At 37.0% G+C, this 121896-nt stretch overlaps 11 protein-coding genes and 2 long non-coding RNA genes across 36 annotated transcripts; 8 read left to right on the top strand and 5 right to left on the bottom strand.

Annotated features, from left to right (window-relative positions):
- Positions 1–8189: 8189 nt before the first annotated feature.
- On the top strand, positions 8190–12717 carry LOC100877251 (uncharacterized). The gene is made up of 3 exons (XM_003704202.3): positions 8190–8667; positions 9790–9965; positions 10225–12717. Exons 1-3 carry the CDS (start codon positions 8587–8589, stop codon positions 10367–10369), a joined length of 402 nt encoding a protein of 133 aa, XP_003704250.1. The 5' UTR covers positions 8190–8586; the 3' UTR covers positions 10370–12717.
- Positions 12718–15117: 2400 nt separating this feature from the next.
- Sin3A (SIN3 transcription regulator family member A) lies at positions 15118–32149 on the bottom strand. Of its 4 annotated transcripts, XM_076533118.1 has the most exons (19): positions 31478–32144; positions 29869–30834; positions 27226–27518; positions 26176–26349; positions 25832–25984; positions 25335–25666; positions 25018–25255; positions 24688–24942; positions 24217–24633; positions 23411–23862; positions 22852–23326; positions 22538–22784; positions 22094–22465; positions 21845–22014; positions 21536–21730; positions 21014–21292; positions 15850–16001; positions 15544–15754; positions 15118–15427 (listed from the first exon to the last, which is right to left on the bottom strand). In XM_076533118.1, exons 3-19 carry the CDS (start codon positions 27496–27498, stop codon positions 15176–15178), a joined length of 4647 nt encoding a protein of 1548 aa, XP_076389233.1. In that variant the 5' UTR covers positions 27499–27518; positions 29869–30834; positions 31478–32144; the 3' UTR covers positions 15118–15175. The 4 variants fall into 4 exon arrangements, with proteins under 4 accessions (XP_076389233.1, XP_012142996.1, XP_012142995.1 ...); XM_012287606.2 differs by having other exon boundaries at positions 21083–21292; positions 29869–32144; XM_012287605.2 differs by having other exon boundaries at positions 24217–24618; positions 29869–32142.
- Positions 32150–33074: 925 nt separating this feature from the next.
- Positions 33075–52818, bottom strand: dsh (Segment polarity protein dishevelled). Of its 9 annotated transcripts, none has more exons than XR_013038630.1 (12): positions 52323–52817; positions 51789–51858; positions 50972–51224; positions 50659–50841; positions 50380–50590; positions 50111–50239; positions 49817–50031; positions 49245–49736; positions 48922–49170; positions 44446–44553; positions 36887–37940; positions 33075–36785 (listed from the first exon to the last, which is right to left on the bottom strand). XR_013038630.1 is itself a non-coding variant. In XM_012287609.2 (10 exons), the coding sequence occupies exons 1-10, from the start codon at positions 52481–52483 to the stop codon at positions 44513–44515; spliced, it is 2004 nt and encodes a 667-aa protein (XP_012142999.1). In that variant the 5' UTR covers positions 52484–52817; the 3' UTR covers positions 42202–44512. The 9 variants fall into 9 exon arrangements, 5 of the variants coding, with proteins under 5 accessions (XP_012142999.1, XP_076389248.1, XP_076389250.1 ...); XR_013038632.1 differs by having other exon boundaries at positions 33075–35315; positions 37791–37940; XR_013038629.1 differs by having other exon boundaries at positions 33075–37940.
- LOC100883002 (mitochondrial tRNA-specific 2-thiouridylase 1) lies at positions 33134–34908 on the top strand. 2 transcript variants are annotated; one of them, XM_012287607.2, is made up of 7 exons: positions 33134–33275; positions 33354–33519; positions 33585–33769; positions 33853–34079; positions 34149–34316; positions 34387–34614; positions 34699–34908. In XM_012287607.2, the coding sequence occupies exons 1-7, from the start codon at positions 33200–33202 to the stop codon at positions 34843–34845; spliced, it is 1197 nt and encodes a 398-aa protein (XP_012142997.1). In that variant the 5' UTR covers positions 33134–33199; the 3' UTR covers positions 34846–34908. The 2 variants fall into 2 exon arrangements, with proteins under 2 accessions (XP_012142997.1, XP_012142998.1); XM_012287608.2 differs by lacking the exon at positions 33134–33275 and having other exon boundaries at positions 33354–33448.
- LOC100877477 (neprilysin-4) lies at positions 35172–42207 on the top strand. 2 transcript variants are annotated; one of them, XM_012287611.2, is made up of 16 exons: positions 35172–35305; positions 36648–36759; positions 36949–37145; positions 37546–37691; positions 38251–38396; positions 38486–38733; positions 38815–39072; positions 39150–39352; positions 39560–39739; positions 39807–40018; positions 40089–40311; positions 40378–40554; positions 40633–40795; positions 40922–41131; positions 41210–41316; positions 41450–42207. In XM_012287611.2, exons 1-16 carry the CDS (start codon positions 35200–35202, stop codon positions 41723–41725), a joined length of 2964 nt encoding a protein of 987 aa, XP_012143001.1. In that variant the 5' UTR covers positions 35172–35199; the 3' UTR covers positions 41726–42207. The 2 variants fall into 2 exon arrangements, with proteins under 2 accessions (XP_012143001.1, XP_076389246.1); XM_076533131.1 differs by lacking the exons at positions 41210–41316; positions 41450–42207 and having other exon boundaries at positions 40962–41117.
- Positions 52819–53019: 201 nt separating the features above from the next.
- On the top strand, positions 53020–58319 carry LOC143264706 (uncharacterized). Of its 2 annotated transcripts, XR_013038636.1 has the most exons (3): positions 53020–53288; positions 53501–53632; positions 53732–58319. It is a non-coding gene; the product is annotated as an uncharacterized LOC143264706 (long non-coding RNA). The 2 variants fall into 2 exon arrangements; XR_013038635.1 differs by having other exon boundaries at positions 53501–58319.
- On the bottom strand, positions 53836–56836 carry LOC105662762 (adenosine deaminase). The gene is made up of 4 exons (XM_076533137.1): positions 56250–56836; positions 55018–55609; positions 54623–54943; positions 53836–54440 (listed from the first exon to the last, which is right to left on the bottom strand). Exons 1-4 carry the CDS (start codon positions 56452–56454, stop codon positions 54053–54055), a joined length of 1506 nt encoding a protein of 501 aa, XP_076389252.1. The 5' UTR covers positions 56455–56836; the 3' UTR covers positions 53836–54052.
- Positions 57548–70217, bottom strand: Hydr2 (abhydrolase domain-containing protein 2). Of its 2 annotated transcripts, none has more exons than XM_076533144.1 (7): positions 70180–70217; positions 62655–62827; positions 61658–61825; positions 60874–61060; positions 60588–60786; positions 60327–60477; positions 57548–60221 (listed from the first exon to the last, which is right to left on the bottom strand). In XM_076533144.1, the coding sequence occupies exons 1-7, from the start codon at positions 70200–70202 to the stop codon at positions 60052–60054; spliced, it is 1071 nt and encodes a 356-aa protein (XP_076389259.1). In that variant the 5' UTR covers positions 70203–70217; the 3' UTR covers positions 57548–60051. The 2 variants fall into 2 exon arrangements, with proteins under 2 accessions (XP_076389259.1, XP_012143010.1); XM_012287620.2 differs by lacking the exon at positions 70180–70217 and adding an exon at positions 68974–69498.
- Positions 62827–66475, top strand: LOC143264705 (uncharacterized). The gene is made up of 2 exons (XR_013038634.1): positions 62827–64183; positions 64302–66475. It is a non-coding gene; the product is annotated as an uncharacterized LOC143264705 (long non-coding RNA).
- A 16-nt stretch (positions 70218–70233) lies between the features above and the next one.
- Positions 70234–71120, top strand: LOC100883220 (small lysine-rich protein 1). The gene has a single exon (XM_076533164.1). The coding sequence runs from the start codon at positions 70741–70743 to the stop codon at positions 71014–71016; it is 276 nt and encodes a 91-aa protein (XP_076389279.1). The 5' UTR covers positions 70234–70740; the 3' UTR covers positions 71017–71120.
- Positions 71041–75902, bottom strand: SMC5 (structural maintenance of chromosomes 5). Its single transcript, XM_003704338.3, has 15 exons — positions 75774–75902; positions 75259–75527; positions 74859–75186; positions 74458–74796; positions 74240–74368; positions 73960–74167; positions 73752–73883; positions 73147–73671; positions 72943–73072; positions 72625–72871; positions 72135–72542; positions 71840–72067; positions 71582–71761; positions 71419–71514; positions 71041–71343 (listed from the first exon to the last, which is right to left on the bottom strand). Exons 2-15 carry the CDS (start codon positions 75315–75317, stop codon positions 71197–71199), a joined length of 3156 nt encoding a protein of 1051 aa, XP_003704386.2. The 5' UTR covers positions 75318–75527; positions 75774–75902; the 3' UTR covers positions 71041–71196.
- Positions 75903–76033: 131 nt separating this feature from the next.
- LOC100883445 (uncharacterized) lies at positions 76034–88857 on the top strand. Of its 8 annotated transcripts, XM_076533139.1 has the most exons (6): positions 76034–77852; positions 77933–78019; positions 79891–79977; positions 80063–82742; positions 83823–83975; positions 84048–84314. In XM_076533139.1, exons 1-4 carry the CDS (start codon positions 76821–76823, stop codon positions 80147–80149), a joined length of 1293 nt encoding a protein of 430 aa, XP_076389254.1. In that variant the 5' UTR covers positions 76034–76820; the 3' UTR covers positions 80150–82742; positions 83823–83975; positions 84048–84314. The 8 variants fall into 8 exon arrangements, with proteins under 8 accessions (XP_076389254.1, XP_076389255.1, XP_076389256.1 ...); XM_076533140.1 differs by lacking the exons at positions 83823–83975; positions 84048–84314 and adding an exon at positions 85793–88857; XM_076533141.1 differs by lacking the exons at positions 83823–83975; positions 84048–84314 and adding an exon at positions 85751–88857.
- A 9390-nt stretch (positions 88858–98247) lies between these two features.
- LOC100883782 (uncharacterized) lies at positions 98248–114027 on the top strand. Of its 2 annotated transcripts, XM_076533120.1 has the most exons (12): positions 98256–98436; positions 104144–104249; positions 104351–104573; positions 105146–105619; positions 105965–106877; positions 107612–107725; positions 107865–108260; positions 108382–108728; positions 108895–109410; positions 109489–109601; positions 109710–109917; positions 109989–114027. In XM_076533120.1, the coding sequence occupies exons 1-12, from the start codon at positions 98368–98370 to the stop codon at positions 110569–110571; spliced, it is 4062 nt and encodes a 1353-aa protein (XP_076389235.1). In that variant the 5' UTR covers positions 98256–98367; the 3' UTR covers positions 110572–114027. The 2 variants fall into 2 exon arrangements, with proteins under 2 accessions (XP_012143005.2, XP_076389235.1); XM_012287615.2 differs by having other exon boundaries at positions 98248–98436; positions 109489–109917.
- The last annotated feature ends 7869 nt before the right edge of the window (positions 114028–121896 follow it).

The following is a 121896-nucleotide window of genomic DNA, read 5'->3' as shown; positions in this document are numbered from 1 at the left end:
AATCCCTACATCGAAATTTCTACATCCCCAAATCTCTACACCCCCAAATCTCTAAACCCCCAAATCCCTACATCGAAATCTCTACACCCCCAAATCTCTATGCCCCCAAATCCCTACATCGAAATTTCTACATCCCCAAATCTCTACACCCCCAAATCTCTAAACCCCCAAATCCCTACATCGAAATCTCTACACCCCCAAATCTCTATGCCCCCAAATCCCTACATCGAAATTTCTACATCCCCAAATCTCTAAACCCCCAAATCCCTACATCGAAATTTCGACATCCCCAAATCTCTAAACCCCCAAATCCCTAAATCGAAATTTCGACATCCCCAAATCTCTATATCCCCAAATCCTTACATCGAAATTTCTACACCCCCAAATTCCTATACCCTCACATCCTTATCTATACTCTACAACTATCGACAAGTGAGTGCATCAGTGTGAAACGAATCGAGTGCGTTCAGACCACGAATTCATTAACATAAATCTTTGTTTGAGCGTGTAGAACGATGCGCGTCGGTCAATCTTTTGACTCGTGTTATCCGCGTGCCTCTTTATCGACAATTTATCAAACTAAGCGGTGCGCTTTTTCAAGAACATGGCACACGCACTGTTCCGACGTTTAATTAATGCCCGCGTGTCGAAATTAATCACTTGTTATCTAATAGATAGGGACTGTCTTGTGCGTAGTTCTTGATCCGACTTCTACCCCCAATGCTTCTTGGTTTTTTTCTTTCGTGGAAGCCGTGTGCGTCATTCTGGTCACAATCGGTTTGGAAGATTTTCGAAGTGTTCGATTTTCTTTGAAACAATTAAAAAAGCGTCGAAAGAAGTGTGATAACCTAGATAATAGGGCTTACGCGGTTCTTTTACAGGAAGTGACGAAAGGAGAGGCAAAAAGTATTCGTTGAACATTTTTCTGGTTGGCTCCGAATATCGTGCGAGTTGCATTCATGAAATTTTGCTGTAGAAAATCTAATTCAGAATGATCGATGTTCGTAATGATGATAATAATGACACGAAAATTTTTGAAAATTGTAGAAGTTAAACAGTCTTCACACAGATACAATTTGATCTCGTATGTATTATTTCTACTCTATTATTTCGTCCATCATATAAAATTATCGTCAGAGCAAAATCATTCTAATTGATGTTAGCAATTTAAAGGAACTTACGAGCATATTGCATGATCAAACGTAATTTCCAAATGACGTTAAGATATTTCCTCCCTTGACCTAACCGACCATCGGGCAACTTGTTGAAGAGTTCTTCTTAATCATCCACAGATCGCTGTTCGTCTTTTTCGTAGAATTCCTCTGATCTTCGTGAATGATGCTGACGTCATTAGGGATCTACGATAAGCGACGGACAAAACGAGCCTGAGAATTCCTAGTAGCCGGGTCCACTACGTGATCGCTGTCATGAAGCCATTTTTGGTCAGCGCGACCCCCCATGCACACGTGATCATTCATATTAAAAAAGCTAAACATGTATGGCTGTGTTGGATACATATGCACATTTTTCTACATTTTCTACGTTTCTACATTTTTTGGTTTCTATATCAGATACCTTTTGATTCATATTCATACCTGTACTATATGTCTGTATACATTATCATGTTTGTATATCTGTGAAAGATGTGGGCATCTGGGGACATATTCTTGCATCACAGTATTTGTCCTCTAGATTGTCAAATCTCTTAATCTCTGTGTTCTTCAATTTTTAATCAGTGTATCTCAGAAACTTTACGTTCTCGAATTGTATCCCTAAAGTCCTATATGCCTGAATCCACATGCGCTGAATTCCTATCTGTTCACATTATATCTACGAATCCCTACATCCTCGAATCTCTACCTTTAAAAATACTTATATTTCTGAATTCTTATATTCCCGACTTGCTGCGTCCCCGAATCCCCATATCCCAGTATCCTTACATGTCCTAGTGTCTATATCCCTGGATCCCCATATTTCCGAATACCTACTTCCCCAAATCTCTATTCCGAAACCTTGTACCTAGGAGTTCCTACACTTCCAAATTTCTATGCTCTCAAATTCTAATACCCCAAGTTCTGCCTAAGTAACCAAAATTAGTTCCGACCCATTTTGGGCCTCTCTCCGTATCAATTGATTACACTCGTAATCTGTAAATTGTTCAACAGAATTCACACGATTGAAACTTTCCACGACCCAGTGTCATAGGAAAATTGAAACAGTGATGCTCGTGAAAGAGAACAGGCCATGATACAGGAAAGAACTGGAGCACTCGAGACTACACAAGTTTAATAGATCGTACACACGGTGATCGCACGTAACTCCTTCTGTACAATTATATCTAATTCAAGCCATAAAAATTCCGAAAGGAATCACACGGCCCGATTACGTGACTGCTCGTATAAACTCATCTGATTTGCTTCTTGGAATACGCAACCTCTCGTATTGTCCGGCTGCAAAACCGAAACGATACACGCATACCTAGTTGCGATGTTATGACATATAATCAGCGAATTGTTGCTGGCACGAGGCTCCGAAATGAATTTTTGACGATAACCAGAACATGTGTACATTTAGATTATTATACATATTTATGAAAATGCCTTTTGCTTATCGGGATAAGTGGGATCTTTGGGGAAAGATTACGTAGCTATGTTTTAATTATGTTTTGTGTAGTTACACGTTAGATTGCCACGCTTTAGATTACTACGCGTGGAATAGCTACACGTTAGATTACTACGCGTGGTATAGCTGCGCGCTAGATTACTACGCGTGGTATAGCTACGCGCTAGATTACTACGCGTGGTATAGCTACGCGCTAGATTTCCACGCGTGGTATAGCTACACGTTAGATTACTACGCGTGGTATAGCTACACGTTAAATTACTACGCGTGGTATAGCTACGCGCTAGATTACTACGCGTGGTATAATTACACATTAGATTTCCACGCGTGGTATAGCTACACGTTAGATTACTACGCGTGGTATAGCTACGCGTTAGATTACTACGCGTGGTATAGCTACGCGCTAGATTTCCACGCGTGGTATAGCTACGCGCTAGATTTCCACGCGTGGTATAGCTACGCGCTAGATTTCCACGCGTGGTATAGCTACACGTTAGATTACTACGCGTGGTATAGCTATGCGTTAGATTCCTACGCGTGGTATAGCTACACATTAGATTTCCACGCGTGGTATAGCTACGCGCTAGATTCCTACGCGTGGTATAGCTACACATTAGATTTCCACGCGTGGTATAGCTACGCGTTAGATTACTACGCGTGGTATAGCTACGCGTTAGATCACTACGCGTGGTATAATTACACATTAGATTTCCACGCGTGGTATAGCTACGCGCTAGATTACTACGCGTGGTATAGCTACACGTTAGATTACTACGCGTAGTATAGCTACGCGTTAAATCACTACGCGTGGTACAGCTACACATTAGATTACCACGCGTTAGATTACTACGCGTGGTACAGCTACACATTAGATTACTACGCGCTGCATACCTACACGCTAGATTACCACGCGTCGTATATCTACACGTTAGATTTCCACGCGTCGTACAGCCACACGTTAGATCACCACCCGTCAGATAACCGTGTAATAGATCACCACGCATTGTACGTCTACGCATTAGATTACTATCCCCCAATTATGATGCGTTAGATTACCCTGCGTTGTATATCTACTCGTTACATCGCCTCGTTTTCGACATCCACGTGTCAGATCACCATCTACGCGTTAGATCACCAACATATCGCTATATACACTAATTCCTACCAACCCAACGATCTTGCGGAGATTTTAATTATGACAAGATCTGAAGGTTGTACGTGATACATAGGGGTGCAAAAGGCGACAATACGGTCGCGTTTTAATTAATTAACTCAGACGCGATGACGAGACGTTATTCGAGTCACAAAGTATTTCGGCGTTCGTCCCTGCCCTCCGCTTGTGTCTTATTACGGTGTATACCATGGAAAGTTTTGCAGATCGAAGCGAACACATGGAATCCAAAATACAAGCACGTAACTATTCGGAGGAATTGGCAACCGGCACGCGGTTACGTGGTAATATTACCAAGGTCGGCTAAATCGATTACGAATCAAATATTAATCGTTACCACGCGAATTAACAACCTTGTCGACCTTCCAATTGTTGAAATCTGATCGGTGCGGAACCAGTGACAATACTCGAAAATGCTGTGGTTCGACAAGTTCATAATATTGGTGCTTAGAATCGTCGTATCAAGATTTAGTTAACTAATTTTCTGTAAACGAATATTTCATAAAAGTGTTAACTCAGAAGTGATCCCCAAAGGGTTAGAAACCGAAGGTCCATACGAACAAACCTACGAATCGAAGTCCGCGGAAAAACGTAATCATCCTTCACGAAATTCGATATGCGGTACCTACGAAGCGCAGTTTCTTCGCGCGTAAAAATATGCGCTCACGAATTTCGCGGCTTCTTACGTTTCATCCCGATGATGCAATTCGCGTTGACACACAGTTGGAAAAAGAAGAAAGACAAAGAGTAGCGTACGAAAGAAAAACAGATGCTGAAGGATGCACACGCGCGCCTGCAACGATGCATCGAACATCGCGAGCGTTTTATCGCGAACCTTGCGATTTACCTCGCTACGTTGCACATGTAACAATTCGAACAATCGACACGATACGACGAAGATTCCAAACATCAAGTCTGATTCGTGTTTGATTGTACGAGGAAAACTAGAAGTGATTGAATCTATTCAGGAAAATTGATGGTTAGGTATAGCAAGGTCAAGTGATGTATTTGTTCATTGTACAAGAATATGGTAATGATGCACGAAATGGATGAATGATACATTTTTATTGGGTTTTTGTTATTAAATGTGAGTCTGAGCTAGTGGAAGGTTTCCCTGTTGAAAGTGGTCATTTTTCACGGTCAAATGAATGCTCTTTTAATGCACGAACGTCCAACACATTCGACTGACATATGAGCACATCCTACTCTATCAGAACGTCACATTAAGGCAATGGACTTGCGGGAAAGCATTTGATTTGCTCTTGTTTAATGGGATCTGGAATTTTAGACCTCTAGGAGTCCCTGATCGTGCATTAAACAACGAAGTACATTATCAAAGTCTATAGCACATTATCAAAGTCTCAAAATCCTGGAGTCTTAAAGATTATAGACTACAAAGTTTCAAAGTCCTACGATTATAAAACTCCAACATTCTAAAGTTACAAAGTAGTGAAACTTGCAAAGTTTCTAATCAAGTTCAAACATTCAAAGGTCGGAAGTCCTCGAGTCTTAAAGTGACTAGATTCAAAAGTTCTAAAGATCTATCATTTCAAAATGAACCTCCTAAGGACCCAAAACATCAGAGTCCCAAAGTTGAAAAAATCCTACGTCCCAAAACTCCAGAACTCTAAGACCAATCTCAAAGTCCCTGAAATCTCAAAGACTCAGAACATCAAACTTAAATCCCAAAATTGCAAAGTTCCAAAAAATCCTTGAGAAGCTCTTAAATGTCCTTTAACTCCAATGAGCTAGCAAATGAAACTAAGAGTAATCTTCTTTATTTGAATTCTTAAAAGTCCTATCATCATGATCCTGCGTCCTGCTGTATCTTTTACCTAGTACCTAGAACCTAACCCAACCAATGCTTCATGTGTGCAAAATCGGCGAAACAAGTCAGTAAATAAGCTCGCTAGATCGTGTCCGCATATGAGGCGAGCACGATACGTGACGTTGAAAGCCGTGTGCTATTGGTCGAGATGGTGACGGGCCCGCGTCAAGCCCTTGCTGCATTCTGACTCACGTGCGTTTATCTGTCGTCGAATTAAAATGTCCGTGGATGAGACTGCACTGACCGAGTAAACAACGTCATCGATTGGTTTGTTTCGATCTCTGTTGATCTATGGACTGACTCGTCTGATCGATCGAGTACGATAACGCTACGAAATCGATCGGACCGTCGAAGTTAGGGCGATACTGTGGCGCGATATTTCTGGGATTAACGCGTTGTTGATTGTTCTGTTGAAAAGACTATGCCGTGTCATTGCTTGTTTTTATGATTTGCGGTAAAAAATGACTGCATCTACATAACTAATTAAGTTACCGTTTGTAAATATTTAAAATTATATGCGTAGTTCTGATTTTTTATGCGAAGAACGGTTAATAGTTTTTTTATTTTTTATTTTAGTTTTTAAGGTAGAAATTAAATTATGCAGTCGAATGTTTCATGTGTATTGTAACATCGATCGGATAAATCGATGCAAAATTTTTATCCGACGCTTGCCTTTTGTGCAAAAACTAAAACGGTATGATGGAACAAAAAGTGGGAAATTCGAAACACGATATGTAATTTAACTTGATAATTTTAAGTTGGTGAATAACAAAACTTTTTCTCGGTTTGAGGCAGTCTCGCGGTTGCACGATTTGAGTTACGATTTCGGCAAGATAATTCGCGTGTCACAACTTTTCGTTTCTCTAAATTATTCCATTTAACGAATCAACATGATACGCTTTATATATCTTCGCTAAACACGCAGATGCTTCGCCAACGTCAGAGTTTTTCAAGCTCGCAATCAGCGTTTGACGAATGCTTAACAGTAAATGATTTATCGAAACTTATGATGGATCATTGCATTAATCACGTAGAAAATAATCTGAGTATGCAATATAGCAGAACTTCGCTAAGAGAACTGACGAAATTAGGAATTTTTTGTTGATAAACCTTTAAAACTTAAATGTTGACAATTTATTTATCCACCCCTGTTTAATTTTGATGACTGCAAAATTTAAAATGATAGCAATTTTATTATTATAATAACGAGCCAATTTTATAATTACGAACTTCTGAATCCAAATTCTGAGGTAGGCATTTTTTTTGGACAAAAAGTACACAATCGATATATAAATGATTCACAAATCGAATGAGAAAGTCGCTTCTACGACCAAAATATTTTTAAACCATGACATTCAGTCACGTGATTAAATAAAGTTGATAATATTACAGATATAACGATTCAAGCGTTTTGTACTATAAAATTGTCACACAAGTTTTGAAGCAGAAAGTTGTTTATCCGATAACAAATGAAAAACAAGATTGAACGAAAACTACATCCCACAACGCGAGACCTCGTTCGATTTCTCAAACGAATAAATTCTACTTCTTTTTTTAATCATCTCGTCTCGTTTAAGAATAACAGACACCCTCGGTTAGGGAAACTAAAACTGAAACATTTTCTTGCCAATTATTTAATTATTGTCTTTAATTAAGAGGCAATTGATTTAAATAAAATTACATTTTAAAATAATTTAATTTTATGTAACTTTATGAGTTAATTTGAAATTTGGATATGGACAGTGTGTTCAGTTCAACAGTGTGTTGGACGATGTAAAGGGAGAGGAACAAGTGTTAGGTAATTATTAAAAAAATAATAAAAAATATATTATTGTCCCATCTATTTTAGAGCCTGTAAATTTTAGTGGAATTAGATTCACTTTCGAAAAAGAATTTTCTGATGGACATCAGTAATGTATTATTTTATGAAATACTCAAAATTCCAATAATAAATGCTTGAAAGTTATAAAATTGTATCTTCAAATCTGAAGTGCTAAAGTTAAAAAATTGTCAAATCTCCAATATATTAAAATTCTGCAAAATTGAAAGATACAAAAGTTTAAAAGTTCTAAAGTTCCAAGAACTAAAGTTCTGAAGATCAGTTTCAAATAGTCATAACCCCAAAGTACGAAAGACCTAAAATTCCAAAATCCCGAATCCCTCTGATAGAATAAGTAATGATCTTCGATTGAGAAGTTAATACACGAATCTAAACCGATTAGAAGCAGTAAGATAAATTTCCTGGTTGCACAATGACCAACATGGGGGGTTAAATTCAACGATTGAACCCCCGGTAATCGATATCCATGGGATCCACGCCTCGAACGGGATCACCCAACGAATCGATACCAAGAAGAAACGCAGATGTCAGAGGATACTTAAGTTCATTATTATTAATACTGTTGTTCTTATTATTGCAACTTCTCCCTTCTCGAAACCGCTCGTTATATCACCCTCTTGCTCTCTCCCTGGTCATATCTTCTTCTTTCTTACGACGACTCCCCTCGACGTCCCCACCCGTTCTCGGGCAGCTACTAGCTCTGCCTATATAAACTCCAGGCATCTCGAAAGTCTCCTCATTCTATACGAGGCGTCAGTCTATGTATAAAGTCGGAAGAGCATCGCGGAATCACTTTGGGACACGCGTGAATTTCCTTTGAATCCGGAAATTCGAACAGCGCTTAGCTTAACATCGACAGGATCTTCGAACGAACGTTCCTCTCGACGGAACCAACTCCATCCTTCCAGCTCCAGTTCTGGTCAGACTCGGCGCGCGGGTCTATCCCGCCTCGAGATTTCATCCTAGACACTTGTCTTCGAAGATTCTTCCACGATCATTCTTGACGATCTACACAACCGACACTGTCGAATCGATAGATCGAGCTTGTCTTCGAATCTTTCGGCGATCATCCTTTGGAGCTGAAATAGGAACTTCGGATTTGAAGAATCGAGGAAAATCGACAAGATGAAACTGATACTGTTAGTGACGTTATTAGCTGTCCTCTACACCATCGACTTCTCCAACAGCGCCGCTGTGAGAACAGAGGTAAGGGATCCTGGTTACGTCCTGAGATTACGCGTTCGTGGAAATCGTTATGTTTTAACGCTGCAACGGGATCCGTTTTATGATAGAACTCTTTCTATTTTTAGATTCATCATTTGTTAGAACGCTTTTCGGTCAAATTAATAGGCGGTTTAGCAAATCCTTTTTATAGTCCTGAGAACCGTTATCCAACTCCAGCGTGGAGATGAGTTTATTCCTTTGCAGTTCGCTTTTAGATTTATACGCGGATTTTATGGTTACGTTTTCGAAATGTTTATTAGGTATCAAGTCAGGAATACATTTTTATGGGGTATAAATTATTGGGATTACGGTTGGATAGGTGTAATAGTCCTACACTAATGTTTATGCACAGACGTGTCCCAAACACATACGTGTTTGAAATATCCCAGCATTTAACGAATTCGTTAAGGTCACGGGATAAATGCCTACAAAAAGATTTTTCAATTCCTAATTATTTCTTGAAATAGAAGAGTACATTTACAGTTTAAATAAATGAAAAATTGATCAATGTTTTAAAACGTGTCCTTTGTATGTTACATTATTTGATCAAATTTGATTTCTTTTTAATTCAAGTATATCGAATAAAAATATGACACATGATATCAAGATATTTTTGTACAATATATTATTTTACGAATATGTTAAACGCTTTGGTGACCAAAAATACGAATCTGTTTATAAAAAAAAGTAAATTATTCTGGCAATCATCAGATTCCATATAAACGCACATTTCATGCGTAACGATAACGCGTCAGGAATCAAACTCGAACTCGTTCTTTTTCGAAATGCAAAATCGATAGCAATGACCTTAACTGCGTCAACGATTCGTACGTAACGACTTTCAACGTATTTATACACAAAGCTGTTTAGATGATCACTGGGCGACTTTTTGAAAACAAGAGAAATATCAGGTCGAATATTATCGGACTTGTTTGGTATGTGTGATATAAACAATAATTTAGGATCACTATACAATTCGATTGGTGATAGAATTCTTTAACTGGAATTAAAAGAATTGCGTAACGTACTTATGATATGAGACTAATTGTTAATTACCAGGAACAACGCGAATTTCAAGACAATATTTTTGATCATTTTTTATAGGAGTTTGCGGAACAACTACGTCGTATCGTTCACGATATGCATCTCGATAAAACAAGAACTCAAAGGGGCACCGACGAAAATGATGACGAACCTAAACGGGACTGCTATGATACACCTTGCGGATGGAACACGTACACTCCCTCCACTCGTCTAGGCACAATTTTCATGCGAAATACGTAAGTTCCAAACTTCGTACGCAAGTTGATAAATCTCTAAATTTTCAAACTTTTCAGTTTATAAATTTCTAAATTCTAAAATTTGTCAATTTCCAAAAGGAAAGTAATCCTGTCTGGATGTATTGCTAAATCAATTGTGTACTGTAGGAACCAGCTCGCTCTAAGCAAGAATCATTAACGTTAATATAACAATCTTCTATAACACTTCTCACGTTATAAAATAACAATACTGAACTACTGATAATATTTTATGTTTCAGATGTAAATGTCCTGACGAGACTTACAAGTGTGTACGCACCGGAGAAAACGTATCAATGAGCGCGTACGTTTATCACTGTCGTCAAAACACGACGGCAGACGATATCGAAAGCGAATCGTCCGACGACATGGACTACGTCAGTTAAGACGTGTCCGTAAAAATGATTAAAACACGTGAACATACCTGATTTAAACAGCCATGGTCATGGGTATCACCGCCATCCTCGCCGTATCGCCGAAAGAAGCAATTCTCCCCTTGCCTCTTCAACAAGGATTATTTTGACACCACCGACAAACAGCTGCGGACTCCCGTTTTCTATATCCCACACAACAGAACAGGTCACGTGGTTTTATTTTATTTACGCGCTTTTTGATGATTGGAATGCAGTAGGTTTCAAATTTTCGCGGTCACGATGCGCGCGCAATCGGTGCGTGCCGCGCAAATATGATCGAACGTCGAGTCGACAGTACCGTTGACTACCTTTGGAGAGTCAACATTTCTACAAAGTCAGACTGCATGAAAAATTTTCTTTTTTCGAATAACATTGTTTAGTAATACTGAATCGACATTCGATCATTGATGTTTGACCTTTAACTACTACGGACGGACTGTAAGATCGCTATTGATATTCGAAAAACAACAAACTTCTGAATACACTTTCCATTGTTCGATTGCACATAGAACTGTCCATTGTTAATTCGTAGAAGAGCTGATTCTTATACAGCATTTGTACTTATTTAGTGATTCAATAATGTAGTAGCGATATATCAGACTCTGTATAGTAGTTATGTAAGTTTTAATCCCTGTAGTATTTAAGGACTATTAGTATTAATTAGTAGATTCGAAACTGTTTCGACAACAGACAGCTGCAGTTTGAAATGCACGCAAAACGTATTTTAATCAAATTATTCTTAGGAAAAGTAGTTGTTTCGCATACGTTTTTATTCGAAAGCATATTATTTACAGTTTGTATTGTTTTTACGAAAAAATTGCATGAAAATTAATTAATCTTACCTGAATCACACGCGGCAAATCTCCACACGACGCAACCACTGCGAGGGAAGACCCTGTTTGCGCGCGAATTCCGCGTTGCTATGGTAACGACTATTCCCGCGATGGCGCGATTTTCAAACGCTTTTATCTTGCAAGAAACTATTGCGCAACTTTACTTCGTTAAAAATCGACGTTAATACGGTAAATTCACGCAGTGTCGCATAAGTTTTATGCAAAATCTGAAAGTACACAATTCGCATGATAATTTGCTGTCATTCGGAAAAGACTAGACGCATGGAATTTAAAATTACTACAATAGAAAATTCATCGTAAGTTAATTACAAGCACCAACTAACACGTATTAATGTTTTACAAGTTACGATGATAAGTTTTATTATATTTTCTTGGTTATTTGAAAATAAGTTATAATTCGTAAAACTGTAGTAAGTATAAGGATCATTTAAGACCTGATTTTAGTAAGTAGCATTTTTTATAGGTAGTTTTAAGCGTATATCTGAATTAAATACACAAAATTATCGTTCGAAAAGTAAAGTCAGGTCCAAAGAAATCGATATAAAACTTCTGATAAGATATTCAAAATTCGTATTTGTAAATCTGCTCTCCTAAGCTATTGACGCTCTGACACTCGCACAAGAAATATGCCAACTGTAGAAGATCTATGAACCTCGTGGCCTTTTCTGTTCAATAAAAAGAATATCTTGTTTTTTTTTTCAAATACGAATCGAGGATAGATTGTCAAAATCGATGATTAATGAACTTCGACGTTCAGTTCCAACACATTCATTTATATTCGAATTTTAAGAATGCGAATTTTTGTCGAAATTCATCGGCGACTAACAATTATTCTTAAGTTAACGTACACCCTAGAATTACTCGAAGGTGGTGTAAAAGTAGCAAGGATAGTTATTACAGTATTTCAATAAGGCACAATCCACAATTTTGTACTTAACGGGGAAAATTGTTTCAAACCTTTTTGTATATCATAATCGACTATTTATAATGTGCTAAAAACAATAAATATAACCATAGTATCATTCACTCATTACAAAACGTCATACTCGATTGTTTTTTAATTCAAAGACCAAAGAGGTTTTTGCTTTGATGTTTCTCGATTGAACATTGTACGCTTCATGGAACATTTTACAAGTGTTTTCTTCCATTTGACAAAAATAATGAATTATTCATTAGTGATGAAAAATAGAACAATCAGCAAGAACTGTAATTTGGACTACTTTAAGCTTCAACAAAACTTTAAAATTATTAGATTACTTGGCAAGTTACAGGCTCTGAAAGCGTACAATATCTGCGAAATTTGAAATGTTTTTAGCAAACATATAGAAAATAGTACAGGCAATGTATTCGTATACAGTATTTCATTTAGTAATATTTAATACACTGAAAGGGTAAATTATCTGTAATTGTACAACGATTATGAATGTTATCATTTTTAATAAAAATAAGTAATGTTGTAAGAAATAATTGGGTTTGGTACTTTTCACTCCTTTATCCCCTCACCACTTACCTCGAATATAAAATTATACTTTCTTTTCTCGTTTACAACGTCATTCTACCGTTTACAAACAAATGTACACTAATTATATCGCGACTCTGAGAATCGAGAGTGAATGAAATAAAAACAATCGTAATATTAATTATTTATTAATATTAATAATGGTTTGTGCAAAATATATCAACATTAAATTATTATCTTGAGTAATAAAATTGCCTGTACATTCACTTTTGATACATGGACATACACTTTTAAAATTAGCAATTTCTCGATAAAATACACTATCAATAGTCACAAGTAGTCGAGTATCGGAAGACCACGTCTCTCTTTTCTTTGTTCACCTTTCGATAAGATACACAGTTTTTAATGTACAACTGCAATATATTGCATAATTCTAGAGCACGGTGTGTGTATTTTCGTTCACAAAATTATAAACAGAGACGCCAAGGCTTCAACGAAATCCGTGTAATTAGGATAAAAATGTATTTAATCATGTTTATGCGTACATCCTAATGTGTCAAATATATTTTAATAGATTCGCTTAAACAAAATTAATTCGTCTTTTTTGTACGACTGCGTCGCGCAGCTCGAATGTTACAAAGGAATTATTTACTTTCGTTACCACGCACGAACATGTGTAATTGCGACTTTTCATTTTAAGAATCGAATAATTACGCTAAAAAACAGAAAATGTTCGATGATATAAAAATTTCAGAAACTTAAAATTTGTACCATTGGTATCACTAGAATGTCTTTCTGGAGTAAACCAAGTTCGCTAATTTTGTTCATAAAGTAGATTTGGCAATTCAAAAATTAGACTTGGAAATTCATTTAGCTATTTAGAAATTTAGTATATAAAACTTTATAATTTCTAATGTGAGGTATTCTGTGTTTTATATCTGTTACACAATGTCAACATTTTGGGGCGACCAGATTCACCCTGGTCCCTAGTTGCGTCAATGGTTCTCGTATATATAGCATTTATATGAATATACGAAATAAAAGAAAATCAATAAAAAGATATATACTTAACACATATAATGTAAAATAAACCATGTACCTCGTGCGTGGTAAACTAATACCTTTTCTAACAATGCGAACACCGCACTCTGATGCTTACAGCTTTGCACTGTACAGGAACACCGCTATATTTTAACATATTTTACAGTTTCTATCGAGTAGCCTAAAGATCAGGTAAAAAATAAGGCCTAGTGTTTGTTTCGTTCTATGTATGCGTGTGCGCATGTGTATATATACACGTGCATACGCACCCGATTTTCGCACATCCATACACAGATGCATATACATATGTACAAACATATATATTACATTCAATCATATGTATGTTAAATTCAATTGTATCATTCGTATAAAGAGCAAGTTAGTAAAAACCTCGAATTAGAAATATTTTACATATGTGCACATGAAGCATTTCGAACAACTGTTTTTGTAAAATTATCAGAAAAAAAGTGGAGAAGTTACTTTATACTCGCACGAATAGAAAGAACCTCATATGTTCATTATTTTAAAAAATGGATACAGGTTTAGCCAATTTAATTTGATGTGGTCTTCAATTTCGTTTTGACAGTCAAATTTTGAATAACTTTCACCGTTGCGTAAATCTATAAAAATAAAATACTTAGTAAAATAAAATTGGCTGAATCTGTAGTACGTTCACAGCGACAATTAAATTACGACAGAATATTTTTTCTAAATCGTTCGAGATATTACGTAATGTATCAAAAATTTTATCATCACTCTCTTATTTTAAAACCTTACCTGGAAAGTCTGTATCTAATTTCATTGAAATTATTTTTGGAAATGAAGGGTCACGCTTAAATATCTTATATTACCTGATCACAAGCCTATGCGCAGTGCAAGTGGAAATATCGCTCGCTATAATTGTCTTTCATTGTCAACTTAGGAATATTTAAACCTAGTACTTCAAAGTGAAGGAACTCGCGCGAAATTGCTGAGCTAACAGCAATTTAATAAATCCAGCGATATTTCCATTTGCATGAAATTATTCATACCTGTACAGTCGAAGAATGAAACTTTTGTCAAAGTGAGAATGCGGTAAAGGTGTGAAGTACATACAATGTACAGACGTTTCGTTATAGTCCTCGATACCTTTGTTTTTTAACGACCACTTCTGCACTTCGTGTCTTTGCTCGCGATGAACTTCGTTGACAAAAATAAGACATCTTTTTCTCACAGTTCGTGCATGTAACATGCCACAAGAATTGGTCTTAGTTTTGTCTCGAATGATGAACTCTCTCTCTTTCGCTCTCTTTCTTTCTCTCTCTCTCTCATAACTACCTATTCTTAACAGAAAGTATCCATGAATGTGAGATTATCGAAACGAGCTCTCAAGTAGTAATCAATATATTCTCAAAGAATGGTAAAGAAATTATAAGAGGCGTAAGATTATACACATGATTCCGTTAAAAGATCGGGTTGCAAACGTTCCACTTTATAACGATTGTATTGTCGGTAAGGTGATCTCGTTTGATCGTTATCCGTAATCACCCGCGTCTTGTGAGGGATCAGGTTTTCGTAACGACCCATTAACCAGTCCTGACATAATCGATTTTGAACTTCCGCAACATTTTTAGATGCCCAAGACGCTAGCCACTGATGGAACTTGGAGTTCAGATGTTTCGTTACGGTCGGATGACACTTTTGAGAAAGAAAAACATATATATTAATAACGTTTTATGCCAGAGATTCAAAGTGTAGGTTGCGACACATTTTTTCGAAAGTTAATCGAGAATAAAAAATGTATATAGACATACCTCTCTAGCACGACTAAACGAATTCTTTTTATACAGGAATGCTTCCTTACTAGCAACATACAACATTTGGTAATTATTAGGATTAAATCTGCACTGAGTTTCGTCAGAATTAATAATGTCAGAAGTATCTCCAGAGTCTGCTAATCTTAAGCCTGGAGGCCGCTTTAGAAGAGCGTCTACAGAATCCATTGATTTTTCTTTGTCTGTTGATCTAAAAGGAAAAAAGAATAATTAGTAAATAAAGTATTACGGGTGGTTGTTGTCGTGTCATTAATGTTATAGAATGCTACCGAGTTAGATACTTACTCCGCACTTTTCTCCGGATGATTAGCATTAGGCATGGATGCTGACATCATTCTTGCAGTCCTCTTCCTCCATTGTCTAACATTACGATAAAGAAATACAGGCTTACGTCCTGCCAAGATTCTGCCTAAAGAACTCCACCCATTTCCATCCATCTACAACAATCGTTTTACGTTAATTTTCTTAAAAGGTACAAACTTATTATAGTAAGTGTAATTATAAAATTTTAAATACTATCGCTTGTTATACTATCACAAATATATATTACTAAATTTAATATACTTAAGTTAAGTGTTCTTATTACAGCACTATTGTAAAATAATCTCTTACAATATCTTACAGATTATACTAAACTACAAACAATTGATTTCGCACGGTTTTCTTGAAGTTACCGCAGTTTAAACGAAAATAATAATTTACAAAAAGAGATAGATATAAATAAATTATTTAAAAATAAAGAAATTTTAAACAATCTATTCTTCACACAAGCAATTCAATACTATAAAAAATATATTTAAAAAAATATTTTGTTCTACAATATTTTTCCTTTCAGACTCAACAAATTACTCGCAATTATGTGATTGTCATTATACACTGACACGTAATTAATCACATATGTATCTAATAAAGTTGTACTCTATAAATAAGAATTATCATTAAACTCGGATAAACTTGGATAGGCAAAGGGATATGTTTCACAGAAGAACATAAAAAATATGAACGTTTATGTGGGAAATTTTATGCGTGAAAAAAGCAACAATCAAAGATCAGGATTAAAATGAGATCTTGCAACAGAACAGAACACTTGTCACTTTACTATTTTCAAACATGTTGGTACTGTATCAAACTGCAAGAAGTTAATTCTTCATTGTCCAAAAATTAATCTTATATAATTAACATGTATGAGAGTACTAATAATTTAAGATTACATGACAGAAGCTTTCAGTACCAATAATATTTGATAATAATAAGAGAATTTATCTATGCACATTCATAGACAATGAATAAATCTTTGAATTCGGAAGCATAACAAAAGAGGCAAAATATGAACATAATTTCAGTTAAACAGTTCGAGAACAATCTCTTCGGCTACACGAAAGTTGACTAATTTTTTAAAGTGCAAATGTGTTAGAAAAGAGATATATAACTCTTGATATATGTACTTGATCACCGTTTAGTACTTAGCACATATGACATAACATTTGAAATAATAAGCAGAATAAATCAAAGCTAAATGAGTAAAAACATTTAAAATAAAAGTCGGAGGATAAACAAAAAGAAAGAAACTTTCAACGTTTGAAGTAAATATTTTGCATGAATTATCAGATATCAGCATTAAACAAAATAATTTGGTTTGTTTGTTTGTTTTTGCTTTGTTTTTGTTCATAGAAGCACAGGCAAAATACTTTGTTTTTTTTTTTTTTTTTACAAAAAATCAATATATCATTGGAGAATCAAAGTAATAAATTTAGTGGTACAAAATGATGTTAGACAATAATGTTTAAAAGCATTGTTCATGTATTTCAATATCTCTCTTCTATACAATATTATTGTTTATCTATTATTATATGTATATTCATTTTCATATACAGATTACAGTTACAAAATATATATATATGTCTTATATATATATAGTTTAAAATTCACTGCGTAAAGTGAAAACGTAGATATGAGCTTATAACAATCACATAAAATCTGTCTGCACGTATGACCATCATAGTCTCAATGAAACTATATTACAAATTGTCACAGTAACGTTTAAATCAGATCATTAGTGGCAACGGTTACATATATGTATAAATATGTATGCATGTATGTATAGTTAAATCAATGAAAAAGGTTGCTTGTGCCACGTTATCTAATAAAAACGTATTGAACTGTTAAATAAACGAAAAGAATCTATAAACACACACGTACGTGTAAATATACGTGTATAAATTTGTCTATATATATTTATATATGTATATATATATTATGTATAGCGCTTAAAATTCCATGATGCAGGCTCCTTTGTCAGGAAATGCATGTTTACAATTTGTACAAAATACGAAGATATAGTTTTAACGAGGAAACAACAATTGCGAGCATCGCATCTGAAAATTCCACTCTTCGTCACAAACGTACGTGTATATATACTGTACAAAAAAATACTATGTCAGAGCAAACCAAGAAACAATACCTGTTGCCCATCAAATGTACAAAACATATATGTTTACGTCGACGTCAAACGATAAGAACTAATGTGATGTTATTTAGTATTCCAATTAAAAAGAAGTCCTAACATTCGAACATGACATAAGTAAAAGCACATTAATCGTGGAATCTGACACATTGTTCGAAGCCAGAAAACTGGAGCGAAGGAAGATTCGATTTAAAAAAAAATTAAAAAAAAAAAATAAGATGTTGGTCATCGAATACCGAACACTAACGTTTCAAGCGTAACAATTCTTTTCACTGCGATGGAAAATTACACCCTTAAACGAAATCTTATAGTTTGAACAAATAAAAAAACAGAGCGAAGAATATAATTATGTACGAATGAAAATTTACTGAATGCCAAAAGGACCTCCTTATGCGAGAAGCGACAACAGCGAACCAAGAGAGCTGAAACTGTGAAACCTTTGGCAAATCATTAGAACATCATGGGATATCAACATCTCATTACTGTTACGTTCTTCCATTAGAACTATGAATTAGTCAAAAGATACCAGTGACTTTCTATTTACATGCTACACCGTATATAATCTTTGCTTCACTACTTATAGATTAATATATACACAGCAAAGAATTATTATTATCATTATTATTATTAATATAATACACATGTACTTCACAGTGGCGCAACAGTTAAATCAGGAACACACTTAGTCCACGCCATGATACGCTACTTCCAGTTTAAGTACAAGCTAGAACCAATGCATCTTGTATGTCATGCTACATCCTTTAAATCAAGAGTGTAACATGACATCTTGCACCAACAGATGACTTCAAAATTCAATCCTAGTGCCTAAATAATCTCTAATGTCTAAAAAATGTATATATATGTAATATATATATAAATTCAATGTTTTGTTAACATACCCTAATTGAAAGGTAGGGACGAGAAATTTTTTCCCAGCTTCTTTCGTTTAATTTCCACAGGAAATGTTAACACATCCTTTGAAAGTATTCGAGAAGGGTTCCGAAATATTATCGTTCTGCGTCTTCTTTTCGCATTCGTTAATTTTTTCGATATTTATTCTGGTATCAAACAGTTTTTTTTTTGTAGCAACAAAGTCAACTTGAAGGGAGACGACAGAAAATGCCATGATACATGTGATGTGGCGTGGAAGTAATGTGTTCACGAGTCAATATCCATATTTCCTTTCCAAAGGCTTCACGATTCTTATTTTTTGAATGTAACAGCGAATGGTGGAAATTTTTTACAAGTTAGCAGATGCACACTACCAGTCGACCTAAGGTTGCGTATCAAAACATATGTACAAATTTATATCAAATATTTACATTCTCTTCAATTCTAATTCGTTAATAAATTCTAGAAATTAGTAGATCTTATCTAGTAATAATAATAGTAAGATGAAAAATGAACGAAACATTTAGAATTAAGAATTGACTGATATCAAATGTTTAAGTTTAAGCTAACGTTTTTTTACATCCATTTATGGCACTGTTCGGATGACTTCATTTTGTGTATGCCGTGTCCCCTTTACTGCTCTCTTTCTTTTTGTACATTTGGAAATGTATTTTAAATGCTCGTCTTTCATCTCGTAATTATTCTTTGCTCTAAATTAGTTAACTTTTTTCATTTCTTCTGAAGAAACGTGAAATAGGCAATGATCACGGAGACATTACTCTAATGCGTTCATACTCTAATTGTATACATAAAAGTTTTCCTTGTTCATTTCGTTGAACCCGATTATCTTAATATCAGGTGACAAATTCACAGGGAAATCATGTTTATAACATGAAAATAAGTTACTTTTAACGAGCTATTTTTCTAAACTTTCAAAGCTCTACAATTTCGTAAAGAAACCAATAAAAAAAAGAAAAAAACAGAAAACAAACAAAAAGAGTTTGCAGATAACCATAAGACGAATAAATATAAAGTAAAATTGACGTAGAATAAAATTTTAAGTGCGTTCAAATATCGCGCACTAAATTATGAAACGTAGAACGTATCCCACAACCTAGAATAAAATAACTCAACTAAAAAAAGATATGATTCTAATGTAGAATAAATCCTGAGCAATAGGTGCGCGAATAAATAAATTAACCCACAGGTTATTTACATCGTAAAAGCGAGGAAGCAAAGCAATGAACTTTGGAACAATATACTGCTGAGTGCTTTCAATAATTTTTTGCATTTTGAAATTTTGAAAAATCACTATTCAAACATCGTTGTTTACTATAAATCGATATTTAAAATATAGAAATATAATTTATAGTTTGTCGAGTAACATCTAACGGTGTAATTACAACACACTTGTAGTATGTGCAAATATATAGAATAAAGAATGGGGATTTGTAGTGCACTAAAGCTTTTCATTTTTCTCTTCTTTCTTTTTACTTAATTTACAGCACCACATTGGACGCGCGGAGATGAAAATCATATCTCTCTTATCTCTTTAAACATTACGAAAATAAATATATGACTTTCTGTCCTTTTCTTACTTTTTGCATTTAAAAGAATATTTAGTTCATTCTGCTTATGTATACAAAGTTTTGTGACTTCTATATAATGACAAGTATGAACTAGTGCTCTGACCCCATTCGCATGATAAAGCATTGTGATGGCAGATCGTATATGGCGACGTAGCTTCCTCGTATTAGCAAACAACCGATATTATATACTGTAACGTTTATTCCCAGAATATTCTCTATTTTTTCTTTAAGGAAGTCAACAAAGATTCACTTGAAGACCGATTTCCGGAATAGTGCTTGACTGCGATTAAACGTTCACGCACGAGTACCCACTGGCGTATTTAGTACGATCACACGAAATAATAGAAGAAAGTTTTTAATTGAAAAGGAAAAAAAACTTTCATTCTTTGGGACACTAGTTGTACACTGAATGGCAACAGTACAACTCCAATCACAGACATTAAATACAAATGAATGTAAACTTCAACGTTGGCAATGATTATGAAAAGGGATGTGGATCCTATACCTTCTTGCTAATGTCAGTGTTCTTGCGCTTTCTGCCCCTCCCCCCCCTTGCTGCCTGGTCGTTACTCACAGGATGATTGGTTGTTGGCTCATTGTCTGTTAAGGTAGGGGTGTCTTTCGGACTAGTCTGACCAGCTGGAGCAGAAAACCTCTCAACATACGTAGACCATTTTTCAGATACTGTTACTCCTTCCCTTTCTCTTTCCCTACAACTGTTGTCCACCGCCTCATCGCCCTCCGTATCCAACAATTCCATTGTCATTTTACAGTCCTTCTTGTACTGTAACAATAAAAAGTCACTGTTACATAACATCCTTCTTATAGCATAATACGTACGGTATGTTCTATTTATAATTTTTTTATATTGGTGAAATGATATTGTTAGCTGTAATCATCAATGTGACATCAATGTAAGATTGAAACATACAATTGTAAATATATGTGGCATTAAGAACTAAACAAAAATGGGTAACGCAATTAGTTATGGCAAGTTTCATTAAAGAACTTATGATTAGACACTTACTATATATATTTTGAAACAATTCTCATCCGCCATTGCTTTCTCAGCTTTACGTTGATAAGACATTTCGGCACCGAGTCTCATATAAGCTGTAGCACACAAACCACCAGCGCCACTACTTTCTTTCGGCTGACGTTGCTCTCGTTGGAACAATTCCATGCACTGCTGGCATATAGGATCCGAAACCAAATGTTGCAACTAAAAATTTTGTTTTTGTTTAAAAAGTTGTTTTTGTTAAGATCTTAATCACACTTTAAATGAAATAATCCTTTAAATCAATTTTAGATCAATCATTGATAAGCGTATACTTACTTGTCTCACAGCGTATGTTACAACTTTATCTAACGTAAAGGCAATATACGCATGAATTCCAAACATTTCTCGTAAGGTGTCCTCGTATGCGGTGCTTTCCATGTTACCGTCTAAGACGTTCTTAACCATATCAAGAAATGCAGGATAATAGTCCTCGATTTCAATTTCATCTGTATTAAGCAAACATTCGAATTAAATCGTTATCAAATAATATTTATTCTAGGTATATGGAGGATTATGAAATATTACTTTTGGGTTTTAATCTTAAAGCAACCGCTGTACTCTCTTTGCGTTGCTGTTTGTACCGCGATTCCTCTTCTGCAAGGGCGACAGCCCGGTCATACATTTTCGTTAATCTCTCGCAAAGAATGTGATGTAACCTCAGGAACAAATACCAATTGTTGCTGCCCATGAAAAGTGTATACGCTTCTTCAGGGTCATTTGACAAGGCATGGATCGGTACTTTGACGTCGGGTTCAGTTTTGATTGACGTGGAAGACGGAATCGGAGAAACCGGTGGTTTATTCCTATTCGCTTGAAGACCACCACCCATAGAAGAGGTATTTATCGTTACCGACTGAGAATTACTACACGCTGCTACGTTCAAATCCTCTTTTTCATCTGTAATCACGAAACATCATTATCTTCAAAGCCTACAAATTGTTTAATTTTAAAACTTTATCCGCTATTTACCGTCTTCGTCTCTTTCGTCGTCGCTCAATTCCTGGCGCGGATGAAAGAAAAGATCAGGTATAAAATGCTTTAATAAAAGCTTTATTCGTTGCTTGTCCTCTTTGTGGATAGCCGTTTGACGTTTCACGTGGTGAATAAGGAGATTAGCTGCATCGTCCAAAACGGATTTATCTTTGTAAGGTAATATGAGGTGTGGGTCACTATTATTTTGACCATCCCCGTTACCATCATTCACTTGTTCATGTCTCTGTAATACAATTTATTTTCTAATAACAAAAAAAAAATAATTTATAGGTCAATAAAATATTACGAACCTCGTCATACAAAGTTTCGATCTCGTTGAATAAACTTTTAGACCGTAGGGCCTTTACGTCGTTCTGCTTGAAATTGATACCCTGATGGTCCAAGGATTTCAAATAATATTTCTCGTTTTGCTCCCTCCATATTTTGTTGAAACCTTTCTGCGCCTCTCGCCATTCTTCCTCTTTACTTTTCAACCGTCGAAGAACGACCGGTACCGCCACGACAGGATTTTTCTTAAGACCGTCTATAATGTCGGCAGCTTTATCGCCATATATCCTTTTCAAGGCTCTTTGATGAATCGTAGGAGAACAACCACCGAGACAATCATCAAGCTTAAATTTCTGAAGTTCTTCTTGACTCATTCTACTCATTTTCTTGTGCACTCCTTCAAGAACCCTAATCGTGGACGCATTAGTCTCTATCACCCCGTCCAATTCAAATCGTTCATCTTCACAGCGATAAATGAATTCCTCGTACTGTGTTTTCCTAAAAATTCAAAGTCACCAATAGTTTTTTTAGTCGGAAATCAACCATTATCATTGTCTAAAAAAATTGAAAAAAAATATAAACCTCGATGTTACGAATGTACTATCTTCGGACCAAGTTGGAAACGATACCCATGTATCGTTAAGAACCTCTTTACACAACTGCGTTCTTCCTGTACACTTTGGTTGAACGTATGACTTTGGTAACGCACAGTATGATGCACCTAACCGTTTACATGCCGTATAATCAATTTCCATTGCCAGATCACCCTGAGGTCGTTCTTGGTGACTTCGCACCACGTTATTTGGTAGCGCCTCAACATTTAAATTACTCCCCGTATTTGTTGTATTGGTATTAGAAGATTCAGGTAAATGACCCAGGAAATCTTTGAACCAACGTAGAAGTTCGGGAAAGCGACCGAGAAACGGCGTTACTAATTGAACCAACTCAGATTTCGATACTATTTCTTGGTTGAAAAGGACCAAACATCTGAGGAAATTTTCGTAAACTTCTTGGGACCTCAGCGCTTTACGAACCTAATGTAAATTAATATTTCATTTTTAAAAATCTATCATTTGATTTAAAACTTGAAAAACTCATTAACATTAATTTTGTTCAATATAGTATATAAAAGCTAAGCATGTATATATTTCATACAAATGTCGAGATAAGGTTACAGCAAGATTAGGTTAGGTCAGTACAAGGTTTGGTTGAGGTTATGTTAGATCGATGTGAGATTTGATTGAGGTTATGTTAAGTCGATATAAGGTTAGGTCCAGATCAGGTTAGATTAGAGTTACGTTAGGTAAAGGTTAAGTTTAGGTCAGGATCAAGTTAGACCGTAGAAAGGTAATCATTTATTATGAAAATTTAAAGCGGAAAGCACTAACCTTATCGAAGAAAGCATAGTCGTTCAGACTGCCATATTTTCCCGCTTCTGCTATGGTAACACATTCACGCATAGACGACACTTTATGCTTTTTCAAAGGAGGCGGGCCATGCTGAATATGATGGGAGTTTCCCGCCGTTACCGAAGGTGAGAAGGATGGACTTCTTTTCAACTGCCCCGTACTGTGACTAAATTTCTGCACACTATTAATATCTCGTATACCAGATCTATCTCGCTCCCGTTCACGATCCCTATGATCCCGACTCTCGCGTTCAATCGTTCCAGTGCCGCTCGACTCCCGGAGATCTCTCGAAATGTTTCCCGAATTATTATAAGGTGCTTTAGGTCCCAATGGTTTCTTAACGATAGTTGTATGATCGTTAACTGTAGCAGTCTTGTTACTCTGAAACGAAATGAACTAAAATAATTGACGAAAAATTCTTGTTCTTGAAGTTAAATATATGACACTTACCAACGAACTCTGTTGGTTGGTAGCATCCGGCAAAAATTGTCCAAACTCAGCGAGTAAATCTTCTTGATTTTCAAATAATTTAGCAACTTGACTGTAAACCTCTGCTTCTGTTAGGTGCTTTGCACCCCCTGATGCACCAGATCCACTTGTACCACCCATATGCCCAGACTCTTTCAAATTTCGTTGCTCTTTCTGATAAGTGTGCAAAATTTCTAAAAATCTTTTGTATTTGTCTGGTTGACCTTGGAATCGGTTCTGTAATGATACAATATTCGGAGGATTATTCTCTTTCCATTCAGTCTTTATATTTTTCTTCGACCAAATACAAACCTTAATTTTATTAACATAGTTAATTGCATGGTTGAATTCAACCGGTTGACTCTGTTGAGTCTGTCCACTTGGTGGTATGCCATCCTGTGCTTGACTTAACGCTTGACTCACAGCCTGAGCTTGTGCTGCAGTAACGTGTGAATTGTTATACGCTTGAACCGGTGGCGGCGATGGCGCATGAACCGTTAAACTGTTATTGGGAATATTGTTTGGCAAGGAATGATGTATGTTCCCAGATCTGATGACAATTAGAAATAAATGAATTAGCTAGTAAAGACAGTGTACACGTGAAAGATGGTATACACGTGATATTTTACCCTTGCATTATTTGCAAAACTGGAGGTGCTTTAGCAGGTTGAGTAGGAGGACTTGCAACGGGAGGTGATCCAACATTTACTGTACAATGGTGTTGCGACAATGTAGCCGTATGCGTTGCCGTTGGACTCGGCATACTAACAGATACTTGAAACGCGTATCCTCGTTCATTTGCTTGTACTTCTATTTTATATCCCGGTGGAAGAAACGTATTGAAACCAACAATAAGTTCTGGATGTCCTTGGAATAAACGACTCACTCGCGTAATAACTCCTGGTGTGTCTATACTTTGTGACTTGAACTCTTTCATAATGTCCAAGAAGTCATTATACACCTAAAAATTAAGAGATTATTGTAGTTTTTTCAACTGCTTAATCAAACAAATCTGAAAGTTGTAACTAATTATAGTACTGTTGCATGTCAGACTGATTACAGAAGATTTATGAAGTTTTGGAATGAACTAATGATAAAATGACAAATTGTCCAACAGTATACATACCTGTGGCTGATCACTAAATTTGTACTTTACTTGATCTAAATAAGACAACGCATCTTCGACCTTTAATCTCTGAAACTGCTGTGAACCACTTCCACCACCTAAACTAGTTCCAGGTGGGGTAGAAGCTAATGGTGTTACATTGCTTGAATGGACCTAAAAATGAAGGAATATTCGTACATCTTTTCCAAGTAATTAAAAATACAAAATCTCAATGAGCACTTAATTTTTAAATTCAATATAATTCTGCCTAATCCTAATATTCATACCTTTACATGACCATAGAGGTATTTTCTAAAGTCCCTATATCTATTTACAATTTATTATATACATTATGCAATATGAACCTTATGCCTTATTGTTGGTTGTTGTTGAGTATGAACTTGGCTTTGTGTTCCTGGTGTAGGTTGTTGAGAACCCATACTATGGTTACTCTCACCACCTATCCCACTATGCAACCCTCCACCAGTATTTACATTGCTACTGCTACATGTGGAACTGAGTCCTGCAGGTCCACTTCCCTATAAAATAAATTAATTGCACAACATCCAAACATGATAATTAAAATGTTCAATTACACAATTATATATATAATTAATCAATTATACAATTAAACTTATAATTAGTGTACATAACTTATAATAAGGACATAAGGAAAAACTTTATTTAAAATAAAATTTGACAAAATCTTTCACTCTGCATCAGATATATCTGTAACACATTCAACTTTTAGATAATAACAATAATATCAAGTATTTATTTGATAAACAATTTTTCTCATCACACCATGGAGATTATTACATCAGATGATAATAAACTTATTAATATAACTATTACAAAAAAACGTAATCAATGGTTAACTTGACAAGACGTTTTTGAGAGGATTGATTTCATTCATTTTTATATCAACTACATCAGTCATGGACAAATCAGGTATCCACCAAAGAACTCATGGATAGTGGAGTATGTCTTAACAGAGGCTAGGGAGAGTCTATGAAAAGCTAAGGGAAAGCTTAGAGATGAAGCTAGGTAAAATTTAAAGAGAACTCAGTAAGAATTTAGGGTGCAGATGGAGAGAGTTTAGGGAAAATCTAGGGAGACCCTAGAGAAAGTTGAATGAAATTCTAGAGACAGACTAAAGAAAATCTGGAGAGAACTTAGGAAGAGCCAAAGGAGATCTAGGGACACTCTTGATAACCAGATGTGTTTATACTGCATAAAAGGTATTATAATTGATAGCTCTGTTAAAAAGAAAATTGAAATTAAATTATTACATACAAATATAAGCGAAAAAATGTTTAAATTACTAATATTACGAAAAATATTAAAAAGATATTGCGGTAGTTTTCCAACTCATTGTTGTTATTATAGAGTACTATAGAGTAGATAACACGCACCTTAATGGGGGAGGGAGCCGCAGTCGGCACTACAATTGCTCCAGTGTATTGCTGTTGAGCTTGGGCAGTTCCGAATTGTATGCTTCCCGGCATTTCTTTCGGGGCAACTGATCGAACTGCTTGGCCAGGTACAACACCGCCTATTCCACTGCTTGAATGGTACTCCAAACCACCTCCTCCGCCACCTAAGCCACTTCCTGCACTCACCGACGAGTGCTTTAATGTTGCTGCTGCTGGTGATGCTACCTCGTCCAGCCCGCGAACGCGTTTCATCGCAGATCACATTGGAAATGCTACGAATCAAGAAACAACGACGTTCAAAATCATGTTTCACATGGATATTGGTGGGCTGTTCAACATCGGATTCGCGCGGAACAGCCATCGTGTGTTTTTCGTTGTAAAACGTTGCACTTGTTCGCGACGTAGTCGGTCTGTTTGGCGCGCCACGAGCAGACGGAAAAAGGAGTAGCTACGACGAAAGTGTTCGGTAGCGGGTATTGTTTCGTTTAAGGTGATAAAAGTGACGCGATCGACGATGCATCCGCACTACGCTAGTAAACGCGCACGCAAATAGATTCGTGGCACGTGAAAAAAAAACGCGCAGCAAGTCGATTCGAACCACTCCTGTACACTGATTCTAATTTATGACGCCGTTTCGAATTTTTAAACGCACCGCGCTTTGAGCACCGTGTGACAGAACCTATGAAGCAGTCGAAGCAGCGCGAGCACTTTCCCGTAACTCGAACAAGAATAAAGTTTTCCGTTCGAAAACTGCAGTAAATAATTGTGAAAATGAGCAGAAAAGTGGAAATCTGTCATTATTTCGATCAAAAGAGAACTTCTATACGATAAATCGTGCAAACTTGAACTTGTAAACTTTCTGATATTTGCGCGTAGTTACTGTTTGATCGAATTAAAAATGAGTTCTATGCTTCGAGATACAATGACTCGTTAAAAATTTATGGGATATTGTAATCCAATTCTGGACCGATTGTGACTTCATTTTTTCACTCGATTTTGAAGTTAAAAATAAATGAGTTACTCATACTTGTGACCATTTTATATACACACATACACATATATATTGCATAATATAAAATAATAAAAACACACGTGGTTGTTTGTCAGTGTAGATGTAATTAGGGAAATGTTAAAGAATAAATTTTAAGCTAAATATGAAAATTCTTTTTGAAGCGCTAACTTTTAGAGCTGGTTAGGTATTATAACCTCACGCAAGTGTCATAAATCATCTGGAATTAGACTTGCATATGCATTTGGGACAGAAGTAAATTATCATTTTTTTAGATGATGCAGAACTATCACTGTTTATAAGCAGAAGTTTAAATATTATATTTTTTACTTTCATGGTTATTACTTTTAAATATTTGAATTACATCACTGATGTATCTGTTTTTGTATCATGATAAAAAATGAAAAATATATTACATCTATAAATCAGATTAAAAGATTAATACTTGGTTTTTAATATTCTATACGAGTAACATTCGAGATTATCAATATATACGATAGATATAATTTTATAAGATTGCTAGTAGATACATAGAAATGTTTCTTATTGCTTTTCAATATATGTATAAATTGAATTTCCATAAGTATTGCTGGTGTTAAAAACTTCAGCTTCTTTGGCACATTAACTTGCGTATGACAAAAAGAACAAAGGAACTACATTAATGAATGGTACACAACACAAGTTTTAATATATGTTAATCGCAGTGATGAATTAAAAAGGTACATTAATGCAGAATATTGGCATCTAACAAAGTAAAAGTACAATATTCGTTTAATCGAAACTATATCCAATTACGAGAAAGGATGTGAATCTCATAGTTCAAGCAAGCTGTTCTGAAACTGAAAAGTGTGTTATAAAAATAATCATAACCTAATGCTTCTATAAAGCAAGAAGGTTCTGCGAATGATGGCTTAGTGCATGTCTACAATATGCCCACTTTTAACATTGCTGAGAAGAATAAATACTTCTTGTATTGCATTAGAAGATTTTTATATCGCCATACATGTCTGATTCGAACATTAAAAAGTATGGTCCATGGTAATCTGGCAATAGAAAAGGGCGATACTCTTCTTCTTTTAATGTCTTAAACACATGATTATTTTACTTAATGATTAATTCAGTCCCGATCAATGCTCGAACTACCGAGAAGGTCAAAATAACTTACTACAAATTTCTTATTTATAATTATAGAATTTTTTAAGGTATTTTACCCAAACTATATATATATACTTTTGTACGTATAAGGAATAATTATATATGTTACTTTATCATTTACGCTTCAATTATCCACTTTACTAATTCAGTTTTACTTCAGAAATAAACATATATCGAATACGAATGGTTTTATCGTTACATGATTTACGATACAGGAGCACATTATTTCTACAAAACTCATAGTAGATACAACCATCATTTTATACACAGGCATAAAGAGACAGTCAAGTACAATTTTTACATATAAAAAGTAAAATTTTCCAAGAAGTGGACATACAATTAAGCCATCGATAAGCTATATCCACACAACAGTTTACAATGACCTTGCATGTACATAGAAATGTCAGTGACTTAGATGAATAAAAAAAATCTACCGACGATATACACGATACACGTACCAATTTCCATCTGAAAAGAAGTTGAACGTTCTTGCAGCAGGGGATTTCGCGAAAAGTTGTCCAGAAGCAAGTGGTCGAGGTAGAACTCAGTTGACCGCGACGAGAGTTGTCCTCTTCCACGAGGAGGTACGAAACGTCGTTGAAGTTTGTTTCTTCGTGAAAATTTCAATCGCGGTTATCGGGGCTCGCGAGCGGAATTTCGCTGGGACAGAGAGACGAAATAGAGCCGGTAAAGCCAGCTGCACGGACGCGCACAGGCCGTCCTGCGAAGTCGTCGAAGCGAGGTTTGTCAGTGTTGCACGTTTCCAAACACTTCCCGGCCCTCGACGTTACGCAATATTCCACGTAAATACATAACACATTTTCCCGAGAGCTCCAGTGAAAATATTCGTCCTGCGGTACTCCTTTTACAAAGGAGCCACCTCGAGTACCCTATACACTTTTTCGCACCGATTTTCCCCTCGTTATCGGTCCCTTTTCCACTTGCCCGACTGACTTTCCGCACAAAAGCTTCGGCTCCGTTGTTTTTTCACGACCAAAAAATCGACGAAGCCTTAACGGGCCGGTCGGTCTGCTCTCGGACAGGAATTCACTATGCTTTCTTGGATCTCCGCTCTCAGAACCATCGGAATCTTGTCGTGTGAGTAAACAAACTCAGTAAAATGCACATTTTCGCGAGTACTTCAATGGATTACCGCACTTTTTAAAAAAAAAGGCAAATGCAAAAGGCATACTTGCACTCTCGAGGTACAAGGCAAACTATTGGATTTTGTATGGCAAACAAGGAACTGACTGGTCGTATAGCGGGATGAGGAAGGTGGAGGGGAGCGCGCAGGACCGTATTCATCCGCTAAGCGTCTCTGTTACCAACCACTCGGGTACCTCCTGCTAAGCGTACGCGTTACACCAGACTTTTCTTACAACTTTCATTAATCCTGCATCGATTACTCCTCGCTACTTTTTCTTCTATCAAACAACGATTTTCTGCCTTAATTTCATAATCATTCGGAATGTAATTGCTACGAAATATTGAGAATTATATTTTCGTATGTTGACCACGCTTTCTAGTCGATCTAGCAGTTTTCGTTGCATGAAATTTTGGCGAACACAATTCTTGCTCGTGACACGTTTCTAAACGAATATCGTCGTAATAACTCGTATGTTGCACGCGCAATACATTAATATTTAAGATAAAAACTGTTTCTTACAAAACAGCTAATATCTATAGATATAAATACATTGAAAAAAGACCACGCGAATAGTCTCGAACATACCGCCAAAGTTTCATTCGAGTATACATACATTTGCACGATAATGAACTATTCGTAATTCACGTTAATAATTACCGAGACATTAACGATTATAAAACATCGTGTCTTATGGTTTCCATTTCGAATACTATCGTGGCTCGTACAGCATATGGAATTTTAATTACGCCATGCAAGATTTGACGCGATCAACGATACGCATAATTTTGTATAAACTATGAGGCATTTTATACAATAGGTGAAAAACCTTAAAGGCTAGATAGCGTGATGTATGCACCGTTTATAATAAAATGTTTTCGTAATAATTTCATTCCTTGAGTTCAAAAACTGTGATAGATTACAGGAGAAACTTATTGTGTAGTTTCTTCGGGAAACGTTGCATCGCGTCCCAATGAAATCGAGGAATCACGAGGCGCCTAATGTGTGGGAAATGGATACAGCCCTGAAAATTGTGGCGGCGAAGCCGCCAAGAGGCGCGCGCAGTCCACGAAATATCCAAGCGTTTCCCCGCGGCCGACATGTTCGCGCGGCCAACAGCTGTTCCGAAAGGCGAGCGAACTCCCCATCGTAATCTGGGTCATGGAAACTGCGCAAAATGGGTTGCACTTGCACCAAAATCGCGCATTTCTTCAAAAACCGGTGGATCGCCTCGAGAATTTCGTCTGATCCGATGGACTGAACTAGCACGCGATATTTTGTTATTCGCACTAGAAAATGCCATTCGAAATATGCAAGCTACTGCGACCAGCCGTTGCATATCTGTCAACGTGCTTGACTGGTTCCCGACGAGAGAGCCGTGCGTCGATTGGCCGACGATTTTCGGACATCGACCTACGCGCGAGCCTCGAAACGTGCTAATCACTGAAAACGAGTTACGATATTTTCCTGAAATACACTACGTGCACGTGAAATAATATTGAAATATATTTTATTGAGACACGATCCCGTCAAGTTCTTTTATCGAATCATTTATTCCTTCTTTAATATATAAGTAGGCAGTCGTACATTTGGGGGAAATGTAGGCTTCCTTTGGGTAAGAAATGATGCAGGAGGAGGAGCCTCCCACTTCTTACATTCGATTTGTGGGAATGGAATACGTAAACTCGAAATATTAAAATATTTTTATTTACAAATCTTTAAGTTCTTAATTATCTGAATTCTGAAATTTGTAAATTTTTATATCTTCAAATTTCTCGAATTTCCAAATCTATAAATTCTCAAATTCTTTAACTTTTAAATTTTCAAATTCTTATATTTGCAGATTTCTTAGTCCCCACATTTCCATATTCTCAGATCTAAATTTCTAATTTTGTAAATTTGTAAATTTGAAAATTTTCTAACCAAAAACCAATAAATGGTGGGGTCTCTTTCCCCTACATCGTCATTTTTCCTAGAGAAGCCTGTCGTGTTTGCTATTGTACACGGTCGGCCATGCAATGCGCATGTAAAATGTAATCGTAACCTATCGAATACGTATATACGATACCACGTGATCGATCCGGTACTTCTTTAACCTTTAATATTTGTAAATTTGTAAGTTCTTTTGAGATTATTACAGAATATTACTATCATGATTCTGTACATGTAATATATAATCGATACATATCGAAACTGATATCTGAAATGCAATAAATTTGAATGTTTCTTAAAATTTAGAAACGAGTCTTTCCATATTAGATCTCTAGCACATTCAGTTGGTTAATGAAAGTTTTGACTCGAATATTTATTGTTATTCATGAACCTATTCTTTAATAATTTATATGTAAATAAATAAAAAGATTCGTTTTGAAATGATTTTTGTATACTTTTATATTATGTAACTAAAACATTTTTGTATTATTGCCGATAATAATAGTACGCTCCATTAAATTAAAAAAAGAAAAAATATAATCTAAGTACATAATAAATTTTTCAAGAATTTATTTTAATATTGACATATTCTAAACAGGTGAAAATGACTCAAAACAAGACCAAAGAAAAGAAAGAAGTATATTTTAAACAATAAGAATATATCATTGTAGAAAAGCTTTTGTCACATGTTGTAATAAAAGATTTAATTTAAAATGTTCAAAAAAGTAGTTGTAGGAATATCTGGTGGAGTTGATAGTGCTGTAACAGCACTTCTTTTAAAAAATAAAGGTAAATAAGATTGTATGTAAATTTAGTTAATAATCCTTTGTTTAATTAATAATTTTAATTGTTTATTAATTATTATAGGGTTTGATGTCACTGGAGTGTTCATGAAGAATTGGGATGTAGTTGATGAAACAGGAGTATGTAGTGTTGAAAAAGATTATGAAGATGCACAATGGGTATGCACTAAACTAAATATTCCTCTTGTTCAAGCCAATTTTGTGAAACACTATTGGAATAATGTCTTTAGGTACATGTTTTTATATATATATTTTTTATTTAATATGAAAACTTCACCTTTTTCAACATTTATAGCAATGCAATAGAACTGTATCAAAACGGATGCACACCAAATCCTGATATATTATGTAATAAATACATTAAATTTAAATATTTTTACAACTTTGCTCGTGACAATCTTAAAGCAGATGCTATTGCAACTGGCCATTATGCAAAAACTTCTTTTGGTCCTTATCTTGAACATTTTAAACCACTTGAAAGCAAGTAAAAGCTATTTTACATACAATTTGTACAATATTCATGCCTTATATATGACCTATAACACTTTTAAACTATTTCTCAGATGTAAAGTTACTTAAAGCACAAGACGAGGAAAAAGATCAGACATTTTTTTTGAGTCAGATTCCTGAAACAGCATTAAAATTTTGTATGTTTCCGCTTGGTGAATATTTGAAAAGTCGTGTTAAACAAATTGCTCAAGAAGCTGATTTGAACTTCATTGCTCAGAAGAAGGAAAGCATGGGCATATGTTTTATAGGCAAACGAGAATTTCAACATTTTATATCTCAGGTGTAGTATAATAACTTTTAGTAAACATTTAAATTTAATCATTTATTAATTATTTCATAACATTTATAGTACATACCTGATAAACCAGGAAACTTTGTAGACTTGGACAGTGGTCAGGTGGTAGGTGAGCATAAAGGTTTTCACCACTGGACTGTAGGTCAAAAGATCCGACTTGGAGGTTTAGACAGTTCGTACTTTATATATCAGAAAGATACCACAACGAATGATATAATTGTTGTATGTACATATACAATCATACATCAGTTATTTTGTTAAAGTAAAATATTGTAATCTATTACGTTACTAGGTACCAGGAACAAATCACCCAGCATTATATTCAGATTTCATAAGAACAGAAGCTCCTCATTGGATATCAGGCAAACCACCGGAATTAATGTCACCAGCTAGGATAATGCATTGTGATTTTCGTTTTCAACATAGAGAGCCTGTGATACCTTGTACAGTTCACATGACTCTTCATGATCAGTTAATAATCCAACTTAGTCAACCTTTAAGGGCTATTACAAATGGACAGGTATAATTTCTCCACATTTTATCTTTCTTCTTAATTATTCATACCGTAATCTTTAATAAATGATATTTATTGTAATATTTTTAGTTTGCTGTTTTATACAAAGGGGAGGAATGTTTAGGTAGTGCTGTCATTTCATTTAGTGGCCCATCATATTTTGCACTAAACAAAGAAGTGCCAATGGAATATTGGCATAAGTACAATGAAAACATGAAAGCACAGGTAGCCATATAATATTTGGAATTTGTTGAAAAGTTTATAAACAAAGAATAAAACACCTTTTACTAAAAAAAACAATTTTTATTTTCTTTTATTTTCCTTTCTCTATATTGTTACATATTTATCTAATAATAATAAAATACATTATTTCAAATAGATTTCATAAGATATTAAAAAAAAAACGATCACCTTTGAAAATAATTTGAAATTAGCCCTGAAATAGTATTTTCTATTCTTGTAGAATCTTTGGTTAGATGGTTTGATTATTAAAAACATGGAAAAATATTCATTCTAGCGATTTAATTATAGATTCAATTGCGATTGCTTCAGCATTGAGATTTCTTTTCAAACTACTATCTGCGTGCAACGATGATGATCCCCGAGGAAAACGAAATTTGTGGCTGCAACATAGTATACTGGAATTTTTTATCGAATCATGAAGATTGCATTCATAAAAGAAAACTTCAAGTTAATAGTGAGTTAGTCTACAAATTGGAATATAACAAAATTATTAAATAATTGGCATTAATCACAAGTACTTCACTATGTGTCGCATAAATTATCGATAAAAATTTAAATAACACGATAAAGAACGAGTCACGAATAAGTCTAATTTATCAATATAAAAAGTTTTTTACTAATTACTAATTATTAATGCAAATTCCTTTGCAAGACCTCATTATTTGCAGAGTATTATACACATAGTATAGATCAGCGATAAGACTGACCAAGCTTATGAATTTCGATATGCGTTGTGCGTGCTGGAGAGAGCGATACTGAATCAATTAGGAATTATGGAATTTGTAGATAGCTCAAAAATGGAAAAAGTATAGAAATTTTAAATTATCAAATTAAAACATTTGACTGTATATTACTACTTAAAATACACGGTCCAAAGACAGCAATTTTTACGAGATCATAAAATCACTCAAGATCAGGATATACAGGAGCAATAAGGAGCTAATACGCTTATTCCGGACAACACGACAATGTATTTCATAGACTTAAATACGACTTTACGTTTCTGTTTTTGATCGTAATCGGCTTGCACCTGGTACCACAGAATCAAACGTGTTAAACATTGAAGACTCGAATATCCTCGCGGAGAGGAACCTGAAACGCGTTACAGTGGAAGCTTAGCAATTGATCGCGCGTGCAGGACGGATGGAAACATCGGAAGTGCCTCGAGGACGATTAGCTCGTTCGCCTTTTGAAGTTCATACGTTCGTCTTGAAACGGCAATCGGTGCTGGCGATGAGAAAAGACTTAATAACGGCCAGGTCACGTGTAGAATGTAAAACAGCGCGACGCGTTATTGAACGATAACTGCAAGTTATTAGGGTCGATTGACGAGTAACTGGACGTAAGGAGCGCGTAAAATGGCTCTCGCGGTGTGTGTGCACGTATAGAGCTCCGCCTCGATTGTTGTTGCCATCGCCATTGGCGTTGACCGTCGACGTTACATATGGAAATTACTCCCGTACAAATGTCTCGCTGGGACTAATTTGACCGTACGCGCAATGTTACATTAACATTCGGTGCGGAGGATCGGAGCTGCACAATAGCTTCAGTCTGTTCTCTTCTTCGCGGGCGCGCAGTGTCGCCGTCACCTTTACCGATCTCCACTCGAGTGTTCCCGGTATTCGAACCAGAGTTTTGCGATGTAAATTACAATCTCGCTAGCATCAGTCAGAGGTGTTCAATCTGTTTCCACTCGTATTTACGAGCTGCTCGTGTAATTTGTGATAGTACCGTTTCCGTTATGATGAAGTAGACGCAAGACCGGATTGACCGAAGGGGTGGGACTTGCTTTTCAGAAAAGATGAGGGGTGCCAGCACGTTGGATCAGTATAACGACGACGACCTCTTCAGTGGCGGCCCTTGCCCTTCGTGTCGATTGGCCATCAATAAAGAGACCGGTCGACTCAAGTTCGTAAGACGTTTCCGAATTGTATCTAGGAAGAGTATGCCACAATTTTTACCCGGACAAAAACTTCTCTATCAAACATATCTTTATATCAGTATCGTTCAAATACAAATTTTGCTGTACTCTTACTAGACAAATTGTATACGAGACGAAGTGATAGACCATGAAACAAAATTTTGTTGGAATCGCAGGTGGTGCATGGGCGGCAACGACACTTGTCGCTTTCGCGTTAAGCTGATGCTCCTAATCCCCGCAGTGCTACTGCCGATCACTATAATCTTCATTGCTCTGTCGCGATCCCAGGTGATCGGCAAGACTCCTTATCATCGCACGTATTTGATCCACGCGACCAGAAGACAGGACGAGAGGACCGAGGAAACTTTTCCGCGTAAGTCTATTGCCAAGAGTTTATTCAACGACATGCTCGCAAAATGGACCTGATATTAGCAACGTCCGGTTCGCTGACTGCGAATAAAGATCTGAATGGCGAAATAAAGTGCCAGACTTGTGGCTTCATTTATCGATTGTTACCACAAAAAACATTTTAAGCATGTTAATTATATGACGGGCTTTCTGTGATACCTTTCTAAAAATCTGTTTGCATAGCACTTCATCAGACCGCTGACGGTAATGTGGATTAGGTACGTTGAAAGCTCTGAAAAGCATCTAAGATAGTCTCTTGTGCATATTATGAACTTCATTAGCGTACATAAGTTAATTTCATAAAAAATATTAGTTGGTTTCTAATTAATGAAGTGGGTCCTATCAGCAATAAATTGTGTCAACAGCCACCAGCAGCAACGAGGCGGAGCGAGCCGGTGAAGAAGAGGAAGAAGACCGAATCCTAGTACCTGGAATGAAAACAAGTTACGTGCCGGTGGAAACGCTACTTCCGCCGCGGCAGCTGCAACGACGCAAAAGGGACCTGAACGGGGTACTTTATTCACAAGCAAATTCAACAAATTCGCGCTCTAGCTAACTGTTCGAATATTCGTTACTTTACCATCGTCTTTACACTCTCATCAAAGCTTACCTTCATACGCCTTCATGAGCCTACACGTTAGCTTTGAATCTGCATCGACGCAGTGGCACATCAATTGGTGGTAAACAGTCCCAGAAAGAACGGTCATCTTCAAAACAACGCATCTGACGAGATGAAAATCTCGTTCGAAACATTGTAAAACTATTTCAGAAGAAAAAGAGATTCGAGCAATGAGTATCGTGCGCAGCAACGTTAATTAGCGTTAATCAACATTAAATTAGTGTTACTGTAGGGTTTAAGTATCGATCGTCTAACTGCCAATCCTCTCGTTTCGTGCAAGGGCAATTAAATTTGATGTATGTTCTTTTCTACAATTGAGATGATGTTAAGACGAAAAAAACATCGACTGAGTTACATAAGTTTCGATGAGCGTGTTTCAATTTTTGACTAAGAAACATCACGTTTTTTTTTTCAATAAAATATTAAAATTTCGTTGATTTATCTTGTGCAGGTAGAGTCAAAAAATTACAATGCCGAGGAAACGGACGATCAGAGTCCCGACGAAGATTTGGACAACTTTTTGGATGACTATTACCCCGAGGTGGAAACTGACGAGATCAAGGAAAATTCTGAGATACAGAACAATGATTATCAAGAGTTAGTATTGTCTATTAGTGGATGTAGTCTCACACTTTGAGAATCCTCTCTTCTTGATCCCATAAAAATGTACTACTCTTATTTTTAAGATATAGCGAACACACATACGACACTCGTAAGAAAGAGGAACCGTACTCAAAGTTCCACGGAAAATACGACGATACTTCTCAGGACGAGTCGGACGAGGATGAACAAGGTGGTAGACACTCGATTTCTGTGGACGATTTGGACACCGATTTACCGATCACCGACGATCAATGGGGCGACGATACCAACAGGGATTTTCACGCATTCTGGAAGGGCGAGGGGAACGCGTGGGCCATTAGGAAGGCTCAAGGTACACTTGACACGTTGTTCCTTTAGCAGCTCTGCGTAATTTCTGCTCATACGCTTTTTAAGAAACAGATATTCGCCGCAGCAAAAATCATGCTCAAGTACATGGACAAGAACGCCGATCCCTGCGAGGACTTCTATCAGTACGCTTGCGGGAATTGGGCAAGGCATAATCCTATACCGAAGGACAAGGCCGCTTACGACACGTTCGAGATGATCCGAGAATCCTTGGACTCCGTGTTGAAAGAGCTTCTCGAGGATCCGATACCCAGAGGCATGGAACTGAACACGAACGATGCCACGGTCAAAGCTAAATATCTGTTCCAAAGTTGCATGAATTACGGTAAATTCTTCTTGGATTAAAAATATTTAGTTCATCTTATTAACAACGTCGAGTTTTAACGCGTGAAATGTGGCTAGAGATCTTGGAGCAACGCATGGAGCGGCCTCTTATACAGCTCTTGGATGAACTCGGAGGGTGGCCTATCTTAAGACCAAATTGGGACCCAGAGAAATTTGATTGGTTGCTATTGGTCGCACAACTACGACTTTACAACAACGACATCCTTATTTCTGAGTGGGTTGCGCCGGATATCAAGAATAGCGATCAATACGTCATACAGGTAGCACTATGAATTCTTTATAAACTCTAGCAACTTCTGCTTTATAGTTATCAAGAACTATATCTTGTAAGAATTGTATAAAGGTACAAAGTCAAAATAATGTTGCTTAAGTTTAATTATTGTTTAGCTACTCCAGCTTAGTCTCTCTATTCTACCTCTTCTCTATCCTCCGGTTTAAAAATAGTTCTAGTGATTAAATGATTACAGTTTGATCAAACGTCCCTGGGTCTTCCTACGAGAGATTATTTTCTCCAGCCATCGAACACGATCTACTTAAAGGCCTACAAGAATTATTTAATAAAGATCGCGACGCTGCTAGGTGCATCCTTGAAAAACGCTACTATTGACGCTGATGAATTGATCGAATTTGAAACGAGATTGGCCAAGGTGCGTGCCTCACGTTCCGCGATGTTAGCCTCTCTAGTTCTATGATAATTTATTTCATGTTTTACAGATCACCTCTACCCCTGATGAGAGAAGAAACGTTTCGGAGCTCTATCAGAGAGTGAGCATAGGAGAACTGAGAACTCTGGTGCCACAAATCAATTGGCACCGATATCTGACAATCGTTTTAGCGCGTCCAACAAACGTTTCGGAACCAGTTGTTGTCTATGCCTTGCAATACATTCAGGATTTGGTGAATTTATTGTCGAAGACTAGTCCACGGTATTATTTTTTAAATACTAAGTTTACAGAGACAAAAGTTGATTTCTAAATTCTACTAATTAATTTGCAGAACTATCGCAAATTACCTACTCTGGCGATTCGTAAGACATCGAGTGAACAATCTGGACGATCGTTTCCAAGAAGCTAAACAGAAATTCTATTATATACTTTTCGGAAGAGAACAAGCACCGTCAAGATGGAAAAACTGTGTGGCACAGGTGAACTCTAATATGGGCATGGCTGTAGGCTCGATGTTCGTGAGGAAGTATTTCGACGAGAAGAGCAAAAATGATGTAAGGAGTCTTTGTTTCTTATGTATGTTCACTAATTGTTAATGATCCTTTGTCTTTTAAATACAGACTTTGTCAATGACTCGGGAGATTCAGCGATCGTTCAGGGAGCTTCTTAATCAGACCTCTTGGATCGACGACGAAACGAAAGAATTAGCTACTGAGAAAGTAAACGCGATGTTGTTGAGCATCGGCTACCCTGACTTCATTCTCCAGCCTGAATTGTTAAATGAGCGTTACAAGGATGTAAGGTTTAGAGTTGACACTTTCGGAGATTAGATAATTCGATCGTGTAAACGAATCTAATTTACGTCCGTCTTCCAGGTCGTGATTCGTCCAGACAAGTATTTCGAGAACACGTTGAATATCTTGCAGCATTTAACTAGAGTCGAACAGGATCGCCTAGGTAGTCCCGTTAACAAAACTTTGTGGAACACCGCGCCAGCAGTCGTGAACGCGTATTACAGTCGCAGCAAGAACAGAATAAGTCAGTCTCCATTTTGAAATTGATTCGTGTACGATTCAACGCGTCACGATTTTTCTGTTCTCTTTATTCGAGACTTTCGACATACAGAAAGTCTTCACTAATTGTCAAATTACTTTCCACCCTCAGTGTTCCCAGCCGGCATACTACAGCCGCCATTTTATCACAGATACTTTCCACGGAGTCTGAATTACGGTGGGATTGGTGTGGTGATCGGCCACGAAATCACTCATGGCTTCGACGATAAGGGTCGACTATTTGATAAGGATGGTAATCTACACAGATGGTGGAAAGACGAGGCTATTTATGGCTTTCACGAACGAGCACGGTGTCTTATCGGTAACGGCGGTCTTTGTGTCCCTTAACTACTCGCCTTGAACTTTCGTTTGTGAGTTCGAAAACTATTTAATCTTTTAGACCAGTATGGCCATTATACTGTCAGCGAAGTTGGAATGCAGATAGATGGAATCAATACGCAAGGAGAAAACATTGCCGACAACGGTGGCATCAAACAGGCTTTTAGGGTGAGAATTTATCACTCATTAATTCTTATAATAATTTAGAATAACTATCAGAAACATACAGATCGTGTGAAATTAATTGACGTGTTGCTAGAAGATCTTGAATATATATTTTGCAAAATAAATTGTTTTCCAGGCTTACGAACGATGGCTGCGCATAAACGGGGACGCCAACGAGACTCTACCTGGCCTGAATGCGACAGGAAAACAATTATTCTTTTTGAACTTCGCCCAGGTGTGGTGTGGCTCGATGAGACCGGAAGCTACCCGGAACAAACTGAAAACCGCGGTGCATTCGCCCGGGAAGTTTCGCGTGATCGGTACTTTGTCGAATTCGGAGGACTTTGCTGAAGTATTTAATTGCCCGCTCGGTGCGCCCATGAATCCGGTCAACAAATGCTCGGTTTGGTGACGAGCCGTGAACGCTGCTTACTTCGACAAGCTTATTGATCGTGAATCGAGTGAATCCTCGCGGTGAATCAGAGCAATGCGACAATAAAAGAATTGATATCTTGTTGTCTGATCAACCGACGCCATGATGGAAGATGTAACGATTGCAATCAATCTTTACATGTTATTATTATCAGACCTTATGCTTGTAGTTCATGTTATAGAGCATCGAGCTTTGCGTTTGAGGATTAGGAACGCGGCCAGAACGACGAATCAAGGAAGAATAATAGTCGAATGGACGACTAACAGGCATGCAACGTAATTGTAACTAGAAGTACAACGTTCGCTAAGGGAACACGCTGTGTAGCGATAAATAAAAATAATTTCGAGCAGTTCGCGTTACTGCAACGTGCCTCGTAGATGCTAAAACAGCTGCGCTGTTTGATCGCTCGTTGAAATTGTAAAATATCAGAGACAAATAATAATTTCAGACAGTGATAAAAATCTTTACAATCTATTTCCCTGTATATCCACACACTACTACATGTATTGAATTCTTTCGTCGTTCTATTAGTTTACGCTTCGTGTTATCTTTACCTGATTTCGCGGAATTATCCGAGCCTCTTGGATCACTCGTTACATCCACGTGTAATTCGTACACATACTATGGATATAAACGTTCACGTTACATTCGCAAAAGTTCGAAATAAGAAACGGAGGAAGAGATCGTTAACGTTCAATGTCTTGCATACATTGTCTCGTGCTGTTCCCACGAGACACATACGTACACGCATGCACACCTACACACATCATACGCGCGAAGAAATCGTTTATTGAGTAAATAACTGTGCCATAGTTTTTCTCGTTTTCCTTCCTGCTCGTTTTACAAATCTTTAGTTTCGCCATTACAATTGAATAGAGTAATAAAATTGCTGAGTGTCACGATTCGTATGAAAATCGTATGGTCAAGGGTGACTTAGGTTTCTTTTAGTTAGGGGGAAAATGTAAGGAACGAAATGTCCATTCTATTTATCGAAGTTGTGCAGTGAGATTCCAGGAATTTGGGATTTAGGAATTTGAAAATTGGAGAACTTTCGAAAAAGCAAATGGTTGGATATTCCCTTCCTACCTCCCCCAACCAAGAAAAATCTATGTTGTACCCGAGTGTACAAAATCCGTGGCGTTAATAAAAAAAGGAAAAGTTTGTAAACGTTTCTCGCAGGGGTAAAAAATATTATAAGGAATGAGCTATCTGTTCGTAAATGCAATATCGATTGACTATCTTGCCGCGTTGTACTATACCTCTAAATGACATTAAAATACTTCAGTCAGAAGAAACAGCTCTCGAGTGCGTCTCGACGAATAAACTTTCATTATTATTGACCCGTCGAGGCTTCGATTGGTTTCTTTTTTTTGCTTCATTCTTCAACGAGGAAGATACTTGCACACGACAATACGATTCATCGTCACGCACGCTCGTGTAAACTCGCACGCTCACGGAGAATCGGGGCAGAAAGTTTTCCACGAATTTATACAGTCCTATCTTTACAGTTTATTTACGTATTGCCTTTTTTTGTATCGATTAATTGGTTGAAATAGCATGGAAAAATAAAAAATCGTACATACATCGAAGTTCGGTCAATTAGTTAGTATAAAGCAAATCGAACGAAGCGGACAATCCTGTGCGTTAATAATTGTTCCGAGTTAACACGACTGAAACCGTGAATCAAAATTTAGTCAAAAATATTCCCTGACGGTAGTTACGAAAATTTGTCTCGTAACTTTCGATGACTGTATGCTTCATACTAATTAATTTTTCATTCGTAGCAAGGGTTTAAACGCTTGGTTACAAGAGACGTATTTGCAGTCATATAAGTTGTACTAACAAATCAGGAATTTTCTTTTTGCGAATATCTTGCGTTACTGACGCTCTTTACCTTGTCGTTTCCTTCTTTTAATCGGTATACGCAAAATCGTTAGTTTCAACTTTACATATATATGTTGCTCATATACCCGTATAATTAAAAGTACAGTACTAAAAGTCCAATGTAGGTTTTCTTCAGTTAAGAAGCGTAGAAGAATTTAAAAACCTGGAAAATTGGAACCTGAAAATTTGGGAAAAGATCTCCAGACAAAGTGAAAGTAATACCTGTTTATGTTAATCCAAAGGAAGCCTACATTGCCCAATAGTACATAATGTAACGCGTTTTCATTTGTCGAAAAATTTTGATGTTACAAGCGAACGAAAGTTGTCTAGATTAATTCCATTTTTCAGGAGAAACAACATACGAAAAATATAATATATATATGACGAGGAGTAATAAAAGATATCCTCGTTCGAAGGCGAAAAAGGAAAGAACAAGTGCAGCTATAATTTTATAAAACAATTCGCGGTATCGAGTGTCCTCGATCTTGCATGCACCCTGCTTTAAAGAAAACACGCTTAACCCGCCATCGTTACTCGAGACATTTTTTCTTTCTTTGTTGTTGCGGATCGCGTTATAAACATATATAATTCTCGTGCGTGATATTTGAAATACCACGGTAGAAATTCGATGACCTTAATTCTATTTTTATGTATAACCGTTACAAATTATACGGAGAGGTTGGATCCTTGTTCATCCTCTATGACGCATTATCAAAATTGGCCTATTAAATATATATATAAATATATATATTTATATATATGTTTCGCCAGTACTAATATCCGTCCGACTAATTAAGGTCGAGTGAAAATTATACCTTAATTTCTTGTTCTCAACTCCTCTATTACGACCATTACGTATACGTATCCCGCTAACGAGCATCTTCACTTGTGCAGAAACTGGTACTCCAAAATGTCCTCTTCATCTGGAAAAAAGAGAAACGGACGTCTTATGTTTTAGTTTCATAGCGTGGCTCTTTGCTGGCTGCGCTAAAAGGACATACTATACGTATGTATACAGGGTCACTGAAAAAGAGCGATGACAATGCTCCTTTTACACGTGCTATTCCTATCACGACATATTCAAATTTCCTTGTAAAAACTATTCTCATCTTAGAAAGAGTGTTCATCGAATTATCTTTACACATTTTTCACTATCAAAATTTTGCTATCCATTTTCTGATGATTCCTTGAGGTTTCTGGATGGTACTCGAGTTATGGAAGCTTATGGTTAAGGGCACAAGCAGAAGGAATCTTCTATTAATGTGTCTATTAATTAAAGCGAGGGTAGTCTTTCTCATTAACTAAATTTTCAGCTTTAGAGGATGAATTATTTCTCAAAGAATAATCATAGTAACCCTGTATATATACCTGTGGGAACGGTCTCGAAAATTGTCAAAGATAATAGGGGTGATACAGGTAACGAAACTACGTGTTTGCCTTGTATACGATTTATGCAACAGCATTACAAACTCTATCGACAATACATACGAGACAGGTGTTCTCACTACTATATAGATTCGTGTAGACGCATTCGCAGATTATGAAACATACTCGGATGCTGGTACGATGCTGCAGTTACTCGAAACAAGCACTACAGTGGCAAAAAACAAAAAGAGTTTCAAGACAAATTCGTGGATGCATTTGGTTTAACTTGATCTTAACAATACGTAGAATAGTTTTTACTTGAACCAAATTGAGAGTATGTACTTCTCCAAACGCAACATGAAGCAAGAAGTTTATCGACTGAACGAACGGGTCTGTAGTGTATAATCTAGGTTGATAATGGATATTAATTAAACCTGGGTAAGTTACTCTCTAACGCAGTGAGGGGCATTAGGTGTAGGATAGAAGCATAATGCATCGAATTTTGAAATTTCATATATTGAGAATTTAGAAATCTGGTAATTTGGAAATTTAGATAAGAGAGATTGGAATTTGCCCATCACTGCTCTGACGGATAAAGTCTTTTAAATGAACTGGAATTACCGTAGTACTTAATCTAAGCTGATAGTGGATTGTTAATTAAATACAGAAAGTACTTTCTAATGTTTCGAAAAAAGAAAGATACGAAAAGAAAAGGATGAGTCAATCGCGGTGACTAAATAAAATACACTCACAGATATTGCCTCTGCTATTGTTGTCCAAATCGTTAGTACGAGTTTCCTCGTGCATACGCCGTTCTGCGTCGACCGTCAGCGCAGCACAAGGCACAAAAATGACCCGATTACGTCTCTGACATTGATGTAATCCATTTAACGCGCAACGTTAGTTGCAAAGGGAATTGAGTCGTTTTGTATGTTATGACAGAAAGCAGCAAGTCCTTTTAGAGCGGCACAATAAATAGAAAATAAAATCAACCAAATTTGATAGTATGTCTGTGAGTCACAAAATTTGTATGCATTTCACTTCCTCCTTTCTCGGTTATCGTTTAATGAAACATCGTTGTTTTTACAATTTTGCGTTTCTCAGACATACTGTACAGCCTGTCTGCAACATAAAATATGTATATATTTTACAGAATAATTATATAATAGTCGGTACCTTAATTTTGTGTTAATTACCCTCTTAAATATCGAATTACATAATCGGTGGTGAAACGAAATACACTCGTTGAAATTAATGATTACAGCGTGCAATTTTCCAAGGAAATTTTTTATTTCATACCAACGAAAACTTTCTACTATAAATTGTTATTCTCCTAGCAAAATGTCCAGTGTTTGATTATACAAAAAATAAGACGATATAAAAGGGTTACTATACATTTTGGAAAATTGCACGAAAGTTTCAAACATGGTTCCATGTTACGAATAATATTCTCTACGTATTCGATAAATATTTAGAAAGTAATGGAAATGGTCATTCGTGTAAATATAGAAATATAGTAAAATCGATATAAAAAGGAGAAACGTTCGAAACAAACATTATACCATATTTGAAATATCTAGTCTTATATTAACGTCGCGAACGCACTTCAGTGCATCGAATGTAAATATCTTCTAGCGGCATTTAAGAAAGAAAACAAAGAGAGAAAAGAAGAGCACGTTGTTTCGATACGAGATACGCTAAATAAAAAATTTACATGATAATAACGCAACGGCAAGACGCAATGAAATGTTACAAAGTTTGTTGAAATTAAATAAGCTTGTGTATGTGAGATGCAGAAGATAATTCGTATTGTAAATAATGATGACATCAATGAAACATAAACGATTAAGAAATGCATACACCTGGAAAGCACGTGTATTACATACATGATGTCTCAAAAAGATTGGAGCACCGGAAACTTTCCTAGGGAACATGGCGATGTAGAGGCAAGAGGATCCATCAGTCGTAAAAATGTTCAAGTTTACCAATTTTCGCGTTTGAAAATTTGAGAACTCTAGGATCTAATTTGGGGATTTTAGAACTTAAAAATCTACAAGTTTACATGTTTAATTCTCCAAAAGTGATGGGAGACTCCCCCATTACATTGGTGATAATCCAAAGGAAATCCATGTTGCACCCGAGTGTACACAGCGAAAACTACAGACTTTTCGTGTTAAAATAAATCAAAAACTACTTTAGTATTAAGTATATTACAAAATGGTAAAGGACTTTTGTTTCGTTTTAATATGAAGAACCTGCAATTTTCGCAGCGGTCAATCATGTTGAGACAGCTAGTACATATATAAATTATACGTCGCAGTTTATTATTTTTTTTTCAATACTTTCTAACACTGATAAGATGGCACATTTAATATGAGCATAATTCGTTCTATTTACATATTGTCGAACCTGTGATGCAATACCACATAACATAATTGTAAACAATCTCTTTCATTACCAAATAATAAACTTGAATTAGTAGGAATACAATAAAAAATTCGTCCTTTACGCATGGACCAGATTGTTTAAATGATTCACCAATAATTACCCAAATATACAATAAAAAATTGTATATTTTGTTTGTACATTTACATATATATATATATAATATTTTTATTTCGTTTATAGCAGATTACCCTTAGAAAGTGCGTTTCTAAAAAGTAATAATTAGTGAATCATTTAATATTTTCGACACAATATCCTCTCGATTTTTAAAGAAATAGCTGCCCCATTGTCGTAGACAATCCTAGAACGCAAGCAATGGAAAAATATTAATAAAGATACGTACCTTTCGTAATAAAATAATGTATATAATTTACATGCATTACATAGCGAATTGTTGCAATAGTTTATTACTTAAATTCGTCGACGTAAACTGTGTTATTTACATGACCATGCTTGTGCTCTACTATCTTGTGCGATCGTGCTTTACATAAACAATTACAACGTAATATATTTATTATAAAGCGTGCATTATAGTGTATATATATAATAACGTATTATTATTATTATTATTGATATTAAATACTGAGTTTCCCGTACAATAATAATTGTAGCAGTCTCGATTTGCTGAACGTATGCTAAATTTCAACACAGCAGTTGCATATCTCATGCAAAAAATAGCAGCTTCATTTATTTAACGAGAAAGTGTAAATATACGATTCAGTTTCAAATTTGTTTTAATGTACGACTTTGCATAAAACACTTATTTGATTGTTTTAAAGGGAAAGTAAATTTTGTTAAATTTCATATTACTAAATAATAAAAAAAAAAGTGAACTGCTACAAAGAACTAACGGATTTAAATAACATTATACATTATCGTTATAGTATAAAGATACCTTCTTCACTGTTCGTTGCATTCAAATCTTATACACCGATGCAACCTTTTTGAATTGTATTATCATATATATATGTACACGTTACATGCAAATATTTTCACGAATGCGAAATACACTTAATGAGAAAACGGACTTTAAACACGTTATTGTTGTCAAGTACATAATACAAAGTGGAATGCAAAGTTGAATCGACATGTATAAACAAATTATTGGAATCTCTATTGCGAATGGTATAAACCTGAAAAACAAGTTGAATTGGGCAGTGAATAAATACTTTGAAATATCGATTCTGAACGATAGAAGACATGCAACATTAACAATTTGATATATGTGTTAATGGAAAAAAATTGTAACAGTAATATTAAGAGTAGAATAAAGAGAACATCTAATATTCACTTGCAAGATCTTGTACAAATTGTCGCATTAAAACGTTTCGAAGTATTCATTCAAATGTTGAATTTATATGTTTGATTGATTTTTTCTGTCCAAATTTATAAATCATCTATTTACAACACCGGCATCTACATAACATCAACAAAGAATTCACAAGGATTTCCCATCGCAATGCGAAATGACTGTCTACTACCAGATAAGTCTTGTTGATTTTGTTGATTTCCTGAACCAGTTCCTGTCTGCACAGACTGTTCAGAACCGCTGGAACGACTGCGGCTACCGTTCGACCTCTTTCCGTTTGAACCATTCCCGTTGCCGGAATTCTTACTTGGCATAGTTGGCACTGATGGAATATGTAATTCGGATTCAGACGCTGAAGAACAGGATTTCAAATCGTGAATAGGTTCTTTGCAAATGTGTTCACTACCTGCGCTACTTCCTCCTAATAAAACATATAAGCGTGAAAAATATATTGTACTTATGTCACATTGATTGTAATGCAATTGTGTGCCTCACCTGAACCACTGTGAACACTTTCTTCGCGGTGATAACCATACACAGTCGGTTCATTGGTGAAGTTAAATGGCATTGGACTGTAACCAGTTGCAGAATGAGGTGCGTATGTCCCTGAATAAGGCATGTCCCAGGCATTTGGCGGAGGTAATGGTCCAACAGTATCGCAATCTAGTTTCATGCTACTCATGGCTGAACATAAATCACCAAATATGTAGTAACATTGTTCAGAAAATGTTATTTTGTTCACTGTATGCCTAATGAAACCAGCTTTTAGCATGAGAGAGGCATATTTCCTTGCGTCGCGACGATCGATAAATCCTTCGACGTGAGTATGAAGCCAATCCACCACATCTGCCCCAATGAATGCATTTGGTATTGTTATTTTAAGCCACATACGATCACGAATTTCCAACCCTGAGTCAGGCCGAGCCATGGCTCGTACTACAGTTGGCATATCGGTATTGACCGTAAGGTGAAGTTCTTCTAATGGTCCTAATGAAAATATTATTCGCTTAGGATTCGGCAACTTACGATCTGTTTTACGATTTATTTTGTATGTTATAACAACTCACGTTCTGTGTCTGGCAATGTACTTGCAAGGCTACTTGACGTTGACGTTAATGTCGTAGCACTTGGTGGACGTGGAGGAAAGCCTTCACCCCTTATAGCAGCTGTATGTGCTACCCAAGCGCCGGGATCTATAGGCCGTACAGGTTCTGTACGCGGTATTGTGAAATAACCTTTTGGATTAGGATCCCAGCACTTTGCAACAACTAATTTGATTGGTCTAAAAGTTGTGTTTATGGTTAAAGTACAATTTATAAATTTTTCGTTTATCACCAATCTACTCATGAATTTGAACATACCCTGGTTTTTGAACTACTTCACGTAATACTTTAACTGCCTCATCATTAGACATATTCTCAAAGTTAATATCGTTTACTTGAAGAATCATGTCACCAGGTTCTATTCGACCATCTATAGCAACTGCTCCCCTACACATAATTAAGATATATTTTGTTAAGATATATTTCTGTTCATGATGTAATGAATCTATTTTATTATATACTCCGTTCTAATGGTTCATTATACAGAGCAGTTTGTATAGCAATTCATGCTGAAGTTTAAAGCATACCCTTTCATTATGGAACCAACATAGATTCCCCCATCTCCACCTTTATTACTCTGACCAACAATACTAATTCCAAGGAAGTTAACAGTATCCATGTTCAATGAAACTGTTATAATATTTAAAGACATTGTACTGTCCGTGATACTGCTGAAGGACGATGTTCTAGACATAGGTGGTAATCTATGACGCCTTCTTCTTTGTGGTCTACGTCGATCTGATATTCAAATACAAGTGTTTAATTGTGTTCCTAAATTTCAGTGCTTCTCATAAAAATATATTTACCTAAGGTAGCTCTATCAACTGTGCTACTCATGTTGGTGTGTCTGCCAGTTGTTGACGTTATACGGCTACTCGCATCGTCATCTGATTCTAAAAATGTTGTTGTCTCTAAATCTGAACTTAAAATAGAAGCAGTCTCATAACCATGGCCTGATCTATGTTTTGAGTGACCATTTATACGAAGCCCTAAATCAATAAATAAGAATAATATTGAGGTAGTAAAAGCTTCCTCCAGTTGTTATTTTTTGTACAAACACTATTATGGCAATGATAGTTTCTAACAATTAGAAACAGATTAACATAATTAAGAACATACCATTATATTTATTATATTTTTCATATTTATCTGAATGATGTCTTGAACTTTTATGTAAATGATGTCCTTGCTGACTGCTTATCATACTCTCAGTTTCAGTCAGAGTGTCATCGTGTGAAAGTGGTGGTGGACCACGATTTGTGTGACCTGGTGTCACATGATCGACACGATCATGTTTTGCTTCACTATGTGCCACTGAATCTGTGCACTGTGATGCACCATCTGATACATTACTGCCTTCAGCAGACACCAGCTATTGATATATAAATTCATTTCTTTATTAGGATTCTTGATTCCTCTTTTGTCTCTAACAAACAGTTCTTAACAAATATTTTTATAGAAAATAAAATATGTGAACAAATTTATATTAATCTATAATTGCAACGCATAATATGAAATTCCATTAAAATAAATCCTAAATTTATTTCCACCTTTATTGTATTGTAAATGTATTTCAAAAGTTACACACTCAAAGATATGATTTTTGACATTGTTAGGATTGCATATTTGATATCACTTTAATATTATTTAATTATATTCAAAAATAATTTCTCCTAGAAAATGTATTCTGAGTTATGTCACTTTCAAAATACATGTACAATATACTAAATTAATTATTTTATACATGCTTTCAGACTATGAATATATGAATTTTTTAAGTTTTGTGGATACACAAATAATCACAAAACTTGAGTAGATAATTTTAAAAAGATCATTACTGTTGAAGTTAATATTTCAATATTTTACATTCATGCTTATCATGATTTCTCCAGTAACTAGAGCATAAAATAAATTAGTATTTTTTCTAGGATCTCACCCAAGAAACAACCCGTCCATTGAAACAAGGAAGGTGAGCATCATCATCTACAATTTCTTCCTTCACCACACTGTCAAGAAAGAATACAAATAATTTGAAATTACTGCATCTGATTAACAATTTTATAAAAAGAATTGAAGGGTTTAAATAATACTAAAAACATACACACAAACGTAATAAATTATAATCATGAACATAATAATAACAAAAAAACGACAAATAACTTAATTAAGTATTGTTTATAAAAAGATGCTATAAATTTCAAGATGAACAACGTGTCACAATGACGATATTAACTATTAAAATTTTCGATAAACTTGATTCGAATAAACTGTCAAAAAATAATCGCCGGATAAGAAATAATTGCCAAATAATAACTCTATCACGAAAGCGGATACTGTTTAAATCGTAGGGCATTGACTCTGTCCGAAGATGAAAGATAATCTGTCTCGCGACGATGACAGTAGGCAATTGTACAACAAAAGAAGTACAAACGCAGAAGTCGTAAGACACGCGTATCGATACGATGCTTACCCAAAATCATCGTCCATTGATTTGAAGAAATACTTATAATTCGGCCGATTTAAGACATTTTTAAAGTCGGCTAGAGTGACCCTTTCCGGTGAGATAGTGAGCTTCACCAGGTAAGGGGTTTCCTCGTCGTCAATGTGATAAATGATTTTAGTCTCTTCCATTGTCGATACTCTATTTTATTCTACGTGCATTTGCAATATAACCGATTCACCGAAAGCCCACTAACATGAACAATTCTCTTAAACCAATATGGCGCGTCACAGTTCGAGCCAAAGCCCTCGCGCGTACAAAGATCGTTCGTTCATCAAGTCTACAAATTTATATGAACCCTGTGGTGCATAACATTATCACGATCGCGTGCGACAAGTTACGAGGAACCCGTTGACATTATTCACGAGACTCGCGCGGCGCGTATTCGTTGCTTCCGACGAGCTGAATTAAACGTCAACATCCTTGTCGACATTACATAGACTCGCGGCGGTCGGCTCGACACTCCACGGTACGCTCGAGAATTGAAAACGAAGGGAGATAGAAAGACGATCTAGAGTTTCATTTTTACACCCTCACGGCTACTCGACGACTGCCTCGTCAGATGGCATTGCTGCATTATTGTTGCAGTCGGCGGTCTTTTTAAAGAATTCTCCTCGCGAGCACGATTTTATCTAAGTTCTACTAGTGAACTTACTACTAAGCACAACAAGGTTTCTATATCTCTATGTCATTAGGATATTTGCAACAGATTTATATCTTCGACGAACGAAGATATTAAGGAAACTCGAGGAGAACGTATCTTTCAAAATTTCAAGAAGCCCGCCACATTGTTAAAGATGAAGAACTCCATCGAGACATGTCTCATTCTTGAGCCTGACAGAACTGTATCTATAAACTCCATTAAATAATAATTACAAAATGTGTTAAAAGAAGAACACGGAGAAAAGCTCAGCTTTGATTGTATTATCGCAGAAGGTCAGTTTCTAACTCATAATTCAATAAATTATCGTTAGATGCCGCTGACAATCGAATTTTCAAAGCGTTTGAAGATAATAGAATTCTTCTTTAGTCAGACAAATCAAATGCTTGCGTATCACACCCTTTTATGGTCGTTTAATTTCCACGCATGTTCACAGGCTGTCATTAAGCGGTAATTCTATTCATTATTTCATTTTTCCCTTTTTTAGGCAGACAACAAAACGTTCTGTGCTGTACGGCTTTCAATAGGAGGTCGTCAAGCGACGACTTAATTATACAGTCGCCCGAGCGGAAGAAATGAGATTTTAAATGAATTTAAATCGTGCGTATGAGACACGCAGGTAAATCGCGTTGTATCCTTGAATGAATGAAATTATACCAGAGACCGGTTTTATTATCAATTCATTATCACCAGTCATTAAGTAATGCTTTTCTTGTAGAGGATATGAATGTACTACGTGCGAAGAGATATGTAATTATAAACCATTGATGCGTCGCGCAGTTGTATCTTTGGATGTTTGTAAGTTTCAAAATGTCACATGCATATTTTTAAAACTTATTTTATTTTACACATCTTGCGAATGCGTTATATTTTTTACATAGTCGAAGGATTTTTTTACTTTCATACGCATTATAAATGCATAAATATTCACGATTTAATTATAGCACATTCGCGTATCATGGAAAACTTTATACCAATAAAGTCATGAGCATTCTGCAGTCAATATTCAAATTCTTGATCAGTGTAAACGTTTATGGTCTTAGATTTCGTTACTGGCGACAGCTTCCATAGATGAATCCCATTTCTGCTGCCACATAGCGAAAGCCCTTTTCTTTTCGTCTTCGTTCATGCTACTGTAGTCGATAGAATTCATAGCCAATTGTTTGAGAGCTCTGAGGTCGGCATGGGCGGACATGAGTGCCATGAAAGCTTCATAGAAGTCGTGGCTGAGTCCCTCCGCACCCCAAAAGCCAGGATCGTCGTTCGAAATCACTACTGGATATCCTTCGGCAAACAGAATCTTAGCGGGGTGGTTTCTCAAGTCGTCTACTAATTTCAGAATCTGATTCGAAATGGGATTTACTTCTACGGCGATGTTCAATTCCTTGACCATCTTCAACAGGAAGGGATGAGATACCAACGCGTATCTGTATTAAAATCAAAACATCTACATCCTCAAAATTTTGGAAGCCACTAATGTACATCTACGTAACTGTTCGACTACATAGTAGTTAAAATTGTTGAACAAGACTTGTCTCATCTCCATAACGGATTAATAATAGAACGAACGAGATGTAGACATTAGCGATGCAATATTAATCGTACTCACCCATGACCGATACGTTGAGTGTTTAATAAAATAGCATCGACAAGATTCTCATCAGTCGAAGCACCTAACCAGTTCGTTTCTCCTGCATGGAAGAAGAACCTGACATCTGGATCAGTGCTCTTTATCACATCTGCGAAATACTGAAGCGTGTGGCCTTTATCTTCCTGGCCGACTAGATCAAACCCAATCACGAAATCGGGATATAATTTTCGCAACCGTTTCATGATTTTGATATACCCTTCCGCAGTCTTTAGATCGCCGGATCGGTTAGGAGCGTAAATCACTTTCACTCCGAAAAAGTCTGGGTGTTCTTTCTTGAATCTAAGCACAGAATAAACCTCTTCATTTTATTATTCCTTATGTATCGAAGTTAACAAATCAGCGAGAATACTAGCCTTTCTGTAAGATTGCGATAGATACCAGCTAAGTCTTCAGGTTTGTATTTTCTGCCGTCTAATTCGTAGAGTGTTGGGAAAGTAGATCTCAACTCCAGGTACATTACATTGTCTTTGTGCAAGTGTTTCAAAGCGTCGAGGAAGTAATCTTCGAAGACAGGTCTATATGTTAATACAGGGTGAATGAATCGGAAAATGTCCATAAACTTGATCCAAGCTTTATTCACATCTGAGTAGTCCTTCATAGGATCGGTGGAGCTCATCCACAATCTGCTCATGATCGACTCGTTGATAATCGCTTCGCGAGACGGATCCTCCCGCACCTTCTTCAGAAGTTCCCAGTTACATGTCTGGTCCGGTTTCCGGAAGAATTGCAATCGCATTTGAGTGCCATTGCCACAGATGTACAGATTGTCACGGAAAGTGATGTTGTGATAAAGATAATCGAAGCTGCCGATTGCTGTGTCGTGAGCGTGCAGTGCCGCACCTTTTGGCAACATTCGAAGCAATTTGAAGACCTTCGATTGCTGGATGTCGTTCTTCGCCAAGAGGAAGTTTCGTCCGGGGGTGTAAAGATACGGATTTTTGAAGTCTGCAAGAATTTGTTAGGAAAAAGGAATATGAAGCGGGATGTAAAAAAATTAAGCGTATGGTTCTAGAGGCAACACTAAATCACTATTGAGGTATTAATAGAACTTTGGAGGTCCTTGAAATCTTAGTATTTGTGTGCGTCATGGCAGAGCAGGAAGTTGCAAAGAGCCAATGCCACACACTTTTTCTGCAGCTTCTTTGTTTTCAAGCCTGTGATATTAGCTTAGGTTTAAAGTGGGAGTAAAAGTTCCTAATCGGGAATTTAACATGAAAATATTGAACTATTTGGAACTATTCAAATCTGAATCTATTGGGTTAGAAAGATTTCTTGTTCGGTTCAGTAAACAGCATTGATACCGCTTTGGATATCAACACTTTCTCTCGCTCGATTAAATGGATATCGAGGCTTTCAATGAATCTTATAAAAAATTAGTGTCAAGTATAATCAAGTTCGCCTGATATACATTTTTTTGAAAAAGTGGAAACTGTTTGATTGATCGAATACTCGAATCCCTGTCTATTTACAACGCAATGCAATGGTAAATTGAACAGCACGTGTTACGTATCAAACTGGTTTTCCACTTATCTTCGTCATTGCATCGCAACAAATCTAAACAGAGCGTTTCAAGAATAAAACGAACCAACATCCAACTCCTGCCTCTTCGCTTTCATTATTATCTTGTTAGCCACTTCTTCAACATCGTTTAATTTCAAATGGGACCCTATCATCAACCGTTGTTCGTAGTCTAGCAGCTCCTGCCGAAGAGCCGTGTAATTTCTTGAAGGTAGCGAGTTTGTGGTCGCTAAAACGAGCGACGCTATCAACAAGAAAATGAATTTCTTCATAATGAATGACTTAGAGAATGCAGTTTGTAGTTAACGTTTGCACAGACTAGAACACGTTTATCCGATCCAGTCACTTCGAGTGTTTGCACTCTACTGATCGTCTCTGCTAAGCCTATCGTGATATCTTCGATGTGGTGGTAATATGTATAAGACTGATAATTTCTTCACCCGACAGCGTCTCAACGCTGCTATAGCTTCGAGCGTGTATGTGATTTTGTTTTTTTCTTCCTGGTCGTTACTCCGAATTCGTACTGAGCACGTGGGTACGTCATTTCGAAGAACTAGAAGCGTTAGTTCAAAATGAATCGATCGAAATACGAGATTCAGTTAGTTGCAAACAGAAGTTGAAATTGTTAACAATTGTCCAGAGACAGTCTTTTTAATGGTTAGGTTAGGTACTGTACCTAATTAATCCGTCCTTATCTAATCTATCACTTAACTCATCAAAATTTTATCAAGTATTCAGTCAATTGTTTATTCTATCCTTTGTTCATCCAATTATTTTCAACCAATTGTTAATCAATTGTTTTGGATCAATTCAAAAGAAAGAACACATTGTCTTCCTCCTCGAAAGATACGAAGATATTTCATTGTGAAAAATAATGTTTATTTTTGTAAACGATTCAGATTTTTTTAAGTCGAAAATCTTTTCCGTAAATTTTAAGAAAGTCTTGTGTCTTTTAACCGACAATACGATTAAAAAGGTTCTACTATTTTTGTTCTGTTTGTATTCGGCACCACATGTTCCTCGCATGTTGGATATCCTTGGCCTGCGTGGTGTTATTGACTTCGTCCACGTCAATAACCGAAAATACGGTCAATCGAGTTTAAACATTTTTAACGTTTAATGGCTGGTTTTATGAAAATGTCTATACAATATATCAAACTTCAGAAATATAAAAAATTGAAAAAAAATAAAGATTCCGCAAGTCAATGTTTTATTTATTGTATTTTGAGGCCAATACAGTAAATCCTCGCTATATTGCCGCCTTACGCAAACTAGTGGTTCCTTTCATTATCGGAAGGCAGTATGGGTTCAGTAAAAATTTTACAATTGCTAAAGAGTGTTAATCTAATCAAAAAGATAATGGTATAGATATGTACCCATCCATTGAGAAGATTTATTTTCAGTGCAGATAACTTATTTGTTACAAAGTATAATCAGTTGGAAGTAACAAATGCTTCTTCGGATAGAATACAAAAGACGCTTACAACAACAATCTATTTCTAATCTATCCAATTACATTGCGTACAATTAATGAAAAAATAATGTCACAACTATTGCGATCTTTCAGACAGGTGTTTAATTGTTGACTAATTGTGATAGCAGAACTGAATCTAAGGCACTTTCTGCTATAAGCACCTCATGTTTACACAAACATACATTTAGCCACATTTTGCGGTACGCTTAAGTATAGACTCTCTATACTTTCATTCATTTTACCATTCGAATACATGAAATCAGCTTATAAGTCGATAGAAAAGAAATGAACAATACTTTCTGCCGCTCGAGCTAACATATCAACTTAAACAGTAGGAAAATTTGTCTAAATTCACGAAACTCTATGTAATGTGCGCGTGTAGTAAATTTGACCCGTTGTGTTAGCAACCATTCGTTTAATTCTCTTACATTGTACATTATATAAATATCCGTAAGTTACCACACATATAAATTTTTGTAACTTTATATACAATGCTAAATATACGACAGTCTGAAAATATGCTGGTGATAACGAACCGATCGTTATCGGAAACCTAACAGCTATCAGTTGCACCTATGTAGAATTTACGCTACGAATAAATAACTTAAATTCGATAACTAATATTAATGATGTTAAGTAACTGTTTCGTTGCAAAAAAAGAAATGTTTATTTGCGATATTATTGTCTTATACGCATTTTTATGGGGATATTCGTACGCGATCACGAATACTATTCGTAGAAAGCTAAATTACGTCAAATCGTTTCAAAGTACTCGTAATTAATTCGATGATTTATCTTATCGTTATAATTAAGTCACATCAACTGTATGCTAACCACTTAATGAGTTAATTGCTCGAATGATATTTTAATTGGACCACAACTTTTTGTTTCCGTTTTACTTTTGTCACGAAAATTAAAAGTAAAAATCTTTTGATTTTTTAAGATACCAAGTTTTAAACATATTTATCGTATAAATTTATGGTAGATGATGCACGAAAGTGGCGGACATCAAGGATGTTAAAGCCTTAACATTTCCAAATCCTCAAATTTTCAAGTTACAGAATCTTCAACTTCTCAAATTTGAAAATTTGGAATCTCCGACCGTGCACATAGATGCTCGTGAATTCTTTAATGGGCATTCGATCTGCCCATCACCGATATGAACCATTTCCAAAAATAACTCATAGTGGTATCGCTGGAGACAATTCGAAAAGTAATGAATTATTAATTGCAATTCAACATTAAATGCATTCATCGATGCAAAATTTGTTTATAAACTTTGTTAACATGGAAATATACACACATGAAATTCGTTTGAAAAAAAAAGATGAAAAATTGCAAACAGCTTGTGAACGCTAAGTAATATAATCGTAGAAAAAATATACTCTTTATATATGCTTTCCATGTTAACGAAGTTGATGTTAATGTTCTATACAAATAATAAATTAAATATGCATCAATACTTGTCCTATATCATTGAACACAGGATATGCAAACGCAACTTTTCTGGAGAGAACGAATACTATGTTTCCCGCTTTTAATCATTCAGTCAAACTTTTTGTGTATGAATTGCTTTCACATCATTTCATACTTTTGCAACATCTGTTAATTGCATTTGATTTGTAATTCAGAATTTTCGTTACTATTAATAGCACAAGATGTTTCAGAAGATAGTTTTGAAAGAAGAAAAAATAATTATGGAAATACAGCCATGAAAATTTAATTAAATAATATAAAAACTGTTGCAATTATAACTTTCTTTTGTTTATGAAATCGTTTTGTACTATTAATAGCAGTAGAAATATGGCATTTAATTAATTCAATAAGTCTCATCGCTAAAAGTCAGCTATTTTTATAAAAAAACTGTTAATTTTTCAGTCTGTAAAAATGGGAGCAGGGATTTCTATCTTTTATTTCGATCGAACATTTCATATGACGATAATGTCGTCCAATTCTTTTTTTGCTATCTTTTGTACGATTTCTACGTTTCATTGTAGGATTTCAGTAACGTTCTCTTATCAAATCGCCCTATCAAAGATCCCTGAGTAAGAAGCGTCAAAGATCAGGACATCGAAGAAAAATAAATCATCGTCAAGATTTTAGTTGTGCTACCATCATTTTTAAAGAAGTTCTTAGATTCTCTCCGGTTAATTCGTCAAAACCATGAATTTCGTCGAGATAGCTTTTATCTGTTTCCCTGAACTTAAATCCAAGATTACAATACACACCGTCTCGCGAATACTGCGACGGTATGCGTTAGGATTTCACAGTTAACGTGTAGTCAGTTACTAGTTCTTGATCAAGATCTCTTAACAAGATCTTAAATGTGACCTACACCGATTAACGGCGGAACAGTTTACTTATGAAATAATTGTGACGATGAAATGAAATCAGGTTAAGAGGCTTTCAGTGATTTATCTGCATGCGCTAACGTCAGTGATCCCACAAGGGATACCAATGTACGGTCCAACCATGTTATGGGATTTGGGTAGAGAAGACCACCTTCGTAGAATCCTAAATGTCCACCGTGTGCCAGTTCTATGTACACGGTATTAGGGTGGTTTTCTGAAACAAAATCACATACAAATTTTAGAACTGATAATACTTTATCTTTTATGAAAATTCTTCTGGAATCCACGATGTGGTATTCGAAAGAATATTTATACCTACTGGCATGTTCCCTGATGGGCTCTAACAACATTTCAGGTACAATAGGGTCGTCCAACGCGTTGATAAATACCATGGGTGTAGTAATGTTGTCTAGATAGAAAAGGCAGCTACTCCATTTGTACATTTCCTTCACGGATCTGAAGTTGTGTACCTGTGACATTAAAAATTAGAGGAGTTATTTGAAGAGAACTTATGTAACTCACGAGTTACAGTGAGTAAGCTTGTGTAAATTTTTGAATACAGTGTATTATTATTACACACCTTTCGCGTATAAGCTTCATCAAGTTCTGGTAACGTAGCAGCGGAAATAATATCCCGTTCGTTTAGAGCGTACTTCTGTTTAACGTCATCCGACAGCAATATGTTCTTGTGCTTCAAGATAATATTCTTCACCGATTCCGACATAATGTAGAGATAGAAGCGTCTGAAGTTTTGCCAGTTGAGCAGGAACTTTGTACCTCTATAAAAATAATAATCAAAACGGAAGCAGTTAATGAACCATCTATTAGTAGCGATGTTATATATCACTAAAATAACTTTTACTCACTCAAGGGCATTATATCCTTGGCAGATAGATATACCGCCGATAATGTTGGATAATTTATTCGATCCTCGTTCTCCTAAATACTTAGTCACGAGGTTACCGCCCAAGCTAAACCCAACGCAAATAATTTTTGTACTCGGATGCTTTTCCACCAAACTCTGTATCATCGTGTGGTAATCGTCGGTGTGTCCTGTAAAGTTTAGGCCCAGCCAAGATTCAATCACAAATTCAATTAACGCCTCGCCGGTTAAACGGCAACACGAGATCCTTGAGAGTGTCATGACCTAGACTCTTGAAGTTAATATTATTCAAGACTATCGTGCGTAAGCGATGTCCTTTTAGAAGTCATTAAAATCCAGGTCAAGTTGTATTATCTTCCTCTTTCCATACATACAGAAACTCTTAAATTTGAGTACATCAAGACTTATGTCTATTGTTTAGTTACGTGTTCTTTTCATATAAAAAATCTTAAGTCTCAAAGTTTATAGGTTGCAAAATCTAAATTTAGCGCGATAAACACTTAAAGTGTACAATTATGTTGATTGTGAACGTGTTTAATTAGCAGTTAGAAGTGTACTAATAACCTTTAATTTTTTCTACTAATCGCATGTATTTATTTACGTAAGTATAGTGCAATTAGAGGGAATTAAAGGACATCGTTTATGCTCGATAGTCGTAAACTCCACGAAGAAGCGTGAACTGTAACTCAATGATCAAATTATCGGTTTCAACAATTTCCAGGATTACGAAAGTATATTCTGCAGACAGAACATGAGTTGGCACGTACCATATGTAAAAATTCGTGGCGCAGTGACCTTTACACTGGACAGAACGCCGACATGATTGAGAACTGCACATCGATATCCATGGCATTGCACAAAGTGTACGAAGGTTCTTATGTAAACACTTTCGGAACTGTTGCAGATCCCGGGACAAATAGCGATCGTGACATCATCTGCAGTGAAACGAAAGCGGTAAAAAATATCCTGATGTTCAACGCAGTTGAATAGCATCTTTAAAACGCGTTAAAGTAAATCGATGTTATACAAGAATTTACGTCTTCTTTGAAGATAGTTTACAATTTTTTAACTTGGAAGTAAAAACATGTGATAAATGTCGAGACTTCGAATCTTTGAGAACTTGTGCAAGATTATTACTTATGTCTGCAAGTTCGTCTAGAAATGTATTTCTAAATTGCCAGTATGAGTTATCTAGTATAACCTATCCATGTTCAATGTCTTTCGTGATAAACTAATCTTTGTTTTGAGAGAACCAGGGCCTCAGCAGCTACGCCAATGAACTACAACGTTCTTTTAATGATAATCTATGTGTATAGTAGCGAGTAAGTTATTCATTGAAATTGATTCGGTACAACGCACAAGTCTAACTCATTTGAAATATTTATGAGACAGTACGATATAATTGAAAACCTTTTGCTAACATACGCTTAATAAAAATTCATCAATTGTTCTACAATGTATCTTTGTTATCACGCTTTTCTACTGACTGTAGTAATTATAGCGGCGCTTATCTACGGCGTTAGTCTATATCAAAGATTATATCAGAATAGATATCGTTTTATCAAAGCGCGTTAATTAATTCTTTTGTTGTACTACGTTTTTTTATATTTTCTTCTGGTACAATTAAGTAACAGATATCTCACCTGATTAATCCAATAATAATTTTTTAGGATGAAACAAACATGATTAAATAGTAGAAAAAATTATATATCTCGAGTTATGGGATTTGTAATTAGTTTTCATGAGTGCAGATGGAGAACAGACCTTCGTAATCGTTGGTCAACGGTTGATAAAGATCGTAGGTGAGAGTGGTTTCATCCTGAAGTGTGATGTACACTCGTTCCCCAATTGGCCAAGGGCAACGGACGCGCCCAATAATACTGTGAACGATAGTTTGTACGTGGCCACTGAAACCCCATAGCCTTGTTGGCTTATACCTGCAACATAGAAACATGGTACAAACGAGCTCTATAACTCTAAGACGGTGCTTTCCAAGCTTTTATGATTTCATTGTGACGAGACAGGTGTACATAAAACTTCCATAAAATTAAAAGTACCATACATCAATTCTGTGTATTCGTTCAAGAAAGGGGTACCAGGTAACCTATATCCAGAGAAACCAGAGTCGTAAATTATTTTTAAGCTCGTATTATTATCGCAACGCAAAGTAGTAAAATTTCAAAGTAACCATAATTTTGTTTCTTCAACTGAACTAGTCTGAGAACTAGTACGGTACGCAACGTGAAAGTGTGCCTCTTTCTTCTAACTTCTCGATTTTTGCCCCTTAAATAGCCGCACACTAAATGAAGTTTAACGGGAAACGGATAATTGAGGACTTTCAGTGGATCACTGGAGCACTCGAAAAGAAGGGACATTAAATTTCTTGAGAACCTCGTAAAATTTCTGCGAAACGTTTTGACTGTTTCCATGAAGAGATTTATTAAATGTTCACCTCCGAAAAAGAAATATTCCTCGAAGTGTCGAATAAACCGTGTTACGGGAGGTCAAGTTAAAAGAAGACGAGGAATCTTTAGAAAGAATTGCGTATTTACTTTCTTGTTGAAGGAAACCAAGTATAAAACCCCATAGTTTCTACCTGAACATGTAACCCATTGGGTCTTCCACTTTTTTGCTATGAATACCGCTTTATTTTCAAGTTTTACGAGTTGGAGCACAAATCAGGTTACCAGGAAAAAATACGAAGTGCACTTGCTGCTACAAATTCAGGTTTATTCAACTTTTAGCTATCTCTAAATTTTTCCATGAATCTGTTCAAAATTTTATCATGTTTATAAAAACATGAGTCGTCTCGTATGTTGATAAGTTATCGACTTCGATCTATGACGCATATGTTCCATTCTATGTATTTGTTTAAATAAAGATTGAAAAGCTCTCCATCACGCAAGAGACTATTTCCTCCTGCATTTTAAAGCGACAGAAATATTCCGATACCCTTGAACTTGTTACAGCTCGGGTCGTGTAAACACGCTAAGCATGAAATTAAAGGTTTCAGGGTAAAACGTGAAAAGTGGGTCAAAAAGTGTCATTATAATATTCGATTGCACGAAAGTAGCTATCGTCCTAAATTCTTCGTGTCGTATTTTTGTTTGTCCGTTACTTTACGGTATCCGTAAATTATGGAACATAATTCTACGCCTAATAAAAGCCTTTTTCTCCGCTTTACTCAATGTGCTAAATTGCCACTGTGCACACAGCGAATAGGCGACTGATGAATCAAAACGTAACCTTGATCCTGAAGATCACAGAGAATACTCTGTTCAGGGTCGAATTAGGTTTGATGACTCACGTATAGTACATGCTACATTTAAAATTCTTTTTAGCAACCTTTTGCTAACTATAATTTTGAGAAATTACTTTCACATCTGCATATAATGCAAATTCTTTTTACAGGTAACTTACATCGTCGACGACCGTGAAATCACTCGAAGTGAAACTCATTCACGTAAACTCGTGTGTTTCATTTTCCTGAGGATGTAGAGAAAGGTTATTTTTTGGGACATCTAGAACCTGAGGATCGAGAATTTAGAGTAGATACACTTTGAGACCATCAAGATTTTCAATTTAAAAAATTGTTAAGCTCTGAGACCATCAAGACTTTCAATTTAAAAAATTGTTAAGCTTTGAAACCATCAAGATTTTCAATTTAAAAAATTGTTAAGCTTTGGGACCATCAAGACTTTCAATTTAAAAAATTGCTAAGCTTTGAGACCATCATGACTTTCAATTTAAAAAATTGTTAAGCTCTAAGACCATCAAGATTTTCAATTTAAAAAATTGTTAAGCTTAGAGACCATCAAGACTTGCAATTCAAAAAATGTTGAGGCTTTGAGACCATCAAGACTTTCAATTTAAAAAATGTTTAAGCTTTGAGACCATCAAGACTCTCAATTTACAAAATGTTTAAGCTTTGAAACCATCAAGACTCTCAATTTACAAAATTGTTAAGCTTTGAGACCATCAAGACTTTCAATTTAAAAAATTGTTAAGCTCTGAGACCACCAAGATTTTCAATTTAAAAAATTGTTAAGCTTTGAGACCATCAAGACTATCAATTTAAAAAATGTTTAAGCTTTGAGACCATCAAGACTCTCAATTTAAAAAATGTTTAAGCTTTGAGACTGAGGTTTTGAAACTTTGAAGAGTATTACTACATTATGCACCCACGTGCCACACTATCATGCGTTATGTTACAACGCATTCTATTACCATGCGTTGTAATACTCGAGTTACCACGCATAATCTCTGACACGTAATATTATCATTCTCAACGACCGATAGTATACCAAGTGAGATTCCCTTTGCGTCATTTCACAAGGAAAACCAAAGGAAATGTTTCTCATAATTGTCAAATCTGAGAGTTTAACAATATTTTTCTATTTTTCTATCATACAATAAGACTTTTCAAAGAAATCTTAAAAGTGTATTTATTCGTAAAGAGGTTACGATAATCGTAAGAGAGAAACTGACGATACAGAGAAACATTGCACGCGTAACGAGAGTGGTGATTAAAGCTTAATTGAAGAGCGAGATCTCGGTGAAGGAAAAAATTTCTTTTGCTTCTATTCAGTTTATAATTACTGTTATAATCGTGTGACAGTTTTCTTTGCCCCTTTCGCTCGCAAAATCCATGCATTTCTATAGTAATCTCATTTGAATATAGATAAGATAAATTTATTGATAAAATTGTGTTTACACGAAGTAATTTTTTTGCGATGTTCGTGTGAAAATTTCCATCGCAAACATCCTCGTTTTAAAATAGAAACGCTTTGCATTGTTGATCAATTATTTACGATTTTGAGCGATGGTTGTCGTAGGAGCAGAAGAGTTATGTTATTGCAAACATACAATGGCTACATTTCTTAGATGTTTATACAACCTGCGAGCGTACAAAGTCATGGACAAAGTATAATCGATCAAAACGGAAATATTAAACTTATTCCTCTTGCGCCGTATTACGATAACGTGGTTCACGAAGCAGGAAATTAAAATGGAACGATAACATTGTTCACTATCGTAAAACGTGAAAAGTACTACATACTGGTAATAACGATAGAGTTATTTTGAATGTAAGCAAACAGTCGATCAAGGAAAAGCAAACTAAAGTTTGCTTGGTACGATGAAAGTGAGTAAAGCGATGAATTATTAATAAGGAAGAAGAAAATGGAGTAGTTAATTAAAAAGAAAGAGTAATTCGTGAGAAGGTAAGCATTAATCTTGCTATATTTAGAGACGAAACAAAGAGGGAAGCATTTCTGATAAATGAAGATAAGAATGAAGGCTGAATTATACATAAGAATGCTTCCACGTGTAAAAGGTGTTGCATATGATCAATGCATCGACCTCATACAATATTACTTGAGAAGATTTTTGAATCCTTCAATTTTTGTGATTTGGAATTTTAGAACTGTAGAAATTTGCAGTTTCAATTTCTGAGTGTTGGGAATAAATCTTAAGAAAATTTGAAAATTTCCAGCACCCAAAATATCTTAAACTTTGCACATCTTTTTGGGCAATCCGAATGTAAATAAATGAGTTATTGCACGAATAAAAGAGATAATTACCAATCTACAGTGTACTTTTAATCAAATTATTTGCTCGTACGACCTCAAAAGGAAGAAAAAGAGACATGATTAATGATTAGCGAGGCTTGATGTGCCACTTCGACGTGTTGTTTTACGTATTCAAAGATGGAATGTATACATTTCATTAAACGGCTTTAGAATCCTTATTTCACAGCTCTTGAAGAAATACGATTATTCGAAGAATCGTGTGTTCATTCGAGGAACAGAAAAACGAATGGCTTTGTATTATAAATAATTATTAAGACATTTGTTTCTCTGAAAGTATATACGTCTTATATCGTAAATTAGTCATTTTGTCGATTGAGTACAAATACTTCTCAAGCCACTGTTAATGCCAGGCGAATCGATACCAAGCAATAGCCTAGCTATTCAGTCAGTGTATCTCCATGGAAAAGACTTCCTGCACTCAATCGCGTGATCGTGTTTCCTAGCAATATCGTTGCTTTCGCTTTTACTTCCGTGTAAAAAATGAAATCCCCATTTTTCGCAATGACAAACATCGACGTGAAATCGAGATATCATCCTTGCGTAAACTTATCATTTAATACTCGAACGACGATACGTGGGTCTATCGTGACGCATACGTTTGAAAGGGTGCATCGATCAAGTGTATGCAAGATCCGGAAATTTCGAAACTCTTAAGTACAGAAGTTTCGATATTTCAGTCTCGGAGTTAACTTTCTTAAGTTTCAAAGTTTCGGTGCTCAAAAAAATTTCTAAGTCACAAAATCAAATTTCTTAAACAAAGTCTAAACAATTTGAAATTTCACGGTCTTAAAATTTTGTTGAAGCTTCAACATGGTGAACAATCTTTTTTGTTATATGCAAGTTGCATTCGGTTTTATCATCTGACAAGCTGCTTCAATATCATCTTGTATCAGAAGATGCTAAAAAATCTTTATCAGGAATACAGAAATGTATGCATGAATATTTTTAAATTATTTACGTAATAGTTCTTGTTTAAATTATTCGTGTCCTCGGAATTTTGCATATGAAAAATATAATAACAAGCGAAGTGATTCATCAATTATCTTCGAGATAAATTTCTGCCACGTTGGAAGATAACGTCGTATTAGTCACAATCTACCGATAACTGTGATGCAGGCATACTGAAGCGTTTGTTACAATGAGGTCATAGCCAAGATCAGAACCAAACTAATTATGCAATACTCAAAATGGAAGTACAATGCTACCGGTTACATTAATCGTATAATTCTTCCGATTACATATGTTCAAACATTCATTTCCATCCGATGTAATAATTATCTCACTTTATAAGTCTTTCAAAGATCGTTACCGATCTTTAAGAATTATCACGCATGAGTTAAAAAATAAATTTAACCGAGGTTTTGATCATCTTTAAACGATTGTCTCAGAACTTAAAAAATAATAACAAAAAAGATGTAAATTAGCAAGTTTATTTTTGCACGTTTCGAACGTCTAATTAGAATGCGAATACATTTGGGACATGGGAAACGATCGTTCACGAAACTTCCACAAGAATCTGAACGTAATTTTAAACTCGCGATTAACGTAATACTTACGTAGCATGTAGCTAATTAGAAACCACCCCATATGTCTATTTTTAAAACGTATTGCTTCCGAAAGTACTGAAATAGATTATCTACAGTGTAATCTATTGATTAAATAATTCCTTAAATCTTACTCGAAATGTGGTGACAATTCGCCGAATTTTTTTGCAAACACCTGTTACTAAGAACCCAAACTACAAAGATTGAAGATAAGTTTATATCACCTGTGTATTGAAATTCGATTTAAAATTTATAGCGTTCACGATTCAGCTCATGCTATCGCGTTCTTGAATATTTTAGCGAGGAAATGTAGAACTGTTTTCTGTTATTCTTATTTATAATAGAAAGTGCAATGTTGCAAATGTCTTCTCTACTTCGAGCGATGTACAAAGTAGACGCTTAAATGATATGAATTCTAAGAGCGTGTGTTTAATCATAAATATGTTTGAAACCTATTGAATTCCAGAATTTCCAAAATGAAATTATCGCGAACTATGCGATAAAGTACATCAATACTCGATCGTTTGCGATACGTTTCTCGTGACACGATTTGAAAGACTGATAGGGTCATTGTCTATTAGTGAAAACTAGATCACACCCGAGCTAATCGTTCATTAACAACAACGCCTTTTACCTTTCGATTATTTCTGACACCCTTCGCGAATTTTCGATACTATCGATCAGATAAAACGTTTCACGACGTTCTCAAGTTTTATGTCATCGTAAACGCTATAAATTTGTACGAATTAATGAGCTGCGAACAGTATCTGCCACATCTGGTTGCTACAAAGGGGGACATATCTATATATGAAAAATATCCCGGCGTCCTGGATTGAACCTAACCTCACTTTTTTCTGGTTTCTCTGGACACCATAGAACAGAAAGCACTGTTATACAGTTAAAATGCACAGAATGTTTTATGATATAACAAAAGCGATGAAAACTTACGGTTCTGCGATAACAGGTGCGATTTTAAGAATCGTCGTGAGAAACGACTGATCCTGACAAATTATCAATGGCTTCTGTGGTGAACTGTTTACGTTTAATATCCTGAACAGGATGCATAGGATCACGGCGAACACGGCCAACAGTGCCGTGGACATTTTTCCCTGTTGCTATGTGTTATGTCACAAAAATTCTATTTTCGTTATGTTCTACGCCAATATGTTGTATCGACGCTTGAGAAAGAAAGTCCGACTGTTCGTTCACGTTGAACCACACGCACGAAGCAACGTGTACACGCTCGAGGAGGTACGCTTCTTAAATCCACTGATGTTCAAGAACGTGATACTCGCGGCAATGACTGTATGCGACTATCTCGCGTTTGTTTTACCGGTACTTCTTGACGGTCGATTTGCGCGTGCCTATCAATAGTTAAGTTCGCAGAACCTCCATCTGTCCGTGCCGCTCGAAACTTTGATACGAATTAAAGCACGAATGCAGCTAACAGACACACCGAGTAGAAATGAAACTTCGACAATTCTGTTCGGAGTATAAATGCAACTCGGTGAGAGACACCGTTCGAATGCAGGCCATGAAATGCAGTCGCGGTTGTGGGGCCAGTTTGCACTTACTGGTATTCAGAATCCGCTAACCATTTTAGGGTGATGCATATACGAGCTATATGTCCATCTTCCACCTCTTCTTTCACCTGTCAATAACATGTATTATTACCCTAACCACGGCCTAACTCGATCATGACCTAACCCAACTGTGATCTAACCGCGCTACGTTACTCCGCCCACACCTTTTGCTGGCCTAACCTAACTCCATTCTACTTTAGCTTGACCTAATCTAACCCCAATATCTCGATATATACACACTTGTTTCACTTTTATATAATTGTATATACAAATTAATGCTAATAAGTTTGTTAAAGTGTTTAGATCACATTTTAAACAAATTTATTTTTTATGTTGTATATATGTATAGTGTAATGTACAACGCTATTGATTTTAAGATATCAATAAACAATTTTAGAGTTGTTTGGTTAAACTTTATTTTGAAGTACAAATAATTGTTGTCTTTAATTAAGAAATACTTCCGGATTTTTAAGACACGCGTTTTAGAGTCGAAACATAAGTGAACGTTTCTCAAGGCTCTAGACACTTCGCGAAGAAAATCACGAAATATCGTGTCTTATGTGTCACTGACCTTTTAATTTCACACGACCACATCACGAGAATACTTGATACGTCGTTGAGGTCAAGGTCGTTCGATTTATTCGTTGGATCGATATGTATACTCACTTCGATAGTCGATCGATATGAATATGATTTTCGACTCCATATTTAAATGTCGTACACGTCGATCGATATTTGTAATTATTATAGTTACACAATTGGCGGGAACAACTTTGTTCGATTTATTTCATAGTTGTTCAGTTTTTCTGTAATGTGCGGAATGTTTCTAGAAAAGTTTAATCGCATCGATAAAGAATGTGTATTCGTTTATCGTGTCATGATAACAGATAGCATGATGGAAAAGCTGGGAGTTAATTCCGATTTAAATATTGCGCAGTTTTGAAAAGAAAAAATAATTATACGTGAAGATTCTGTAGTCTGTATCTTTTTCTCGTGAAATCAATATTACGGATGTAACTGAAGTCATAGCAACCATTATCGAAGTAACTGAGTATAGTAACGAATTGCATTGGCAGTTTATCTGGTAGTAAGGCTCATTAACTTTTCTGACAAAGTTTAATTTTAATTTGAAATGAGGGGCAAAAATAAAAAGAAACCCGTGAAAAACAATGGCAAGAATGGGAAGAAGGGTAAAAATGGCAAAAATAATAACGGTGATAAAAGTAAAGGTACAAAGAAATCCAGAAAAAGTGGTGGAAGAGCAAAGTTCACCATGGATATCTTCAATGAAGAAGCCATGGAAAATGCTTACTACACTTGTCACAATATCATGGATGTCTTAAAATGCAGAGGATTTCCTTGGCCAGAAGCTCAGAAGAAGAAAAAGAAGAAAGGAAAGAAGAAGTGAATTTCAGACATCTCTATCACAAAGTATTCACAAAATATATATATTCTGTTTATATAATTAGACTTCATTTAAACAATATGCAAAAATATACGAACTATGAATAACCATACAACTTTAATTTACATACTGTAGAACTATTCAACCTTATAAATACATCCGACAACACGAAAACATTAGCGATTAATCATCAATATTCTCTTTTTCCAACATTGCAACAACATGTTTGCAGTATTCTTCAGTATCAAACTGTGTATGGTTGATCATGAATGGTCCATTAAAAACACAGTGCACTCTCACGGTTTCGGAATATTGCAAGTTAGGTAATAGCTAAATAAAGAAATGAATACAGCATTATCAATAAAGTAACTAATGTTATGTGTAAGAAAAAAGAGATATACTAACTTTTGGAGTAAGTAGAAAATACTGAGAACTATTTGGTCTACCGGTCATTTGCACAAGTAAATTGAATACTCGTCTTTCATTTACTGCATCCATACCCTTAAATAAAAACGAAGAATGACGAGATTAGCAAGTAGCAAGAATGTTGATTACATGTTAAAAGTACCTGATTGATTTCATCGACGCATCGGAAAGGTACTCTAGTTAGTTCCTGTAGAGCAATCATGAAAATAGCAGTGGTTACTGCTCTCTCTCCACCACTTTGATGATGTCTTGTTAATTCATGTAACTGATCAGTATTTCTAAACTTTACTTTAATTTTTAGACCATACTGATCGAACTCCATCTATAAATACAAATTAGTCCTATTGCAACTTAAATAATAAATACATAATCTAGTTCTATATGTTTTGTAATAACTCACGATATTGTCCGGCGCAAACAATGTAACCTCGCCAGCACAATCCATTGCAGAGAAATATGTGCTGAAGTTTGAATTGATTTTGTCTACAATTTGCGACAAGGGTCTTAGCCATTCTTCTTTCGTCGTGTTCATCGTTTTTTCAAGTGTTTCTAACTGTTGCGAACTTTCCTGAATAAATTCCTTTAAGTTCCCAATATCCTTCTCGACTTCCTCGTATTCACGTAATATCTATAATTAAAAAACATTAATTAATATTATTTAATTCAATAGATTTATAATTTATTCGTCTACTTACACTTTCACCGTCCATATTGTTTCCCATACAAAAAACTTTTGCTTGTGCGATATTTAGCTCATTATTAATTTCTTCGACAGTTAGTGGCAACTTATTAAAAATCTTGTTTATGGGCGCGAATGCTTCGTCAGTAGGACTAATACCATTGGTAGTTTCTAACGCTTCTTTGTACAGCCTTTGTATTTCATTTTTCATTGGTTGCATTTCCGAGGTAATTTGTCGTACTTTGTCTTCTGCTACTTTAAGCTTATCCCTCAAATCCTGAGAATCATTTACTTTCATTCTAAGAGTTCGATTTTGCAGTTTTAATGCCAACTCGGCTTGTTCGTTGTCGGTAATGTATTTGAAGCATTCCTCCAATTCTTTATTGTATGATTCATATATTTTTAATTCCTTATTTAAAACCTCCTGTAATGCACATGAACAAATATGAATGCTTGTATGTAATACATATAATGCACAATAGTGTCATAAAATACGAATAAAGAACCTTTATTTTATTAGTATAAGACTGTTTTATTTCATCAATACTGGTACGTTCATTTTGTAGACTTTCAATTTTCTTTATCACTAAAGATATTCTGGATTTTAGAGCATTTACTTGTTGACAATCTTGCTGAGTTTTATTTCTAGTAGCTCTATGTTTGTCTAACTCTTTGGTTTGCCCACATATCTCCTCTTCAATTTCTTTCATTTGATTGGATATATTAATTTTTTCTGCTCGTAACATTTTCAACCTAAAAGCATACTTCAATTATATATTATTTGTAATTATAATATTGTTAGGTGTTTTCAATTTGCAACAGACTTTTGTTCAATATGTGATAACTTAGATTTATCTAATACAATAGATAACATTCTATTGCCTGAAATTGTTCGCATCGTGGTAGACTTCTCCCCTGAGTATTTAGATCTATTAACTAAATACATTTTATTTTCTGAAAAAAATTAATAAGTAAATCAATTAATGAATCAATAAAAGAATATTTTAATCAGTACAAATTTTACTCACCGCTGAAGTAGCGAGATATTTTGTGAGGTATAAAATCAATATTATCATCAACACGATTGGTTCCTATGGGTATATTATTTAAATTGTACATAGTTACTAAATATTTCATAATCGTACTCGGTGCTTCGACTAACGATACTAAATAGTTGGTGAAACCAAACTGTTTAATGTTTTCCAAAGGAACATTTGGCTGCATAAAAACTTGTTTCATAGGATCGGAATGTACAGCATTTACTTGTAGTTTCTGCTCATCTCTTAAACAACGTAACAATAAATTCATATCTTTTTTGTTTTCACAAACAAATGCGATTAAATCACGATATGGGATAACATTCTCTAAATATTTCGCATATTTGACGTCTTTTACATTTAAGTTCAGTAATATTGGTTCATGAATTATACCAGAAAACTTGTTACGATTCTCTCTTAACCATTGTACTGCTTTATATGTATCCATCGATCTCTCTCGTAATAATTGCAATCGTTTAGTATCGATATTAAGCAGTTGTAATTCTGATTCCTGGGCTGCAAATTTTAATAATTAAAGAAATTAATAATAAATTTTTTTACATTAATTATATATTACATGAAAGCAGTAGATTCACCTCTGATATCAAGATTCAAACGTTCGTCTCGTTGTTTCATGGCAGAATGTTTGCTTGTTAACATGGCAATGGTACTTCTTTGCTTATCTATTAAGGATGTTATTTCCTGTTGTAGCTTTGTTAGTGTTTCCTCTGTAAAACATAATACAATTTGAGTTTCATATCTTTTAATTAAAGAAACATCAGTAAAATTAAAATGTAAGCTCACCTGATCCAATTTCTTTCAATATCAAAGCTAAATCATTGTCAAGTTTACTTTTGTGCTTCTTTGCTACATCAAGATCGGAATCTCGAGCTTCTTCCATTTGAATCCTTTGTTTACATGCATTTTCGTATTCCTTAATTCGGTTTTCACATCCCAAAATATCATCCAACATCCCTCTCAGCTTTGTGGTCTTAATTTTGACTTTGCTATTCTAAAATGTAGTATATTATCAGATACTTACAATACATATTGTCATATAATAGTTTAATATATGCAGACTTACAAACTCTGATACAGACGTCTGAAGCAAACGAATTTTTGATTTTATCTTTTCTATTAAATCATTAATAGGTTTCATTTCTGATTCTAAAGATACCACTTGTTGCTTCGCAGTTTCCTTTTTGCTTTGCAACTGCAAGAGTGCATAAGTATAAAATATTTGGATATTCGGATTGAAAGCAATGGAAAGATTTCCAAAGCTTACTTTATTTTATATTTTACCTTAGCTACTTCTCTACGTTTTTGTTCATACAGTATCCATGCCTTTTTTTGTTTTAAAGAAATAATTTTTTTCTTTATTAATTTCCTTTCTTTTATACTGCTAACACTTTCTTTAAGTCCTTCATATATCTGATTCTTCGATTCTAATACTCGTTTTTTACTTGCTATCCGTGTCTGCAACTCTTTATGTTCGGATCTGTATTTTATCAAGTTCATATGATGTTCAAGTATTATAGGATCACCTACTGATCGCTCTGTATTCTCTAATAATTCTTGTGCATTCATTTTTGAAAAATCCTGAACTTTATCTTGCGGTAGAAATTGACAAAGATTATCTATCTAAAAATGAAATAGATAATGAAGAATGTTACATCATATTAACACAAAGTGAATATAAATACCTGAATATTAAAAGTCTTCGTTAGATTTTGAATCTCTTTAATATTCGAAGAAGTTCCATTGAGTAACCACGAAGATTTTCCCCGTATATTGAACATTCTGCAAATGATGACATCATCCTTTTCTCCATTCGTAAGATGTATTTCAATCTTCGCTTCTTCACAACCTGATTTCACGTAATCCGCAACATGAGTTGCACGCCCAATGGTAGTGAGTTTACCGCCCAATCCAATAACAATGGCACAAACAATTGTAGATTTACCAGTGCCATTGGGACCAATAATTACATTTAAATTTTTACCAGGTTTTATAGAAACACTACTATAAGTTCTGGAACAAAATGAACATTTTACATGTACATATCTTACAAATATTGACAAAATATTTTAAGGTAATACTTACACAAAATTTTCTAAATACATATAAGAAATAATTCCTTTGTTAATGTAGCTATTGCTCATATTGACAATTGTTACAGTTATCTTGTTAATAAGAAATAAGTAGTTAAGTAATCATTGTAGATTATTTTCTGAGTTTTATATAAAATTACACGATTACAGCATCGAAATAACATGAATTCAAATTGTTCCGCAAATCAGTCACTCATACTACAGTTTGACTCAGCGCTTGTTGGCGGGACATGTACTCACGTATACCTAATTGTACCTAACCTAGTCGACAATACAACAGTTTGTCACGAACAAATGCGTTTATAGATGCGCTTCATAAACCAAATGCGTTCAAACCACATAATAATGCGCAAAATTATGAAAATGAACCGTATAAAAATTTAAATTAATAATAAAAAAACAAATAAAGTTATGGAATTATGTCACGTGCAGTTTAAACGAAGTTGATTTATTGATTAGATTTTCTATCTTATTATCAAATTATAAAAATTAATTATTTTTGCTCACGTTTTTTGTTATAAAATACCAATTTATTGCGACGTTAATACTTCTGGCACCTTAACCCCTTCAAAATGGTTGTTTTATTTAGAAATAAAAAATTCAATGACAAACTGTGATATCACAGATAAAAAAGTGTTATATCTAACAACAACAGTAAGCACAGGAAGTCGATAAAATGAACTACGCATAGTATTCATTGACGTCAAATGCTATGCTTTTAATTGAGAAAATAGCGATAGTACGTAGCTATGAACGGAAATTTTTAATTCGATTAATTTCTTACAAGCAACAAATATTATTTTAACCTAATTTGTCGTCACTATTTGTCCGATTGCAGATACAAAAATATTATGAGATTTAAAATAAAAATGGAAAATCTGATATTTCAAAGTATGGATACTTAGGTACTTCAGAGAATAACTTCTCAAATATCTCTAATAATACTTTGCAACAAATGTTGACACAAATATCGGATAAGAGCAGATAGTGTCGATAAAATAGTTTACTTCGTATTAACTGTATCGATTGGTTGTAATCAAGATAATGCAACTGTTACTTGATATTGTAAGATAATAAATCGAAAACGATCATTTTTCGACTCGATTGTATATAATGTATCTTTCAAGAATTTTAGATAACGCTTCAAGTTTCCAGAATACAGGTTCAAAGTTCCGCCTTCACGCTTTGAGTGTAAAATAGCAAACAGAAAAAAAGTGGTCGTAGGAGCCGCAATGAAATATTTATACAACTTAGAATATTAACGAATTAATGTAGTTTGTCGCATCTACTGTCACGTTGAAGACCTAATCAAATAATGGAAACAGTATGGATGATATTTTCATTAGTGGATATTTTCCTTTCATTTCTAGATCGTTCACATAGATTTCAGAGTGATTAAATGTCACTAATGTATTGAGTGATAGCAGTCTAACAAATGGTTCTCCTGTATATCGAATAAAACATTATATACTTCTTCCGCGACAGTAAAACAGACAGTCTCTAAGAAGAAGGCAAGCATTTAGTTTGATTCCAGAACCCTTCAACGTTCTCGAAATGATCGAGCAATTGAAAAACGAAGAAGAGAAAACTAAAGGCAGCAAAATATGGAACCTGTTTAACGCTACAAATTATAAGTCACTGATGCGTCATTGCATCTGGTTGAATGTGCTCGTGGGAATTTTGCGTTGCAAAATGGAACAGTCGAGATATGTTGCACCGAAGTCCCGTTTTCATTTACACGTGATCTTCATGGTCCTTTTCGTAGTAATCAATATATTGGTGTGTGTATATATGATTAATTTTAGTAGCGCATTGACTGAAGCATCCATGATTATACATAGCAATTTTATTACAATTTTGAGTCCTATAACCATTCTGTGGTGTCTATATTCGAACGATTCAGTTGTACAGATGATTCAGAAGGTGGCGGACGTGTCTGATTTGTTGCCACCAAGAACCATGCGTAAATTAGCCAAAATGATTTACATAAAGGATGCGTGTCAATTAATTCCATATGTGTTATATATACTACCCGTCAGTACATTATGGGAGATTCCGTTCGTTGGCACTATCACTTGGTACACATTTTTAACGGTGATTACGGCGAACGCTTTGTACGTAAACAACGTGTATGTATTGAAAGCTTGTTTCGAGAGAATAAATAATTCTCTAGAGAAAATAAATTCAGTGCTGATAAAGGATGAACCACATCTTCTTCGAAGAATGTATCGCTCGCAGACAAATCCTATGTTGCTCTCGGAACTGAGGAGCCTTAAGAAACAACATTTAGCAATTAGCAGTGTTGTCAGTTTGATCAACGAAACGTACGGCATACAAAATATCTTTGCACTCTTGCTTCTGTTCGTCGATATCACATTCAATGTGTACCATCATATAGTATTTTCCTTCCAAAGTGATATCACTACAACATGGTTCATCGGTTTTAATGAGTATGTCATTTATCACTCCTTTAATATCGTCGTAATTATTTGGACTGTTGAGATAACCAAGGATGAGGCACAGAAGATTGGCTACAACATTCACCGAATTGTCGTGAACACTTTTGACGAACAAATGACAACGGAGGTAAAGCAAGTGATAGACATTTGGAACTATTGAAACTGCTTGAACTTTAACATATAATCCTGTCATTTTTATCCGTACAGTTACAGTTATTTTCTTTGCAAGCGCTGCAGAGCGAGAACGCATTTCAGGCATTGGGTCTTCCGATAGACGCCACCATTGCGACGAAGGTAAGTAAATCTGATTCATAACGAAAATTCAACTCTACTAATTGTGCTTTTCCTTGCAGCTAATATGTTCGATAACCACCAACGTGCTAATACTCATACAATTTCTGTTGGTAAAGCCATGTTGAGGAGTTTTTCTCTGACGATCTCGTGTTGCGCGAAATAAACGATCAATTCGTGGCGAACGCAATTTTCCTATGGAATTAATTATAAACTGAAGTTTCATCTTTAATCACGCTAAAAGCATTCGACAAACTATACAACGAACAACATGTACGACAATCTTTTAAAAATTGACGTACCCCTGAATTATTTATCCACGTTACTTCTTGCGTTATTGGACTTCCTTTTTTTAGTTTTATATGCATTATCAAGACAATCGTTTAAGTTGTCATGCACCATTATCTTCGAGTCATAAAAAATATTAACAGTCTATCCATTTTCATTACCAGGAGGTATTTTTACAGTTAGCATTCTTTAGTTGGAAATTTGCGCGAGTAATATCAAGTTTCTTTTGCTTTAACTTACGAAGTTGTGAAAAAACGATGACTGAAGCTTGGACGAAGACGAACGGATTTAAGGAACGCAAGAAATGGAGACCATTTCACGCTACGGATTTCGATTCATTGATGTATCCCTGCTTCCTCATGTGTGATATACTTGGAATTTTTCCTTACAAATGCGGACCTTCAGGATATTCAATTTCAAGGACTCGTTTCATACGTTGTATGATCACGGCGACCCTGTTTTTGAGCATGTTAATCTCCATTGAGTATCTATTAATTGTGGGCATAGCGACGGTCAATACCATACCCAAAATAATTCATCAGCATTTTTACTTCTTCATGATGACAACTATCATCTTGATAACGCACTTTCAAACCAGAGCAAAACTGTACCTGCTTCAGGCTATGCTGAATATATCCTCTATGTTGACTCCAAAGGATTTCAACGATTTGGCGAAATTTATCCACGCAAAGGACATCGGAATATTTTTATTTGTTATAAGTCACTTACCAAATTGCTTTACTGCTGATACACATATGACGATAAGGAATTTAGCTTCGTTTTCTACCGCGCTAAGCACCGTCTCCATGGAAATGTTCTACATAAATTGCGCGTGTGTTCTAAAAGCTTGCTTCTCGAAAGTCAACGAAGATATATATCAATTAAAAAAACCTACCAGTCAGAAATTTCTGCGTAACGGGCAGAATACCCCTTCATTGTTGACAAAGTTGAAGAGCTTCGAGGAGAAACACCTATTAATTAGTAATGTCGTGCAGCTGTTAAATAAAACGTTTTTTCTACGAATTACCATAGCAACATGTATTACGTTCGTCAGTGTTACCTTCAATATGTATTTCTTTATATTGCGGATGAATGGGGGGGAGAACGGGGTGAGCTACTTAAGCTTTTGGTACTTACCATATATCTCTTCCGCCGTTTTTCACTTCTGCAAGTACGCCTTGCTAATTTGGGCCTGCGAATCAGCGACCAGTCAGGCCGTAAAAATTCGCGTTACTCTGTACGACGTCTTAGGCGAGGTGTCCGATATGACTATGAAACGCGAGGTAATTTAAAACACATCTAGTAATTAATGTTGCAGTATTTGGAGCTTTGAGAAACTTAGGAACATTTCTTTGCTCTTGACCAGACTGCAGCGCCTGTAAACTACTTACCGCTGCACGCCCGTGCACTGCGTTTCCTCAGACACAATTGTTCACTGCTCCAGCTGATGCTATGCATTAAATAAGTTCACAACCAATTGAATGTTTACGCAACCACTTTGATCTAAATCTATTTTGTGCTTTGCAATATTATTACTAATTTTTTTCATTAACTCTTCCAAAGATAAATGTTCTATTAAATTACAGGTAGAGATTTTTTCACTGCAGTTGTTGCACCACGAGGACATATTCTCTGCGAAACTGCTCAAACCGAATGCGGCTCTCCTTACGCAGGTAAGAAACCTAAATTCCGGATTGTTTCTATTCATCGTTTGTATACTTCATCAAAGTGGAATCGTTACAAATAATTCTTTTACAGATAGTGGGAGGCATCGCCCTGTACAACCTGATACTGATTCAATTCTTACTGAACACCGTGATATGCATGTTCAAGCATATGGAATAATGAAGGATTATTTGGAAGATTATGTGATTTTTTAGCAATGCAACTTTTAGACACTTTTTCAAATTCCGAAATTTGCAGAAGCAATTTGGTTGTGTTCGATGTTGTGCGTTTATACTGTTATGGAAATTTCAGACGATCAGTAGATGTTCTTAATCTTTCTTCTGAATACTTTATTGATAATGTAACAATCGTGAGAATTTTTAAATATTGACAATATTGATCGCTTGAGATCTCCACTTGGCCCACCCCAAACGAGAACCCTAATCATGTCAGTCTCTAAATGTAAACTCGTCGTCGTCATGTACTACGGACTTGTTTCAAAACGCATTTATCGCTATCGCTTTCTTCAAGAACGTGCCGATTGCGTATGTCGGCGTCTGTCATTTAAAATTGCGGCGTAATTTTTAGACAAACCGTCTGTTATCGCACATTATCGGTCACAAGACACTGCGATAAAGGATCACATGTAGAGGACGTCCTTCACCTTTCTTGAGCTAAATCGTCGAAAACAGGGTTCATGGTGGTACTATCAAAATTGGCTTTAAATAAAAAAGTCTATAAGAACAGCATAAAACCAACACTGTTCGCCATTTCATTTATGAAATTAGTACAAGAAATTTTCATACACCATATTTCGATAAATGTAATTGTTTAACTGTCGTAATTATTCTTCGTAATTATATTCTTATCATGCTGTTTTTCTTTGAGTGAGGAATGTGTCAAAGTACTTTCGTACCCACTTTGTCCGACAATTTTTATTGATATTTGTTGTCTACTGTGCGTGGAATAAATTATTGGCACAATGAACGCATTGTTTTTTACCGGAGCTTATACGTAGGTCGTAAAATATCTTGTTTTCGCGGCCAGGGTTCACGCAGCTGAACAGATCAGTTCAATTTGAATCGGAAACTTCGTTTGCTAGAACAGCAAAGGTGATCTTTTCAAGGAGAAATGTCACTTACGTGCGTATGCACGGGGTGGAGTCGAGTCAATCTATTTTTCCCAAGGTTAATGTCGCGACGGGCAATAAAGTGCGGAGGTTGCAATTACTTTCAACTAAATACAATCACGTATAGACGATATTAATACCATAAAACGTTTGGATAACTACTGACGGCTGGTCGATACTGTTATTGTACGCGTGGCTTCTTAGGGTTCCTTACTAAAAATGTGAGTCGATGCAGGCCTTGGTTATGTGGGAACAGTTATTTAGTGTAATATCTTATAATGAACTAGTTTAGTTTGTTATGACACCTGTTATGGGATATGTATATGCATACGTACGTAAGGGTATACGTACCTAAGGGTATATTCATGGTGCAAGATATGTAAAATGAAAACAGACAAACATATGTATTATATATTTAATTTATTATATTTAAATTGTGTACATTACATGTGTATATTCATAAGAAGAACAAAAAGATGTATTATCAATTTTATACTCTTCAGGTTTACTTCAAGTAAACCTGAGGAGATTCGTCAGTTGTAAATGTTCTAATTTCCTGAGAAACTCTGTACATTATATTTCTTAAAGGATATCGCATACATAATTTTAGAAAAATAATAAAGAAGAGTTTCACGAAGAAAGAGAAAAATAATAAAGAAGAGTTTCACGAAGAAAGAGAAAAATAATAAAGAAGAGTTTCACGAAGAAAGAGAAAAGAATGCTCGAAGTTGCTGGTGGTTTTCGCGAGAAGCAGACAAAGGAATCGTTCTTTCCAATCTTCATCCGCCAACGCGCTTCCGGTATCCAGCGTTCCGCCAGCGTGTCTCCTGCCGCGGAGCAAGATCGCGAAAATACAGTTAAGCACACATTGAATATCCGCGACCCCGAGAAATTGAACTCGCTGTTAACCCAATCAGCTTTTTAAACGGTGGAGCTCGATTCTTTTGTCTAATTCTGGCGGCAAACAAACGGCCGATTTGTCGTGTAGGCGATCACGCGACTGCGCGAGTCATCGCGCGCTCCCGAGGCGCCGTTAGTTATGACCGATACGCAGTTGTTCAGTGTTGCGCCAACAGTCGTGCGGTGAGCGTGCGTGCAGGGTATTATTCGACTCGTCGGCTAACCGACTTTCGTTTTTTATCAATTAACCGCACGAACGAAATCAAACGCGATTCGGCGGGAGTTCGCGGCGAGTAAACCTCGCGCAACGTCATCGATCCACGTGCCCGTCAAAGGGGGTAGTTCGGACTCGCGCCTCCTTTCATCCCCTTTGAGCTAACGGCACGGTTTCGTGCACAGAGACGCGTTTCACGTAATATTTCTGGTGACTGAGAAAAATTACTGGGACGATTAAATAAACTGGAACCAAAAGACCAAACACGGTGTCAGTGCATATGAAATGTATCAAATATGGAACATTATCAGAAAGGAATCTGAACTTCTTCCATTCACGCTCGTCGATCTTTCTATTGTACGATGCCTTCTGTTTGCCCGACGCGGACAAAACCATAGGTGTACGTGACTATATATAGAGAAAACGTGCGCTATGCCGTTCCAAGCGTTCTTAACTGTTTGATGGGTTTCCTGATGCGAGAAATAAGAAGGCCGGAGTACCGTCGTGAGCTTTAATTTCTACGTGATGAAGTAAGTACCTTTTAATTCTAATCACGATTAAGGGTGGAACTCGTGGGAGACTGGCCTTAACACGTGATGGTATCGTGTCCGTTAAGTTGGCAGCCGGAAACTATGTTGATCCTATTGACTTGAATGTCAACTTATCGGACACGACACTACACAAATTGTTTCCGCAGTTTTTGAACTTTCTTTATATAAATAAATTATTTTTGCCGTGGATTATTTCGCATATGTTTCTCCGAAGTATACGTAGATTTAATCACGCTTTTAAAGAGTTACAAAGTATTTTTGATATCATTCTCTGTCACAAACAAGATAATCTTTATAATAAAATAACATCGATATTTGAAGTTTCAAAACGCTACTTGGACATTTTCAAATTTGGAGCTAAAAAATAATTGTTGAATATAAAATAATATTCTGATGCTGAAAAGTGTCAAGTTTTTCAGCCACCAAATTTTTGGCGAGGTACAGCATTTTTTGAATCAGCTGTAAAACGCAGAGCATTTAAGAAGTTGACCTACTTGCGGTCAATGAATCATGCAGCTACAAATTTTCGAATGTCCAAACATCAAATTTTCTAGGCTTTCTCTACGCGTTCTCATTTTTTAAGACTTCTCTCTGCGACTTCTCGAAAAAGTTCAGGCAAATTCCTTTTATCCTTATTCTACCGTACAAGAGGAAAAAATCGTTTCACATTTATATAACTATATCTTGCAACTATCACCGTCAGTAGAACAAGTTAACAAGAATTTATGGTCGCAAAGATTAGTCCATTAGACAGTGTCGTTCGACGTACGTACATTCATTCTCGTCGCGAATCGGATGGAGAATAATTGTATGGTATTCGTGTGCATGTTTTTGATCGGTTCATAAACAGTGCAAGGCAGAAGCCCGACTGATTGCGAAACAAAGTGTTATCGAACGCAAACGGTGCTCGTTTCGCCAGATGATCGATAAGATTTCGCGTGGTTTACTCGGCTCGAACAATGTTCGGCTTATTTGTTCCACGTTTGAGACAAAAGCTGTTTTGAAAGTTAGCCTTCGTCGTCTGTATCTGCCGTGCGAATAAATATTTTCGTCCCATAGCCGTGACGCGTGGCTCGTCTTCGCGAAATACCAACGGATGCGATATTCGCGTTGACCTACCTGCACGATCTCGTGTGCGTTTTCTTCCGATATGAAATGTACCAGAAATGAGCGGGAAAGATAGCGGGATTTGTTAAATATTGGGTCGACAAAGTTCGTTCACATTTTCTAGCTTATTCGAATAAAATGCACCTTCAAGTTCAATAACCTTTTGCTATCTTTTAGGCTCATATTTGATCGTCGACCTCGGACTGGAATTTTGTAAATCAACGGAGTTGTATCGTCAAGATGTCTCTCCTGGCCGACTATTTTCGCCATATTTATATATAGAAAGATAACTTGATTACGTAGAAGTAGTGATGTCATTTACCAGCGTCACCTGGAACTTTCACACGATCCAGCGCGACTAACCGTAAAAATAAGCCGGACTGGCTCGATTTTCTAGCGGAGTATGCGGACTACATGCAAGAATAAAATTTGATATTCAACCGATTCTCGGCTACCTTTTCCTGCTCTGCGTATCAGTCCTCCCGACCTTGCTTGGCTCTCCCCACTATCGTTTCTTACCCGTTTCTCGACTCCAATCGGTCGACCTTGTCTACGATAGTCATTGTCACGGTGCTCCGCTACGGGTACAAGTAAACTGCACCGGTGCAGTCAATGATTTGCAAAAAAACTTGTTTGTCCGCGAGCCAGCATTAACTCGCGGCAATTTTCATGGAATCCACGCTCTGCGCCTGTTCGTTGACTTGACGACATTTACGTGGCGCCATTTTCCGTTGCTTCTTCGAAACGCGGTTCGCTCGGTTTTCCCTGTGCACGATTCCTGGAAACATTTGCAACTATATTTTTTCCCGCTTTTATCGGGACCAGTTAACCCAATATCGTTGGGCAACATTTTGTTCTAACGATATTTAACCAGCGAGTTATATAAGATATTTGCGATGTTTACAAACAAACAGGGAATTATTGTAGCAGCGTCACGAATGCGTGTTCGAGAACAATTTCGACGATGTTTGGCTGTATGCTCCGTCGGGCGAGATTATCGACGTTCTCGAGGCTGAATATTGTGTAATTAATACGTCGAATCTCTTAGGCGTAAATAGCTCGTTTCTCGGAATATTACTTCATTTCTTGCACTAGTTACGCTCAGTCATGGTATCGATATGTTTCGAACTTACCGATCAACCTAGTTGCAATGTTTGCAATTTTTACCGATTACAGTATCAGCGCGTTCTTAGATACCTGGTGAATCACGTTTAGAATCAACAGCTTATACTTGGAATTTGTAAACAGTTAATTTAGCAGTAATTGCAATTTTCTGTGGAAATTATCCAGCACGTCGATCGAAGATTATCCCTACACTTCTGAGTTCACCGTCAAAACTAATCCACTTATTAACATTTTATGGACAGTTTCAAGTTTATCGCAAGAAATAAGATTTTCCTTCAGAGTCATAAAATCGTTGATACCGTTTGGAACCAAGCTTATGACCTGCCATAAAATAGGTCTGGAGATCCTTTTCGAAGGACGAAGGATCAATAATTCCTAATCCGCTCGACCTTGGTACAAGTTCTCGTAAAACGGAACTTCGCGACAAATCGATTCCTTTCAATCGACTTCACTTTGTTGCAATGCAGAACCGTTCTCGCTGAAATTCCGCTTCGGCAGGAAGGAAATTACTAGTCACTTTATCTATCGCAATGTTCGTTACGTCACGATTGGATTTTCCAGCGAACTCGCTGTACGTACATTTACATAGATCCCCCGATCTGCAACTTTATTTGTCACTTTTATCTCGTTCTTGGAGTCGATACATTTACGAGAATCGATGAAACCACAGCACGTTAACCGATGCACGTTATATCCGTGTGCATACCTCGTTCTAAGGATCGCAGCTATTCTCGTAATCTAGAGCCAGTTTTTAGCCGTAGACTTTCTAGAGCTACCAGCCGTGTCCTCTTTCGCAGCGTTCAGTGACTCACCCAGCCGATGATGACGATGATGCTAACTGTGATGGTGCTATTTTTTGACGAAGAATCTTACCGCCAGGAAGAGAGAGATACGGCAGCAGGAAATGAATCAAACTGATTTTGCAGGCGCCAAGCGCTTGTCGACAGATTAACCCTCTTACATTGCTATTTAACCCTTAATAATCACTAACTCTGCAGTTTAATGTAGGTAAATATTCAATTTTATTGAAGATTTTATTGGAGATGGGGTGAAATTCCGCTTGTGATCTTTAAGGGTTAAAACATTCCTCAAAGAATTAAGCACTGAAGCATTTTTATTTTCTGTACCCGACTTTTGTATCATTTGAATAAACGTATATCTTCAGATATGAAAGGGTATCTCCCTTTGAATTCACATATGTTGAATTCTCATTACATCCCTTAGTAAATATTCTTGTCAGAAGAAAATCATTATGCGCGTAAATAGTAAATATAGTAGTAATAAATTATTATTACAGTAAAAAAGACAAAATCGTGAAAAACTGTTCCATCTTTAGCCTTCATTATAGTGTATTCAAATCATATTCTACGTGTCATATGCATTCGCCAGCACAAAAATACGTTACGTGAGCCTTACATAAATATTTATGCGACGTCATACATATTATTGATATGTTATACTTTATCAACTTTTTAAATAACGTATTCCTAAGAAATGCAAAACATGAAAGAGGTAAACATAACATTTGAATACATTGATTTTTCATTTCTGTCAAACAGCAAATTGACAGTTTAAATTCAGATCGATAACATAAACGGTTATATCTTTAGTGCTCGTTTAAAAAGTTCAGGAAAGAGCATTGAATACAGCTCGTAACAGAGGACATTAGCTATCGCGGTACTCAATTACTGCGTTCGTATTCTAATTTTTTAATCGATCAGAAGTTTTAATTGCATCTATTCTCCGATACAAAAACTTTGATTATGTAATGATAATTGTTATTACAGCATCATAGACAAAACAAAGTTATCTTCGCTCGATTTTCAAAGTCGAAGTCGCAAAGTTGACTCGCAAAAGATTACGTGATCGATATTAAGGAGATCGAACAACGTCACGTTAACGTCACAGTAACGTAACGAGGGATGAGTTCGGCAGCTGCTGAATTTTTCGAGTTACGTAAAGCACCGATTCAAATTCACCCGGAAGATTCAATAGGGTATTGGAACCGAAAGATATCTCTCGGTTAGGTCTGCAAGGGGTCGTCGAAGAATGGTTTCTTTGTGAACGGTTACGCAACCGGTGGTTTTATTCAACGCTTTCATCGGTCCAAAAATGTTTTGGTCTCATTGAAATATCGAGGCTACGCGTTTCGAACGACCTACTAAACCGCCGCGATTTCATCAATTCTCGCAACGCTTGAGTAACCATGTTCAGGAAGAAAATTTATAGATCGTGTCGTGCTTGTTGCTCTATGGTCCGTTGATTTCCGCGCTACAGATAAGCACAGCATCATCGGCACGCGTTATTTATCTAGATCGGCAAATAAGCTCGAAAGCGCAAGTCATTTTTCCCGCTTTCCGGGTATGGCAAGCTTCACGAAACCAAGTTCCTGCTAAATGTTTGCATAGTCAAACAAGTCTGATGCAACGGTAGTAAGTAGAATGTGCAACGACGTACATAGAATGAATCCCGAGTGAAACGGGATCGCTGGAGGATAAAAGTAGAAAGGGGCGTGATGTGATCAGACAGAAAGTGATCGAGCGACCAGGCCTTGTTCCCCTTCGATTCTGATCCACTTTTACGATACGCGACGTTGTTACATGATCTGCTGCTAATAATTTATGTAATATCACGAGGATGATTTTATTTTTCACGTGTGGTTATGTTTGAGTACGTAACTTGCGGTACTTCTACATCTCTACGTTCCTTCAAATACCTAAATACTTAAGTACTCTGTGTCTCCTTAGTCCCGACTGAATAGCTCTAACATCTCTGTATGTCCGATATCTCTATTTTCTCAATATCCTTATAATTCAACTACCTCCTCAGCATCCCCAGAATTGCCATCAGTAGAACATATGTGTAGTACCCTTCTAATATATGTGTAGTATCCTTCTAACCTCGCAATCCCTCCAATCCCCATGTCCCTCTAAACTCGAGTCCCAGAAATAGCGCAGTAATTTGAAGTAAATTAATTAGAGCAATTAGCGTATGAATCCTCGTCATTCATGAGTTCTTCAACCCTTAATAGTACGCGAGCACCGTGACTGAATGACGTAGCGATCAGCTGCTACGCACATCGCTTCGAGACGTCGAAAGTGCAAGCTGTGTCTCGATGGTGCAACTCGAACTGGCTACCAGGTCGTAGATCCGATTTATACGTATATCTAGCTAGGCATGTATGTATGAGCATGCACACGAGCGTACACGAGCAGCTATCGTCGCAGATCGCGAGCGTGTACAAGACGAAGACTCGCGTGTAAGGGACGCGTCGCACACGTTTTCGTTGGATGATTACGACGCTGAAGGAGCATACTTTTTATAGCCACGCGCCGTTACTATAGTTGGCACGGTCTTTCGTCAGAATTGTTCATTAACGTGACGTGACCGGGCGCAAAACGATGATCGTTAAATTGGTGCCACCGTAATTATTGCTCCGCTTTGACGTTCGCTTTTTGCGCCGTTCGTTATCGACCGGCATTTTGCAAGTTTGGTTACGCACGTGTGCGGCTATGCACCTTTGCCTTCTTTTTAGATAAAAACGTACTCTTGTTGACGCATTTTTTATATATGGTTGTTTATGCATATAGACTGAACGCTTGTTGCGAGATGCGTAAACCGTACGAAGAACTGATTACACAATTTTTACTTTGGAACACATATTTAAACTATCAGAAGTGACATTAATAAACAATCAATCTTTTATGTAATAAGAAATTGAAGATGTGCTGTAACCAATTATCTTTGTTGTCCGATTGCGGAGCAACGTGATCAAAGAGTGTTACAAGAGTCAATTGAGTTAAGCGTGTTTCACATTTAAAGCAGATTCTGTATTCAATATAATAATTACGTAACGAAATAATTGCGGACGTTAGTATATTTTGATATTTTGCGTCGCTCGCAAACGATAGTATGGCAAACATGTGAGGCCATTTAAAAAACGTGAGGTAATGGGTTCAAGTTCCTTTCAGACTGGAGAAGCAAAACATTTCATTAAAAAACATTTATAAAATATGTTAGATTTATTGTTATTGTTGGTCCAATTTCAACAACAAAGTCGAAACCAAAGTCTTTGTAAATTTAACTTTTTCCTGTTTTTAAACCTGATGCAGTTTATAGAACTTGTTTTATAACAAGCACTCGAAAAGTAATAGTCACAATAAAAATTAGATAAAGCAGTTGTGAATGCACATAAATATTTTCCAATATTAGAAGACCATTTTTAGCAGACATTTATTTTTTGCAGGCAGTATCGTCCATTTCTTGATCACATCTCGCTGCAAAACATCCTGTAACTCTGAACAACTAACAACAAAAACCGCCAATGTCAGCAATAAAGCTGAGGAAGAAAAACAGTCGTTTCAAGACAAAAGCAGTCTTCTTAGTAATTTGTCTTTTGAAAGAAAATACGAGCGTTTTAATAACAAGTCTTTTGACTTTTATTTTTTTATGCAGTGCTTCTTTGTTCTCAGTAAGTTTATGAAATTGCTGCATTCAATCTGTGGCTTTCTAGGGTCACAATCGAGTGTTGCAGTTCTCCAAATTCTTAAATGTCCAAATATTCAAATTTCTGAATTGTCAAATTTTTTACTAAGCTCTTTGATTTCAAAACTTTTTGGTTTCTACTTTGGAATTCTTAGATTTACAAGTTCCTGGTTTAAAATTTTTGTAGTTTCTACATTGTAGAAATGTTCAAATTTCTAGCTTAATTCCCACATTTCCTAGTCGCATTTTCTAGTTCTCAGACTTTTTCGACATCTCATGTTCTGAATGTGCCAAACGTCCACTGCGCTATAGTAGTCGACTCCAGACAAAGGCACTTGCCAAAAGTGGAGAACGCAAGAAAATCCCAAGTACAAGTTCTACGAGCCGAGTACCTGTAAGAATGGTAACCTCCCGCCACCGTAAGCCAAGAGAGTATACAATTAGCACAAGAATGTGAACTTGATCCCTCGTCTACCGCTGATACTCTATCTGCGGTGAGGTGAAAAGGCGATCGAATTCAGGATCGCTTCAGGTTCGTGTAGCGCGTGAACACGCGTGCCAGGCTACGCTGACCGATCGCGAGCGAGGTGTCAAGGCCAAACGGGGACTATAGCTCTCGCGGGGCAAGTGGGTGGAAGTCATCGACCCGCTTTGTGCACACGTCTGCAACACGGCCAGAGCGTCGTTTACTCGCGGCGTTGCGCGGTGCTCGAGCGGAAAGACAGGTCTCTCGATCGGACACAAACGAAACAGAGGTAAACGCCCGTTGCAACGCGTACGGATTATGGCGAACACCAGGACCGAAAACGGCAACGAGTGACGCAACGGCCAGCATCGGGCAAATATTTGGCACGAGACGCGCGAAACCTCGTCGTGTAGCGACGCGGAATAAGGTAGCGGGATAAATAGACGAATAAGATACGCAGTACGGCGGGCTCGACTATGGTAGTACACGTGGAGGAACATTATTTGCGTCGAAAAGTTGGAGTACGAAGGCCGCGGACGGCTTCTGCTATTCGCACCGACGAACGGAAGATTTATGCCCGCGAGCAGTAAACTCTGCCGGACCCGATAAGCCGTCGAGCAAAAGACCGATACTGTTCTTCGTGGAAAACGCAGTTTTTCCGCGGGTTTATCGCTGACATCGATTGTCCGGAGTACACTGCCAGCTTGTTCGCTTTCCTGGAAAAATGCTGATCAGCGGCTAAAAGATCTTGATGATGGTCTTTCGCTTGGTGGACTCAGAGCTTTCGAGTTTAAGCATTTGGGGAATTTGAGAGCTTGCAAATTCCATGATTTAGGAATTCAGGGATTCGATATCTTTCGAAACTCAGAGATTTCAGTATCTCAAAATTTGAGGAATTTGAGAATTTGATGACTTGAGTTTGGAGGTCCTAGAGTTTAGGTACTTAGAGAAAATTTTTGATTCGAGAATTTTACAATATAGGCACTCTGTAAATTTCTCTGTAAAATACAAGATACATGAAGATTTCCTTTATACTTCATCGTCGCTTGTTTTCACAACTTTCCTCAAGCTCTCAGTTTTCCCCAAGCTCTCTCCACACGCCACGAGTCACAGGAACTTCGGAGTTTCCCATTGCTCAAATGTTATCTTTACACGATACAATAATTAACACAATACGTAAATAATCTTCTGTTCAAATAGAAATGGTCTAGGAAAATGAATCATTGTTCATTGAGACTTTCGGAAGTCACTTAGCACCACGTTTCGATCCATCAAACTGTTGTTCTTCGGAAACAATGTATCCCGCGTAAATTGCACCGCATCTCTTTATATCCGTCGAGAAAAATAATCAAATCTCGAACACAGCGTTCCGTCGATTGTGCGAAGCGTACCACGGTCTAATTATATTTACGCGCTTTGAATTAGCAGCACGGTGAGTTGGCCGAATTCAAGGCTGTTTTTCGTAAACGATCGGAAATATCTTGGTACTACGTACCAACTATCATATAACGATGACGCATGAAGTTTGGTAGTCAGCGATTTTCGGGATCGAGATCTATGACGTCCATGCAAAAACAGTGAAGGCCTCGAGCCTACTTATTGGCTTGAACTTTAAACATTAACGATATATAATCGTTCGAGATCCAACTTTGTGGTAGAATGTGATAAAAATTATTTTCATTATGAAGGTGGTTGTATGTTAGTTATATTGATCGTTTCTGACATTTTGGGGTGCAGAGGTTAGACTGCTGCGATGTGAACGATTGTCGGGACTAGGAGTATGTCTAAGGATATAAGGAGAAAGGAGTTTATGGATCTAACGATGTTTGGGGATATCGGGATATAAATGTCTGGAGATATAAGAACTGGAGGATGTAGAGAGCCGAGGATGTAGGGGTCTACATATGTAGGAGTCTACATATGTAGGGGTCCACATATGTAGGAACATGGAGTTGTAAGAATATAAACATGTAACGACCTAGAGATGCATGGATTTGGAGATCTGAATCTTCCTAAAAATTTGGAGAATGGAACCTAGAAATCTATGAAAACTTAGAGGTCCAGATATCTAGCAATCCACACATGCATGTATCTAAATATCCATAAGTCTGAACCTAAAAATTTTGTCAACAATGTCATAAAATTTCGATCGACCGATTGAAACCTCCTAAAACCTTATCTATGCAAATTCCCAGTTTATCAGTTGACATTATTTATGTAGCGATATTCCGAATTTCAATTTACTTTCCTTGTTCGATAAGATTTTGGTACAACGGGTACTCCCCATGGCCTCACAGTCAAATATGGTTGACCAGTGACACTACCAACGCCAAGAACGTCTCGTAAAACATCAGCAGACGATTTAATATTTTCCCTGTTTTCCTGGCAACCGTGTAGGAAATCGAGCGACGTACACAAGGTAGATATAGTCGGCACGCAGGGTACCACGTGATGCTAGCATGAATATGAAACTTGTTTACAGGACAGACGACTACGTTTGCCGTAGCAATTCCGTCGAATAAGGTGCAGTTATAAAGAGAGCCTTGATTTCATTGCCATGGTGGATGCGCACAAGGTGCGTGTCGATATTTTCCGTTGGGTCCTGATTGCAGACCACGAACACTTGGATTAATTAGCGACAATTTGCGGTTAAGACAATTTTCTTCTTGCGTCGTTCTTCCTGTGTCCAGTTTCATACGACATTTGCTCGGGTATATTATGAACGCAGAACTGTTTAACCATTCTGTTGAAAGAACATTCTTTATCGAGTTTCGTGGAACTTTCAACATATTCCGGCCAGTTTGTTTTAACGAGAAAATTTCTGTTTCCACGTTGCGTACACTTCGATTCTTCGAAACTTGTACTGCATGGAATGCAATAACGCGATCGGAATTCGTTATTGTTTCGGTTTCCCGCGTTTCCTTTCTTATCCGTGGCACTGTGACAGGAATGTGTGCTAACGAGAATTATTCATCGTCAGACAGTGTTTGCTATGGGGACTTTTCGTGCTTTTGATTCTTTTAAGAATTTGCTATTTACAAGTTCATAATGTTTTATTTCTTAGATACCCAAATGTTCAAATATTCAAAGTTTTGATCTTTTTGAATCTTTAAATGATACTATTCAATTCTCAAATTCTCAGATCCTCAAGTATTCAAATATTCAACTTCTCACTTCCCTTCAATCCCAAGTAACATATTCTTAAATCCTCAAATTCTCAGATCCTGACATATCCACATATTCAGTCTCAAACCTCAACTTCTCACTTCCTTTCAATCCCAAGTAACATATTCTTAAATCCTCAAATTTTTAGATCCTCAAATATCCACATATTCAGTCTCAAACCTCCACTTCTCACTTCCCTTCAATCTTAAGTATCATATTCTTAAATCCTCAAATTTTTAGATCCTTAAATATCCACATATTCAGTCTCAAACCTCGACCTCTCACTTCCCTTCAATCTCAAGTACCATATCCTTAAATCCTCAAATTTTTAGATCCTCAAATATCCACATATTCAGTCTCAAACCTCGACCTCTCACTTCCCTTCAATCTCAAGTATCATATTCTTAAATTCTCAAATTCTCAGATCCCCAAATATACAAATATTCAGAGTCTCAAACCTCGACTTCTCACTTCCCTTCAATCTCAAGTATCATATTCTTAAATCCCCAAATTCTCAGATCTCCAAATATCCAAATATTCAGAGTCTCCAACCCCAAATTCCCTTCAATCACAAGGACCCTAATTGAATCCCCAAATCCTCCAAGACCATTGGGCCAAAGAATCGAAACCCAAACCCCAGATCTCCAAGTATCCAAATTCTCAGATTCCCAAATTTCCAAATATTCAGAGTCTCCAACCCCAAATTCCCTTCAATCCCCAGTACCCAAATTGAATCCCCAAATCCTCAAAGACCATTGGGTCTAAAAATCGAAACCCAAATCCCAGATCTCCAAGTATCCAAATTTTCAAATTCCCAAATTTCCAAATCCCCAATTCCTAAATCCCTCAACCTCCAAACTTTGAATTCTTAAATCTTCTTAATCTTCAAACATGTCTACGTCTTCCTGCACGTCACCGCGTTCACCGCGTAACACCGTGCGCGTGCATCGCTTGACGAGCACTTGAGTCATCCATCACCGCCTGTGCGTAAACAGTCATTTATATTGTTCGCGCAAGTGAAAAATAATTTTTTTCTCGACTATTATGCATATTATGAAAAATACCGATTCATTGAAGCATTATATATTACGATCCAACGTTTTGAGTTTCTCAATAACGCAAATCACGCTCATGAATAGCTAGCGCCGAGAGGAAAAAAAGGTGTTCAAAGAAAGGGTTAAAAATGTCAAATAACGCATTAAGCGATTTCCACAGTGAGAAGATAAAGGTCGAGAAAAGGGCGATCCTATCGTTACCTTATCTTGCGTGATCAATAAATTGGAAGAAAAAAAGGTAACCTAATATATTCATTTGCTGTCCCCCTGCGGACAGTTATCTGGCGATATGGAACGCGCGTGCACGGGTCGCCGTTTATCGCTGCTAACGTTACAGACAAACAAGAAAGCCTATTACTTTTCATTAACATTTTCGCAACGTATCTTGACGTCGAATGCACCGCCCATCGGAGCACTTGAATTTCTAAACTTCACTTATCTGTTTTTGCAAATGAACTTATTGAAACCCAGAATTGTTTTCTCCAATTGTGCAATCGGGATCTTTGTTTTCTACCTTGCACGGGGCTGTGTAAACTCTGGAGACTTGGTCCTGAATTAATATTTGAAGTGAGGTGATCGCAAGGATGTTTTGATCTTATTGTTTGGTTATCGTTTTCCTGTCGAACACCTGTGTAATCACGTCTTACTTCAAAGATAACTAGAAAGGTGTTATTTGGGTAGTTAATGACAGGCAAACGCGCTGAAATTGTACGTTGGATCTTAACCCTGTTATCGGGTCACTGTGAATCGTATCTCGAAAAGAAGTTAGGTAATTGAACCCAAAATTTGAGGAAGCAGAATCTTGTGGAAACAAAAAATGATTTCAATGTGATTCTTCAAAAGTAATTTCATATTTTCTTGTCACGGTTATTACTCGAATGGTCTAAAACTTATTTGCATGATAGCGTAGATTCTCGACGTTTAATATATTTTTTGTCAAAAGTCGTAAGCCGACGTCTAGACTCGAGTCGAAGGCTGTGCTTGGTAAAAGCACGCTTATCGTAAACACCGCTCGTCCACAAAGTGTTAAGTTGTATTTAAACATCGTACGATTTCGATTGCGGGAACAGAAACTTGTTTATCGACTCATAAAAACAGTCCAGAGACGATTACGTCGATCCGTACAATGCGAAGATTTATTATTTCACCTCATAGGTAAGGAGCTATACGTTTCAGCAATGAAATAGATACATTCGGAATTTTCTGTGACAGTGCTTTGAATAAAATGAATAAAGTATATTCATATTTAAAATTTAGATGTACGTTTGTTGTGATCGAAGATTATGGAATGAGTTTTACGCGTGGATTTAATACGCTTGACATCGTTGGCGACCGACGTTATGAATTTTGTATAGTGACATAATTAGAAAGGAGATATCTTGATGCATTATGTTAAAGCAGAGTACGAATTAAAATGTATACATGGTAAGTTTAATGTCCTAAAAATACTGAGGTTTAAAAATTTTCTCCGCAATCTCGTTTAAAAATTCCGATGTAAAATTTCAGGCGTCACAAAGTTATCAGTGACAATGCAGCGATGCTTATCGATCGTAAAACTCTTCCGTAAATTCACGAACAGTGACAGAGGATGTTCTTCACCGACGAAAATGCGCGTCTTAATTAGTTTAATTTATGAACATTTTTCAAGTGCATTGCCCTTTCGGTATCTCTGTACAAAAACTCGAGTAAACAGATAAATTTTGTCGTGACTATCTTTGACAGAAAAACATGTCGCAAATGCCTAAAGTTCATTTTGTCTTACAATGTACCCCAGCATATAAGTTCTGCAAACACACGATTGCGAAGCTGTGCAACGTTCTTCAAAATCAACACTCATCGTCACCGATTCTTCTTCTATACAAGAAAGCTAGAAAGTTTGCTTTTGTTAATCGTGCAAGATTGACGTCAGCTCGCTGTATTCTGAAGCGTAATATCGTAAAATATTCCTGAATTAAGTGTTCGTCGTACATGTACAAAAAGAACCGCAAATACCGACGGTGTTTGTGCTTGCTAATCGATTATGTGCGAAGCCACAATGTTCGCGGATGCTATATAATTTATATCTAATTATTTCTGTTCGAGACGATGCTAGAATATTTTTATAAATGGCGTACGGGGAACCTTGGTTTTTACGACAATCATTTCGGGCCGATTTACAAGGTTGACTGGTCAGTGAGCTCTCGCAGATCTGAACGGTATCTTTTTTTTGGCCATGGACGTAACTAGGATTTTGGGATTGGGGGGATCTGAGGAGGCAGGTTTGGGAATTTGGGGAGTTGAGGACTGAGAAGATATTTGGAGATTTGGGAATTTAGGGGTTGGGGATGTAGAAGTTGGAGGTAATGAGATTTGGGGAATTAGGGAATTGGGAAATGTGGGAATTGGGGATTTGAGAGTTGGGAAATTTAGAAATTGGGGGTGATGAAAATTGGGGAATTAGGGAATTGGAAAATTTGGGAATTGGGGATGTAGAAGTTGGGGCGCTGAGAATTGGGGAATTAGGGAATTGGGGATTTGAGAATTTGGAAATGTGGGATTTGGGGATTTGAGAGTTGGGAAATTTAGGAATTGGGGGTGATGAGAATTGGGGAATTAGGGAATTGGGGATGTAGAAATTGAGGCGCTGAGAATTGGGGATTTGAGAATTTGGAAATGTAGGATTTGGGGATTTGAGAGTTGGGAAATTTAGGAATTGGGGGTGATGAGAATTGGGGAATTAGGGAATTGGGGATGTAGAAATTGAGGCGCTGAGAATTGGGGATTTGAGAATTTGGAAATGTGGGATTTGGGGATTTAAGAGTTGGGAAATTTAGAAATTGGGGGTGATGAGAATTGGGGAATTAGGGAATTGGAAAATTTAGGAATTGGGGATGTAGAAGTTGGGGCGCTGAGAATTGGGGAATTAGGGAATTGGGGATTTGAGAATTGGGAAATGTGGGATTTGGGGATTTGAGAGTTGGGAAATTTAAAAACTGGGGGTGATGAGAATTGGGGAATTAGGGAATTGGAAAATTTAGGAATTGGGGATGTAGAAGTTGGGGCGCAGAGAATTGGGGAATTAGGAAATTGGGGATTTGAGAGTTGGAAAGTTTAGAAATTGGGGGTGATGAGAATTGGAAAATTTAGGAATTGGGGATGTAGAAGTTGGGGGCGCTGAGAATTGGCAATTGGAATTAGGCAATTGGAAAATTTAGAAATTGGGAATATAGAAGTTGGGGTGCTGAGAATTGGGGGCTTGAGAATTAGAAAATATAGGAGTTGGAGACATGGGAATTGGGGAATTAGAAAATTAAAAAATGAGGAAATTTAAGACTTTGAACACATTGGAAGTCATTAAGACTTAAGCACATTGAAGGATTGTGAATTTATAAAATTAATAAACAAGTAAATTTTTGAATCATGGAATTATCAAATTGATTCCTCAAATTCAAAATGTAAGACTTGGTAACTTGATAATACGAGGGCCTAAAAGCTCGTGTATTTGAAACTATGAGAAATATGCAAAAAGTCAGCTTTAGACTCTGGACCTAACCTAGTTACGGCAATGCTCCGGTCCCCCACACGAAAACAGTCCTGCGGTTGGTTCAGTCGTTTCTGGCGTTGTTTGGAATCGATTTATCGCGGTTAACCTTGGCCGCGGCGATTTTCGCGAACGGGAGAGCTGGTGGCACGCGATCGCAAGAGATCCAAGATTATTGACAATGTCTCAGGCTTGGTTCGAAAACCGACTGAGCAAACTCGCGCGTGCGTCCGTACTCGAATCGATTGACGTAAATTATCTGCTTGTTGTAGCAAGATTGCGAACTCTGAAAACAAAAAGAGCAGAGAACAATCGTCGTGGCACGTTCGTGACGGTGTAGCTCTGGAGACCGCTCGATCGATCGAACGCGAGTCCAGTTTCCATTTTCATTGAGAAATTGCCGTTCTATTTTCAGGAGGCACATCGTCCGCCGTTTATCGTTATCGATTCGCGTGTGTGTACACACACGGTTGTCGAGCAGGCAAACAAGTGTCATCGTGACGACAAAGCAGCGCGAACGACAACTCTGCGAGCAGTTTTCGCGCGTACTTTTATCGTCGACGGGATTACGAGTGTAGCCGAAACACCGACACACGATAACGTTGTTTCGTTAATATAACGACCGGGGATTTTCGTGCAATTACGTCACGCTGCGTTTGAACGACGGAATGAGTGTTGTCTATGCTCAGAGAGTACTGTTGCTCGATCGAGGCGACAACGGGTTCGTTGACTTTGTTGCGTGATTCGAGTGTAAGTAGATAGAGAAGTCTGATCGGTATCCCTCGAAATCGGAGAAACGTGAAGAGTGCGCTTTGAGCTTGATGTGATTCGTTTTAATCGAACCGATCGATGAAATTTTCAAACGAGATGCATTGTTAAACTTTTCACGTACATACTTCCGTTGAAAGTAAACAAGTAGTGAGTAATTGCAATTATACAGTGACTTGTTACACAAGGCTGTGGCGGTCAACGTATCAAGAAGCCTTATAAAATATTAGCTCTGTCTAGAGTGTTGATTTAGAATAATTAATATTCACAACGGTATCGTGATACGACTGAGAGCATACGGTCGAAAGGATTAGAGGGCTTTACATATTATAGTGATGAGACAGCAATCACTTCGGATACACCATATGTATATGGCGAACTTCTGAATCATTTCATTCTTTATTATTTTTATTTGCAAGTTTGAACAACGCTGTATTTGAAATACATTTATACGTCGTTCATCCATTTAATATAGGATAAATAATGTGGATCACGCTTATTTCGAGTAAAATATACTAACCCAAATTAAAGAAACAGATTGCGTGGTATTTCGCAACTGATTTAACATAAACAGTATGTCGACATGTCGGTAATATCGTACAGATAACTTCCACTTCAATTTAAGACTATTCTTTCTCTGCTTTGTCTTCGAGTTTTCGCGACATTCAGCTCTGCAGCTTTTCTCGCAGCCCGATCTCGTATATTCGATAACGAACTTAAATATCTATTTATCTTCCTTTTACTTTCTCGAAATACACTTTTATAACCAAACAACTATAATTAGCCCAGATTATGACATACCCAGTAATACTTCAGATAAAAGAAAGTGTTAACATTTTTTTTAATAATTTTGAAATTTACTTTCACTTCATTTTTTAAGTTTCCTACTTTTATGAGTGCACCAAATTGCGGTTGAAATGGCAAAACACAGATAATATTGCAATTAAAAGTATATGATTTTAGGGGAACTCTATTTGTATTAATAACCCAATATGTTAAAAATTAATAAATCGAGTCAACGACCCGCCTGAAAATTCCAGATGATTTAGCCGCTCGAGTAGCAACCCCCCGACGTCGCTCAGAATTAACCCCTTCAATTAAGCAGAAATCTGTCGTTCCAATAAGGAGATTGGCATTATCGTGTCATTGTGTCAAAGTCGATATTGTCCGTCAACAGCACGTTCTCTTGCTTCGTTGAAAGCTGACGGTGATCGGAAGTGTTCCACGCAGGTCATCGTTTCGATGCTCGAAATAAATTTCGTGTATCGCTGCTTATCGGTTGCAACAAACTCGGTGAACCATTGCATTTCCGTGTCGGGGAAAAACAATCGATAAGACCGTTTTGCTCGCTTTCCTTCCCCTTCGTTTTCTCGCTTTCGTTATCTCGAGTGTTTGAACAGTGACGTCGTTCGAAAGTGGATTCGACGAATACCGGTGTTTGTCAAGGGTTGCTCTCAGAAAAACAGCGATTCAATAGCAAGAATTCTACATAGCTAGCAGGAATTCAAATTCACGTTTTTGATTAAATTCCACCCTTAGAAATGAAGTAGGGTTCATAGGCTTAACGGAGGGTTGATTTAAGGGTCAACCTACAACCTTCAAAAGGGTTGTATCGAAGAAACAGTTTACCCAACTCGAAATCGATAATTATATTCTGTTGTGAGAATCATCTCGATAACACGTTACTAGCCAAACTGCCGCTCCAATTGGAAACAGTGCCAAATTAAACGCGCGTGCTCTCGCGCGCAAATTCATTCGAATGCAATCGAGCGTGTTTTTGCACGAGTGTGTTTTTCCACGGTATCAACGTGGCAGGCAAGGTCAAACGGGTACTTGACGCGATAGTTGGCGCCATCGTACAATAAAAGGCCAATGGCACCGATCGTGCATCCTTCTATGGACGTACGATTTTTACTAGTCGTTCACATCGTTGTAAACTTTAAACCGTGATTTACTACGTCCAACGTTTCCAGACGAAGTTTCTCGGTAATCACGTAAGGGCACCGTGCACGGCCACTTTCTCGGAATACTTCGCGCGTAAAGTCGTGTCAGAATGCGATCGTATCAAACTTGTTTTCAACGCGGAGATTCCTCGCGTTGAAAAATAGTTTACGTTTTTATTTTCCTGTTTTTAGTCTGCATTCGTTTTCCGTCCATCCAGTGAAAGTATTCAAAATCATTTTTTTGTCGTTCAATTTAGCGACATCGGTTTTTAATATCTTGCAACGGTAATACAATATTGTTACCCAACTTCATTCCTTCGATTACGCTTGCGTAGGAGAGTGTCTTCGCATAAGAGCACCGGAATGCTTCATTTTTCTCCAAGATCTGCTTTCGCTCTAGAAATAGATCGGACAAGAGGTGACCTCGGTCTCCAAGATCGAATGACATATTTTATTCCCTCCATTCCCACGCAGTTTCTTATTGTGATTTTCCTTTGGAACAAGGAAAATTTATCTTTCGGTTCATCCATATAAAGACTGTTCGATTGACCTTTGACTACGTCATGAATGGAGAGACAAGTAGCCTTTGTCCTTTCTGGACATAAAAAGTTCATCCTATCCCAGAATAAAAATATGTAACTTTATTAAGCAACAATTTGACTGGAAAAATAATAGAAAGTTAATAAAAATAATGGACATAGAAAGTCCACCCTATCCCAGAATAAAAATATGTAACTTTATTAAGCAACAATTTAACTGGAAAAGTAATCGTATAATTTTAAGTAGCCATAGATATACAGATAGTCTAACCATAAGTATATAAAGATACTGAATCTGTGTATACACTTTTAGGTGCAATTAGATTTAGGTTAAGTAGAGGACTAAATCTGAGTACTTAGAGCTGTAAACATACAGGTCTATAGGATCCAGGAATTTGATAATATTTCAATATGACGCCTGTTTTGCTATCATGTTTACTCGAAATTAAACTTTGCACCCTCTAACCCGATTTCGCCCATGATTCACCCCTTAGTCTACTTCTCCTACGTTAAATACGATTTCAATGGAAAATCTAGAGCAAATATGTTTACGTTTGATATTACTCAACGTTGACTGATAAGCAATATCGTGCATTCGCGACAACATACTGCGTCGAGTGTCTCGAAAATAAGGCACAAGTCCTGGTCGATAAAGGTTAATCGAGTTATCTTGATCGTCAACTGGTATCCCATAATGTTTTATTCATCGCCGATGAGGAGGGTCGTAGGTCAGGTAGGTTTCGTTGGTGGCAGCCAGTAAATCGCAACTAGTGTTCTCGTGCGTCATTTGTCGCCCACCTCGAAAGCCGATAAGTCGCGTCGGTGTTCCTCCGTTCATTTCTCCATAATGGTCTACGTGTGACGTAACGCCGATGAAAATATCTGTGCTAGTTCCGATAAATTGCGGTATCGCTGTCAAGTACACCGCTCAGCCTGGTTATCGGGCGTATTCGCGATCGGCTGCACGCGTCGCACGCGTCACGAATTCCGCGATCTGAACGATTTCTGAAGAATCTTCACGATGACTCTTGTTTTCCCAGTTAATCTCGAGAGATTATGAATTAGAACTTTGACTGTCGAGTATATCGATCAAGAAGCATGCATCGAAGAAAGTTGCACTCGAGTCAAATGATCTTATGAAAAATAAAGAATGCACCACAGAGAACTCTGTAGTTTAACGTATGAATATACGTGTCATTCCCAGGCTTTTACGTCTTAGTTTTTTGTGGAGTCTCATTAGAAACTTAGCGAAAATCAATATTCATTACCTACGCAATTAAAGAAAAACAAGTGGTATTTTCGTAGTCAGAAGATCGAAAAGGATTAAAATACCGCAGAAGTCATACTTCAGCTTCCCCGAAGAATTCATAAGATTTATTCATTCCGCAATTTCCTCATAGTTCGCTTGTTTGCTCCACGTATGACGCATATCCTAACGCGAATCAATCTCGAAACTATGCGAGGAACTTCATTTGCGGCATATCGGTCGCGTAGGAATCAAATGTCACGCGTTCAGGGGAAAGAACGCTATCATGTGGCATTTTGACTGAAACGACTGAAAGAATAAACTCTATAATTGGCGCGTGATCGAGCGATTTTCCGGAAGAATGCGAAACCGATAGAATTGTTCTGTAACCGTGAACTCGCCTACTCCCGAACCAATTATTCGCGACACGTAAACGATTCGATTATCCGAACGATAGCGCATTGGAATGACGCACAAAGTGGAGAACTATCGTCATCACCGCTGACGAATTTACTCCACTACTATGCCAAATGCCGAAAACGGACGATGACTAGCTTATTTCGATGCCACTTATAGTACCGTAATCTCGCTAGCCCGTTGACCTATTTCAGAACGTGATCTTTTTAAATCGGAATTTTGTTTGGGTACATTACTTCAATATGGTATACCAATTTGAGAGTTTAAATTTGCAAATTTTTGTTATATTTCGACGTGATAGGACACTTTCGGTATGAAGCGGTTATTTAAAATTTTTGTATTTCACCTTTTATATATTTGTGATATACGATAAAAAATTTGTCTCGTATCTTAAGCTTAGACTTTTGACCCTCTTACTATGGGACTTAGAAATAGTGCACTCTATCTACTACTCTACATTTATAGATACCGAAAATCTGGAAAGTTGATGTACTTAGACTTTCGACTCTCCATTTGCCACGGGAATTAGAGACACTAGGTACTCTCACTCGTCTGTGCTCTTGTAGATACTAGGAGGTACTTAGACTTTGAACACTCTGATTGCCATCGGAACTTACAAATTATTCGCTCTGTACTTTACCTGACGTGTACCTTCTAAAGATCCATTCTGAAGGTTGCTATGGTATTTAGACTTTCAGCCATGAGCAGAAATCGCCAAAAATTTCAAAGTTCCCCAAGTAAACTTAGAGTCAATTCTCTCTAAATCAAACTTGACTGAAACTTCAAGAACCTTTATTTGCACCCTTTTGCCCTTCATTCTTGTACTCTTCACTCGATCCCAACTCTTCAAAACAAGATACAAGTTCCGTGAACAGTGTGATTGGAATTGTTGCAACGGTACACAATCGTTCCGTGAACGATAAGTTAGTCACTGGTTTCCCAAGAAAGCGATGCGATTCGCCAGCTTCGATCGAAAATAAAAGTGACCGAGGAAATCGGATCACGAGGCGATCAGCAGAAACAACGCAGTTCATTCGCCCACAAGACGCGAGTTGAAAAGTCAAAGCGCCTTCTTCGTGATGTCTATACAGCGTGCTAAGAATAGCTCGTGGCGATCATTGCTTCTTGTCACCTTCGTCGCCGCTGCCTCTGTTCAATGTTGTAAACAATCGTCGTTAGCTGCCACGCAAATATTTCATGACGTCGACGTCGCATCTTCCGTCGACGCATGCCCCACCTGTCTAAACTGCCTGCGAGAAAGTCTCACAAAGTTTCTCGCAAGCCTTTTAGCCAATTTACCGTCCGTTGTTCACCGTGTATTACCTTCCGTACACGTGTGCATTGTTCGCTGAAAAACATGCTTCCTTGTTGCTACCACCTGTAACGCGGGAGCATGATTCTGGATTGCAGTCAGTAAATAATTTAATATTAGATATTTAGCTAGGTATAGTTTAGCTGTTATAAAGAATTATATTCATATGTCTCTCACACCCAATAAAGTTTCCTCTTCGTCGGAGAAATCATCGCAGATTCTCATTTTGCAGGAGGAGAAAATCAAGATGTTGAGAGCTGGGTCTATATTCGGTGTACTGGTCCTAGCGGCCATCGCGAACGTGGTAGTCTCGAACCGCTGCCTGACTATGCTCGAAGGTAAATCGATGTACATCTTAATTATAGAATCTTGCCCCTTTGACCCTATTGAGCGGAGTCAACGTACTGGGAAAGATGAGCTAAAGGATTGGTTTTAACAGAGGTCAATCCGAAGAGGGTGGTCCAGATGGATGGGCACTCGTTGAACATCACCTTCGAGGTCTCCGAAAGAGTGACGCAGAGGCTGTCTACGATTATCATGAAAATCTTTTTGACCGAAGTGCTCGGTTATACCGGAGTGTCCGTCTTCGAGGTGGAAGACGAATTCAAAGTGAACGAAACATTCAGAAGATTGACCGACGACGTTTCGTCTGGACAAAGAGTGTAAAATACCAAAATTCTATTTAGTATTAATTAAAATTCGGCTCGAAAAATAAAAAGTGCGAGGCAACATCTTTCTTTTGCATATTGATCTTTGCGGTCGGGGAAGTCTTATGTTGCAAGTCATAGATCGTTTGCATGTAAATTGATTCATAATGTATATCGAGATCTGTTGAGACTAAAAGCAGAAAATGAATACCTGGCAGTTAAGAATTTGGGGGAATTTTTGAACGACACATTAATGCATATAAATTAGCATAAAGCAAGATATATTTTTGTGAGTCGTTTTATGTATAAGACGATCTTGGTTCATATTTCGAGCGGAATATCTTGAATAATATTTAACATAAATTACGGTCCGATTAGTGTTGAGTAATAAGCGTATATTTTTAATAATCTAAAATATAAATGATTGGAAATAGAATACCTTGAAAAAAGAAGAGTAACTTATTAATACACGAATGACTAAAAAGGCAAAAATAGAATAAAATAACTATTGTTTCGCGAGGTTTTTAGAAGAAAAAGAAAGATGTATTAATTTATGAGGAAAATAAATTCCTAATTTCGTGCATTAGGCTTCCAATGGTGAACATGGAGGTCTGGATTCCGCCGCAGTTGGACACGATGCCATTGTTAAACGCGAACGACGTGAAGGAATGCGGATCCATTGCACCGCCGGGTCATTTCGGTTGGTTCGTTCCTAAATCGTTGTCGAGGCTCGGTGACAGTTGGATAACCTTCACAAGGCCGGAGACAGCCACTCGATTCGACGTGGACGAGCACACCTTAAGCAGAATTCAAAATTTCACCGTGAATCCCATCAACAAAACCTACTACTGCGCGGAGCCGTTTTGCCAGCAAGGAATGTATGTTCCCGAACGGTGTCAGGGTCAATCTTGTGCTCTGTTACTGACCAGTTATCCTAACGTAACCGACTACGTGAAAAGCCACATCGACAGCTTGAAGTTGTACGTGAAGGTGGTCTGGGTGGGACCGAATCTGAAGTACCTCACTGAAACCTTGACCAGAGAATATTCCACTGCTAATAGGTATATTTAATCAGCTTGAAAATTTCGGTCTTTTTCATTTAAAGTTTAACTTTATCAGATTGCGATTAAACCGTTCTGAAAAACGAGGATGTAAACTGTTGTAGCGTTAATAACTCTTGATAATCTAAACCTTGATCTAACGCCGGGCGATATCGTGCTTGCGTGACAGTATAACGTTTGATCACTCAATATATTTAGCGATATAGCGCTTAGTGTGTAACACGGGATAAATGTAACGCGTAATAATACAATGCGTAGTTCTACATACATATATGATTATAGTACAATCTAGATTATACTATATACGGCCACCCGCGTTAAATTCGTGTTTTCGTCGATGTACAGGTCCCTGGTGATCTTGCATTGGACCCCAAGCAGCGTAGTTCCAAACGAAAGGGACTTCGCGACGATCGAGTTCGCTCGTTGCAGCAACAAGCTCTCCGAAGCTGGTTGCAACTACGAATCCAATCGATTGACCAAACTAGTGTGGGCCCGCCTCGAGTACATCGCGAAGCTGGCCTTCGAAGCGATCAATCACGCGAAATTCACTGGCGAGATGTACGAGGACCTGATCAACCGTTACAACACACTGTCGCGGAAAATGGACGAAGAGGAGATCGCGTGTGGTTGGCTGAAGGACAATTTGAACTACACCTTGCAAGAATGGATGCCGAACAACGCGGACAAGAACGTACTCTACGTGGGTGGTATATTTCCCATGAGCGAGGCGTTTTATTCGGGCAAATCGATTCTGATCGCAGCCAAGATGGCCAAAGAGGCTATCAACGTGAACAACACGGTACTCAGGGACTACAATTTGGCGTTGTTGGCCAACGATGGTCAATGCAAATCGGACATGGTGATGAGATCCTTCATCGATTACATAGTTCATAATCAGTACGACAAGCTGGTCGGTGTTTTGGGACCTGCTTGCTCGGAAACCGTGGAACCACTGGTCGGTGTATCGAAACATTACAAGACCGTGATCATCAGCTACAGCGCCGAAGGATCCAGCTTCAACGATCGCACAAAGTATCCGTACTTCTTCCGTACGATCGGTGAAAACAAGCAGTACAAACATGTTTATCTGCAGCTGTTGAAGAAACTAGGATGGCGACGAGTGGCATCATTGACGGAGGATGGACAGAAATACACGGAGTACATATCCTACATGCAAGACATGTTGAGGGACAATGGGATCGTGTTTGTGGCGAATGCTAAATTTCCCAGAGAACGAGAGGCCGATGTGATGACCAAGGTAATGGATGTTTCATCTTAACAATTTTCTGACAGTCTGACGTCTCTAGGTACAGATCGACGTTGAAACGGCTCAGATGTTCTACACTTGTTGATTAAGCGCAACGTCAATAATCGTTTTTAACTGGGAATTATTCATTTCGATGAATAAATTGCACGTGCAGCGTTTTACATTATACACACATGAATTATGGAAAATAATGCACGTGTACGTTCATAGTTTGTTACCGTGGTGTTGGCTACCGTTATCGGATGATCGGCTTTGGATTAGATTTTGTGATTTCAGAGATCATTAGTTTTTTCGAAACGATTTGTTTCCTGTTTTTTTTTTCTGTAGTAGTATGCTGACTGCGGTAATGATTATTGACGACGCTGGTAATCGGGAAGTTAAAAAATAATATAAATTAAACAATTTTTAACAATTTTAATTGTTTTAACAAATCGATTTAAAAGAGAATTTATTTCAATACTTTTACTCTCATGTATAAAAATCTGGTACCGGTCACCGTGACCTCCATGACCAGTAACGCAAAACCTGCAAAATATTAAAACAACATTGTAAGTGCACATAAATATCGCGAACGTTAAGCGTGCGACATAGTTCGTGAAAAACTGTCATTTATTTGCATTACTATCTTTATACAAGTGCAGAGCAATTTCGCATGCACACGTGCGGCTAATAACCTGACGCGCATACGTTTAACGAACGTAACGAACATGCTTTTCAACTTACAGTACCTGCAAGATTTGAAGCAGAAGAGAGCGAAAATCATCATTGCCGATGTGTATGACCAGGTAGCCCGGCAAGTCATGTGCGAGGCGTACAGATTGGAAATGACTGCCGTTCAGGTACCTAAAATAATGAATTAATAATTGAACAATATTCTAATGTCACGTAATTAAAATTCCAGTAAAAAGTAATGAAATGAAATGATTCCCAATTAGCCTTAAATAAATACCTGATAAGTTAATCTCATATGTGTTCAAGGGCTACGTCTGGTTCTTACCCCTTTGGCTCCGACCAGAATGGTACGACACCGACCGGTACAATCAAGAAGGCGAACAGGTGCCATGCAACACGATGGAAATGAGCAAAGCCATAAACGGTCACCTAGGCCTGTCGCACTCGTATTTCGCTCCAGACGACGATGTTATGCAAGAGGGAATAACCGTGAGACAATGGCGTGATCGTTACGAGCTCTACTGCCACAAGAAACGTCAACCACCTTCGAATTACGCTGGTTTCGCCTACGACGCGATGTGGACCTACGCTTACGCCATGGACCGTCTCCTCCGAGAGAACCAAAGCTACGTCTTCGATCTTCACAGCACTCAGACTATCAACCGGTTGACGGACATCATCGGTCAAACGGATTTCCAAGGGGTGAGTAGAAAACGAGCGTCGAAGCGAATTTTCTTGTCTGTTGTGATCGTCAGTGGACTCTGAAGATCATCAATTATGGACATCTATTATCGTACACAGGAGAATCAAACGATTATTTCAGGTGTCGGGCAGAATCAAATTCTTTGGCGGTCCTTCGAGGTACTCGGTGATCAACATCGTTCAGTTCGTCAACAACGAGACACGATTGGTCGGTAATTTTTATCCCAATGTGTCGGAGACGAAACACGAGGTGATCGGTGGGAGGTTGGACTTGAATGTGTCTGCCTTGGTGTGGCTGTCACACACGATGCCCGACGATGGCTCAGAACCACCCCCACGATGCGTGATAGCTGGATTCGCCGATTTCTTGAACGTGTCCTGCGAAGTGGCGTTCGTTATCGTCAACTTCCTCGGCTTCGGTTTGCTGGGCGTTATACTCATTATTGGGTTCATCATCCTTAAGAGAAAGTGAGTGCTCGTTGACTCTATTAACCTTTTACGATGAATTCACACATGTGTTTGAATATAATTACCTAGTTACCCGCGCGAATAACTTCGAGCAGTTGAACATTATGTAATGTATGATCGAAAGAACGTGGCGCTTACTATCGATTTAATTTTCACATCATTTTAGGTACGAACGGAAGGTGCGTTTTCACGAGCAGTACATCAAATCCTTGGGTTTGGATTTCGCTCACGCCGACACTTCCGACTTGGACAAATGGGAAATACCTCGAGACAGAGTGGTTATTAACCGAAAGTTAGGCGAGGGTGCATTCGGAACAGTTTACGGTGGTGAAGCGTTCTTCCCCGAGAAAGGGTGGCTCGCCGTTGCCGTGAAGACTCTGAAGGTCGGAAGCTCGACCGACGAGAAATTAGACTTCCTCAGTGAAGTCGAAGTGATGAAGCGATTCGAGCATAAAAACATTATTAAGCTGCTGGGGGTGTGCATCAAGGGCGAGCCTGTATTAACCGTCATGGAATTTATGTTATACGGTGACTTGAAGACGTATCTCCTCGCTCGAAGGCATCTCGTCAACGACCATAACTATGAAGACTCGGACGAAATTTCGAATAAAAAATTGACTGCTATGGCGCTGGACGTGGCCAGGGCGCTCAGCTACTTGGCTCAAATGAAGTATGTTCACAGGTACGTTGATATTAACATTTTATTGATTATAGATTTATTTTTTTATTTGAATAGTTTTAATATTGTACATCTTTTTAGGGACATCGCTTCTAGAAACTGCTTAGTGAATGCTCAACGCGTGGTGAAACTCGGCGACTTCGGTATGACTAGGCCGATGTACGAGAACGACTACTATAAATTTAATCGGAAAGGTATGAAATTGCAAATGTATACAGTATTTACTTCACTGAGCCATTTCGTTATTAAGTATTATGTGGCATTATCTGCGATGATAGTAAGCACGAATGATGATGGTCTAGGTATGCTGCCAGTGAGGTGGATGGCACCAGAATCTCTAGGTCTAGGAATCTTCAGTCCAGCTTCAGATGTCTGGTCCTACGGTGTTTTACTGTACGAGATTATCACTTTCGGCAGTTTTCCATTCCAGGGGATGAGCAACAACGAGGTGCTTTCTCACGTGAAAGCTGGAAACTCGTTGACTGTTCCTAAAGGAGTGAAATTGCAACTGTAAGTCCCTTTGGATTCTTCTTTAAGAGATCCTATACAGGATCGTCATAACCAAACTTGTTACTTTACAGAGAAAACCTGATGTATTCTTGCTGGAGAGTGGACCACACCAAAAGGCCAACAGCGCCGGAGATCGTTGAGTTCCTAGCCACGAATCCTCGAATACTATCCCCGTGTTTAGACGTTCCTCTGGCCAGCGTGCAGATCGAGCACACGGGCCAACTCGAGATGCAGTTGCCAGAAACCTTCCGAAAGTTCTCTCTGTCATGGTCATCTCAGAATCACCAGACTGCTCGATCCTCCACGTCAGCCTCCAACCCTCTGGAGACGCCCAATCCTCCTCTGCTCGACATAAACTATCAGGACGACAAACCGAACCAGGAGTCGTTACTGGGTGACGCAGTGTCTGACGTAGACAGTGCCAAGCCTCTGTTGATGAATTCTAGCAATGGGTCCTCAGCATTGATCGTGAACATGCAAAATTTCAAACGAAACGAAGAACAACCGCATAGATACGTCAACATTCAACCAGGAGCGTTGACGAGCTTCGATTCCGCTACGAGAGGACAAAAAGATGTCGCAAACATTCAGATGGAGGAGAGAAACGCTATGCTGCCGCAACACAGGAATTCAGAGGACGTGTCGATTCTTTGACAGCAGCGACAGCGAACGATTTCGAGACAGAAATCGATGGTGCACTTCTACAGGCGCGCCGAGGGCATATTTGGAAAATATGCGAAAAGGTCGTACAGGAAAACGAGCGTTTAGTCGGTCGGCCATCTTGTTTGGTCGACCGAGGACCGATGAATGATTCCGAGTGCGATCTGGTAAAGCGCAGTTTGTTCACGTGGAGATTAAAATCCTGCCGATTTGAGTAGATGACTAAACAGAAGCTACAGAATCATAGGTACCAGTGATGAACAAGAAACGATATCAGTTGCAATAAGCGAAAATGTACAGGTGCAGGCTTCCGAGCGTACGAGAGGAACTGATTCCGTAGATTTTCGCTCAATCCACTTTTGAGACTGATACATACACGCATATATAATATATAGAAGAATTAAGTTATCGGTGCGACAACGATGGAAATATCTGAGGAAACAATTTCTTACGTGAAAATTGATGATCGTTAATGAAATTTTAATCGTTGATACGTAGTCATTTAACGAGTGGAGTACCTTTTTATGCAATAAAGAAATTTCCATCGAGGTTGCGACGAACAGAAGTAAAAAGGCTGCTTCAATTACGTACATCGTATGTATTCGACTGATAAGCAACTTTGTTTCCGAGCAAAATTTCACGAGTAGCATTTTTCTGTTCACGTACAATCACTTGTGAAAGTCTTCGAACAAGTGAAAATGCCATTTTTGTATTTTTCGAGACTATGGGTTGCGTTAGTATTTTTAATTATTATGTGGAGTTTTCCTATATTCCTTTCCAAATAATTCCAAACGTGATTTATAAGGTTTACATCACATATTTATTATACTACGTCTTTTTGTCGAAGTGCAGCTTAGGTAATGTGCGACTCTTTCGTGGATACGAAGATTTTCATGAGTGATTATATATATTCTCTTGGCACTGATTCTCGAGTAGAATTCCTGCAAACAGAAGAAAGAAAACTTTCCAGGCATTTTGAAACGAACGAGAAGAAACAGAAGAGCAATATTTTTAAATGAGCACCATCGTTCACGTAACCATGACATTTGTATAGAAACGTATATTTTATTCGAACACGTTTCAAAATCGCCGGGAACACAGTTAATATTCGAAGATGAAGGTCTTCTCAATAAACCGTGAGTCTATGCTCGAATATCAAATTAAGCATTATCTAGATACAAAATTATTTGAATAAGGAATATTAGAATAGTTATTTAGATAATTATTTATCTAGAGAATGTCCTGTCCGAGTATCATAAATTCATGACTCCAGTTACCAGTTCCATGTATACACGATATAATATATTTTTTGATCCATCTTTTACGCTATACATATAATTAGCGGTTCAAACAAAAACTGGTACTCCAGTTAACTTCGATAACACTTGATCCTCGCTAGAATCCTACTGAAACGGTTACTATACTTCAAGATCACGTCTAGCGATTATTTATTTAACGAGAGAAACTCTATCGAGACTACTTTTGTAATTAACTTTCCTCGTCGCGAGCATCGGTCTGAAAGCAATTTATTTTTATTTATAGTTAGAAACGTTGCTCGCGACGAGAGTTAGTCTGTTCTTTAGGTGCAATAACATTCTACGTCTTTGTATAAGCTACTAAAGATTTCTTAGATGTATACTATTATTATATATGAATGTTAATATTGGGGTACATGTCAGTGGCCAATTTAAAATGTTCGTGAAATAATCAAAATGAATCCACGTTACTTCAGATGAAATATTTATAATTTTTAAATGGGAAGAAAAGATATTTAATCGTAGTTTAGAGACAACAGTGATGAATTGATGTGATTATGTGAAAATTTGTGATGTATGGATATCGTTGAAATTTGTAATTCTATTTGGTCACACGTATTTGTACCTGTACTACAGGTTGCCTGAATTTTAATAGCAATGGTCAAGAAAACGATGTTTCGTTCCATTATGTATCTACTTTATTAACAAGACGATCTATTTATTTCTCGTATTTAGTACGGACGATACTTTGACCATTACGTTGCTCATTATTCTAAGAACGTTCTCATATTTTATATGATTTTCTAGCAAAGCATTTTTTTTGTTTGTTTTTTACTTATCCAAAGAACATGTTCCTAGTGTTTGACCAATTAAAATTCAGACACTCTGTGCCCTTTATGAACGTCGAATAATCGTTGTCTAGCAATGTTAACAATAATCCGAAATGACTGAGGAACGGTAAACCGACAGAAAGTATTTTAAAATTCTCACTTTAATTCCAGTTCGTAGTTGCTTCGAGACCATACCGCGAGATATGTTCAAACGTACGTTCATTTTGTTTGCATCCATCAAAGTGACCCGGGGAAGAAAATATTCATATTGCATGTTACATCACATCGATCAACGACACGCTTATCGTAGTACTTAGTGGTAAATTTCTTCTTCTTTCTTTTTTATATCGGGTATAAGTAAATGATACAAGTGAACGTATGTAGTCGATGTTATAAGCACTGGCGTAACTTGGACTTTAGTTCTTGGAAATTTGGTGACTTGCAAATTTAGCAGTTTGGGAATTTGGAAATTTGGTGACTTGTAAATTTGACAATTTGAAAATTTGGAAATTTGGTGACTTGACAATTTGACAATTTGGAAATTTGGAAATTTATTGACTTGCAAATTTAACAATTTAGAAATTTGGGAATTTGGTGACATGACAATGTAACAATTTGGAAATTTGGAAATTCGATGACTTGCAGATTTAACAATTTAGAAATTTGGGAATTTGGTGACTTGACAATTTGATGATTTGGAAATTTGGAAATTTGATGGCTTGCAAATTTAGCAATTTGGAAATTTGGAAATTTGATGACTTGCAAATTTGCGAACTTGGAAATTTGGAAATTTGATGACTTGCAAATTTGCGAATTTGGAAATTTGGAAATTTGATGACTTGCAAAATTAACAATTTGGAAATTTTCAAACTTGATAACTTACAAATTTAATAACTTGGAAATTTGATAACTTACAAATTTAACAACTTGGAAATTTGACAACTTGAAAATGAAAAAATTTGAGAATATGAAACCTAAAAAATGGATAATCAGATTTGAAAAATTGAGACACTGTGAATTAAATTTCCAAGCCCTTTTCACCAAGTTACGCCAACTATAGTTCTTTTTTCCGATGTTTTCTGCGTATAGCGCAGAGAACGGTAGCACATGAAAATCGAACATTCGTACACGAATTCGTGTACGTGACAGTACAATCCTTCCTAAATAGCTTTACGTGAAACTTCACCGTAACAAAATCTTATCGCGATGTTATTTATTCATAAATTGTACAGTTGTAGTTTTATATTCGTTGCAGATGATAAGATGTATGAAATGTTATGCGTATATTGTTCTTGTACAGATATTGTTATCAGATGATAACATATTTATTACGCTTTTTCGAATTAAATTATATAGAATAACAATTCTTTAATTTCTTCTTATTTATGGTTGGTAAATGTGAATGTACAGTTGGTATTTTAGATTTATGTTTAATTTACTGTCGGTAGCTCTGTTTTATCACAGGGAGTAACTTTGGTTGATGAAGCTTAATTTGGCTTAATTAATGTTAATGTGTGTCAAACAGTATTGGAGAGCAAAAATAATTAATTTCGAAATGTTTCAACTTTAGCAAGTTATTATAAGTTTTAAATAATTTTTGGTTTAATTATGATTTTCTTATGTGCTGCCATCTAGTGGTAGAATGTAGGAACTAATCAAAGTAGAGTTTCAAAAGTGTGTAGTTCACCCGGTTCGCCGGAGAGATGGCGCCACATATTCAATTAAAAAAAATGCAATTAATTATTATTTTATTAGCTTAATTGAGTGTAATATTCATCAAATTACTTAGGGGTGTAAGAGTAATTATCTTTAGAATATTTTAAATTTAGTAACTTGCTTTCCTGCAGTCGGTAATTTTCTATTTTACTGTTGCTGGTAACTCTCTGCTCTTGTTGCAGTCGATGAAGCAGTCGGTCCACAGAAATCGCTCAAAATATATCGCAATACTTTCCAATTTTACAAGCGAAGATTTCATCTATTTTCTTAATAATGTATGATCATAGTACTTCCATAAAAATGCGAGGATATTCATACAAATTTCCTATTCTATGTAAGTAAGAGGCTTCTTAAATCACTCAGTAGTTCAAGCCTTTACTAATAAAGTGTCCATTTTGTAAATTTATATATGAACCAGAAAAAAATTAAATTAGAAGAAAATTAAATTACACAGACTGATGCACTTCAACCATACTTCATTGTCATCAACTACCCTTAATTATTAATCAAGAAAAACGTCCTCCAAACTCCATAAAAAAAATATCAATAGAAAATTAAAGACGTTACGTATTCCAAACCCATTTCCTCTCCCTCCCAGAAAGAGAAAAACGTACGATACATGCGGGTTCCCTAAAAGGCATGGAAGCAAGATTTACCTTCGATAAAGGTGAAGTCCCGCGATATTTTTACGCGGTTACGAACAGAAACGGGAGGAGATGAAAAGCCGATGGAGCGGCTCGCTTCTCTAGGCCTAGATAGATGAAGATAACATCTGATGTCGGTGAACGCAGGCTACGGGGGGTCCGTTCTCTCGCAACAGGTCTCCAAGTATGTTCCTACCTGTTACGAATGTTCTCGGGGGCCTCGTCATTATAATGTTAAACGATTCGGGAGAGGATCGAAATCGATACTATAGCTGCCAGAAACAGTTCGAAGTGGAGCGGCCCTGTTTCTTTTCGTATGTCCAGGAGGACAGTTTTCTTGCACAATGGTCCTTCGATTATCCATTCCTTTCGTAATTCTGTTGGAACATTTTTTAGACATATTAAATGACTAAGAGGACTTAAGGGAGTAAGAGAACTAACTTAAGGGAGTATTTTCCTCTGACAACTTCAGAAAATCGACTATCTTTTTGAACGTACATTAAATAAAACTGTAAAGCGATGATTCTAAATTAATTCGTAAATGGTTCTTTGTGAGGACATCAAGAGGTGGTTCGTGAAGGTTCAAGTTATTGAAGAATTTGAAATTTTGAAAAATCTTTCAATGCACTTTTTTCCAGAACAATATGATGCAAAGGTTAAACCTGTCCTTAATATTTTCCCCAAACACAGAAATAGATAAATGTTTTGGAAAGTTGGTCCGATAAGTAAGGCAAACTCCAAAAGCAAGCACAAGATGAATAATGCGTTAGACTTTAGAACTTAAGGTAATGTTTCTAGAACGTGTTTATCGGTAGAACAAACAATAGAACATGATTCATGAAGAAAGAGCAGATGATCTAACGTCTGGACGAATTCATGGTGTCCCTCGGCGTGCCTCGTCGCTTACTAGGTTCTTGAAAATAATTGCACCGTTTAGCAGATTCCAGGAAGTCGACATTTATTTCTTTCGCTCGATAGATATCATTAATTATTCAGCGTGTGTGAGTGACGTAAGTCGATCGTAACACGCGTTGTCGTCCAGTGTTTAGCAAGTCTTAGCATGCTATTATCAACCATAATCATTGTATTACGAGCGAGTAGCAATTACCTTCGCGTTTCTGATCGTCTGATAATCTCTTAATCCGACGACATTTTACCACTCGGTCAGCATTATTTTCCGGCAATTAATCTCGCTTGTCTACAATGTTGGACAGTTATTGTCTTGTGGACATTTCGATTATCTGTCCCTCCATTTTGTAATTTATCATTTGTTCACCGTTTTTGTAATTTATCATTCGATTTTATAATTTATGCAACGATTATCTACGAGTTTGCGTGCGAATATTTATGAGCTAGTTTCCTGTACTCCTGTAATGTTTGTCGAAGTTTCAGTCGAAGAAGCTAAATTGAAACGTAAAAGGAGACTAGGAAATAATCGAGGCTCTTCCATACGCTTCTTCTTCTGCAAACAGGGCATAAAACCCGGCCGGTCATAAATCCGCGACCTACGGCTGGAGCCCTCTCTGTCTCGTCTTCTTACGTGCAAAACTAATTTCCTCCTCTAATAGACCGTACTTCTTACGTTCCACTTCTATTCGCCAATATTCGAGGACACAAACTGCCAACGAATTAGCGTTCTTTTGACGCGAATCTATAAACGAGACTCGTGCTGCAAGAGACGTTTATTCCCTCGCAAATTACGAGCTTGATGGAACTATTTAGCACGAGTTGAAAGAACGTGACCCTTCATACATCTTTTTTTTTTTAAATTTACTCATCGTTCTTATAAACATTTCATCACATAAGGGAACATATTAGTAGGTTATCACTTTATTTTTATATTCTCAGTCATATAAATATTTCATCACATGAGGGAACATATTAGTAGGTTATCACTTTATTTTTATATTCTCAGACATATAAATATTTCATCACATGAGGGAACATATTAGTAGGTACTCCATCTACTAGGCTTAGAAATTTACAAATTAAATAATGTACAAAATCATGAGCTCTAAAGATACTTATCACTTTATTTTTATATTCTCAGACATATAAATATTTCATCACAAAGGAACATATTAGTATTCCACCTACCAGGCTCAGAAATTTACAAATTAAAAAATGTACAAAATCATGAGATCTAAAGATACTTATCACATTATTTTTATATTCTCAGACATATTTATTCTGGCATGAAAATGTGCGGGTATGTAAAAAGTGATAGAAAAATCTTTCGATCTGAATATGATACAAATCATCTGATTTGCGCAACAGTTATCGAGTCGAGCAACAAGGTGAATACAAAGAAAGTTTTGAACGACAACTAGTCAGCGACAGGATCGTTGCGAACGAATTGCTCGTCGAGCTCGTAAACTATGACGCCGGTTTAATTACACAGTGTCCTGGTCACCGTTGAACACGTTTCTGTCGCAACGCGAGCCAATAAAGCCCGGGGAAATCTTTGTTAAAAGATCGCCGCGAACCAGATAAATCTCAATACAAAGTCAATTATAGCTGGCAGCTATGGTCGCGAAGGTGGGCGTGAATAGGTCGAACGAAGCGTTTGCATCACGTGTAACGGTGCAACTTCTCGATGATTTACAAATTCTGGGTAAGCTGGGTTGAGAAACCTCCTCGTTGACTGACAGCTCCATCGAGCAATAGAATGCCGTTGTTTTTCCTCGAACAACTGTCGTATAAACGTTGTTTATTAAAATTAGACACTTCGTACCTCGCTCCATTGGCGATTAAGAAGAAATTACGAGCATTTTGTGGCCAGTATTTTTGTTGCGCGTGAAACAAACAGTTATTATCGTTTAGCTCTTTTAGTTGGCAGGAAGTTGGCTTTAGGAGCGTGGTTTAGAGCATCTTGGAAACAGTGGGTAATACAATAATATAGGTAGAAATTAACCCTGAGTTCTAACTCTGAGTTACTTTTCCAAAATTAATTCTAAAATCAAAATCTTCGAAAGTTTCGAGAATTCATAATGTTCATTGGTGAGTATAGGTTCACCTGTATGGTCCACATGTTATAAACTATACCGTTCTCTATAAAAGAGAAACTCCAAACTGGTACCAAGAAAATAGGAACCACACGCACGCTCACATTTGTGCGAGTCGTAACGCACGTTGTTGCTCTTTACGTAAGATCGTGCGGGTGTTCGTTGTTATCTGATTGTCTTCGTATACCTGGTCAGAAGTCGTTTCACGAGAGTTATGCGAGCGTCATTATAACGTGGCCAAGCGGAGAAAGGGGGAGCAAAGAGAACAATGAAAGAAGGAGAAAGAAAGCAACGTCGTAATTGCGTAAAAGGGCCAGCTCTTTCTTTCATCGTATTCCACGAGTATGCATTAAATTCCTTCTTCCATGCTAATTATCACCCTGCTAGTCATCCGAGTATTTAGCAGTCACGCAACACCTATGCGATTATTGCAAAATATAAAATTAATAATTTAGTTTGTGCGTCACGCTCGATATATCTTTATGAGTTGCTTCGGGTGTCATGCTCGATTACACGCTTAGGTTGGTGCCAAATAGGAATTTGGCACTTTCGGTGCTTTAATCTACGACCTATTTACTTCTATATCGTAGAGGTGGGAAGTTTGAGTGCTTTAGAATCTCTAAGTTTTCGTTAAAATTTGGGATCACGTTACTGGAGGATCACCCTTTGCTTAGGAGTGCCTTATGCTACCCCTAGGATCTTATGCTACTCCTAGGATACTCTTAGATTTCTTTAAGACGTCTCTAGGTCACCCATTGGGTTTCCCTACGTTGTCTTTAGATTGTCTAGATCAAATTTTCTTCAGGATCTCTTTAAATTTCTATTACATTTATAGAATCTCTCTAAGTTCCCTTCAGAATCTACCTATGCACCCTTAAGACTTCCTTGCGACTCTCTTTAGATCTCCACACGATCTTCCTACGTTTCTAGGATCTCCCTAACAGTTCCCATCTCCCTAAATTCCCATTACATCCTCCCCAACTATTTCTCTATCTCCATCATTCTTCCTAGACACTCATGTCCCTGATTCCACTGAATTATCGACCCAACAAAAAGAATAATTTCTCTTCCCTACCAAAATAACTTTCTATCATTGTCTTCCGCTTTGTTGTACGAGTATGTTACGGAGTATTTTTTATTTGAAATTTTTCGAGGTGGTCGCGCGCCACGACGCGTGGGCGATGCTTTCTCTTCCGTTTGTAGAACGCGGCAGAAGAGGCTGACGGGCGTGAGCGAGACCGGGACCGATATAAACGGGAGACAAAACTAATTAGCCAGGATTATTAGAGACAATATGGCAAATTGCGCTTACTCACGGCCCGCAGCACGATCGTGCGCCGCGATAGACAACACTCGGAGCGTCAGCACGATTCAGTTCATTAATTATACCCGGCTTACGATTACAAGATCGCTTTAATTGCAATTACGCAATCGGCGCACCGATCGATATATATTACGTCGGGACTGTGTGTAGCTGCGGGCACTTTCTGCACCGCTGTAGATACAACGTGCTGATTTTTCCGTCATGATATTCGTGTTTGTAAAGGATGCATGAATTATGCTTTCATCGGTATTGTCGAACTATTTGGCAGTATAGAATATATGACAAGATTTAGTCTCATAGACTTAGTCTAACCTCACTAATTTTTCCTCCCTACAAACACTTCAAACTAGGGTCTATTTTAAATAAAACAGAATTAAATGATTTTTTAATTGAACATCCACTGATTCATGGTCTAACCTCACTAATTTTGCCTCCCTACAAACACTTCAAACTAGGGTCTATATTAAGTAAAACATAGTTGAACGATTTTTTAATTAAGCATCCAATGATTCATGATCTAACCTCACTAATTTTTCCTCCCTACAAACACTTCAAACTAGAGTCTATATTAAGTAAAACATAGTTGAACGATTTTTTAATTAAGCATCCAATGATTCATGATCTAACCTCACTAATTTTTCCTCCCTACAAACACTTCAAACTAGAGTCTAAATTAAGTAAAACATAGTTGAACGATTTTTTAATTAAGCTAGACTCTTGGTTTCATTCTATATCTTTCGAATGACTCTTTCCATTTTGACCTGAAGATTTGTCCAAGATTTTAGGAAAATCCGTATCGTCGCTAACAAGACGAGTTTCACAGACTCCTGGCTTCTTTCTACATCATTCTATATCTCTCGAATGACTCTTTTCATTTTAACCTGAAGATTTGTCCAGGATTTTAGGAAAATCCGTATCGTCGCTACACGACGAGTCTCATAGACTCTTGGTTTCTTTCTACATCATTCTATAACTCTCGAATGACTCCTTTCATTTTGATCTGAAGATTTGTCCAGGATTTTAGGAAAATCCGTATCGTCGCTACACGACGAGTCTCATAGACTCTTGGTTTCTTTCTACATCATTCTATATCTCTCGAATGACTTTTTTCATTTTGACCTGAAGATTTGTCCAGGATTTTAGGAAAATCCGTATCGTCGCTACACGACGAGTCTCATAGACTCTTGGTTTCTTTCTACATCATTTTATATCTCTCGAATGATTCTTATCACTTTAACCTGAAGATTTGTTCAGGATTTTAGGAAAATCGTCTCAAACGCAATATGTCAGTGTCTCAAATGAGTCAGAATGACCTCTCACCGGCGTAAAGATCCAGTCTCGTGGATCGAATGTCCGCCACCCACGGTCGTCGATCGCCGATAGATCACACCTGATCGTAAATAGATCACTCGCGCCTGTTCTCGTCCCGTAGGCGTACTTTCTGACCCGAGCGTTTGGTCAGAGATTTTCAACTTTGTTTCGAATCAATGCCATCGATCTCATTATAGATAACCCGTGAAAACGTCAGATATTTTCTTCGACCTCTCCGGTGTTAATTTTTGTTTTTTTTTTCTTTGTTACGATCCACGCAACACCATTGTGATCGATTTGCCAATAAAGAGGCTAATTAACTTATTTGGCGCTGGTCGAATCGATAGCTTTCAATGGGCCGAGCTTGACGTTATCCTTGACGTATCGAAACACGGCCGAACCGTTCCAATTAAATTGCATCGAGCATTGATACGATTCGATCGATGTAATTGTTCGTGGTCGATCGTGTGCGATCGAGACTTATTAAATGGAAAATATTTCTTCCGGTTGAAAATTGACAGTCATTTGTTATGAGATCGTTTAGGAATTAGCTGATCTGATACTGACATATCGAAGTTAATATTAATTATCCCCTTACGACGCCAATGAAACTACGACACGTTTGTAAAAAACTTAAATGTTTTTCTCAAGGTGACACGCGTGAAATATTTCAAGAGAGGTACAAGTTCATCAATAAGTACGAGTGAGTTTATCAATAAGAAACGCTGAGGGGGATCGAATAAAAATCGCCGATATTAAAATGGCGATTCGACGAGTATCGAAAACCACCCTATTGTTTGAGCTTGTCTCGAACGCCCACGTGGCGAAATAAAAAAAGGCAAAGAAAAACGAGCATTCCGCGAGACGATCGCGCATAAAAAATTCGCGCGTACGTTTCCGTCGATCGAGGCAGCGATGCAACACGGTCCTGGACAGAGAATTATTCGACGTTCCTGGATACGAGATCTCTCGATATCCCGGAGAAACCACGGAGTTCGATCTTGCCTTCGCGATTTCTCCTTCCTCCGTCTCCACCTTCCCGGTTTCCCTTTTCTCTTCCACCCTTTTCGCCCCCTCCCGCGTCGCGATGCCTGTTTCTGGCGTGCCACAATGCACACACAGGGTAACCGGGAGTACCGGCCATAAAGCAAACGATAGAGAGACAATATTCTCTTGCTGAGCAAACAATGGCTAACTTACGACGATCGTAAACAATCCCCTTATCCGCAGGTC

Source organism: Megachile rotundata, chromosome 6 (genome assembly GCF_050947335.1).
Source record: "Megachile rotundata isolate GNS110a chromosome 6, iyMegRotu1, whole genome shotgun sequence".
NCBI classification, from domain to species: Eukaryota; Metazoa; Arthropoda; class Insecta; order Hymenoptera; family Megachilidae; genus Megachile; species Megachile rotundata.
Note: the sequence above shows the minus strand (reverse complement) of the source record. Positions and strands in the feature narration are given on the sequence as shown.

Excerpts from the sequence above, each read along its gene's own strand:
- LOC100877251 (XM_003704202.3), top strand. The coding sequence starts at position 8,587 with ATGAAACTGATACTGTTAGTGACGTTATTAGCTGTCCTCTACACCATC. Across the intron at positions 8,668-9,789 it reads GCGCCGCTGTGAGAACAGAG|GAGTTTGCGGAACAACTACG; the intron begins GTAAGGGATCCT and ends CATTTTTTATAG. Across the intron at positions 9,966-10,224 it reads ACAATTTTCATGCGAAATAC|ATGTAAATGTCCTGACGAGA; the intron begins GTAAGTTCCAAA and ends TTTATGTTTCAG.
- Sin3A (XM_076533118.1), bottom strand. The coding sequence starts at position 27,498 with ATGAAACGCGTTCGCGGGCTGGACGAGGTAGCATCACCAGCAGCAGCA. Across the intron at positions 24,634-24,687 it reads CCAACCAACAGAGTTCGTTG|TTCATTTCGTTTCAGAGTAA; the intron begins GTAAGTGTCATA and ends CAATTATTTTAG. Across the intron at positions 16,002-21,013 it reads ACACTGACATTAGCAAGAAG|ATGGATGGAAATGGGTGGAG; the intron begins GTATAGGATCCA and ends CGATTGTTGTAG.
- LOC100883002 (XM_012287607.2), top strand. The coding sequence starts at position 33,200 with ATGTTCAAAAAAGTAGTTGTAGGAATATCTGGTGGAGTTGATAGTGCT. Across the intron at positions 33,520-33,584 it reads TATTGGAATAATGTCTTTAG|CAATGCAATAGAACTGTATC; the intron begins GTACATGTTTTT and ends CAACATTTATAG. Across the intron at positions 33,770-33,852 it reads ACATTTTAAACCACTTGAAA|ATGTAAAGTTACTTAAAGCA; the intron begins GCAAGTAAAAGC and ends ACTATTTCTCAG.
- LOC100877477 (XM_012287611.2), top strand. The coding sequence starts at position 35,200 with ATGATGATCCCCGAGGAAAACGAAATTTGTGGCTGCAACATAGTATAC. Across the intron at positions 36,760-36,948 it reads AAAGAGACCGGTCGACTCAA|GTGGTGCATGGGCGGCAACG; the intron begins GTTCGTAAGACG and ends TTGGAATCGCAG. Across the intron at positions 38,734-38,814 it reads GGCCATTAGGAAGGCTCAAG|CAAAAATCATGCTCAAGTAC; the intron begins GTACACTTGACA and ends TATTCGCCGCAG.
- dsh (XM_076533132.1), bottom strand. The coding sequence starts at position 52,483 with ATGGAAGAGACTAAAATCATTTATCACATTGACGACGAGGAAACCCCT. Across the intron at positions 51,859-52,322 it reads TCAATGGACGATGATTTTGG|TGTGGTGAAGGAAGAAATTG; the intron begins GTAAGCATCGTA and ends CTTTCTTGACAG. Across the intron at positions 49,171-49,244 it reads AAGTGTTCACAGTGGTTCAG|GAGGAAGTAGCGCAGGTAGT; the intron begins GTGAGGCACACA and ends ATGTTTTATTAG.
- LOC105662762 (XM_076533137.1), bottom strand. The coding sequence starts at position 56,454 with ATGAAGAAATTCATTTTCTTGTTGATAGCGTCGCTCGTTTTAGCGACC. Across the intron at positions 55,610-56,249 it reads GAGGCAGGAGTTGGATGTTG|ACTTCAAAAATCCGTATCTT; the intron begins GTTCGTTTTATT and ends AAATTCTTGCAG. Across the intron at positions 54,944-55,017 it reads TATCGCAATCTTACAGAAAG|ATTCAAGAAAGAACACCCAG; the intron begins GCTAGTATTCTC and ends TTCTGTGCTTAG.
- Hydr2 (XM_012287620.2), bottom strand. The coding sequence starts at position 69,128 with ATGTCCACGGCACTGTTGGCCGTGTTCGCCGTGATCCTATGCATCCTG. Across the intron at positions 61,826-62,654 it reads GTTGACCAACGATTACGAAG|ATGATGTCACGATCGCTATT; the intron begins GTCTGTTCTCCA and ends GTTTCACTGCAG. Across the intron at positions 61,061-61,657 it reads GCCACGAATTTTTACATATG|GACACACCGACGATTACCAC; the intron begins GTACGTGCCAAC and ends TAAACTTTACAG.
- LOC100883220 (XM_076533164.1), top strand. The coding sequence starts at position 70,741 with ATGAGGGGCAAAAATAAAAAGAAACCCGTGAAAAACAATGGCAAGAAT.
- SMC5 (XM_003704338.3), bottom strand. The coding sequence starts at position 75,317 with ATGAGCAATAGCTACATTAACAAAGGAATTATTTCTTATATGTATTTA. Across the intron at positions 73,884-73,959 it reads ATTGAAAGAAATTGGATCAG|AGGAAACACTAACAAAGCTA; the intron begins GTGAGCTTACAT and ends TATGTTTTACAG. Across the intron at positions 72,068-72,134 it reads ACAATATGGACGGTGAAAGT|ATATTACGTGAATACGAGGA; the intron begins GTAAGTAGACGA and ends TTTTAATTATAG.
- LOC100883445 (XM_076533140.1), top strand. The coding sequence starts at position 76,821 with ATGATCGAGCAATTGAAAAACGAAGAAGAGAAAACTAAAGGCAGCAAA. Across the intron at positions 77,853-77,932 it reads ACGAACAAATGACAACGGAG|TTACAGTTATTTTCTTTGCA; the intron begins GTAAAGCAAGTG and ends TTATCCGTACAG. Across the intron at positions 79,978-80,062 it reads ATGCGGCTCTCCTTACGCAG|ATAGTGGGAGGCATCGCCCT; the intron begins GTAAGAAACCTA and ends ATTCTTTTACAG.
- LOC100883782 (XM_012287615.2), top strand. The coding sequence starts at position 98,368 with ATGCTCAGAGAGTACTGTTGCTCGATCGAGGCGACAACGGGTTCGTTG. Across the intron at positions 104,250-104,350 it reads CTGCCTGACTATGCTCGAAG|AGGTCAATCCGAAGAGGGTG; the intron begins GTAAATCGATGT and ends TGGTTTTAACAG. Across the intron at positions 109,411-109,488 it reads CAAATGAAGTATGTTCACAG|GGACATCGCTTCTAGAAACT; the intron begins GTACGTTGATAT and ends ACATCTTTTTAG.